The sequence below is a fragment of the Scyliorhinus torazame genome, chromosome 1 (assembly GCF_047496885.1).
Source record: "Scyliorhinus torazame isolate Kashiwa2021f chromosome 1, sScyTor2.1, whole genome shotgun sequence".
Taxonomy (NCBI): domain Eukaryota; kingdom Metazoa; phylum Chordata; class Chondrichthyes; order Carcharhiniformes; family Scyliorhinidae; genus Scyliorhinus; species Scyliorhinus torazame.
Window position 1 is genome coordinate 133,702,783 of NC_092707.1, and position 144,179 is coordinate 133,846,961.

General features: G+C 50.7%; 2 long non-coding RNA genes across 2 annotated transcripts; one reads left to right on the forward strand and one right to left on the reverse strand.

Moving 5' to 3' along the window:
* Window positions 1-19,597: 19,597 nt before the first annotated feature.
* Window positions 19,598-82,508, reverse strand: LOC140413013 (uncharacterized). The gene is made up of 3 exons (XR_011942202.1): window positions 82,394-82,508; window positions 61,000-61,039; window positions 19,598-20,873 (listed from the first exon to the last, which is right to left on the reverse strand). It is a non-coding gene; the product is annotated as an uncharacterized lncRNA (long non-coding RNA).
* LOC140413024 (uncharacterized) lies at window positions 82,234-82,995 on the forward strand. The gene is made up of 2 exons (XR_011942213.1): window positions 82,234-82,326; window positions 82,411-82,995. It is a non-coding gene; the product is annotated as an uncharacterized lncRNA (long non-coding RNA).
* The last annotated feature ends 61,184 nt before the right edge of the window (window positions 82,996-144,179 follow it).

Below are 144,179 nucleotides of genomic sequence, written 5' to 3' on the forward strand. Positions count from 1 at the left end.
AACAGTCGTCTGCAGGTTACAATTCATAAGGAGCTGTGCCGGAGACATACCGTTGGACGGAGGGGTTGCCCTGTACACCAGAAGAGCAAGATTAAATTCCGAAACTGAGTCCGCGGCCTTACAGAGCATTTGCTTCATGATATGTGATGTGTTGGGTGTTCTGCATCACAAACAAGTCACCAACACTGGAAGTGGTGCAACTCTATTTTATTTTAAGGTTAACTGTATTAACATACTTGAACTGTGGGCAAATGCAATACCAGCTTTAACTGTTGACACTTGCCCAGTCCTAACCAGGTGATGCACTCAAGCACATGGTGAATGTCTGTGTTGCAGGCTGTGAGCTCTGTGCTCTGAGCTGGCTGCTACTAGAATGAGCGGCAACTCTCCTGTCCCCTGTCTTTATAGTGCGTGTGCTCTCACTGGTGATTGGCTGCGGTGTTGTGTATGCTGATTGGTCCCACTGCATGTCCATCAGTGTGTGTGTGTGTGTCTGCACCATAATATACTGGTGTATATTATGACATCCCCTCTTTTATATAAAGAACATGTGCCTGCGTGACAATAAATATTGTGTAGTGAATGTACCTGACTATGTGTGTGCATGTTATTTACATGACTATGTACATGAGGCTAATCTATTTACACGGGAAGGTGCCTGGTGCAGAGAAATAGGGTGTCACACCAACAACGAAATGAACATTATATACAAACTACTGGAACGATGAAACAGGATAACAGAACAGATCAAAGAGTCCAACATTGTAAAACTCATAAGTCAAGTCTCTGAGGTGGGCGGTGAATTGTGGTTGACCGCCTCAAGGGTGGGTCAGGAGCCACCGGCTGAGGAACGGGCTGGGCCACAGCAGAGTGAGGAGGATGCAGAGTAGTCGGAATCTCCACATAGTCCAGGTTGGGGACAACAGGAGGGCGTGGCACCGGTGGAGGATCACGTAGAGAGCGTAGAACGAGACGAAGGGCACACCGATTGCGGCGGCGAATGGAACCATCTGGCAGATGAACCAGGAACGAGCGGGGAGCCACCTGCCGAAGAACCACAGCAGTTGCAGACCAGCCACCCTCCGGAAGATGGATGCGGACGTTGTCATCCGGCGCCAGAGCAGGGAGATCAGTCGCTCGAGCGTCATGCGCCGCCTTGTGTTGTGCACGAGAATGTTGCATCCGCTGAATGACTGGACCATGGTCGAGGTCTGGGACGTGAATGGACGGCACTGTGATCCTGAGGGTGCGACCCATGAGCAGCTGGGCTGGCGACAGGCCCGTCGAGAGTGGGGCCAAACGATAGGCCAGCAAGGCGAGGTCGACGTCGGATCCTGCATCGGCAGCCTTGCAGAGGAGCCGTTTGACTATGTGGACGCCCTTTTCCGCTTTGCCATTGGATTGGGGGTGCAGGGGACTGGATGTCACCTGCTGGCAAAGTTGGACCATTCCTGGCTTGCGAAGCAGGGACCATTGTCCGACATCACAGTGAGTGGGATGCCGTGTCGAGCAAAGGTCTCCTTGCAGGCACGGATGACCGCTGATGATGTGATGTCGTGCAGGCATACGACCTCCGGGTAGTTCGAAAAATAGTCTACAATCAGAACATAGTCCCTGCCGAGCGCATGGAACAGGTCAACGCCTACCTTAGACCAAGGGGACGTGAACAACTCATGGGGCTGCAGGGTCTCACGTGGTTGGGCCGGCTGGAACTGCTGACAGGTGGGGCAATTGAGCACTGTGTTGGCGATGTCCTCATTGATGCCGGGCCAGTACACAGCCTCTCGGGCTCTCCGTCGGCACTTCTCCACGCCAAGATGGCCCTCGTGTAGCTGTTCCAAAATGAGCTGGCGCATGCTGTGCGGGATCACGATGCGGTCCAGCTTCAGGAGGACACCATCGACTACTGACAGATTGTCTCTGATATTGTAGAACTGCGGGCATTGGCCCTTGAGCCACCCGTCCGTCATGTGGCGCATGACACGCTGCAGTTGGGGGTCAGCCGCAGTCTCGCGGCAAATGTGGATAAGGCGTTCATCCGTGGCCGGCAGATTGGAGACCGTGAAGGCCACATGGGCGTCAATCTGGCAGACGAACCCCTCTGGGTCACACGGGGTGTTGACTGCCCTGGACAGAGCATCGGCTACGATCAGGTCCTTGCCCGGGGTGCATAGGAGAAATCGTACTGCCGGAGTTTAAGCAGAATGCGCTGAAGGCGAGGGGTCATATCATTCAGGTCTTTTTGTATAATGTTGACCAGCGGGCGATGCTCAGTCTCAACAGTGAATTGGGGGAAGGCCGTACACGTAATCATGAAATATGTCGACCCCAGTCAAAAGGCCCAGGCACTCCTTTTTGATCTGCATGTAGCGCTGTTCCGTGGGGGTCATGGCCCGTGACGCATATGCAACGGGGGCCCATGATGAGGCCTCATCGCATTGCAGGGGCACCGCCCCAATGCTGGATTGGCTGGCATCTGTTGAAATTTTTGTTTCCTTCGTGGGATCAAAAAATGCCAATACTGGGGCCGTGGTAAGCTTGGTCTTAAGCTCCTCCCATTCGCTCTCGTGGGCGGGCAGCCATTGGAAGTCTGTCGTCTTCTTGACCAGGTTCCGGAGAGCTATGGTATGGGAGGCAGGGTTGGGGATGAACTTCCCCAGGAAGTTGACCATGCCCAAAAATCGGAGGACCGCCTTCTTATCCGCTTGCTTCTGCATGGCCGTGATGGCAGTCACCTTGTCCGCATCCGGCCGCACATCCAACTGGGAGATGTGGTCCCCTAGGAACTTGAGTTCCGTCTGGCCGAAGGAACATTTGGCTCTGTTGAGGCGAAGGCCTTGGTCCCGTATTCGTTTGAAAACGCGCTAGAGGCGACTGATATGCTCCTGCGGGGTGGTGGACCAAATGATGATGTCATCAACATAGACGTGCCATTGCGTCTCAATGCCCTCCATCATTTGCTCCATGATCCGTTGGAATACTTCTGATGCCGATATAATCCCAAATGGCATCCTGTTGCAGCAGTATCTGCCAAACGGGGTAGTAAAGGTACACAGCTTTCTGCTGGACCTGTCTAGTTGAATTTGCCAGAATCCTTTTGAGGCGTCAAGTTTGGTGAAGATGTTGGCCTGAGCCATCTCGCACATGATCTCCTCGCGCTTGGGGATATGGTAATGCTCCCTCATTATGTTGTGATTCAGATCCTTTGGGTCAATGCAGATCCGGAGCTCGCCGAAGGCTTCTTTCCGCACACCATGGAGCTGACCCAGTCGGTTGGTTCCGTCACTCTGGAGAGCACTCCTTGGTCCTGGAGGTCCTGCAGCTGCTGCTTGAGGCAGTCCTTGAGGGGTGCTGGGACTCTGCGAGGTGCATGCACCACAGGCGTGGTGTTTTGTTTGAGCAGGATTTTGTCAGTGTATGGAAGTGGGCCCATGCCTTCGGAAACGGCGTGGTGCTGGTCAATGATTGCACTGAGCTGCGCCCTGAAGTCCGCATCCTGGAAGGCAGACGTGTCCTCTGGAGAGAGAGAGTGTACTCGTTGAACGAGGTTTAGGAGTTTGCACGCCTGTGCGCCTAGCACAGAGTCCTTCGAGGAGCCCACGATCTTGAAGGGAAGGATGGCTTTTCGCGAGTTGTGCGTCACTTCGAGTTGGCATGAACCGGTAGCAGGAATGACGTTGCCGTTGCAGTCCACTAGTTGGCAGGTCGACGGAAGAATGGTTGGTTTGACCCCAAGGGTCTGAAAGTCTGACCACGCTAGGAGATTAGCGGAAGCACCAGTATCCAGGCGGAATCGTATCTGGGATCGGTTGACCGTCAGGGTGGCACACCACTCGTCGACTGGATCAATGCTGTGCACCGACAGCGGCTGGTGGTTTTGATTCGGGGACAGCCTGTTCTTTGTTATAACAGCGACTCGAAAAGGCTCCCTCGGGTCCTCGGTGTCACTGATCTGCGGGAAGTCGGAATCGGACTCGGTGAATGCGGGTTGAATTGCCCGAACGTTCCAGCAAGGCTGGCTGAAGCGATGTGAATTGGCAGGCTGAGCTGCTCGACAGCAGGCAGCATAGTGGCCAAGCCTGCCACATCGCAGGCATTCTTGCGATTTTGCAGGACATTGCCGCTTTAAATGGGCGGAGCCACAGCTGCCGCACATCGTGACGTCAGTACGCTTGTTGCGCCATCGCGCATGCGGTCCAGCATGGTGCGCGCCTGCGCATCACATTCCTCCACGTCAACGTCCCCTCGTTTGCTGCGTACAAGTGCAGGAGGCCACGAAAAGTGCGTGGAATGGCCGCCCTCATCCAGGCTGCAGCCTTGGAAGTGTTCAATTGTTTGGACCCGTTCCGCCTCGTGGGGATCTTGCCGCGACGTTTCAGCCGCCTGTATGTGGGAGTACCGGCTGGTGGCATTTTCATGCAGGACACAGGTCTCGATGGCAGTCGCTAGGGTGAGTTGCTTAATTTTGAGGAGCTGCTGACGCAGGGGGTCCGACCGAATACGATCTGGTCACGTATCATGGAGTCGGTGGTGGGCCCGTAGCCGCAGGACTGCGCAAGGATGTGGAGGTGTGTTAAACAGGATTGGAAAGGCTCATCCTTACCCTGCAAGCGCTGCTGGAACATGTACCTTTCGAAGCTTTCATTGATCTCTATGCTGAAGTGGGTATCGAATTTGAGGAGAACCGTCTTGTACTTTGTCTTGTCCGCGAATGTGAGCAATGCAGAGCAATCTTCCTGGTGTCCGAGGCGTTCTCCCTATCCGTGGCTTCGAGGAAGAGCTGGAAGCGCTGTTTAAAAATCTTCCAATTGACCCCGAGATTGCCGGCAATGCGGAGCGGCGGCGGCGGGTTGATGCTCTCCATACTTCAGGATGCCGGAATGCTGATTAGTTGCAGGTGGGTCTCAGAGGTGCTAGTATGCAACCACTCCTTGTACCATGATGTGTTGGGTGTTCTGGATCACAAACAGGTCACCAACACTGGAAGTGGTGCAACTCTATTTTATGATAAGGTTAGCTATATTAAGATACTTGAACTGTGGGTAAATGCAATACCAGCTTTAACTGTTGAACTTTGCCTAGTCCTAACCAGGTGATGCACTCAGCACATGGTGAATGTCTGTGTTGCAGGCTGTGAGCTCTGTGCTCCGAGCTGGCTGCTACTAGAATGAGCAGGAACTCTCCTGTCCCCAGACTTTATAGTGCATGTGCTCTCACTGGTGATTGGCTGCGGTGTTGTGTGTGCTGATTGGTCCCACTGCATGTCCATCAGTGTGCGTGTGTGTGTCTGCACCATAATATACTGGTGTATATTATGACAATATGGACCCCTTTTTCGACCTTCCCATTAGATTGCGGGTAATGCGGGCTCGAGGTGATGTGCTGGAAGTGGTATTGCTTTGCGAAGTTGGACCATTCTTGACTATAGAAACAGGGACCATTGTCGCTCATAACCGTGAGCAGGATTCCATGCCTGACAAAATGCCTCCTTGCAGGCCTTTATGACAGTCCTGGATGTTAGGTCAGACAGTTTCACTACCTCGGGGTAACTGGAGAAGTAATCAACTATCAGGAAGTAGTCACGCCCGTTGGTGTGAAAAAGGTCAATGCCGACCTTAGATCACGGAGAGGTCAAGATCTTGTGCTGTTGGAGCGTTTCTTTGGGCTGAGCAGGCTGGAAGCGCTGGCAGGTTGGCAATTGAGGACCATGTTTGATATGTCCTCATTGATCCCGGTCCAATAGACAGCTTGCCGGGCCCTGCGCCTGCACTTCACAATACCGAGGTGTCCCTCGTGTTTCTGCGTGAGCACCAAGCTCTGGAGGCTGCACGGAATGACGATGCGATCCAATTTCAGGAGGATTCCCTCGACAACAGTTAGGTCATCCTTTACATTATAGTATTGGGGGCATTGCCCTTTCTGCCAGCCACTCATGAGGTGATGTATGACCCGCTGCAGAAGAGGGTCCTTGGCGGTCTCTTCTTGAATGATGACGAGTCGTTCGTCGGCTGTCGGGAGGGTGCTGGCACACAGTTGCACCTGTGCCTCAATGTCGTGTGTGAAGTCTACCTGCTCACATGGCGAGGTGATGGCATGTGACAGGGCATCCGCGATGATTAACTCCTTTCCAGGTGGGTAAACCAGTTCAAAATCATACCTGCGGAGTCGAAGGAGAATGCGCTGGAGCCTGGGTGTCATGTCATTTAAGTCCTTGTGTATGATGTGCACTAGGGGTCTGTGGTCCGTCTCTACTGTAAAGGTCGGGAAACCAGAGACATAATCGTGGAATTTCACGATGCCAGTGAGAAGGCCCAGGCATTCTTTCTCTATTTGAGCATATCGTTGCTCAGTGGGGGTCATGGCCCTTGACGCGTAGGCCACTGGAGCCCAGGACGAGGTGTCATCCTTTTGGAGGAGCCCCCATCCAGCGCCGTCCTGGCTGGCATCTGTGGAGATTTTAGTCTCCCTCGCTGTGTTAAAAAAAGCTAGAACAGGAGCGGTGGTCAGCTTCGCTATCAACTCAAACTACTCTGCTTGATGTTCGGGTAGCCACTGGAAAGTGGTGGACTTCTCACCAGGTGCCTGAGGGCCATGGTGTGTGACGCGAGGTTGGGAATGAACTTCCCCCAAAACTTTACCATCCCCAGGAAGCGGAGGACCGCCTTCTTGTCCTCTGGGGTCTTCATTGTGTTGATGGCCATGACTTTGTCCGAGTCTGGTTGCACGCTCTGCTGGGAGATCTGATCACCCAGAAACTTAATTGACGACATGCCAAAGGAGCATTTGGTTTTATATAATTTCAGGCTGTTGGCATGTATGCGCCTGAAGACTTGTTGCAGATGAGAAATGTGTTCCTCCGGGGTTGTGGACCATATGCTGACGTCGTCAACCTAAACCTGCACACCGTCAATGCACTCTAGCATTTGCTCCATTATTCGATGAAAGATTTCGGAGGCCGAAACAATACCAAACGGCATGCGGTTGTAGCAATATCTTCCGAAGAGTGTATTAAACGTGCAGAGCTTCCTGCTGGACGCATCCAGTTATATCTGCCAGAAGCCACGCGATGCATCCAGCTTTGTAAAGAATTTGGCATGTGCCATCTCTCTCGTCAACTCCTCCCGCTTCGGGATCGGGTAGTGTTCCCTCATAATGTTACGGTTCAGATCCTTGGGATCGATACAAATGCGCAGTTCTCCAGAGGGCTTCTTGACACAGACCATCGAGCTGACCCAGTCAGTTGGTTCCGTCACCTTGGATATTATTCCCTGATCTTGGAGCTCCTACAGCTGCGCCTTTAGACGGTCCTTTAGGGACGCCGGCACCCGGCGTGGCGCATGGATGACAGGCGTGGCATCAGGTCTGAGCAGAATTTTATAGCGGTAGGGCAGCGTACCCATCTCACTGAACACACCTGGGTATTGCAATAGCAGTTCTTCAATGTCGGCGTGAAGAGTGCTGTTGGCAGAGGACATGGCATGTACACGCTGGACGAGATGGAGTAGCTTGCATGCATGGGCACCAAGCAGAGATGCTTTGCCGGGCTTGACGATCTCAAACCGCAAAGTGGCCTTGATGGTCTTGTTGGATACATGCAGGTGACAGGACCCTAACGCAGTGATGGCATTTCCATTGTAGTCGAGCAACTGGCAGACCGGTAGAAGAATTGTTGGCTGCCTTTGGATACGAGCAAGACCTGCTTGGGATATTAGATTGGCCAAAGCAACGGTGTCCAGCTTGAACCGGACGCTACAATCGTTGACTTGTACTGTGGCACGCCACTCTTCCGCATAATCCACTTTGAGGATGGGTGTGTGTTTTGCTGAATGCGAGGAGGCCTTGTCATGCATAGTGATGATGCCCACTCGAGATGGGGACTCCAGGCAGTCGTCCTCTGGATCCGTGATGGGATTAGGTTCCAAATCCAGCAACCCTTGCTTCACACTTCGAACGCGTCTGCGCTGGAACTGGGATCGCTGGCCCCCTATCGGAGATGCAGACCTGCACCAAACAGCATAATGGCCAAGCTTCTTGTAGTTGAGACATCGCCTGCCTCTTGCAGGGCATTGCCGCTTTAAGTGGGCGGTGCCGCAGTTGGGGCATGTCATCACGTCGATGTCATGACGCTCGGTGCATCGTCACACATGCACAGTGCGGTCAGCCGCCACTCGCACCTGCGCAGTGTAGTCTTCGGCTGCTTTGTTCTCCCGACCATGGTGCGCATGCGTGGAACCCCTGGAAAAGCGTGTGGAATGACCGCCTTCATCGATGCTCAGGCGCCGCATTTGGGCAATGGCCTGTACATTCTCAGCCTCGTGGGAGGCAAGTTGGTCCTGCTCTGCTGACTTAAGGCGGGAATAGCGACTTTTCGCCTGTTCGTGGACTTTGCACGTCTCGATGGCCACTGGCAGGGTCATATTTTTTATTTTTAGGAGCTGCTCCCGCAGGGCGTCGGAGTGGACGCCAAACACGATCTGGTCCCTGATGAGGGAGTCAGTGGTGTCACCGTAGTTGCAGGATTGCGCTAGAATGCAAAGATGAGTGAGAAAAGACTGGAAAGGCTCATCCTTACCCTGAAGGCGCTGCTGGAAGACTTAACACTCGAAGCTTTCGTTCGTCTCGACCTCACAGTGACTGTCGAATTTGGCTAAGATGGTCTGGAACTTGGTCATGTCCTCACCGTCTGAAAAAGTGAGCGAATTGAAGATTTGGGTGGCCTGGTCCCCCGCAGTCGACAGTAGCAGCGCGATTTTTCGGGCATCGGACGCACTTTCCGAGGCCTCAATGTATAGACTGAATTTCTGCTTGAAGACCCGCCAGTTGGCGCCAAGGTTCCCGGAGATCTGGAGCTGTTGAGGTGCCTGGATCTTTTCCATGCCGCTGGAAGGCAGTTGCTGGTTGTCAGTGAATTTTTGAAGGTAAATTACTTGGAAGCAGTAGCCACACCTGGTATCATGTTGTGTTATTCACCCTGGGGTAACACGGACTACAACACGATGCAGTTAAATGATCAAGCATACACCAAACGTAGGCGTTGGTTCACTTCAGTAACAAAGCACACAGCTGCCTGTGAGTTGACTCTCTACTACTCCAAGCAAAGTAACATTACCTATCTAGACCAGGCTAGCTTTGATCCACGTGTAGAAGATGTTGAATGATTTGTACACCCTGACTGTCACCACAGATGTCACCAGTGGAAAGGGGCAGAGTGCTGATGCCTCATGTGTTTTATAGTTGGAAGCCCCCCTCTGGTGTTCTGTCTTGTGATTGGTCGTGTTCTGTTCTGTATGTTGATTGGCTCACCTGGGTGTCTGTCACTGCCTGCTTTTAGCTCATGATGTGCATGGGTGCATATTATGGCAGTCTGCACGTATAGGGCCACCCTCTTCTGCCTACAGCGGTCACTCGGGTGGTGGCTCATAGTTCGTCAGTCGGGTTGTGTTGGGGGGGGGGCAGAGAGGAGGGGAGAGGTTCTTTTCTCCCTCTCCCCACTTGTTGGTTTGCTACTACGCTGCCGTTCTTTGCCTGGGACCTTCCCCACCTCTTCTGCTATCGCTACCCCGCTCTGTGACAAACTTATCTGCTTCAGCCCGGGCCGTCAAAAAAAATGTACTTTGACCTGGTCTGTGACCCAGAGCTTGGCTGGGGATAACATTCTGAAGTGTACACCGCTTTTATACAGCGCGGCTTTCGCCCTGTTAAATTCCGCCCTGCTCTTGGCCAGGACAGCCCCAAAAATGACAAAATGAAGACGGACCTGATGACCTGCATCATGATCGTCGTTGGATCACTACAGTTGTGTGCATTATCAGCCCCTATACCCTTCACCACACAGGCCCTAAACATGGCCACCCAACATGACACCCCTAGTCCGGACACTACACCACACATAGAAATAGCCACTGATTCCCCCGACATGGTGCGAAAACATCATAATGTGGTACTCCCTTTCTTACACAGTAGAAGCCCTATTGATTATAGCAATACTTTGCAGTGTCGTCCAGTCACTTAGACTTCGGAAATGGCGAAGGAGAGCCTCCTCCCAGTATACACACTCAGAGCCCCTTTTCTTGGACATCAACAGACCCCACACTCTTTTTGAACCCCTTTTCTGCTTAATAAATTCTGTGGTTTTCAAGACAAATTACTTTCTCTGTAAATGGCATAAGTGTTAAGTAGAAATGTGATGCTGCTATTGTTTATTTTGTACTATAATATAAGTTATTTTGGTTATTAGCTAGCAGCATAAGTGCAGTTTATATAAGGACAGTTAGAGGTTCCTCTTTGTGTAAAGAAGTTGAAATGTATGATTGAATGTTATCGTGCCCCCTTAGAATTTTTATCGATGTGTGATGTATTAAAAACTTAGGTAAATGTTCCAATCCATAGGACAGAGTAGGATAGAGCTTGTCCTTGATTAAGGGTACGCGGCACACCAGAGAACAGAAGAAGATTCAGTAGTGTGATCCATCACGCTTCGCGTTTAGGATCAAGAGGACGGACTGTAGCCATCTGGGATGGCCACTTACAACAAGAAACATGGACGTTCGCAAAGCCTAAAGGGAAATATGGACAATGTAAGATTCAGGCAGGCACAGAGCCTGAATGTATATTCGTGAGCAGAGAATCCAGACAGCATCAAAACCCCCAGTCGATTAGCATTTTAATGGCCCTTCTCCGTAAGACAAAGGACTGATACTCAGGTAACCGATACAATTCCAGACACATCAGCGGCACTCCCTTTACTCAGGAAGCATAAACAGCAAGGTCAATGACCGCTTGGGACACGCCCAGCCATCAAGGCACCCGCCCCTTTATTGGCTCAAATCAAAGGCAGTGATCGAGAACTGCCCAATTAATTGGGTCCATGCCTAAGGACCGCCCAAAAGAGCGCGAAACCCCCCAAGGATAAAGAGAGACACTGCCATGTATTCGATCTTTCTTGGACCTGGCGCTCTGGCAACGTATATAGAACATAGAACATTACAGCGCAGTACAGGCCCTTCAGCCCTCGATGTTGCGCCGACCTGTGAAACTACTCTAAAGCCCATTTACACTATTCCCTTATTGTCCATATGTCTATCCAATGACCATGTGAATACCCTTAGTGTTGGCGAGTCCACTACTGTTGCAGGCAGGGCATTCCACACCCTTACTACTCTCTGAGTAAAGAACCTACCTCTGACGTCTGTCTTATATCTATCTCCCCTCAATTTAAAGCTATGTTCCCTCGTGCTAGACATCACCATCCGAGGAAAAAGGCTCTCACTGTCCACCCTATCCAATCCTCTGATCATCTTGTATGCCTCAATTAAGTCACCTCTTAACATTCTTCTCTCTAACGAAAACAGCCTCAAGTCCCTCAGCCTTTCCACATAAGATCTTCCCTCCATACCAGGCAACATCCTGGTAAATGTCCTCTGCACCCTTTCCAATGCTTCCACATCCTTCCTATAATGCGGTGACCAGAATTGCACGCAATACTCTAAATGCGGCCGCACCAGAGTTTTGTACAGCTGCAACATGACTTTGTGGCTCCGAAACTCAATCCCTCTACCAATAAAAGCTAACACACCGTACGCCTTCTTAACAACCCTCTCAACGTGAGTGGCAACTTTCAGGGATCTATGTACATGGACACCGAGATCTCTCTGCCCATCCACACTGCCAAGAATCTTACCATTAGCCCAGTACTCAGTCTTCCTGTTATTCCTTCCAAAATGAATCACCTCACACTTTTCTGCATTAAACTCCATTTGCCATCTCTCAGCCCAGCGCTGCAGCTTATCTATGTCCCTCTGTAACTTGTAACATCCTTCCGCAGTGTCCACAACTCCACCGACTTTAGTGTCATCTGCAAATTTACTCACCCATCCTTCTACACCCTCCTCCAGGTCATTTATAAAAATGACAAACAGCAGTGGCCCCAAAACAGATCCTTGTGGTACACCACTAGTAACTGGACTCCAGTCCGAACACTTCCCATCAACCACCACCCTTTGTCTTCTTCCAGCTAGCCAATTTCTGATCCAAACTGCTAAATCTCCCTGAATCCCATGCTTCCGTATTTTCTGCAGTAGCCTACCGTGGGGAACCTTATCAAACGCTTTACTGAAATCCATATACACCACATCAACTGCTTTACCCTCATCCACCTGTTTGGTCACCTTCTCAAAGAGCTCAATAAGGTTTGTGAGGCACGACCTACCCTTCATGAAACCGTGTTGACTATGTCTAATCAAATTATTCCTTTCCAGATGATTATACACCCTATCTCTTATAAACCTTTCCAAGATTTTGCCCACAACAGAAGTAAGGCTCACTGGTCTATAGTTACCGGGGTTGTCTCTACTCCCCTTCTTGAACAAGGGGACAACATTTGCTATCCTCCAGTCTTCTGGCACTATTCCTGTTGACAAAGATGACTTAAAGATCAAAGCCAAAGGCTCAGCAATCTCCTCCCTAGCTTCCCAAAGAATCCTAGGATAAATCCCATCCGGCCCAGGGGACGTATCTATTTTCACCCTTTCCACAATTGTTAACACCTCCTCCTTATGAACCTCAAGCCCTTCTAGTCTAGTAGCCTGAATCTCAGTATTCTCCTCGACAACATTGTCTTTTCCCTGTGTGAATACTGACGAAACATATTCATTTAGCATCACTCCTATCTCCTCGGACTCCAAGCACAACTTCCCACTACTGTCCTTGACTGGCCCTACTCTTACCCTAATCATTCTTTTATTCCTGACATATCTATAGAAAGCTTTAGGGTTATCCTTGATCCTACCTGCCAAAGACTTCTCATGTCCCCTCCTGGCTCTTCTTAGCTCTCTCTTTAGGTCCTTTCTAGCTAACTTGTAACTTTCGAGCGCCCTTACTGAACCTTCATGTCTCATCTTTACATAAGCCTCCTTCTTCCTCTTGACAAGTGTTTTGACTGCCTTAGTAAACCATGGTTCCCTTGCTCGACCACTTCCTCCCTACCTGACAGGCACATACTTATCAAGGACGCGCAGTAGCTGTTCCTTGAACAAGCTCCACATTTCCATTGTGCCCATCCCCTGCAGTTTTCCTCTCCATCCGATGCATCCTAAGTCTTGCCTTTTCGCATCATAATTGCCTTTCCCCGAGATATAACTCTTGCCCTTCGGTATATACCTGTCCCTTTCCATCACTAAAGTAAACGTAATCGAATTGTGGTCACTATCACCAAAGTGCTCACCTACCTCCAAATCTAACACCTGTCCTGGTTCATTACCCAGTACCAAATCCAATGTGGCCTCGCCTCTCGTTGGCCTATCTACATACTGTGTCAGGAAACCCTCCTGCACACATTGGACAAAAATGGACCCATCTAAAGTACTCAAACTATAGCGTTTCCAGTCAATATTTGGAAAGTTAAAGTCCCCCATAACAACTACCCTGTTGCTTTCGCTCCTATCCAGAATCATGTTTGCAATCCTTTCCTCTACATCTCTGGAACTTTTCGGAGGCCTATAGAAAGCCCGTAACAGGGTGACCTCTCCTTTCCTGTTTTTAACCTCAGCCCATACTACCTCAATTGACGAGTCCTCATCAAACGTCCTTTCTGCGACCGTAATACTGTCCTTGACTAACAATGCCACCCCTCCCCCTCTTTTACCACCTTCCCTGAGCTTACTGAAATATCTAAACCCCGGCACCTGCAACAACTATTCCTGTCCCTGCTCTATCCATGTCTCCGAAATGGCCACAGCATCGAAGTCCCAGGTACCAACCCATGCCGCAAGTTCACCCACCTTATCTCCAACTGCAGCACCACGACCAGAAGCAAGTTCACGTTCAACGCCCGCTACCAGACGGATGAGCCCAGTTGAGCAGCAGTTCAAACAAAGGCCACTGTTCCTCTGACCTAAACCGGGTGCCTGAAGGAAAGTACAGGTTGTCATAGTTGTTAGGTGTAGTTTAGCTCGTAGTATTTATGTTGCATGTATGAGTTAATCTTGTGCGTAAATAAAGTATTATTGAACTTGAACTAACTAACTGGTTGTTGGGTCTTTGATCAATATCCGGTTGAACCTTGTGGTGGTATCATTTGATACCTGGCGACTCTGAAAGTAATATATCAATATCTAGACAAATGAAGGGCAACCTTATTGGCTGCCATATTTATAGCGAGTAAATATAGCAACAATTTGATAGTAGTAGAGAGCCTCCACGTGCGTGCTACCCCCTGTGAGCTCAGGCCCTGCACTCTGTGATGCAGCAGTGCTAACCACTGTGCCACCATGCCACCTGGAATCAGAGAGGAGTTGAGGAGAAATGTTTTCATCTAGAGGGTGGTGGCGATCTGGAACTCATTGCCCGAACAGGTGGTAGCGGCAAAATCAGGCGGCAGAGGACCACGTGACCGCTCACTGAAGAGCCGGTTAGGTCATGGGAGGTCATTCGATAGGGAGTCCTTCCCGTTAATGGGATGGAGATTGGCCTTAATTGATGATTATTGGTTTCTGGATCTCGCCCTGCACGGTTCCCGATTTTGGCCTCTCCCATGATCAAACGGCTCGTGCAGATTTGTGCCCAGGGTGACGCGGCTGTTAGATTGGGCCCGCTGTTTAACATATACAAACAGAACAGCAAAGTCCTTCCTGAACAAGCCTGATACTTTAATATTTTATAATAACACATCCATTTTTTTTACTGTATATATTTGTTTACTTAATTAAATAATGTTTGAGATGTCTGTGTCAACTGCAGATGTCACTTTTTGTAAATGAATAATAATGGGCGGGATTCTCCGACCCCCTGCTGGGTCAGAGACTCGCCGGGGGGCGGGGTGAATCCCGATCCCGCTGGCTGCCGAATTCTCCGGCGCCGGGGTTTTGGCGGGGGCGGGAATCGCGGTGCGCCGGTCGGCGGCTGCTGGCAGTTGCCTAACCCGGCGATTCTCCGGCCCACGATGAGCCGAGAGGCCACCCGTTTTCGGCGAGTCCCGCCGGCGTAAATCAAAACAGGTCCCTACCAGCGGGGCCTGGCTCCACGGGCGGCCTGCAGAGTCCTCGGAGGGGTGCGGGGGGATCTGGCCCCGGCGGGTGCCCCCACGGTGGCCTGGTCCGCGATCGGGACCCACCGATCTGCGGGCGGGCCTGTGCCATGGGGGCACTCTTTCCCTCCTCACCGGCCGCTGTCAACCTGTCATGGCCGGTGCAGAGAAGAATCCCCCTGCACATGCGCTGGGATGACGCCAGCACACGCTGGTGCTCCCGGGCATGTGCCAACTTGCACCGGCCGGCGGAGGATCTTCGGCACCGGCTGGCATGGCGCCAAGCCCTTCCGTGCCAGCTCCGCCGCTGGCCTAGCCCCTGAAGGTGCAGAGGATTCCGCACCTTTGGAGCGGCCCAACGCCAGAGTGGTTCACGCCACTCCTCGGCGCCGGAGTGGCCCGCCCGGTCGGTTCGCGGACAATCCCGCCCAAAGTTCTTGTAAGATGGTTGCGCAGTGGTAATATCTCTAGACCAGGCATTGTCAAACACGGGGGAGCGACCCCCGGGTGGGTTGCGGGCGGGTGGCGGGAGGGTCGTGGAGCCGCTCCAAATCTCGCAAATCTGCAACAGCCGCAGCAGCCGGCTGTTAATAATGACGGCTGCAAGCGGTTTTCAAAACGGCGCAAACATTTTAAAATGCGGCCGCACTGCGCATGCACGCCAGATCATCGGCGCGCATGCACAAAACTATGATCGGGCACACATGCGCAGTACTGACGCTTTTTTAAAAAATGGTTGCAGCTTTTTGTTTTACAAGTTCGGGCTTTTTAAATTTATTTTATTCATATAATTTTTATTTTTTTCATTTATTTTATTCATTTTATTTTTATATATTTTTACAAGTTCAGGGTGTTTTATTTGATAATATTTTACAGGAAAAAAATGCAGAACTTTGGACAGATGGCGACTCCATACTTGCGGAAGGCTTCACCTTCATCCAACAGGTTCCATTGGAGGAGCGTGTACGAGAGCCAAAGGGACCCAAAATCATTTCCTCCATTTTTATCGGCAGCAATCAAGGTAAGAGAAAATGGTGGGTTGCGCAGGTCGGCCGGCGTAGGCCGCAAAGGTCGGCCGGGTTGGGTTCCGAAGGTTGGCCGATTGGTAAAAATGGGTCCCTGGAAAAAAAGTTTGAAGAACACTGCTCTAGACTGCTAATCCAGAGGCCCAGGCTAATGCTCTGGGCACATGGGCTCAAATCCCACCAGACCTTTTATATGGTCTTACTACTCTGGATCCCACCACAGAAGCTGGTGGAATTTAAATTCAATTAATAAATCTGGAATAAAAAACTAGTCTCAGTAATTGTGACCATGAAACTATCACCGGTTGTTTTAAAAACCCATCTGGTCCAATAGGTTTCTTCAGAGGAGGGAGCGACTCACAGCAACTCATAATTGTCCTCAGCAATTGCCTAATTAAGCCCCTCAGTTCAAGGGCAATTAAGGATGGGCAACAATGCTGGCCATGCCGGTTACACTCACATTTCTTGAAAGAATAAATGTAAAAGGCACACAAAAAGTGAAATAAAGCTGGTGACTAAACCCCTTCCGCAAATTAAGTGTGGGGTTCGGCTGCAAAAGTGGTGTTTTCCCACTGGCCGCAATGGAGGTTTTTCACTCCCAATTATACACTAATTGCATCATTAATATGCATCAACAGGAAACATATGATTCCGGGCAAGCAGTCTGTGTTTCGTCCAGCAAAATGGGACCCAGGTACATCGTCACAGCGGGCACCATATTTAATCAGCCTTCTCAATGAATGCAACTCTGCTGGAACAGAGAGATAGCCCCCAAGGGTCATCCCCAAGTTTAGTGACATATCACTGGGCCACCTTGGCACTATCGTGGATCGCCGGCAGCTTTGGAGGAGGTGGCTAACACAGTGAACAACAAATCAGCCCACAAGCGGTGCAGGAAGTGGATGGCGAATCTCATCAGTTCCACCAGGGTGATGTCAATGTGGCACAGTGGTTAGCACTGCTGCCTAACAGCGCCAGGTTCAATTCCGACCACGGGTGACTGCGTGAAATTTGTCTGCGTGAGATTCCTCTGGGTTCTCCCGCAATCCAAAGATGTGGAGGTTTGGTGGATTGGGCATGCTAAATTGCCCTTCAGTGTCCGAAGATATGTAGGTTAAGTTACGAGGATAGGGTAGGGGAGTGGACTTGGGTACAGTGCTCTTTCGGAGGATTGGTGCAGAACCAATGGGTCGAATGCCCTTCTTCAGCACTGTAGTGATTCTATGATCTCATCACTTCCAACTTGTTCTTTCAATATCTATTCCATCTGATATTCGCAGAATGCTTCTCCACAAAGATCTCATATTCTGTCAGCTGAAGGGATATCACTACTCACTCTCTCACACACACACCTTGACATCTCCATCTGGGCTCACATCCTGTGCAGCTCACATCCTGATCCCATGTTTGGTGCCACTCAACAGCCACACAAACCTTGCATCCTTAGCATCTGCCTTGGCAAGTGTCCTGATCACATTCTTGCTATCTGCCTTTCTGTAGGACAAGCTCTCCCACAATAAGGAGAGGTCCCAGATTAGAGGTAGGATGCCAGTGCTCAATGCGGGAAATTCTTCATCTCCAGACCCCAAGATACCTCAGATGATGATCCAGATGAAATGCTGCTGGAAGATGTGTCACAGTGCTCACCCACACCCTCCACCAGTGCAGAGACAAACACCTTGTTGGGATCTAGATCTAGAGCAGGCTCGGTGTCACAATATAGTGAGCACAGCGCTGATTCTGGTCCACCGCAGGCAGACGTAGGCTAATACAAGGTCACTGAAACTCAGAGGATTGCTGGTGGCCAAGATTCTGCTGAGTCAGATGCAAGCCTGTGCACTCTGCCCTAATTAAAATCTTTGAGCTGCTTTGACTGGGGCAGCACGGTAGCATTGTGGATAGCACAAATGCTTCACAGCTCCAGGGTCCCAGGTTCGATTCCGGCTTGAGTCACTGTCTGTGCGGAGTCTGCACATCCTCCCCGTGTGTGCGTGGGTTTCCTCCGGGTGCTCCGGTTTCCTCCCACAGTCCAAAGATGTGCGGATTAGGTGGATTGGTCATGTTAAATTGCCCATAGTGTCCAAAATTGCCCTTAGTGTTGGGTGGGGTTACTGGGTTATGGGGATAGGGTGGAGGTGTGGACCTTGGGTGGGGTGCTCTTTCAAAGAACCGGTGCAGACTCGATGGGCCGAATGGCCTCCTTCTGCACTGTAAATTCTATGATTCTATGATTGTCATAGGAATATCAGGCATGGTATCAGATGCATTGTGTAGATTGCATTGTACAATGGAGGAGTCTGTTCATGTTTAGTTTGAGGTCTTTGCGTCAACATGCCAGCACAGAGGTCAACTGGTAAGATGGCGGCAGCCGCCATGGAGATCTTGACCTAGCACATAATGACTGTGCTGCTGCAGGAGTTGCACTCCATGACTATAGGCATTGGTGACATCCAACAATGGCTAAGTGAGAGGGGGGTCAGGGTATTGCGATCTCACTCTGGGTGCTTTTATCGTTTCTCACCTCTGCTCAAACTTCTTCCACACCCTGGCTTCCTGAACTTAAGCCCCACGCTTAGCAGCGAAATGGGTCTATATGATCCGTCCCCATGTGTGTGTGTTTAGCACAGTGGGCTAAACAGCTGGCATGTATTGCAGAACAAGGCAGCAGCGTGGGTTCAATTCCCGTACCGGCCTCCCCGAACAGCGCCGGAATGTGGCGACCAGGGGCTTTTCACAGTAACTTCATTGAAGCCTACTTGTGACAATAAGCGATTATTATTGTGCTAATACAATCATTAACTAACAGAGGAACACCTCCATCTTTTCTCACATCCTGTCCTTCCTAAATATCTTGCAACGGTTAATATTCAGGACCCAGTCCATGCCCTCCTGCAACCATGTCTCCATAATGGCTATCAATTTGTACTTATGTTGTGCATATATTGTGCCATATCTGTTGAGACGTCAGAATAGCATCTTGAGTTAGCACTGCAGCCTCACGGCACCGAGATCCCAGGTTTCATCCCGGCTCTGGGTCACTGTTTGTGTGGAGTTTGCACATTCTCCCCGTGTTTGCGTGGGTTTCGCCCCCACAACCCAAAGATGTGTAGGGTAGGTGGATTGGCCATGCTAAATTGTTCCTTAATTGGAAACAATTAATTGGGCACTCTAAATTTTGAAACAAAACAAAAAAGAATTGCATCTTGAATATGCCAGTGGTTTACTCTATCAATATTTATGTGGCAGCCTGAGCATCATTGTACCTTTCCTCAAATGTATTTAGTGGCTGTCTAATGGACATCAGTCATGTCCTTTGCAAGTAGCCTGTGTCGCGAAGGAACCAAACCTATATGTGGTTTGGGACGTTGAAGATGTTTGAATGATGGAGTCATGGCAGCTTCCGGAGTATCTTGCACATACCTGGACGATGTAGTTTTGGCGGTCGCAGAACAGGTGTTGCAAGGAGTCTTGAGTGTCCCTTTCGGAATCTCACTTAGGTTTGGAGCTGTACTCTGGATGTAAGAGGAATGAGTGACTATGACAAGCAATGTGTTAAAACAATGAGTTTATTGAATAATAATTACAATAATAATGGTATGCAATTATAATCAACAATATAAGAAAAAGAAAAAGAAAAAAAGATAACTTTATTGAAGGGAGAAAGCACTTGTGTATACATATATCGTAAGAAAAGACAGGTTTTTCTAAAGTACAAACAATAACCCCAGATTGGTCCACTCCACAACAGTTTCCCATATTGGTACATGTGTTACCATCTCCTTGGCACAAACATTACCAAGTCACTGAGTAACCTTATGAGTGGGCACTATGGTCCACTAAGTTCCTGGCCCTTCCGGGGTGACTTTCTCTTCTGCAGCTGCAGCATCGAGTCGCTGAAGCAACATCCCTTTCAAGCCAAATTTTTGGTCACACTCCAGCCTTTCGAGGCCTGGTACAATCCTTTCCCAAAACAAGGCATAGCTCTTAGCAGTTCTTCCCATAGGCTGCAAGGCAATGCAGACTTCGCAATATTCAAGTTGTGTATTTGTCTTTTGATGGTGTCTTCATATTTACCATCAATCAGGTGTTATGTCCATCAATCAGACTTCATCTTCCAATGCTTCAGGTGGCCACCGCATATAAAGTTATTCATCATCCTGGCCTGTAGTCCTAGGGTCACTGAATGCAGTAGGAAAAGGACTTCTGACAAACAAAAAAGAACTTATTTAGTATTCTAGCTTGAAATATGGAAAACAAATATCTAGGATAGAATTTTCCCGAATGTCGGCAAAGGCCGATAGCATCCTGCACCTATGGGAATCCTCAAACAGCATCTAATCCTAATGCCTTTCTAGCTAGATCTCTAGCGACGTGCACGTCATTGTGTGCCTTGGCAAAGATGCCTCCTGTCTGCACTTGTGAGTGAAAGCTTGGATGCTGCAGAGGTCCCCAGAAGGAACCACTCATGTAGAGGTTAAGAGCTGCAGTGAATTTTAGAGATACTGGAAGTAGATGTTGTCCCAGTCCCCTGGCATCAACTCCTGGAGAATGTGGAAAACGTGACCCATCAGGTCCTTGGACATATGGAGACATCGATGATACTGATTTTCGCTCATCTGAAGGAATGATAGTGTCTTCTGTACACCCTCGGTCTTGCAAGCCACCGATGCTCAGTGGTTCTCAGGGGGTCCTGCTAACCCTCGCTCATCAAGATGAAGCAGCTCAGGCCTGGCACTGACATTGTACTCCTCTGCCTTTCCTCTTACCTTCATGCAATGATGGAGGCAATGCTAAACACACCATTCATCTTCCTCACGTTCTCTCTGCTGGAACATTGAAGAAAAACATAAGTGAACATTATCCTCCAAAGCTCCTCTTCTTGTCAGTGGCAAGTGAGTGACTTTGGTTTCAAGGAGTTAGTTTTAGTTGAGGCACCTCATCGCAACTTGGCAGTACAATGACAGTTTTCAGGAACACTTGTCATGGGAATGTCCTTTTGAGAAATGTTTGTCCTCTCTAATGGCTGCAGTGATGTCATTGTGTGGGTGGAGCTGGACGGTGGCTCTGGTTTTTACTTTTGCTTTGAGCTGGAAGATGTTTGTGGCTCTGAGTTTACTTTTAGTTTAGACAGTTGGAAGCTGTATTCAGACTACAAGGATCTTGGAGTCCCTCTCTCTTTCTGCATGTGAAAAAGGTGTCTCCAGATCACTTGATAACTTCAAAGTAATAACTGTGTTCTGGAAGGAATTCAAACCTACTGTTTTGTGGTATAAGGGATTGTCTGATTTATGGATGTTGTTACTTGAGTGAAACAGTAAAGGGAAGTTATTAAGGGTTAAATATAGAGTACTGAGGGCAGCACGGTGGCGCAGAGAGTAGCACTGCTGCCTCATGGCGCCAAGGTCCCATGTTCGATCCCGGCTCTGGGTCACTGTCCGTGTGGAGTTTACACATTCTCCCCATGTTTGTGTGGGTTTCGCCCCCACAACCCAAAGATGTGCAGGGTAGGTGGATTGGCCACACTAAAATTGCTCCTTAATTGGAAAAATGAATTGGGTACTCTAGATTTATTTTAAAAATTAATAAAATATAGAATACTGTAGCTGTGTGGGGTATTTATGTTTGTAGTTGATAAAATGCTTACTGTGTGTGTGTTTATAAAATGTTAGCTGAATTCATAGAATAAACTTACAAGTGCTTAAGGCCTCTGTTGAATTACACCTGAAAAGGCAGACCCTTGTGCTCATTGTAACCAAAATCTATAAACAGTTGTAGGTCAGGTGAACTCCATGATATACTTTGGTGTTCTCTAAACCCTGGCCCATAACACACAGTACATGTCTCTCCCACCTCTCCCTATTCTAAGACCTAATACTATGAGGTTTGTAGGAGCGGTTTCAAGACCTGTGTTTTGAGTCGGCTTCCACGTGGGCTTTTCTCCTGTGGCTCAACTCAGTACAAAGAACAAAGAACAAAGAAATGTACAGCACAGGAACAGGCCCTTCGGCCCTCCAAGCCAGTGCCGACCATGCTGCCCGACTAAACTACAATCTTCTACACTTCCTGGGTCCGTATCCCTCTATTCCCATCCTATTCATGTATTTGTCAAGATGCCCCTTAAATGTCACTATCGTCCCTGCTTCCACCACCTCCTCCGGTAGCGAGTTCCAGGCACCCACTACCCTCTGCGTAAAAAACTTGCCTCGTACATCTACTCTAAACCTTGCCCCTCTCACCTTAAACCTATGCCCCCTAGTAATTGACCCCTCTACCCTGGGGAAAAGCCTCTGACTATCCACTCTGTCTATGCCCCTCATAATTTTGTATACCTCTATCAGGTCTCCCCTCAACCTCCTTCGTTCCAGTGAGAACAAACCGAGTTTATTCAACCGCTCCTCATAGCTAATGCCCTCCATACCAGGCAACATTCTGGTAAATCTCTTCTGCACCCTCTCTAAAGCCTCCACATCCTTCTGGTAGTGTGGCGACCAGAATTGAACACTATACTCCAAGTGTGGCCTAACTAAGGTTCTATACAGCTGCAACATGACTTGCCAATTCTTATACTCAATGCCCCGGCCAATGAAGGCAAGCATGCCGTATGCCTTCTTGACTACCTTCTCCACCTGTGTTGCCCCTTTCAATGACCTGTGGACCTGTACTCCTAGATCTCTTTGACTTTCAATACTCTTGAGGGTTCTACCATTCACTGTATATTCCCTACCTGCATTAGACCTTCCAAAATGCATTACCTCACATTTGTCCGGATTAAACTCCATCTGCCATCTCTCCGCCCAAGTCTCCAAACAATCTAAATCCTGCTGTATCCTCCGACAGTCCTCATCGCTATCCGCAATTCCACCAACCTTTGTGTCGGCTGCAAACTTACTAATCAGACCAGTTACATTTTCCTCCAAATCATTTATACATTTTCCTCCAAATCATTTATATATACTACAAAGAGCAAAGGTCCCAGCACTGACCCCTGTGGAACACCACTGGTCACAGCCCTCCAATTAGAAAAGCATCCTTCCATTGCTACTATCTGCCTTCTATGGCCTAGCCAGTTCTGTATCCACCTTGCCAGCTCACCCCTGATCCCGTGTGACTTCACCTTTTGTACTAGTCTACCATGAGGGACCTTGTCAAAGGCCTTACTGAAGTCCATATAGACAACATCCACTGCCCTACCTGCATCAATCATCTTAGTGACCTCCTCGAAAAACTCTATCAAGTTAGTGAGACACGACCTCCCCTTCACAAAACCGTGCTGCCTCTCACTAATACGTCCATTTGCTTCCAAATGGGAGTAGATCCTGTCTCGAAGAATTCTCTCCAGGAATTTCCCTACCACTGAAGTAAGGCTCACCGGCCTGTAGTTCCCGGGATTATCCTTGCTAGCCTTCTTAAACAGAGGAACAACATTGGCTATTCTCCAGTCCTCCGGGACATCCCCTGAAGACAGTGAGGATCCAAAGATTTCTGTCAAGGCCTCAGCAATTTCCTCTCCAGCCTCCTTCAGTATTCTGGGGTAGATCCCATCAGGCCCTGGGGACTTATCTACCTTAATATTTTTTAAGACACCCAACACCTCGTCTTTTTGGATCTCAATGTGACCCAGGCTATCTACACACCCTTCTCCAGACTCAACATCTACCAATTTCTTCTCTTTGGTGAATACTGATGCAAAGTATTCATTTAGTACCTCTGAGTAGCAGACACATCAACAATCTGAAGACGGTTTTATTTTCTACAAACTCGCATTCATGTACATGAGAGATAAGACCTGGAAAGGTGCCAAGATCCTTCCACAGAACAAAGACACAAACTCAGCACATATACAACTTTCAAAAATCAATAGCCCTCTCCAGTTGGACGCAATCCAATCCCTGAAGCTGCTATGTTTAAACTTATCCAATAGAGTCGCAAGCAATGTTTAAACTTCACCCAATAGAATCGCAAGCAACCCATGATTAATCCTCATCCTGACAGCTATGTACAATCTCAGCATCCTGTGCTGATTGTTTGTGACAAACAGAACAACAGAACCAGCACCCTGGATTGTTTCACAAAGACAGGATGTCAGATGTGATGTCCCTTCGGTCAAGTTACCTATCCTAAATCCCATTTGATTCCTTATCAGTGCTATGTCCTAAAAATACACGTTTAATGGTTAATAATGATTAAACAGTAGTCTGCCTATAATTCATCTCAATCCTTAATGAAGTAATTTATGTAAAACTACTCTAGTGGCATGCTAACTATTCAGTTTTAAGAGGTATCATTGCTGAACACCCCCTTCAAGGTTGCTTTGGACAGGTGCTTGGATATGCTTTTTTTATCCCAAGCGCTGGAATACTCATCGAGTGCACTCTATGACTACATCCTCCAGAATACCTTTGAGCGCAAATGTTTTGTGAGAGAATTTGATTATTTTAGGCGGGGCTGTTGTTTCACATCTCTGAATCTGCCAGCTGCAAGGTTGAGAAGGGCAGTTTGGCTGTAGCCCATTTGGCTTTGGATTTGTTGCTGCACTGAGGACTTTTTATGCTTGGGACAAGGGGTTATTACAAGGCGATCAATTTGTGACACGAATCAGAATTAATCTTGCATGACTGCGCTTTACGAATTACAGCTCCTGATTGCATCTATTGTTATTAAAATATTTCAAACATGAATCAGCTGTGCATGATTCCTCTTTTGAGAATACAGCTATCAATTGGGTGCCCCTTAACTCGGCCCGCCATTGTAGTGATCAAAGCCTCCCAGAAGCACAAAGAGACTTCCCCACCAGAGTGTTTTCATAGTTTCATTTTCTATTGCGCCATAGATTCAGGATAAAAGATGGTAGTGCTGAGGCTCTACTACCAGACCCGTATGATTGTGGAAATCTCTCACATCATTCTGGAGAAGCGTAATGTAAAGGTTTCCCTTCCTCCAACTACTCCTTCCCCTGTAATCTTTGATCTCATTGTCATTGTGATAGATATCCCTGTCTTACCCCCTAAATTATTTGAAGTGGATGTGCCCATGCCTTACGTGGATCTTACATCTCTCCATCTTGAGGCTTAGTGCACAGTGACATCTGGAGACAACTCCATTGAGACCATTGAATGCCTACCCATACATTACCTATTCCCATTCTGTAGGCTGTGGATGCGTGCCTTGGCTGTGATGGTGCCATCTGCAGCCCAGTATCATGCCTAAAACCTCCTGGAATGATGGACATGAGGTCATGACCATATCCTACACACCTTGCTGGGCATCACCTACAATGGACCTACATGCCCTCTCCCTGCCTGGACTGGCACATGGACAGACTTTGCAAACTCAGCTATCTAAGTCCTTTTCACTCAGCTCTTCTTTCTGGTCCTGGTTCGCCTTTAGGCTTCTGTCTTAAACTCACTTCCCATTCTGGCCCCCAAGTACCTTCTCACCATCCCCCTCCCAATCGTGTGCCTGAGTGCACTTTCCGCAGTATTTTCCCCCCCTCCAATCAGGCCATTTGCCTCCAGTCCCCTTCCCCTGCCTCAGTCCAGTCCTAACCCCCCAATCAAGCCTTTGTCTTCTGTGGTAGTATGCATTAGGGGTCATGTGGGACTGTGAAGCCGTGATGTCATTGGCTGACAGATCCCGGGTCCTGGTTGGCTGGTGACCTCTAGCTCTGCCCTGAAGGCGGAGTATAAGAACCAGGAGTTCTCCCCCGCAGGCCAGTCTGTTGCTGAACTGCGGGGAACAAGTCACGCTTAATAAAGCCTCATCGACTTCATCTCTATTCGTCTCAGTCTGGATTTCAAAGGGCCCCTCCCCTCCACCGACCGCAACACATACTTCCTGAACGTGGTGGACGAGTACTCCCGTTTCCCCTTCGCCATCCCCTGCTCTGACATGACAGTGGCCACAGTCATTAAAGCCCTTAACACCATATTCACACTGTTAGGTTGCCCCGCATACGTCCATAGCGACAGTGGGTCCTCCTTCATGAGTGACGAGCTGCGCCAGTTCCTGCTCAGCAAGGGTATAGCCTCGAGCAGGACGACCAGCTACAACCCCCGGGGGAACGGGCAAGTAGAGAGGGAGAATGGCACGGTCTGGGAGACTGTCCTACTGGCCCTACGGTCCAGGGATCTCCCAGTTTCACGGTGGCAGGAGGTCCTCCCGGATGCCCTCCACTCCATCCGGTCGCTACTGTGTACCACTACTAACCAGACGCCTCATGAGCGCCTCCTTGTCTTCCCCAGGAAGTCCTCCTCTGGAACGTCGCTGCCGACCTGGCTGGCGGCCCCAGGACCCATCTTGCTCCGGAAACATGTGCAGGCGCACAAGTCTGACCCGTTGGTCGAGAGGGTTCACCTCCTCCACGCGAACCCGCAGTACGCCTACGTGGAGTACCCCGACGGCCGACAGGACACGGTCTCCCTGCGAGATCTGGCGCCCGCCGGCAACACGCACACCCCCCCGACACCTAGCACCCCCTCCCTGCCACCGGCGCACCCCGCGACAGCCCCCTTCCCGGGAGGATCGGTCCTCCTCCCAGGTCCGACCAGAAGTGAAGCTGAAGCAGAAACCGAAAAGCTCCCGGAGGCGACAACACTGGAACAAGCACCACCACCACCAGGGCTGAGGCGATCGACAAGGACGACCAGACCGCCCGACCGACTTGTGGCATCGGTGTAACACTAGAATGTTGTGGACTTTATCGAGAATTTTTTTTCCCTTTTTCCCTCTTACGAATACTGTAAATAGTTCAAAACAAAAAATACCCTGTACATACTGTGATGACATGCAAAAGTTTTCCTCCCAGGACCAGCCTTGTAAACCTCTACCACCATGCGAAGCACCACCCCGCCGGGTTCATTTTTAACAAGGGGTGAATGTGGTAGTATGCATCAGGGGTCATGTGGGACTGTGAAGCCGTGATGTCATTGGCTGACAGATCCCGGGTCCTGGTTGGCTGTTGACCTCTAGCTCCGCCCTGAAGGCGGAGTATAAGAACCAGGAGTTCTCCCCTGCAGGCCAGTCTGTTACTGAACTGCGGGGAACAAGTCATGCTTAATAAAGCCTCATCGACTTCATCTCTATTCGTCTCTCGTGAGTCTTTGTGCGCTACATCTTCCAGCTCATTTCAATTTCCCCGCCACCCTTACCGTGTGTCTGGTACATAAACCCTTGCTTCTGAAATCATCATGAAATCTGCAGTTGTCTGTGCAGCCTGGAACTGCATCAAAGGAGCTGTGGGAAATCATAGACTCATAGAATTAAATAGTACAGAAGGCCATTTGGCCCATCGAGTCTGCACCGGCTCTTGGAAAGAGCACCCCACTTAAGCCCACGCCACCACCCCATTCCCGTAACCCAGTAACCCCATCTAACCTTTTGGACACTAAGAGGCAATTTAGCCCGCACATCTTTGGACTGTGGGAGGAAACCGGAGCACCCGGAGGAAACCAACGCAGACACGGGAAGAAAGTGCAAATTCCACACAGACAGTGTGGAATTGAGGCAGCAGTGCTAACCACTGTGCCACTGTGAAATGCACAATGTAAGGTAAACAAACATATTTAGAAGTCATGAATGAAGGCTGTTTGCCAGATGCACATCCCTTAGAACATAGAACATACAGTGCAGAAGGAGACCATTCGGCGCCTGCACCGACCCACTTAAGACTTCCACCCTATCCCCGTAACCCAATAACACCATCTAGCCTTTTGTTTTGGTCACTAAGGGCAATTTATCATGGCCAATCCACCTAACCTGCACGTCTTTGGACTGTGGGAGGAAACCGGAGCACCCGGAGGAAACCCACGCAGACACGGGGAGAACGTGCAGACTCTGCACAGACAGTGACCCATCGGGGAATCGAACCTGGGACCCTGGCGCTGTGAAGCCACAGTGCTATCCACTTGTGCTACCGTGCTGCCCAATATCTCATTGTGAATGATGTTGATCTAATTAGATGTCAATATGGCCTTTTGATCCTGTGTGGGGGTGTGAATCCAGTGAGTGTCCTTCATAATGAGCATTTATGATATTCAAATATATTCAAATGCTGTTCCCAGCATGGCACAATGGGAAATGTGCACCTCCATTAAAAGCCAGAGTGAATGATCACAAATCATTTTCATGTCAATGTCGCCGGGGGCGAAACCCGCCCCCGCCGGTTGCCGAATTCTCCGGCACCGGATATTCGGCGGGGGTGGGAATCGCGCCACAGCGGTTGGCGCCCCCCCCCCCGCCCCGCGATTATCCGGCCCGGATGGGCCGAAGTCCCGCTGCTAAAATGCCTGTCCCGCCGGCGTAGATCAAACCACCTACCTTACCGGCGGGACAAGGCGGCGCGTGCGGGCTCCGGGGTCCTGGGGGGGCGCGGGGCGATCTGGCCCCGGGGTGTGCCCCCCACGGTGGCCTGGCCCGCAATCGGGGCCCACTGATCCGCGGGCGGGCCTGTGCCGTGGGGGCACTCTTTCCCTTCCGCCTTCGCCACGGTCTCCACCAAGGAAGAGGCGGAAGAGACTCCCTCCACTGCGCATGCGCGGGAATGCCGTCAGCGGCCGCTGACGCTCCCGCGCATGCGCCGCCCGGCAATGCCATTTCCGCGCCAGCTGGCGGGGCACCAAAGGCCTTTTCCGCCAGCTGGCCGGGCGGAAATTCGTCCGGCACGGGCCTAGCCCCTTAAGGTTGGGGCTCGGCCCCCCAAGATGCGGAGCATTCCGCACCTTTGGGGCGGCGCCATGCCCGACTGATTTGCGCCGTTTTGGGCGCCAGTCGGCGGACATCGCGCCGATACCGGAGAATTTCGCCCCTGACTTCTGTGCTCCCACTGTATTCTCCCATCCTACCCACCACTGCGCCCACTGTTGACTGGAATAAAAGTCATGTTTAACTGTCCTCTTGAAAAATGTCAACCTGATAGCTTCAAAGGGATAAGCCAATTAAACACATTCCACATTCTACCTCAGTGGAAGATTAATATTAAGCCTGTTACATGTGTATTGTTAAAAATCTGAGAAAATTAAGATTTAAAAATGAAATTGGGATAAAATAAATAGAAAAGGGAATTGAAGGCCAGCTCTCTGAAGAGATTTTGAAATGCAAACTAGCATTTCAGTGTGAAAAGCAAGTGATTAGGGGAAACACTGGGGTATAGAAGAGGTTACTTCAAAGTAGAGAGATAAGGAAATAGACAAGTATATGCTAAAAGCCAGATCCACAGGATGGGTAACATGAATGAATCCAAGCACAATAACTGGAGAAAAGGACACAGTGGCAGCAGCTACCACCACAGCCCCATGCAGCTCCAGAAACAGTCTCCCAAAACAAGTTACTGCTAAATGGGTAGCCAGTTAAGATCCAACACTTGAAGCGAGAAGGTTTCCCTTCCTCCAACTACTCCTTCCCCTGTAATCTTTGATCTCATTGTCATTGTGATAGATATCCCTGTCTTACCCCCTAAATTATTTGAAGTGGATGTGCCCATGCCTTACGTGGATCTTACATCTCTCCATCTTGAGGCTTAGTGCACAGTGACATCTGGAGACAACTCCATTGAGACCATTGAATGCCTACCCATACATTACCTATTCCCATTCTGTAGGCTGTGGATGCGTGCATTGGCTATGATGGTGCCATCTGCAGCCTAGTATCATGCCTAAAACCTCCTGGAATGATGGACATGAGGTCATGACCATATCCTACACACCTTGCTGGGCATCACCTACAATGGACCTACATGCCCTCTCCCTGCCTGGACTGGCACATGGACAGACTTTGCAAACTCAGCCATCTAAGTCCTTTTCACTCAGCTCTTCTTTCTGGTCCTGGTTCGCCTTTAGGCTTCTGTCTTAAACTCACTTCCCATTCTGGCCCCCAATTACCTTCTCACCATCCCCCTCCCAATCGTGTGCCTGAGTGCACTTTCCGCAGTATTTTCCCCCCCTCCAATCAGGCCATTTGCCTCCAGTCCCCTTCCCCTGCCTCAGTCCAGTCCTAACCCCCCAATCAAGCCTTTGTCTTCTGTGGTAGTATGCATTAGGGGTCATGTGGGACTGTGAAGCCGTGATGTCATTGGCTGACAGATCCCGGGTCCTGGTTGGCTGGTGACCTCTAGCTCCGCCCTGAAGGCGGAGTATAAGAACCAGGAGTTCTCCCCCGCAGGCCAGTCTGTTGCTGAACTGCGGGGAACAAGTCACGCTTAATAAAGCCTCATCGACTTCATCTCTATTCGTCTCAGTCTGGATTTCAAAGGGCCCCTCCCCTCCACCGACCGCAACACATACTTCCTGAACGTGGTGGACGAGTACTCCCGTTTCCCCTTCGCCATCCCCTGCTCTGACATGACAGTGGCCACAGTCATTAAAGCCCTTAACACCATATTCACACTGTTAGGTTGCCCCGCATACGTCCATAGCGACAGAGGGTCCTCCTTCATGAGTGACGAGCTGCGCCAGTTCCTGCTCAGCAAGGGTATAGCCTCGAGCAGGACGACCAGCTACAACCCCCGGGGGAACGGGCAAATAGAGAGGGAGAACGGCACGGTCTGGGAGACTGCTCTACTGGCCCTACGGTCCAGGGATCTCCCAGTTTCACGGTGGCAGGAGGTCCTCCCGGATGCCCTCCACTCCATCCGGTCGCTACTGTGTACCACTACTAACCAGACGCCTCATGAGCGCCTCGTCTTCCCCAGGAAGTCCTCCTCTGGAACGTCGCTGCCGACCTGGCTGGCGGCCCCAGGACCCATCTTGCTCCGGAAACATGTGCGGGCGCACAAGTCTGACCCGTTGGTCGAGAGGGTTCACCTCCTCCACGCGAACCCGCAGTACGCCTACGTGGAGTACCCCGACGGCCGACAGGACACGGTCTCCCTGCGAGATCTGGCGCCCGCCGGCAACACGCACACCCCCCCGACACCTATCACCCCCTCCCTGCCACCGGCGCACCCCGCGACAGCCCCCTTCCCGGGAGGATCGGTCCTCCTCCCAGGTCCGACCAGAAGTGAAGCTGAAGCAGAAACCGAAAAGCTCCCGGAGGCGACAACACTGGAACAAGCACCACCACCACCAGGGCTGAGGCGATCGACAAGGACGACCAGACCGCCCGACCGACTTGTGGCATCGGTGTAACACTAGAATGTTGTGGACTTTATCGAGAATTTTTTTTCCCTTTTTCCCTCTTACGAATACTGTAAATAGTTCAAAACAAAAAATACCCTGTACATACTGTGATGACATGCAAAAGTTTTCCTCCCAGGACCAGCCTTGTAAACCTCTACCACCATGCGAAGCACCACCCCGCCGGGTTCATTTTTAACAAGGGGTGAATGTGGTAGTATGCATCAGGGGTCATGTGGGACTGTGAAGCCGTGATGTCATTGGCTGACAGATCCCGGGTCCTGGTTGGCTGTTGACCTCTAGCTCCGCCCTGAAGGCGGAGTATAAGAACCAGGAGTTCTCCCCTGCAGGCCAGTCTGTTACTGAACTGCGGGGAACAAGTCATGCTTAATAAAGCCTCATCGACTTCATCTCTATTCGTCTCTCGTGAGTCTTTGTGCGCTACATCTTCCAGCTCATTTCAATTTCCCCGCCACCCTTACCGTGTGTCTGGTACATAAACCCTTGCTTCTGAAATCATCATGAAATCTGCAGTTGTCTGTGCAGCCTGGAACTGCATCAAAGGAGCTGTGGGAAATCATAGACTCATAGAATTAAATAGTACAGAAGGCCATTTGGCCCATCGAGTCTGCACCGGCTCTTGGAAAGAGCACCCCACTTAAGCCCACGCCACCACCCCATTCCCGTAACCCAGTAACCCCATCTAACCTTTTGGACACTAAGAGGCAATTTAGCCCGCACATCTTTGGACTGTGGGAGGAAACCGGAGCACCCGGAGGAAACCAACGCAGACACGGGAAGAAAGTGCAAATTCCACACAGACAGTGTGGAATTGAGGCAGCAGTGCTAACCACTGTGCCACTGTGCCACTGTGAAATGCACAATGTAAGGTAAACAAACATATTTAGAAGTCATGAATGAAGGCTGTTTGCCAGATGCACATCCCTTAGAACATAGAACATACAGTGCAGAAGGAGACCATTCGGCGCCTGCACCGACCCACTTAAGACTTCCACCCTATCCCCGTAACCCAATAACACCATCTAGCCTTTTGTTTTGGTCACTAAGGGCAATTTATCATGGCCAATCCACCTAACCTGCACGTCTTTGGACTGTGGGAGGAAACCGGAGCACCCGGAGGAAACCCACGCAGACACGGGGAGAACGTGCAGACTCTGCACAGACAGTGACCCATCGGGGAATCGAACCTGGGACCCTGGCGCTGTGAAGCCACAGTGCTATCCACTTGTGCTACCGTGCTGCCCAATATCTCATTGTGAATGATGTTGATCTAATTAGATGTCAATATGGCCTTTTGATCCTGTGTGGGGGTGTGAATCCAGTGAGTGTCCTTCATAATGAGCATTTATGATATTCAAATATATTCAAATGCTGTTCCCAGCATGGCACAATGGGAAATGTGCACCTCCATTAAAAGCCAGAGTGAATGATCACAAATCATTTTCATGTCAATGTCGCCGGGGGCGAATCCCGCCCCCACCGGTTGCCGAATTCTCCGGCACCGGATATTCGGCGGGGGTGGGAATCGCGCCACAGCGGTTGGCGCCCCCCCCCCCCCGCCCCGCGATTATCCGGCCCGGATGGGCCGAAGTCCCGCTGCTAAAATGCCTGTCCCGCCGGCGTAGATCAAACCACCTACCTTACCGGCGGGACAAGGCGGCGCGTGCGGGCTCCGGGGTCCTGGGGGGGCGCGGGGCGATCTGGCCCCGGGGTGTGCCCCCCACGGTGGCCTGGCCCGCAATCGGGGCCCACTGATCCGCGGGCGGGCCTGTGCCGTGGGGGCACTCTTTCCCTTCCGCCTTCGCCACGGTCTCCACCAAGGAAGAGGCGGAAGAGACTCCCTCCACTGCGCATGCGCGGGAATGCCGTCAGCGGCCGCTGACGCTCCCGCGCATGCGCCGCCCGGCAATGCCATTTCCGCGCCAGCTGGCGGGGCACCAAAGGCCTTTTCCGCCAGCTGGCCGGGCGGAAATTCGTCCGGCACGGGCCTAGCCCCTTAAGGTTGGGGCTCGGCCCCCCAAGATGCGGAGCATTCCGCACCTTTGGGGCGGCGCCATGCCCGACTGATTTGCGCCGTTTTGGGCGCCAGTCGGCGGACATCGCGCCGATACCGGAGAATTTCGCCCCTGACTTCTGTGCTCCCACTGTATTCTCCCATCCTACCCACCACTGCGCCCACTGTTGACTGGAATAAAAGTCATGTTTAACTGTCCTCTTGAAAAATGTCAACCTGATAGCTTCAAAGGGATAAGCCAATTAAACACATTCCACATTCTACCTCAGTGGAAGATTAATATTAAGCCTGTTACATGTGTATTGTTAAAAATCTGAGAAAATTAAGATTTAAAAATGAAATTGGGATAAAATAAATAGAAAAGGGAATTGAAGGCCAGCTCTCTGAAGAGATTTTGAAATGCAAACTAGCATTTCAGTGTGAAAAGCAAGTGATTAGGGGAAACACTGGGGTATAGAAGAGGTTACTTCAAAGTAGAGAGATAAGGAAATAGACAAGTATATGCTAAAAGCCAGATCCACAGGATGGGTAACATGAATGAATCCAAGCACAATAACTGGAGAAAAGGACACAGTGGCAGCAGCTACCACCACAGCCCCATGCAGCTCCAGAAACAGTCTCCCAAAACAAGTTACTGCTAAATGGGTAGCCAGTTAAGATCCAACACTTGAAGCGAGAAGATTTCACCTTCACTGAAACTGAACAAGGTTTTCCCAAACATGGCCAAATAACCTGTGCATGGTAATTACCTGTTGGATTTAACTCATAAAAATAATATAATATTGGATGTTGTTTGGGAACAAAGGGGTGTCTCAGGGAACATAGGTAGTTGGGAAACAAAGGGCAACTTCATGTAATACGGTGTGTGCAAGCATCAGTGTAATTAATTGTTGTAGTGTATTATAGTCCTTCTTGCCATGTGTTTTTATCCTTTTAAGTTAATATATACTCTTCATTAATTGATCACACAATAACTGCACTATTCCTCCCTGGTTCGCATATCTTTTCTCACAGTATACCAAATTGTAATAAATACCACTAAGGACTGGGGTTCCGAGATACCCTTCTGGACTTTGGGATACCCTTGCATTAAACATCAGAGGGGGTATTAACAGTATAATAAGAACATTGATACAGGAAATGCCATACAGCCCTTCAAATTTATTTCACCATCCAATTAGATCTCGGTTAGTCAAGTCCATTTACCCACAGGAAAGTGCTCCAGCATAGCTGAGCTACGAGGCATTTGTGTGTTATATTTGAAATTTAGGTGCAAAAATCAAGTATGGTAGTGATGGACGTCTGCACTATCTGGGATGCGGACTTTTGGATGAGATCTTAACTTGAGGTTCCATCAACCCTCTTAGGTGGGTATAAGATATCCCATATTACTTCTAAGAAAAACAGGAGAGTTGTCTTGGCTAATATTTATCCTTCAATCAACATCACAAAGACAGATTATCTGGTCATTATTACATTGCAGTTTGTGGGAGTTTGCTGTGTGCAAATTAGCTTCCATATTTCCTACATTACAACAGTGACTACACTTAAAAGTACTTTTTTTTTTGGTAAAGCGTTTAACACATTATCATAACAAGTGTTGTGTAGATGGAAGTATTTTTTTAATGAGTATGAAAATGGAACAGTGGCAATCTTATGAGCCATTGGAATAAATGGCACTGCAGGATAAGTGCACTCAACTGCTTCAGGACTTGTCTCACCAAGTGGTCCTCCACAGATTTGGAAATTTGTTTTTAATATACATTGATGATCCTGCTGGCTGTGTGCAAATGCGACCATGCGACCATGGAGTGGGAAAACCAGAAATGGAATAATATGAATCAATTTTTGGGGTGGAAATCAGAACCTTTTCTTCCAGCAAGTAATGGGAGTGACATGCAAAGTTAAATAACTTTTTGAACACCCATCTGTATTAGGTACAAAAATGCAGTGATAATGACAGGAGTCTAATAACCCCGAGATTCTGTGCACCAAATCGCACCATTACTGAAAGAAAAATTCAATAATTTGTGGGCTAACAGCAGAAAAGAAATACCATGAAAGCTGAAGACAAATTAGATAGAGCCATAGAGTCATAGAATCATAGATCATACAGCACAGAAAAGGCCCAACGGTCCATCACATCTCACTGGTCAAACACAACCACCTAACCATTCTAATCCAATTTTCGAGTGGTCCATAGTCTTGTATGCTCTGCAATTGCATGTGCACATCTAAATACTTCTTAAATGTAATAAGGGTCTCTGTCTCCACCACCCTTTCAGGCAGCAAATTCCAAACTCCCACCGCCCTCTGGACTACAAGCTTCCCCTCACACCCGCTCTAAAACTACTGCCCCTTACCTTCAATCTATGCCCCCTGGTCATTGACCTCTCCACCAAGGGGAAATGATTTGTTCCTGTCTACTCTATCTATGTCTCTCATAATTTTACACATCTCAATCATGCCCCCCCCCCCCCCATCAGTCTCCTCTGCTCCAAGGAAAACAACCCCAGTCAATCCAATCATTCTTCATAACTAAAACTCTCCAGCCCAGGCAACATCCTGGTAAATCTCCACAGCACCCTTTCCAGTGCTATCACATCCCTCTTATAATGCGGACTCCAGAACTGCACACACTAGTTGTGACATAACCAATGTTTTATACAACTCCAGCATAACCTCCCTGTTCTTAAATTCTATGCCTTTGTTATGGGTCCGGGTTTACAGAACCCCAAAGTGTTTCATGGAGTTCAACCGACCCACAACTTTTAATAGATTGTGGTGTGGGAAGCACACGGCGTACTCTCCAGGTATGATACAGCAGAAATGGACAAATGGTTTTAAAAACAAAACAATGCTTATTCTATGAACTCAAGTTAACCTTTTAAAAACAAACATTGAATATCTCAACACCCATTACTTCAAAGATAACCCCAAAAGACTACAACACCAAATAATCCTTCAAACTGTTCCTTTAAACATCCAAAAGACTTCAAACCTTCAAAAATAAGAACACATTAGGTTACATTCAATATATTTATAGTCTTTGGATTGCAGACATCAATAGACCAGCTCTGTGTTTCTTCCTGCAGCTCACAGCAAAACACAAAGACACTCCCAGCTGCCTTCTCAAACTGAAACTCAAAAAAGCAGAAGTGAGCTCAACTCCCCCACCCTCTGACATCACTTCAGTAATATGATGAGCTCCATTTCTTAAAGATACATTGCTTAAACATCCATTTCTTAAAGGTACTCTCACATAACTCCTTCTTAACCACTGTACTCACCTGCTCTGCTCCTGAAGGGATAGGTGTGCATGCACACAAAAATCTCTCTGATTCATGGTGCTTCCCAGGGTCCTGCCATTCATCATGTGTTCCCTTGCCTTGTTTGCCCTGCCCAAGTGCATCACCTCACACTTATCCGGATTGAATTCCATTTGCCGCTGATCAGCCCATCTGACCAGCTTGTCTATGTTCTCCTGTAATCGAAGGCTATCCGCCTCACTATTTATCATCCCACCAATTTTCTTATCATCTGCAAACATACTGATCAACCCTCCCACATTCATATCTAAATTATTTATATCAACCGCAAACTGCAAGGGCCCCAACACTGATCCATGCGGGACCCCACTGGACACAGGCTTCCAGTCAGAAAAACACCCCTCGACCATCACCCTCCGCCAATTTTTGATTCAATTTACCAAATTTCCTTGGATCCCATTGGCTCTTACCTTCACTATCATTCTCCCATGTGGGACTTTATCAAAAGTTTTGCTGAAGTCCAAGTAGACTCCATCAAATGCATTTCCCTCATATACACATCTGATCATCTCTTCTAAAATTCAATTAAGTTGGTCAGACATGACCTCCCCTTAACAAAACCATGCTGACTGTTCTTGATTAATCCCTGCCTCTCCAAATGCAAATTAATTCTCAGAATTGCTTCCAAAAGCTTTCCCACCACTCAGGTTAGACTGACTGACCTTGATTAGTGAATTAAGGGAACCTTGTTGAAACATCATTAAATCAAATGATTGTGATGACTTCCGGTGGTGCCTATGGAGCGAGTGGTCCCACATTTGGTGGCTCCCGCTCAAGGTGGGATTGTTTGGTCCTTTTCACCCGATGTTTGCTAGTGCAAAGTGCATGAACAGTGAGAGACAGGAATTCTCCTCCAGTGGGGCCTGTTTATGGCTTCCCAAACGAGGAGTGTAATGAGCAAGGGACAGCAGTCTGGCCAGGAGGACTTTCGAAGTGCGACAGATGGAAAGGTGGCGGAGGGCTCGGTAGCGTGTTGGCTGCCCAGTAGTCTACCAAGCAATTGGTGGACATTTTGAATGCCAAGTTCCAGCAGCAGAGGCAAGAGGCTTTGGAAGACTTGGCTAAGCTGGTGGAGCGGATCAGGGCAGCTATCGAGAGAATGGAGCAAAGGCTGGAGGCGCAGAGTTTGGCACTCCAGAAGATGGAGGAGTAGGTGGTGGATCATGGGAACCGTTTGGTCTCATTGGAGGCAGAGATGGTGCATCTGGCAGAAGGCCAAAAGCGGTTGCGATAGAAAGTGGAGGAGCTGGAGAATCGCTCCAGGAGGCAGAATCTCCGGATTGAGGAACTGCCTGAAGGGACTGAAGGAACGCGGACCAGGTGTGATGAAGGTGTTTGAGAAGCTGGGGAGGATGACCAACCTTCTAAGATGGATCGAGCACATAGGACATTGAGGAAGAGATCGAAGGCGGGGAGCAGCCGAGAGCGATGATGGCGCAATTGCATCATTTTTTGGACGAAGATTATTCTGCAGTGGGTGAAGGAGATGAGAGAATGTACCTGGGAAGGAGATGTGGTGCATATCTACCAGGACTTGGGGTGTGGAGTTTGCCAAGTGGCGGGCTGCGTTCAACAGGGTCAAGATGAATCTCTATCAGAAATAAGTTAAATTTGGGGTGCTGTATCCTGCTCATCTGTGGGTCACGTACTAGAATCAGGAATTTTAATTCAATTTGCCGGAGGAGGCGAGTAATTTTATGAGAGACCATGGACTGGGAAGCTTGTGAGAACACTGAACTTTGGTGATGCCAGTAAGGCGAATGCGGTTCTGTATGTTGATTGTTGTATTTATCCTGTGTGGGTGCAGAATGGGTAAGTATGTTCAACTGTTTTTGGAGAATTACAGGTGAGAGGTGGTAGAGGAGAAGGTGGAGTAGACGGTTGCCTCGAGTGGGGGCCACAATATTAATAGGCAGGCTAGTTAATGGGAGTACATGGGAGGAACAATCCATGGAGGGTGTGGGGTGTAGGGTGGCTTGTTTTTTTAAAATTTCTTTGTTAATAAGGGGGTGTTGGAGAGGGGGGTAATGCTGATGTGGATGGAGTTCGTGCGATACAGTTTGTTAAGGGAAGATGGCGGTGGACATCTTGGGGAGGCCTAGCGGGAGAGCAGGGATGGACCTAGGGGAGCTGGATAAAGAGGGGCTATGTTAATAATAATATAATAATCGCTTATTGTCACAAGTAGGCTTCAATGAAGTTACTATGAAAAGCCCCTAGTCGCCATATTCTGGCAGCTGTTCGGGAAGTCCGGTACGGGAATTGAACCCGCGCTGCTGGCATTGTTCTGCATTACAAGTCAGCTGTTTAGCCCACTGTGCTAAACCAGCCCCTGGTTGATTAGGGAGGGGGAGTAATGGGCTGTAATGGGGTGTAGTGAGGTGTAGTGAGGTGTAATGGGGTGTAATGGGGTGTAATGGGGTGTAATGGGGTGTAATGGGGTGCCCCCCTCCCCCCCACCGACCAAATTGATTATGTGCAACATTCAGGAGTTGAATGAGCCGGTTAAGATGTCTCATGTTTCCACTCATTTAAAGGGTTTGAAGGCAGGCGTGGTGTTTCTTCAGGAGACGCATTTGAAAATATGCACCAGATGAGGTTGAGGAAGGACTGGGTGGGGCAGGTATTCCATTTGGGGTTGAATATAAAGACGAGGTGGAAGGTAGTGTTGATCAATAAGAGAGTGGTTTTTGAGATGGGAAGTACAGTGACAGACCCTGGGAGTAGATCTGTGATGGTGAGTGGGAGGTTGGAGTGCTGGTGAATGTGTATGCCCCCAAATTGAGATGACGTGGCATTTTTGAGGCGGGTGTTGGCAAAGATCCTGGGCTTGGACACTCACCGGCTGATTATCAAGGATGATTTTAATATGGTGCTGGACCCTAGGCTGGACCAGTTTTGTCCCAGGTCCCTGGAGAGGTCGGCCATGGCAAAGGAGCTGTTGAGTTTATGGAACACATGGGAGGGGCAGACCCATGGCAGTTTGAGTGACCTAGGGCTAAGGAATTTTCATACTTCTGACACGTTCACTGGGTGTACTCCCAGATTGACTTCTTTGTCCTGGACAAAGAGCTGTTGTGGAGTGGTTGGATTGGAGTATTTGGCGATCGTGGTGTCTGACCATGTGCTGCATTGGGTAGATTTGCAGGTGGCAAAGGGGTGTCCCAACGGCTATGTTGGGGGTCTGATGTGGGGTTTTTGGCAGATCGGGAGGTTTGCGAGAAGATGGGGTGGCTATCCGGAACTACAAGGAGCAGAATAAGACGCGGGATGTTTCTGTCTCCATGTTATGGGAGGTGCTGAAGCCGGTAGTAAGGGGGGAGATTATCTTGATCTGGGTGCATAAGGAGAGGGTCGAGCGAGCTTAGAGTTTGGTGGAGGCCATTCTGAGGGTTAACCAGAAGTACTCGGCGGCACCTGAAGAGGCGCTGTTAAAGGAAAGACAGGAGCTCCAGATGGAGTTTGGACTTATGTCCACGGGAAAGGCAGTGGGGCAGCTGCACAGGGCCGGGGAGACAATTTATGAGTACGGGGAGAAAGCCAGCAGGATGCTTGCGCATCAGTTCAGGAAGCAGCGGCAGTGAAGAAAATTAAGAGGATGAGAGATGATGGAGATATGGTGGTAATGGAGCAGGAGGAGGTGAATGGGGTGCTTGAGGCTTTTATCAGCAATTGTATAGCTCGGAGCCTCGGGTGGGGGCTGCGGTTATGAAGCGCTTTTTGGAAGGACTGGAGTTCCGACAGTGGCGGAGGAGAAGGGGCAGGGACTAGGGGCCCCGATCGGGCTGAGGGAGGTAATGGATTGTGTGGGGTCGATGCAGACGGGGAAGGCTCCAGGTCTGGATGGGTTCCCAGCCGAGTTCTATAAGAGGTTTGGGTCGGAGCTGGCGCTCCTGTTAGTTGAGATGTATAATGAGTCACTGGTGAGGGTAGAACTCCCCCCCACATTATCGAAGGGTTCGATTTCGTTCATTTTAAAGAAAGTCAAGGATCTGGATTAGTGTGCTTCGTACCGCCAGATTTTGCTGTTGAATGTAGATGCAAAGCTGCTGGTGAAGATACTGGTGACGTGGATAGAGGATTGTAATAATAATAATCTACATTAGTGTTACAAGTAGGCTTATATTAACACTGCAATGAGGTTATTGTGAAAATCCTCTAGTCGCCCACTCCGGCCCCTGTTCGGGTACACTGAGGGAGAATTCAGAATGTCCAATTCACCTAACAAGTACGTCTTCCGAGACTTAGAGGAGGAAACCGGAGAACCTGGAGGAAACCCACGCTAAAACGGGGAGAACGTGCAGACGCCACACAGACAGTGACCCAAGCGGGGAATTGAACCCGGGTCTCTAGCGCTGTGAAACAACAGTGCTAACCACTGTGCTATTGTGTGCCGGGGGGTGGTAGGTGAGGACCAGACAGGATTTGTGAAAGGGCGGCAGCTGTGGGCGAATGTCTGGAGGTTACCAAATGTCATTATGATGTGCTCGGAGGGCCGAGAAGCGGGAGTGGTGGTGCCAATGACGCGGAGAAAGCTTTTGACCTGGTAGAGTGGGTGTACTTATTTGACATGCTGGGGTGGTTTGAGTTTGGACAAAGATTTGTGGACTGGGTTCGGATGTTGCATAAGGTACCTAAGGCGAGTGTTTGGACTAACAGGGTCAGCTCAGATTACTTTGGATTGCACCAGGGACAAGGTAGGGGTGTCCGCTCTCCACGCTGCTCTTTGCTCTGGCAATTGAGCCCTTGGCAGTGGTGCTCACGGTCTCGAGGAGGTGGGGTGGTATTAAGAACATAAGAACATAAGAACTAGGAACAGGAGTAGGCCATCTGGCCCCTCGAGCCTGCTCCGCCATTCAATGAGATCATGGCTGATCTTTGTGGACTCAGCTCCACTTTCCGGCCCGTACACCATATCCCCGAATCCCTTTATTTTTTAGAAAGGTATCTATCTTTTTCTTAAAAATGTTTAAAGAAGGAGCCTCAGCTTCTTCACTGGGCAAGGAATTCCAGAGATTCACAACCCTTTGGGTGAAGAAGTTCCTCCTAATCTCGGTCCTCAATCTACTTCCCCTTATTTTGAGGATATGCCCCCTAGTTCTGCTTTCCCCGACCAGTGGAAACAACCTGCCCGCATCTATCCTATCTATTCCCTTCATAATTTTATATGTTTCAATAAGATCCCCCCGCATCCTTCTAAACACCAATGAGTACAGTCCCAGTCTACTCAACCTCTCGTCATAATCTAATCCCCTCAACTCTGGGATCAACCTAGTGAATCTCCTCTGCACTCCCTCCAGTGCCAATATGTCCTTTCTCAGGTAAGGAGACCAAAACTGAACACAATACTCCAGATGTGGCCTCAGCAACACCTTATACAATTGCAGCATAACCTCCCTAGTCTTGAACTCCATCCCTCTAGCAATGAAAGACAAAACTCGATTAGCCTTCTTGAGCAGGGGAGGGGGTAGATGGTGTGGAGCACAAAGTTTCTTTGTATGCAAATCTCTTGCTGTATATTTTGGACCCGGTCAGGAGCTTTGACAGGATCATGGGGATTTTGGCGGAGTTTGATCTCTTTTCAGCGTATAAGCTCAACATGGGGAAAGTGAGATATTCTCAATTAATGCCCAGGGACAGGAGAGGAGTTAGGGGGGCTGCCACTTTGGTCGGTAGGGGTGAGGTTTTGTTACTTTGGGATATAGGTGGCGTGGAGGTGGGCCCAGCTGCAAAAGTTAAATTTGGCGCAGTTGATGGAGGGAATGAAGGAGGGCTTTAAGAGTTGGGATGCGCTGCCATTGTCGCTGCCGGTCAGGTCCAGGCAGTGAAGCTGACGATGTTGCAAAAGTTTTTGTTTGTGCTTCAGAACCTCCCGTTTTTGGTGCCCAAGTCCTTTTTAGGCATGTTAATGGGATGATTTTGATATTTCTGTGGGTAGGTAAGGATCTGCAGGCTAGGAGGGTGTTCTTGGAGAGGGATCGGCAGGGGACAGGGGGTTTTGCATTGCCAAACTTGCAAAACTATTATTGGGCAGCAAACATTATAATGGCTTTGAAATGGGCGGGGGAAGAGTGGTCGGTGCGGGGGCGGATGGAGGCGACCGCATGTAAAGGGACCAGTTTGAGAACACTATCGTGTTGCCCCTTCTGTTCTCACCAGCCAGGGAGTCCACAAGCCCGGTGGTGGTATCAGCGTTGAAGGTGTGGAATCAGTGGCGGCAGCATTTTAGAATGGAAGGTATGACTTTGTGGGCACCGATTTGCGACAATCATAGGTTTGCTAAGCGGGGTTGGATGCAAGGTATTGGGCATGGCGGCAGGTGAGGATAGAATACCTGAGGGATTTATTGTTTGGAGGGAAATTTGCAGATCTGGAGGAGCTGGAGGGGACATATCAGTTGCCGAAGGGGAATGGGTTCAGGTATCTGCAGTTTAGGGATTTTATGAGGAAGGAGGTGCCTTCATATCCGACACTGCCACCCCCGGCGCTGCAGGACAAACTTCTGTCTGAAGAGTAAATATGAGAGGGCAAGGTCTCGGACATATGGAGAGCTGTTGAAGAGAGAGAGTGCTCCAGTGGAGGAGGTTAGGCATAAGTGGCAGGAGGAGCTGGGGGTGGGGGCGCTGGAGCATGGAGTAGGGCTTCATGGAGGGTTAATGCATCCTCATCGTGTGCAAGACTTAGTCTCATCCAGTTGAAAGTAATACACAGGGCCCATGTGACAGTGTCCAGGGTGAGTCTGTGCTTTTCTGGGGTGGAGGATAGGTGTGGGCGATGTGCAGGGATTGCCCGCGATCCATGCCCTTATGTTTTGTGTGTGCCCTCGGTTGAGGGAGTTTCAGGTGAGATTTTCAGATTTGATGTCAAAGGTTTTGGGGGTAACGTTAGCTCTGAGTCCGGAGGTGGCAATATTTGGAGTGTCGGAGGATCCGAGAGTGCAGGTGGGGAGAGAGGCCGATGTATTGGTCTTTGCCTCCCTGATCATAGAATCATAGAATTTACAGTGCAGAAGGAGCCCATTCGGCCCAACGAGTCTGCACTGGCCCTTGGAAAGAGCACCCCAGTTAATCCAAAGTCTCCACCCTATCCCCATAACCCCACCTAACCTTTTTTGGACACTAAGGGCAATTTAGAATAGCCAGCCCACCTAACCCACACATCTTTTGGGCACTACGGGGCAATTTAGCGTGACCAATCCACCTAACCTGCACATCTTTGGACTGTGGGAGGAAACGGGAGCAGCCGGAGGAAACCCACGCAGATTCAGGGAGAACGTGCAGACTCCGCACAGACAGTGACCCAAGCCGGGAATCAAAACTGGGACCCTGGAGCTGTGAAACAACTGTGCTAATCACTGTGCTAACGTGCTGCCCTCTGATAACCCGGAGAAGGATTTTGTTGGGCTGGATGGACTTGGAACTACTGAACGTAGGGATGTGGGTCTTTGCATTTGGAGAAGATCAAGTTCACCATTCTGTGGGCAGAGGTTGGGTTTGCCTCAAGACGCTTTCATCGACTTCTTTAAGGAGTACTGAGTCATCAGTGGGGGTGGGTTATTTTTTCAATTCAAGTTGGTGTCTTGTTATGCTCGAGGCGTAGCATAAGTGGCTTCCTTGTGGTGCATTTGACAAAGGAAGATTCAGACGTGGAGATAACTTCAACACGTTTATTAAACTATTTACACTTCTCCTACACGGGTTCGCCACTACTGTTAATCCTTCTATAGCTACTCAGACTGACTAACCAGTCTGCTACAATCCACGTGGTGGGTGTAATATTGAATCAACCCTGTGTCTCTACTCACTGACTGTCTCCACTGGAAAGAGGAAGATCATGTGTGTTGTGTCCGTTATATATGGGTTGGTGTAATGCCCTCCTGTGGTCGTGTCGCCTCTGTGTGTATTGTGAATGCCCATTGGTCGTGTCCTATCTAACTGTTCTATTGGTTGAGTGTCTGTGTGTCATGTCTCTGGTGCTCCCTCTAGTGTCTAGCTAGTCTAATGTATTTACATTAACCCCTTGTGTCTTTCCAGTGATGCATATCACCACATCCCCCTTTTTTACATGTTACATATTTTCTATACACTTAAAGAAAATTGAACAAAAAACAGGTAGATAAGTTATGGTATGTACAAGTAATGAGAACAGTGATTAAACAATAAGTCCAAATCAAATGTGCGAGTCCAAAACCCTTCAATCATCATGGTCAAATGTCTCTCTTGGTGGGGTGGTGAGTTTGATGGTGGCATGTCCTTGTGAACGCCATCGGTGTCCCTGTGTATCAGGAACCAAGAAGTGGTCAAATCACTTCGCTGTCTGATTTGGAGTCTTTTTTTTCCGATGTTTGTGATGGTGATGTTGGATGGCATCTTGTAGCTGATAAGTCGTTGATGTTGAAGAGGTACCATCAGCAGTATCATTCGAGGTCATGTATGTGCCATATGTGGAAGTTGGATAGTCGGAGCCATGAGGTCATGTTGCAGCTGTACAAAACTCTGGTGCAGCCGCATTTGGAGTATTGCGTGCAATTCTGGTCACCGCATTATAGGAAGGATGAGGAAGCTTTGGAAAGGGTGCAGAGGAGATTTACCAGAATGTTGCCTGGTATGGAGGGAAGATCTTATGAGGAAAGGCTGAGGGACATGAGGCTGTTTTCGTTAGAGAGAAGAATGTTAAGAGGTGACTTAATTGAGGCATACAAGATGATCAGAGGATTGGATAGGGTGGACAGTGAGAGCCTTTTTGGTGATGCCTAGCACGAGGGGACATAGCTTTAAATTGAGGGGAGATAGATATAGGACAAATGTCAGAGGTAGGTTCTTTACTCCGAGAGTAGTAAGGGCGTGGAATGCCCTGCCTGCAACAGTAGTGGACTTGCCAACACCAAGGGCATTCAAATGGTCATTGGATAGGCATATGGATGATAAGGGAATAGTGTAGATGGGCTTTCGAGTGGTTTCTCAGGTCGGCGCAACATCGAGGGCCGAAGGGCCTGTACTGCGCTGTAATATTCTAATGTTCTAATACTGTGCAGACTGGTTTTGGCCAAATGCTGTGGAGGAAGGGTAATCCTGATGAGAACTGTTGAAGTTTGTCGAATTGGAAGCAGAATTGCTGCTCGCATAAATACTGGGTGATGGTGTGAAACTAGAACCTTGCATCTGATAGGAATATGCCGTCTGGCCAGGCTGGGGTGCAGCAAATCCTGGGCTGTAACTAAGGCATCCAGTCTGCAGTGCAGATTGTGCTTACGATAGTCCTCCTTCAGTCTTGATTCCATAAGTGGGCGATCTGTAGTGCTGGCCTGTTTGAGAATATGCTGCATAGACTGCTGGCTGCTGCATTCCTGAATACTGGGTTTGTCCAGCATAAGCTGTCATTGACTGCACTGCTGGCGTGGAAAGAATGTGTGGGTATGGCTTGGAAGGATATAGCTGTGGTGAATATTGGTGTATTCCTCTTGGACTGTAGCCACTACTTGTTATTACTGGCCCAGTGTAATTGTCAAGTGATCCATCTCCTGTCGTCGTCGTCACCCTGAGCGTGCCGTCACTGAGTTTGCGGCACTCCCTGTCTGGAGTAAAGTCCGGCTTACGTGAATCAGAGTTTGCGTTTGGTTGCTCTCCACCTGGAGTCTGGTCTGTTTCACCTGAGTCAGTGTTGGTTTGTTGATGCTCCCCGTCCGGAGTTCACTGGAGTCAGCTGAGATTTCTTGAAGCTCCATGTCTGGAGTCGGGACATGCAGGAATGCATTGACTAGTGGAGAGGTTCGAGCGAATGAGGTTGGAAGTAACGTGGTGTCACCGGAATCACCAGTGGTCTCACAGTGATCGTTGAGTGCCTCTGTACCCACTAGCAGAGGTCTGTCACATTGCACATCTTGCATGGGAAGTGAGATGCTGTCGTCACTCGTCTCACATACAGTGGATAGAGCCTCAGTAGCATCTTGTTGTTCACTTGGGCTGGGTATACTGACAGAGTCTTCTCCTTGTGGCTCAGACAATGTGGGTGGACCGTCATAGTCGCTGTGTTGTTCATTTGGGCTTGGACTGTCATAGTCGCTTGGTTGTTCACTGTAGCATGATAGACCGTCCTGCTGTGCACTGGAGCGTGGTAGACTGTCATAGTCTTCTTGCTGTTTACTTGAGCATGGCAGACTTGCATCATCTGCTGCTAGTTGGTCAGAGGAGGTTGCTAGACCCTCATGGTCTCGTTCCTGCAAGGACTGCGCGTCGGAGTCTTACGTTCCTTCTATCATGGAGGCTGTACACGAGCTCGCTGTGGAGGCTTGTGACACTGGAATCACTTCTTGTTCGTGCAAGGACTGTGCTCTGGAGTCTTGCGTTTCTTCAATCGTGGAGTCTGTCCACGAGCTCGCTGTGGAGGCTTGTGACACTGGAGTCACTTCTTGTTCCTGCAAGGACTGCGGTGTGGAGTCTTGCGTGTCTTCTATCGTGGAGTCAGGAACCCTTACCGGTGTGTGGACCACTCTCTGTGTGGCAGCAGGCCGCTCTCTGTGGGCTTGTACCGCTCTCTGTCTCTTGGTGTCAGGCCGCAGCATAATCCTGCACTCACGAGTCGGGATGTCGTAAATGCTGGGCTGAAGATCCTCAAATCCAAAGAACGCATCCGCGTCTGCATCGGATTCAGTACGGGGGTCGCCATTTCAAATGAAAAAACCTTTGTCCAAGTCGTAGTTCTCTAGGACCACATCATCACTGTTTGTGTCGAAGCTGGGGCTCGCGATGTCCAGAGAAAAAATAAACGTCCCGTTGTAGTATTCAAGGTCTGTGTCATCACTTTGGTCGGTGCTAACTGCTTGTTGCAGGGTTTTGCGGAGGTTACTTTCAGTTCCTGGTTGAATCTGAGGCATTGTGCTGTCATTCCAGGTGAAAGAAGCTTGTTTTACGGTTTTAAGAGATTTTGTTCGTGATTTGGGACATGTCCCCTTTAAATGGGCGTGGTCCAGGGCCTCTGACGTCATGATGCATGTGACGTCAGACGGAGGAAGCATTTGCACATGCACGTATCGCTATTCCGATACGGGGGCCGTTTTCGTAATTGCACATGCGCCGTTTCTTACATGGACATTCCACATCTGTGTGCTTCTCGCGCAACTGCGCATGTGCAGTACCTTTACAAAGATGGCTGCCAATCAAAATTGTTCACTGCTCCGGAATCTGGGCCTCGTGGTGAGTACTGGCGCTTCTCTTACCGTTCTCAGCTGGTTGGAGTGTGTTTTCCTCTCAGTGTTTACTGAATTTGTCCAGGACTGCCTGCAAGTCGCTCCTGTTTTGCCCTTTGGAAAACTTTTTCAAAGATTTCTTCTGCTCTGGCACCAGCGATGGTGAGGAGAAGCTTTGTCTTTTCAGCATCGGCCACGTCTTGTAGGTCGGCTGCTACCAGGAATGCCTGCCAGTTCTCGCGGAGATCGCCGTGGCATTGGAGCCGCTGCGGAACCGGGATCTCGAACATCTTGCCTGGGTATCGTTGCTGATTGTCACTGTACACTGAGTTTTAGCTATATGGATTGAAACAGTTCACTCTGGTACCATGATTTGTTATGCTCTAGGTGTGGCATAAGCGGCTTCCTTGTGGTGCACTTGACAAAGGAAGGTTCAGATGTGGAGATAACTTCAACACGTTTATTAAACTATTTACACTTCTCCTACTCGGGTTCGCCACTACTGTTAATCCTCCTACAGCTACCCAGACTGACTAGCCAGTCTGCTACAACCCACGTGGTGGGTGTAATATTTAATCACCCCTGTGTCTCTACTCACTGACTGTCTACACTGGAAAGAGGAAGATCATATGTGTTGTGTGCTTTATATATGGGTTGGTGTAATGCCCTCCTGTGGTCGTGTCACCTCTGTGTGTATCGTGAATGCCCATTGGTCGTGTCCTATCTAACTGTTCTATTGGTTGAGTGTCTGTGTGTCATGTCTCTGGTGCTCCCTCTAGTGTCTAGCTAGTCTACATGTATTTACATTAACCCCTCGTGTCTTTACAGTGATGCATATCACCACAGTTGGATTAAAGATTTTAAAAAGGGGGCAGGCATTGGGGTGGCAGCGGGGAGAGGGGTGTTGGTTGTGAGGGGGGTGGTGGGTGTAAGGATGTTTAGGCTGTTTGCTATTACCGCAGTTGGTTTTTGTGTTGTTTCTTCTTTGTTCTTTATATATTTGAAAATGCCTCCAATAAAATGTTTTTGAAAAAAAAAATCAAATGATTGTATATATGATTGCTTTTATGTCAATATTTTCCCTAACCAAGAATTAATCAGATACTCGCACATTAATTTCAGATGATAATATGTTGCTGAATTATTCTGTTGGATTATTATAAGTATCCACTTAGTTAGTTCATGACTACTCTTCAGGAAATGGGCAGCACGGTAGCATTGTAGAAAGCACAATTGCTTCACAGCGCCAGGGTCCCAGGTTCGATTCCGGCTTGGGTCACTGTCTGTGCGGAGTCTGCACATCCTCCCCGTGTGTGCGTGGGTTTCCACTGGGTGCTCCGGTTTCCTCCCACAGTCCAAAGATGTGCAGGTTAGGTGGATTGGCTATGCTAAATTGCCCTTAAGTGTCAAAATTGCCCATAGTATTGGGTGGGGTTGCTGGGTTATGGGGATAGGGTGGAGGTGTGGACCTTGGGTAGGTTGCTCTTTCCAAGAGCCGGTGCAGACTCGATGGGCTGAATGGCCTCCTTCTGCACTGTAAATTCTATGAGAATGGGACCTGCTACCCACAACTGGTAAGGCTTTTAGAGATAGGACAAAAGCATTCTTGAAACCTCAACCCCCATTTTACATGCCAATCTATCAATATTTGAATCCAGAGTGTCATATAACACCAGTTAGATTGGCACAGGTGCAGGGCACAGTTTAGTTATATGGGCTAGGGCACATATATGTATGTATTTATGCACATTAAACACCTGTTAACACGGTTACAACCTGCCTCGATGCTCTGTCAGATGGGTGTGAGGGGTTGGCTGGTCTGAGCTTGCGGGAGAGGGGGGGGGTGAATGGGCGGACGCTGTGGGTGGGCTGTGTTCCCCACCATCCGACCCCCTCACCGAGCCTCCCCACCTCTGCCACCTCAAGAATTTGATGGCACCGTGTGATTGTATGGCGAGCTCGCATGCAGGGATTACCCAAGTGGATGGTGGAAAGTACCACCGTGGCAGGACTCAGACGTTGACATGTAATGTGGAGTACCAGAGCTCATTGCAGAGCGGGTCGTCATCATCCTCCATCGCATGGGCCAGACCTGCTGTTACTGCCAACCCAGAGCCCGCACTCCTGTTGTGCAGCAGGTAGGTATCACAGAGAGAATTGCAGACAGGTGCAGGGGTGTTGGGCAGTGGCCGGGGAGGGACGGGGTGGGATGCGGTGTCCATGCCCCTAGCCACTCCCCGCTCCCCCTCAGTCGGTGAACCTGAGGCGATCAGAGTGTCTCGTGTGCGTTGGCCCTGGCGCATATGTCAAGCATGTGTGCATGTTGTGCCCATCCTAGCCCTCCCCCGCTTCATCCTTCTCCTCCAACATATCGCCCCTCTGTCGTGGAGGACGCAGCAGGCCGTCATAACGTGGGTGGCCCCCTCAGCGTCGTACCAGAGTGACCCTTCAGAGTGGTCCAAGCACCTGAACTGCATCTTCAGGAGGCCGAAGCACCGCTTGACCATGCTCCTGGTCATGACATGGGCGTCGTTGTAAAGGGTTCTCGTTTCAGTCTGTGGCCTCCGGATAAGCATCATCAGCCACGACTGCAGTGGATAAGCCCTGTCACCCAGGAGTCAACCCCCCAGCCGGGGAAAGGGGTCTCTCAAACATGTCAGGAATCGTCGAGTATGCCAGGATGAAGGCATTGTGCGCACTGCACAGGTGCCGGGTGCAGACATGCATGATGGGTATCTGATGGTCACATATCAGCTGCACGTTCATCGACTGGAACCCCTTTCATAGAACATAGAACAGTACAGCACAGTAAAGGCCCTTCAGCCCATGATATTGTGCCGACCATTTATCCTAATCTAAGATCAACCTAACCTCCATCCCTTCAATTTACTGCTGTCCATGTGCCTGTCTAAGAGTCGCTTAAATGTCCCTAATGACTCTGAATCCACCACCTCCGCTGGCAGTGCATTCCACACATCCACCACTCACTGTGTAAAGAACAGACCCCTGACATCGCCCCTATTCTTCCTCCAATCACCTTAAGGTTTTGTCCCCTCATGACAGCCATTTACCCCCTGGGGAAAAGTCTCTGGCTATCCACTCTATCCATGCCTCTCATCATCTTGTACACCTCTATCAAGTCACATCTCTGCCTTCTTCGCTCCAGTGGGAAAAGCCCTAGCTCCCTCAACCTTTCTTCATAAGACATGCCCTCCAGTCCAGGCAGCATCCTGGTAAATCTCCTCTGCACCCTCTCCAAAGCATCCACATCCTTCCTATAGTGAGGCGACCAGAACTGGACACAATATTCCAAGTGTGGTCTCACCATGGTTTTATAAAGCTGCAGCAAAACCTCGCGGCTCTTAAACTCAATCCCCCTGTTCATGAAAGCCAACACACCATACGCCTACTTAACAATTCTATCAACCTGGGTGGCAACTTTGAGGGATCTATGTACGTGGACCCCAAGATCCCTCTGTTCCTCCACACTTCCAAGAATCCTGCCTTTCACCCTGTATTCTGCATTCAAATTCGACCTTCCAAAATGAATCACTTCACATTTATCAAGGTTGAACTCCATCTGCCACTTCTCAGTCCAGCTCTGCATCCTGTCAATGTCCTGTTGTAACCTGCAACAACCCTCAAATCTATCTACAACTCCCCCAACCTTCGTGTCATCGGCAAACTTACAAACCCACCCTACCACTTCCTCATCCAAGTCATTTATATAAACCACAAAGAGCAGAGGCCCCAGAACAGATCCTTGCGGGACACCACTGGTCACCGACCTCCAGGCGGAATACTTTCCATCCACTACCACTTGCTGTCTTCTTTCGGCCAGCCAATTCTGTATCCAGACAGCCAAATTGCCCTGTGTCCCATGCCCCCTAACTTTCTGAATGAGCCTACCATGGAGAACCTTATCAAATGCCTTACTGAAATCGATATACACCACATACACTGCCCGACCTTCATTAATGTGTCTCGTCACATCCTCAAAGAATTCAATGAGGCTTGTGAGACATGACCTGCCCCTCACAAAGCTGACTATCTTTAATCAAACTATATTTTTCTAAATAATCATAAATCCTATTTCTCAGAATCATTTCCAATATTTTGCTCACCTCAGACATAAGACTGATGGGTCTGTAATTCCCAGGAATTTCCCTATTCCCTTTCTTGAACAGGGGAACAACATTCACCTCCCTCCAGTCATCCGGTACGACTCCAATGGAGAGTGAGGACGCAAAGATCATCGCCAACGGGGCAGCAATCTCCTCCCTCGCTTCTCGTAGTAACCTTGGGTATATCCCGTCAGGCTCGGGGGACTTATCTATCCTGACGCTTTTCAAAATTTCCAGCACATCCTCCTTCTTAATATCAACATGTTTGAGTCTATTAACCTGGTTCACACTGATCTCATGGGCAACAAGGTCCCTCTCTTTTGTGAATACTGAAGCAAAGTATTCATTTAGGACCTCCCCCATCTCCTCAGACTCTAGGTACAAGTTCCCTCCACTATCCCTGATCGGCCCTACTCTCACTCTGATCATCCTCTTATTTCTCACATAAGTGTAGAACGTCTAGGGGTTTTCCCTAATCCTTCCCACCAGGACTTTTTCATGCCCCCTACTAGCTCTCCTCGGTCCATTTTGTAAGCCAAGTCAGATCCTTGCTTCCTCAACCTTACGTAAGCTTCCTTCTTCCTCTTGACTAGAAGCTCCACTTCTCTTGTCATCCAAGGCTCCTTCACCTTACCATTCCTTCCTCGTCTCAGTGGTTCAAAACTATTCAGCACTCGCAGCAAGTGCTCCTTAAACAATCCCCACATTACTGTTGTGCATTTCCCCAAGAACAATTGTTCCCACTTTATATTCCTCAGCTCCTGTCTAATAGCAGTATAATTTCCCCTCCTCCAATTAAATACCTTCCCATACTGTGTGTTCCTATCCCTGATAGGAGTTGTGGTCACTGTCACCGAAATGCTCTCCCACCAAGACATCTGACACCTGGCCTGGTTCGATGCCGAGCAGCAAGTCCAATCTGGCCTCTCCATAGTCGGCCTATCTACATATTGAGTCAGGAATCCTTCCTATACGCACCTGACAAAATCTGCTCCATCCAAACCATTTGCACTAAGGAGGTTCCAGTCAATATTAGGGAAGTTGAAGTCACCCATGACAACAGCTCTGTTACTTCTGCACTTTTCCAAGATCTGCCGCCCAATCTGTTCCTCTATCTCTCTGCTGCTATTGGGGGTCTGTAGAAAACCCCCAATAAAGCTCCTTTCTTGTTTCTGACTTCCACCCATACTGACTCAGTAGACAAACCCTCCTCAACTACCTCCTTTTCTGCAGCTGTGGTGCACTCCCTAATTAACAGTGCCACTCCCCCGGAACATTTAACAACCATTCCTGCCCCTGTGATATCCATGTCTCCGTAATGGCCTCACATCGTAGTTCCAAGTACTGATCCATGCTCGAAGTTCATCTCTCTTATTCCTGACACTCCTTGCATTGAAACAGACACACTTTAACCCATTCCACTGAGTGCAACTTTGCCCTATCAACTGTCTATCCTTCCTCACAGACTTGCTGCATACTATTTCTGCTTGTTCAACAGCTACCCTATCCTCTGATCCATAGCTCTGGCTCCCATCCCTCTGCCAAACTAGTTTAAACCCTCCCGAAGAGCTCTAGCAAACCTCCCACCCAGGATATTGGTGCCCCTCCAGTTTAGGTGCAATCCGTCTTTCATGTACAGGTCCCACCTGCCCCAGAAGATATCCCAATGATCCACATATCTGAAGCCTTCCCTCCTGCACCAGCCCTGTAGCCATGTGTTCAGTTGCACTCGGTCCCTGTTCCTTGCCTCACTTGCACGTGGCACCGGTGGCAATCCTGAGATCACTACTCTGCTTGTCCTGCTCTTTAGCTTGCAACCTAACTCCCTAAAATCGCTTTTTAGATCCACATCCCTTTTCTTAGCTATGTCGTTGGTGCCTATGTGCACCACGACTTCTGGTTGCTCCCCCTCCCCCTTGTGAATCCTGTAGACTTGATCCGAGACATGCCTGGCCCTGGCACCCGGGAGGCAACATACATTCCAGGAGTCTCGTTCGCGACCGCAGAATCGCCTATTCATTCCCCTAACCATTGAGTCTCCTATCACTATTGCTTTTCTATTCTCCCCCCTTCCCTTCTGAGCCACAGAGCCAGACTCAATGCCAGAGACCTGGCTGCGAGGGCCTTCCCCCGGTAGGTCACACACCCCCCCCCCCCCCCCCCCCCCCCAACAGTCGGTTTGTGTCATCTGCAGATGCTCATAGGGGGACATGCATCATGTAGACACAAAAGATCCATTCTGCTATGGGAAAAATGGATTAATTAATCTGAACAGATCTGACAATTCAAACTTAAAATTTGCAATTTCCAATTCCTGCAAAAATATAATTACATTTTCAGCTGTTAACAGGCAAGGGTTAATTCTCTGCTCGTTTAAAAAAAAGGGCAGAGTGAAAGTTTTCAACTGGATGTCATTACATCACCACCGCCTTATTTCGATCTAACGAGAAACATGATCAGGGGACACCTTTTTCTTTAATAATCGCTACTTGACACTCTTTTTTTATCTTTTTCCATCTCAGAATTTTTTTTCTATCTTTCTTCTTGTGATAGTTGTGTCAGGAATAATGCTTTTTTTAAAAAAATCTGACAAGAAGTTTTTACTCAAGATCAATCATGCACCGGATTCGTCATTTGTATTTCAACTGTCCCAACTTCCAATTAACCCTATTAACTTAAAATGATCTTATCCTTACATGGTGAATTTGTACCCGGATTAAAATTCCTTATGTTTATCACAAATACCCTGAGAATCATCAGTAAACATGGATCTAGGTTGATAACATTTGAAAATAAAGATTTGTTAATTACATTTCAGTTTGTTAGCTGTTTGACACAAACCACAAACTATAATCTTGAAATCACAATATCATACGACACACAAATATCACAAAGACACACCCAGCACTTCAGTGCTTTGACCAAAATTATTTAGGCTAATGTCCTTCTGGTTCCTGTTCTAAACTTCCAAATTCTAAACTCAAGATTACTTCCCAGAAGATAAACCTTCGAACATCCACATAAAACAACCGAAACACACAGGGCGAGATACTCTGACCCCCCGCGGGGCCGGAGAATCGCCGGGGTGAAACCCGCCCCCGCCGGCTGCTGAAGTCTCCGGCGCCAGGGTTTTGGCGGGGGTGGCAGGAATCGTGATCGGGGCCCATCAATCCGCGGGCGGGCCTGTGCCGTGGAGCACTCTTTCCCTCCGCAACGGCTGCTGTGGACCTCCGCCATGGCCAGTGCGGAGACGAACCCCCCTGTGCATGCGCTGGGATGATGCCAGCACACGTTGGTGCTCCCGCGCATGCGCCAACTCGCGCTGGCCGACGGAGGCCCTTCGCCGCCGGTTGGCGCAGTGCCAAGCCCCTTCCGCGCCGGTTGGCACGCGCCAACCCTGCTGGCGACGGCCTAGCCCCTGAAGTTGCGGTGGATTCCGCACCTTCCGGGCGGCCCGACGCCAGAGTGGTTCACGCCACTCCTCGGCGCCGCGACCGCCCGCTCCGCCGGATTGGGGAGAATCCCGGCCACAGATTCTCACAGCTCGCAAATATCACAGTTCACTGTTTGCCTTCTCTCACGGCTACAGATACTTAAAGAGGAATAAACAAGATCCTCCATTCGCCTTTGTCATAAAACTTTTATTTATTTTATCCCATTAAGTCAATTTCCAATGATTGATTTTACAGGCATTAGCTATTCTTCATGGATTGAAAACCATTCTTATGTTTGTACTAATTGCCTCCAGGCTACGTTTAAAATTTCCGCATTATCTGGTTTTGTTGAGCTTCCATAAACTCACATTTAAACCTATATAAATTAATAATAGTCCTATGCATAATCATAGAGAAGCATTTTTTTTGGGGGGTGGGGGGTGCAATTTAGAACAAATCAACTGTCTGCTGAAATGGTTAATTTTCCGACAGAACCTAAAGGGGCGGAGAATGGGCGGAAAAACATGGAAGGTCATTGCGTCCCTTCACGTAATCTTAAAACTTATATTGTTCTATTGCTTCTTTTCTGCTAGAATTTCTTTTGTTGAAACTGATTTCAATTTCCAATGTTTCAGTGCTTGAGAGAAAGGTTACTAGGGTTCTTTTAACTCAAATGTTGAAAAGTTCAAATTGGATCGATACGGTGATTGAAATGATGCAAAATCAGGGAGTCCCCCTCGCAGGAAATCGTAACGATCAGTAAAGTTCAATTCGGATTTAATCATTTTATCGATAAGCTTTTGTTCTGGTCCCCTTATGGGGGAATCTTGGTTGACATGCTTCCCATGGTAAAAGCTCAGATCTTACCTTGCCGGCCAGCGCTCAAGTTAACTTTGATCAAACAACCAGGGCCTCAAACCCTGCTCACTGTGCCTTCTCAGCGAAGGGCTCTAACCTTACTGATCTTGCCTCATGAGCTAGGGACATGAACCCCAGTTCAGACAGGGGACTCAAGCCCCAAGGGAGACTTTTTAGACCAACGATGACATATCCTGGTAGTGTCACACCAGGTGAGCGTACGCGTTTCTTTTGTCAAATCCTCGTATTGCCGCAATCCGGCAGGCCCAGCCTTCAAGTTGTTGACTACATAGAACTGGACAGCACAGTACAGGCCCTTCGGCCCACGATGTTGTGCATAACTAGTCTGAAACGAAGATCAAATCAACCTACTCCCAATCATTCTAGTGCACTCCATATGCCTATCCAATAACCGCTTGAAAGTTCCTAAAGTGTCCGACTCCACTATCATAACTGGGAGTGTGTTTCATGCCCCAACCACTCTCTGAGTAAAGAACCTACCTCTGACATTCCTCCTATATCTTCCACCATGAACCTTATAGTTATGCCCCCTTGTGACAGCTACATCCACCCGAGGAAAAAGTCGCTGAACGTCCACTCTATCTATCCCTCTCATCATCTTATACACCTCAATTAAGTCACCTCTCATCCTCCTTCGCTCCAATGAGAAAAGCCCTAGCTCCCTCAACTTTTCCTCATAAGACCTACCCTCCAATCCAGACAGCATCCTGGTAAATCTCCTTTGCACCCTTTCCAATGCTTCCACATCCTTCCTATAATGAGGTGACCAGAACTGCACACAATACTCCAAATGTGGTCTAACCAAGGTCTTGTACAGTTGCAGCATAACCTCACGGCTCTTAAACTCGTCGCGGTGTGCCAGGCCCGCGCAGTCACCACTATCGCCCCCAACGCCCTAGCCTACACACAATGGGCACCGCCATCTTCACCTCCCCGGACCACGCGCAGCCAGTGGACGCGGCCATTTTCACCTCCCGGGGCCATGTGCGGCCAGTGGCGCCGCCATCTTCTCCCCCTCAGTCCACCTGTGGCCCATGGGCACCGCCATCTTGTCGCCCGCAGGATCTTCAGGCGTCGCCATCTTGTCTCCCCCACGGGACATGGACACCGACAGCATTCCAGGACCTGGGCCCCCCAGGATCCCAACCATCCGACGTCAGCGACGACCGACCACGACTCGCCTCAGTGACGATCGACCAGTCTCGTCCGCACACCTGGCCACCGCATCGAACAGTGTGAAAATCAACGGCCACGTGACTTCTTGCCTGCTGGACTCCGGGAGCACCGAAAGCTTCATACGGTAAGGCGCTGCTCCCTCGCGGTACACCCCACCAGCAAAGAATTTCCCTGGCCTCCGGATCCCATTCCGTCACGATCAGGGGGTTCTGCACGGTCACACTCATGGTACAGGGCATAGAATTTAGCAGCTTCCGCCTCTACGTCCTTCCTAATCTCTGCGCTGCCCTACTACTCAGCCTGGGCTTCCAGTGTAACCTCCAGAGCCTAACCCTCAAATTCGGCGGGCCCCTACCACCCCTCACTGTGTGCGGCCTCGCGACCCTAAAGGTCGATCAGTTTTCCCTCTTCGCCAATCTAACCCCGGATTGCAAACCCGTCGCCACCAGGAGCAGACGGTACAGCACCCAGGACAGGACCTTCATCAGGTCCGAGGTCCAGCGGCTGCTTCGGGAGGGCATTATCGGGGCCAGCAACAGCCCCTGGAGAGCCCAAGTGGTAGTCGTTAAAACTGGGGAGAAACACAGAATGGTCGTGGACTACAGCCAGACCATCAATCGGTACACGCAGCTCGACGCGTACCCCCTCACACACATATCTGACATGGTCAATCAGATTGCACAGTACCGGGTCTTCTCAACGGTAGACCTCAAATCTGCCTACCACCAGCTCCCCATTCGTAAATTGGAGCGTCCATACACCGCTTTCAAGGCGGACGGTCGTCTCTATCACTTCCTCAGGGTTCCCTTCGGCGACACCAACGGGGTCTCGGTCTTCCAAAGGGAGATGGACCGAATGGTCGAACGGTACGGTTTGTGGGCCACCTTCCTGTACCCATAAAAATGTCACCATCTGCGGCCATGACCAGCAGGACCACAATGCCAACCTTGCCAAATTTCTCCACACCGCTACTCTCCTCAACTTCACCTACAACAAGGAGAAGTGCATGTTTAGCACGACCCGCTTAGCCATACTCGGCTATGTGGTCCAGAACGGAGTTCCGGGGCCTGATCCCAACCGCATGCGCCCCCATCATGGAGCTCCGCTCCCCCACTGCCCCAAGGCCCTCAAACTCTGACTGGGGTTCTTCTCGTACTATGCCCAGTGGGTCTCAAACTATGCGGACAAGGCCCGCCCACTCATTCAGTCCACCTATTTTCCTCTGACGGCCGAGGCACAGCAGGCCTTCGCCCATATCAGAGCCGATATCACCAAGGCCGGGATGCACTGCACTTTCAAGTAGAGAGCGACGCATCGGACGTCGCCCTAGCCGCCACCCTCAATCAGGCAGGCAGACCTGTGGCATTCTTTTCCCGCACCCTTCATACCTCAGAAATTCGGCACTCATCCGTCGAAAAAGAGGCCCAAGCTATCGTTGAAGCTGTGCGGCATTGGAGGCATTACCTGGCTGGCAGGAGATTCACTCTCCTCACTGACCAACGGTCAGTAGCCTTCATGTTCAATAACACACAGCGAGGCAAGATCAAAAATGATAAAATCTTGTGGTGGAGGATCGAGCTCTCCACCTATAATTACGAGATTTTGTATCGCCCCGGCAAACTCAACGAGCCCCCAGACGCCCTATCCCGAGGTACATGTGCCAGCGCACAAGTAGATCGACTCCGGGCCCTACACGACAGCCTTTGTCACCCAGGAGTCACACCGTTGTACCATTTCATAAAAGCCCACAACCTGCCCTACTCCATCGAGGAAGTACGAACAATACCCAGGGACTGCCAGGTCTGTGCGGAGTGCAAGCCGCACTTCTACCGACAGGACCGTGCGTGCCTGGTGAAGGCCTCCCGCCCCTTTCAACGCCTCAGCATGGATTTCAAAGGGCCCCTCCCCTCCACCGACTGAAACACGTATATTCTCAGTGTAGTCGATGAGGACTCCAGGTTCCCCTTCGCCAGCCCATGCCCCGACATGACGTCTGCCACCGTCATCAAAGCCCTAAACACTGTCTTCGCTCTGTTCGGTTTCCCCGCCTATATCCACAGTGACAGGGGATCCTCATTCATGAGTGATGAGCTGCGTCAGTTCCTGCTCAGCAGGGGTATTGCCTCCAGCAGGACGACCAGCTATAACCCCCGGGGAAATGGGCATGTAGAGAGGGAGAACGCGATGGTATGGAGGGCCGTCCAACTGGCCCTACGGTCCAGGAACCTCCCAGCCTCTCGCTGGTAGGAGGTCCTCCCTGATGCACTCCATACATTTGGTCACTGCTGTGCACCGCTACTAACAACACATCCCATGAACGTCTTTTTGCCTTCCCCAGGAAGTCCACGTCCGGGGTGTCGCTCCCGACTTGGCTCGCAGCTCCAGGACCAGTCCTGCTCCGTGGGCACGTCCGCCTCCACAAGGCGGATCCGTTGGTAGAAAGGGTGCAATTGCTCCATGCCAACCCCCAGTATGCCGACGGCCGCCAAGATACTGTCTCCCTCAGAGACCTGGCACCAGCAGGTTCCACACACACACCTCTCCAGCCCGGCGCCACCCTCTCCTCCCCCGGCGCTCCCAGCATTAACCCTACCAGGTCCATCCGTCCTTCCCCTGCCCACTCCCAAGGACGAAGAGGATTTTGGCATGCTCCCGGAGTCACCGAACATCAGGCCAGCATCGACATCGCCGCCACCACTACGTCGCTTCCAGCGGAACATCAAGGCATCAGACCGGTTAAATCTCTAACTGGCACTGGACTTCAAAAGACATATTTTTTTCTAATCAAGTACTGTAAATATAAATTCATTGCTGTAGATAGTTCTCCACCAACCCCGCCGGACTCAATTTTAACAGGGGGTGAATGTGGTAAAGCACTGTTGCACCTGTATTAGGTGATGTAAGGCAGGACCTGTACTACAGGTTCGCCAGTAGTCCCTGCCTGCTGGCTCCACCCAGTAGGCGGAGTATAAATATGCGTGGCCTCCATTCAACAGCCATTTCGCCAACTGCTGTGGGAGGCCACACATCTTAGAGCAATAAAGCCTTAGTTGTATCCAACTCTAGTCTTTGTTCAACTGATCATGCCTCAACTTCTACATGGTGAGAATAAATACAGCGCCAGGCTGGGTGGCCTTCACTGATCTTCCGGGAGCAGAGAGGAGTCGGACCTGCGTGGGACACTTCTGCAGGGAGAGAAAATTACATCGCCAGGCTCAGGGGCCTTCATGTACCATCCGTGGGCTGAGAGGAGTCAAACCTGCGAGGGACACTGCTACAGGGAGAGAATAAATACAGCGCCAGGCTCGGTGGCCTTCACTTAGCTTCCGGGGGCAGAGAGGAGTCAGACCTGCGAGGGACACTTCGACTGGGAGAGAAGAAATACAGCGCCAGGCTCGTGGGCCGTCACTCACCTTCCGGGGGCAGAGAGGAGACGGATCTGCGTGAGACATTACTACAGGGAGAGAATAAATACAGCGCCAGGCTCGGGGGCCTTCATGTACCATCCGTGGGCTGAGAGGAGTCAAACCTGCGAGGGACACTGCTACAGGGAGAGAATAAATACAGCGCCAGGCTCGGGGGCCTTCACTTAGCTTCCGGGGGCAGAGAGGAGTCGGACCTGCGAGGGAGACTTCGACTGGGAGAGATTAAATACAGCGCGAGTCTCGGGGGCCTTCACTTACCTTCCAGGGCAGAGAGGAGTCGGATCTGCATGGGACACATCTACAGGGAGAGAATAAATACAACGTGAGGCTTGGGGGCCTTCATTTACGTTCCGGGAGCAGAGAGAAGTCAGACCTGCGTGGGACACTTCTACAGGGAGAGAGTTAATACTGCGCGAGGCTCAGAGGTCTTCACTCCCCGGATACGGTAAGGCGCTGCTCCCTCCCCATCCTACCCGCGACCCAGAAAATCTCCCTGGCTTCCGGATCCAATGCTGTGGAAATCCGCAGGTATTGTGTTGCGACCCTCACTGTGCAAGGCGTACAGGATACCAACTTTAGGCTCTACGTCCTCCCCCACCTCTGCACTGCCCTATTATTGGGACACGACTTCCAATGCCACCTCCAGAGTCTTACCTTGAAGTTCAACGGACCCCTGCCCCCCTCACTGTCTGTAGCCTTACGACCCTTAAGGTCGCCCCACCCTCCCTGTTCGCAAACCTCACCCCGGACTGTAGGCCCGTCGCTACCAGAAGCAGACGCTACAGTGCCCAGGACAGGGCCTTCATCCGGTCAGAAGTCCAGCGACTCCTGCGAGAGGGGATTATTGAGGCTAGTAACAGCCCCTGGACAGCCCAAGTGATGGTCGTCAAGACTGGGGAGAAGCACCCGATGGTCATCGATTACAGTCAGACCATTAACCGGTACATGCAGCTCGATGCGTACCCCCTCCCCCGCATATCTGACATGGTCAATCAGATTGCGCAGTATCGGGTCTTCTCTACAGTCGACTTGAAGTCTGCATACCACCAGCTTCCCATCCACCGGGAGGACCGCCAATACACTGCCATCGAGGCAGATGGCCGCCTCTATCACTTCCTCAGGGTTCCCTTTGGTGTCACTAACGGGGTCTCAGTCTTCCAAAGGGAAATGGACCGAATGGTTGACCAGTACGGGCTGCGGGCCACGTTCCTGTACCTGGACAACGTCACCAACTGTGGCCGTGACCAGCAGGACCATGACGAGAACCTCCGGCGCTTCCTCCACACCGCGAAACTCCTAAATCTCACTTATAATAGAGAGAAATGCGTCTTTCGCACGACACGCCTGGCCATCCTTGGTTACATCATGGAACACGGAGTCCTGGGGCCCAACCCCGACCGCATGCGCCCCCTCCTGGAACTCCCCCTCCCCCACTGCCCCATGGCCCTGAAGAGATGCCTGGGGTTCTTCTCCTACTATGCCCAGTGGGTCCCCAACTATGCGGACAAGGCCCGCCCACTGATCAAATCTACCACTTTTCCCCTGACAGCTGAGCCCCGGCTGGCCTTCAACTGCATTAAAGCAGACAGTGCCAAAGCCGCGATGCACGCTGTGGATGAGTCCATCCTGTTTCAAGTGGAAAGCGATGCGTTGGACTTCGCTCTGGCTGCCACGCTCAACTAGACGGGCAGGCCCGAGACTTTCTTCTCCCGTACCCTCCATGCCTCCGAAATTCAACACTCCTCTGTCGAAAAGGAGGCACATGCCATCGGAGAAGCTGTGAGACACTGGAGGCATTACCTGGCCGGCAGGTGATTCACTCTCCTCACTGACCAACGCGGTGGGTGCAGGGACAATAACGGCGATTGAGCGGGCCTGGCACACTGCAGCGAAATGTCCTTTCCTACTGCGGGCCTTGCAGAGCGCGCTCCGCGCCGGGCAGCGCTGCCGGGGGTGTTTTGTCTGTCCGCAGAAGTAGCACTTGTGTCCCCCGGGGTTGGCTGGCTGTCACGCGGCGCAGGCGTGGGGTTGGCTGGGGGCGGTCGCTAATGGGGTCCACGATGGGGTGGCCGCTGGCGGGGTCCACGGTGCCCAGGAGGGGTGGGCCGTGCGGTCGGGGGCATACGTCTGTATGTTGCGTGAGGTGACTGCGAGCGAGAGCGCTAGTTTCTTGGTCGCCGCGAAGTCAAGCGTAGCCCCTTCTAAGAGGCACTGGCGGATGTAGGCCGACCCTATGCCCGTAACGAACGCGTCTCTCATTAGCAGGTTAGAATGTTCAGCAGACGAAATGGCCTGGCAATCACAGTCTCTCACCAGGGCGAGCAGGGCACTCCAGAAATCTTCCACAGACTCACCGGGAAGTTGGTGCCGTGTGGACAGGAGGTGCCTGGCGTAGATCTTGTTGGTCTGCTGAGCGTAGTTCTCCTTCAGTAGCGCCATTGCCTCTGCATAGGTAGGCGTGTCCTGGATGAGGGGAAAGACATCGGAGCTCAGCCGCGTGAACAGAATCTGGAGCTTCTGTGCTTCTGGGATTGGGTCTGTCGCAGATCCATGTATGCTTCAAAGCAAGCTAGCCAATGTGCGAAGTCCTTTTTGGCGTTGTCTGCTTGAGGATGCAACTGCAGGCAATCAGGCTTGATGCAGAGATCCATCGTTGTAAAATCTCTGCGTAATAAATTGATGCACTATCAATTACGACGAGACGAGAGTAGAGAGTAATTGAGGCTTTATATGTGGCCTCTTACAGCTGCTGCCGAAATGGCTGCAGTTCGGAGAGCACACACATTTATACTCCGCCTACTTGGCGGAGCCAGCAGGCAGGGATCTACCCCCGTACCTGTAGTATATTGGCCTTACCATAATACCCTTGTATGCAGTGCAGTATATACAAAATAATACAACAGCGGTGACTACCACACTTACTTTCCAGGTGCAGAGGGGAGTCGGACCTGCTTGGGACACTGCTACAGGGGGAGAATAAATACAGTGCGAGGCTCGGGGGACTTCACTTACCTTCCGGGAGCTGAGAGGAGCCGGACATGCGTAGGCCACTGCTACAGGGAGAGAATAAATACAACGCCAGGCTCGGGGGCCTTCACTTACCTTCCAGGAGTAGTGAGGAGTCGGACCTGCGAGGGACACTTCTACTGGGAGAGAAAAAATACAGCGCCAGGCTCGAGGGCCTTCACTCACCTTCCGGGAGCAGAGAGGAGTCGGACCTACGTGGGACACTGCTCCAGCGGGAGGATGAATACAGTGCCAGGCTCAGGGCCTTCGCACACTGTGGTGAATGTACTGCTACTGCAATTCACCACTCTATTGTACTGTATTATGTTGATACCCCTGTGGGCTTAGCCTGTAGCTCTGCCCCCTCGGTGGTGGTATATAAACCTGCAGCCTGTAGGCGGCATTCAGTACAGAGCAGTCGCAGGCAGGCACAGATATAGCTTATTAAAACCACTGTTCACTTCTACTAATCGTCTCGTGTGAATTGATGATCGCATCAATTTAATAAGCTAAGATATCGCAATGGAAGCCACCCTCAAACCTGATCGACTGGAACACGACCCACAGGCAGCTGAAGCCAAAGGAATCTTCTCACATTGGCTCAGCTGCTTTGAGGCCTCCTCCTCGCCCGCCGTCACCGAGGCACACAAGTTGAGACTCCTCAACGCCCGAGTGAGCCACAGAATCTTTTTACTAATCTAGGACGCGGTCGTGATCCTGAAAAGACATTACGTGAGGCCGGTGAACGAAGTGTTCGCGCGGCATCTCCTCACCACACGTCGCCAACACCCCGGGGAATCGCTGGAGGAATATCTACGCGACCTGAGGGTACTCGCTCGGAACTGTAACTACAAGGACGTCACGGCCTCGCAGCACATGGAACGCGCCATCCGGGACACCTATGTTTATATTGCTGCTGTTACAATGCCAAAAAAATACCTGAATAAAATGTTTATTAAAAAAAAATGTATCACTTCACACTTCACTACATTTAATTTCATCTGTCACCTGTCCATCCATTCCATCAACCTGTCTATGTCCTTTTGAAGTTTAACACAATCTTCCTCATGATTCACTATCTTTCCAAGTTCTGTATCATTTGCAAATTTTAAAATTGTGCTCTGTACATCAAGGTCTAGGTTATTAATATATATCAGGAAGAGCAGGGGTCTTTTGTTTTATTCATTCACAGGATGTGGGTGTCGCTGGTTAGGCCAGCATTTATTGCCCATCCCTAGTTGCCCTTCAGAAGGTGGCAGTGCTTTGCCTTCTTGAACTGCTGTAGTCCCAGAGGTGTAGGTAACCCACCATGCTGTTAGGAAGGGAGTTCCTAGATTCTGCCCCAGTGACACGAAAGGAACAGCGATATATTTCCAAGTCAGGGTGGTGAGTAACTTGAGTGGAACCTCCAGGTGGTATCTGCTGCTCATGGTGCTTCTAGATGGTAGTGGTCGTGGGTTTGGAAGGTGCTGTCTGAGGAACCTTGATGAATTACTGCAATGCATCTTGTAGATGGTATCGTAACACCTATCCCTGGAGAACTCCACTATTGGCCGGGATTCTCCAATTCCGCAGCCAAGTTCTGACCCCAGCGTGAAAAGCCGCACCAACCACTCCGGCGCCAATGGGCCTCGATCATGAAATGAAATGAAATGATATGAAAATCGCTTATGGTCACAAGTAGGCTTCAAATGAAGTTACTGTGAAAAGCCTCTAGTCACCATATTCCGGCGCCTATTCGGGGAGGCTGGTACAAGAATTGAACTGTCCTGCTGGCCTGCCTTGGTCTGCTTTCAAAGCCAGCGATTTAGCCCTGTGCTAAACCAGCTATGCTCCCCTTCCTAGGCCGGAGTGGTCCCCGCAGCTCCAGCCGGTGTGGCATGGCCGGCGCGAGTATTCGCATGTGGGCTATGGCCGGCCCGTGTTCGCGCATGCGCGCCATGGCCGGCATGATTTCGCGCATCCGCGTGGGTTCCCCTCTCCGCTCCGGCCCCCGGGCAATATGGCGGTGCCCTACAGGGGCCCAGCACGGAGGGCATAGATAGGCCCCCACGGAACCAGCCCGCCCGCCGATCAGTAGGCCCCGATCGTGGGTCAGGCCACCGTGGAGGCCCCCCTGGGGTCGGATCCCCCTGCCCCCCCCACCAGGATGATACCCGCTCACAGAACTTCCAGGTCCCGCCGTGTGGGACCATACGTGACCTACGCCGGCGGAACTCAGCTGAACTTGGCGGCCACTCGGCCTGTTGGGGCCTGGAGAATCGCCATGGGGCCACTTTCAAGGGCCCCCGACCGGCGCGGCGGCAATCCCGTGGGCGCCCGAGAATTGACGAGCCATCGTCGGGGTGGCGTGACGCGATTCTCGCGTCCCCATGGGGATTCTCCAACCTGGCGCATTGACCTTCATCCAGTTTGAAAAACAACTGTTTCCCACTACTATTTGTTTCCTGTCACTCAGCCAAATTTGTATCCCTGATGCTACTGTCCCTTTTATTCCATGCACGTATCTTTTCTCACAAGCCTGTTGTACAGTTCTTTATCAAATGCCTATTGGAAGTCCACGTACACCACATCGTCAGCATTACCCTCATCGACCACCTCTGTTACCTCATCAAAAAACTCAGGCAAGTTAGTTAAACATAATTTGCCCTGAACAAATCCATGCTGGCTTTTCTTAATTAATCTTCATTTGCCTAAGTGATTGTTAATTATTCTTTCCGAAAGCTTGTCCGCCATTGAAGTTAAACTGCTTGGCCTGTAGTTGCTGAGCTTATGTTTGCAGTCATTTTTGAACAAGGGAGTAACAATTTTTATGTCCTCAAGACTATCCTTTCAGGCCTTTGGATGAGCAACATAAACACTATGCTCCTGTAATCAGCTTTGTAAGAAGGTTAAACAGGTTGATGCTGCAGCACAACTAATTGTGTTAACAATATAGCAACAGTCAGAAAAATTGTCACGGGTGGCCCCGATCTACACTTGATTCCTTCTGAAGTCTATTCATCTTGGTTGTGTGCTGCCATGGTTACCCATTTGTCAGGTTTTCGGGCAATTCGGCCCTTTTTGGACTGTTCAAGAGTAAAATCCAGAGACTGGAACATAACCAAATTTCCCAGCAGGCTTGGCCTGCTGAGCTGGGTATGTGTACGGATACTTACAAACCCCCCCCCCCCCCCCCCCCCGGAGCAACAAGGAAGAAGGAGCCAGACAACTAGATAAGATTAAACACAGAGACAAAGGGGCATGGTAATACAAAGGGGCCTGCCTGCAAGCAGGACAATGGGATGGTCATAGCCCCATGCAGGTGTAAATGACTTTGCCTCCACCAGAGCAGAATCCAATCAACACCCCATCAACATAGCGAGGTGAGAATAGCAGCAATCTCCGGAGCAGATGGAAGACTGAAAATCTTCACAAGGGAGCTTAACCTCGTTATCTCAAAAAGTAGACTGCCTGGGCTTAGTATATTGCGCTGGAAAAGCCCCGGAAAGATAAACGGTAGAAAAAACCAAGTCGGAGGCGGACCTAGGGGAGGTACTCCAATCTTGACAGAAGCCACCGGCAGGAACTCACTGGTCAGAGGGGGCGGAGCCCGCGCCAAACTCAAACTACCAAGTTGGAGGCGGACCTAGGGGAGGTACTCCAATCTTGGAAGGTCTGAGTGACAGGAACCATGGTCGGAGGGGGCGGAGCCCGCGCCAAGCTCAAACTACCAAGTTGGAGGCGGACCTAGGGGAGGTACTCCAATCTTGGAAGGTCTGAGTGACAGGAACCATGGTCGGAGGGGGCGGAGCCTGCGCCAAGCTCAAACCACCAAGTTGGAGGTGGACCTAGGGGAGGTACTCCCATCTTGACAGGTCTGACCGGCTCAAAGGGGGCGGGACTAGCGGGAACTTTAAACCTTACCGATTCAATACAAAAGGGGCTGGCCGAACACAGGAAAAAGCCAGGTAAAACGGATATAAAAGGGGCTGTGTTTCGATTGAGGGTCTCTTGGCTTGACCTCTCCACCTTCGACTTGACCTCCCGCTCGAGCCGCAGCCTTGGACTGTAAGTACCCTGCAGCAGCGTGCAAAACTCCCTTGACTTTGATAGTGGTTGAGGCTTTGGGGCAGGGGGCTTGATTTGTGTTTTGTACCATTGTTAAAATTGTGTAACGATAAGATTTTACGTTGTGTCCGTTATAGTACTTCCTGAATAGACTTAGTTTGTGTTAGAGCTTAAGGTTTTATTATATTGTCTTCTGTTTGATGATTTTGACCTGGGTTTTGCAATAAACCTCGATTTGCTGATAAATTGGAGTCGTTTAAATTCTTCAATCTCTCACCAGCGATCTCTGACCAAGTCATTGTTAAAATATTCCTCACCTTAATTCCGGGGTCGAGAATCTGGGGTTATCGTGAACGATTCAAACCCGTTCACTCAGGACAGGCTGCTGGTTAGGTAATAAACAGCAGTGTCCTATTCTCTCTCTTGGGAAAGCTACTCCAGCGAAGTAGGAACCGGGTGGGTGTTTTACCACCGGCAAGAGAGAGAATCACCTGGGCATTGGTGGGGGTCTGGATATCTGTGTGATATAAGGCTCAGGCTTCCGGTTAGGGATAAACGGCAGGCTTGATTCAGTGCTCTCTCCCGCGGAGGTGTCCCAGTGCGGCATCCCCTGGTCTCTGAAGTTTCGGTGCCAGCTGGAGAGAGACACACACAGATATACAAACCCCAGATATCGGCCCAGTAGTGGAGTAGCAAAGATGGAACCCTCTACACATTACATGAGTGCTTTATCTGTTGAGGTGGTATAACCAAAGCTTTGTAAGTATCTATCCAAATGGGGTAAAGCAAGCTGAAGGCTTGGTGCTTGACTTCCATAAGAAGTGTTTTTTTCAAATATTTTATTCAAGGCATTTTCACAGATATATACAAAATATCAGAAGAACAAAACTCAATAAACAACCACAACCTGCCTGTCCGCTGATAGCAACACGCTGCCACATATCACCTTCCCATTTTAACCCTCTTACCCCCCCCCATCTTGTTGACCCCTCAATCCTCCTTAAAGAAATTAATAAACGGCTTCCACCTCTGGGTGAACCCCTCTCCTGACCCTCGCAGAGTGAACTTGACCTTTTCCAGCCTCAGGAATTCTGCCAGGTCGCTCACCCACACTCCGGCTTTCAGCGGCTCAGAGTATCGACACACTAACAAAACCGGTCTCCAGGCTATCAGGGAGGCAAAGGCCAAAGCATCGACTTCTCTTGCCCCCTGGACTCCTGAGTCTTCCGACAACCCAAATATCACCACCTCTGGACTCGGAACTACCCCCACACCTAATTCCTCGGACATCACGTCCAAGAACCCTGCCAGAACCCCATCAGTCTTGGACAGGCCCAGAACATGTGGCCGTGATTCACGGACCTCCCCGCGCACCGCCCAGACCTATCTTCTACCCCCGCAAAGAACCTATTCATCTTCTCCAACGTCATATGCGCCCTATGTAACATTTTAGACTGGAGAAGGCTGAACCTCACACATAACTAAGACGCGTTCACCCTCCGCAAGGCTTCTGCCCATGTCTCGGCCCTCACCTCCCCTCCCCCTCCGATTTACTCTTAATGTCCCCCACCAGGGCTCCCTCCCACTTCATCAATTCCTTATAGATATCCGCCACCTTCTCCTCCCTTATTTCATCCTTCCACAGCACCTTGTCCTGCAACCCCAAGGGCGGCAGCCCAGGAAAGGATGGCACATCTTTCCTTACATAGCCCCGAACCTGCTGGTACCTAAAACCATTCCCCATGGGCAATTCATTCACTTCCTCCACATCCTCGAGCCCCGCAAATGTGCCTCCTGTAAACAAGTCCCCAAAGCACTCAATCCCCGGCTGCGCCAACCCCTAAGCCATGCATCCAGCCCCACCCCAAACTTATGATTATCGCAGATTGAGGCACCCTCAACCTCCCCATTCTGGTTGCTGCTTACGTATGTGTCGATGGCTAGTGTCATCCTTTTGCAAAAAACCTGGTCAGCGAGGTGGGCTGTGGCCAGCCTCCATGGGGGGTGCTGGGCCCAACACATTTCCAACCTCACATCCACATACTGAGGTGCGTGGTCCGAGGTTACTGTTACGGAGTATTCCATCCCTACTACCCCTGGAAGCACCAATTTCCCCATCACAAAGAAGTCTATTTGGGAATAGCCTTGTGGACATGTGAGAACAAGGAGAACGCCTTCTTCCTCAGGTGGCTGAACCTCCACGGGTCCACTCCCACCACATCCAAACACCCTCCCCCGTAATCTGCTCTGTGAAGATGGTCAGTCCCTTACCTATTCCTGATTTTACCCCTGATTTGGGGTTTGACCTACCTGCCTTCGGGTGCAGGATGGAATTAAAGTCACCCCCCATGATCAGTTGGTTGGAGTCGAGGTTGGACATCTCTACCATTGCTTTTTTGATGAACTTGGCGTCGTCCCAGTTTTGGCCGTGCACATTCATTAGTACCACTAGGGCCCTTTCCAGAACCCCATTCACCATTATGTATTGCCCCCCTAGGCCGGTCACCATGCTGGTTGTCGTGGAGGCTACCCTCTTGTTAAATAGGATTGCCACCCCCCTGATATGCCTGCCCCATACAACTCTTCCTTACCCTCATCTGTTATTCCTTGACTCTTAGTTGCATCCCCTGGAGAAAGATTACGTTGACCCTCAGGCTTTTTAGGTGGACAAAGACTCGGGATCTTTTGAGTGGGCTATTAAGTTCCCTCATGTTCCAGGTGATTATCGTGACAGGGGGTGTCCTGTCTCTCCCCCCCACCCTTTGCCGTTTGTCCTGTGGATGACTTCCAGTGGTGGCCATGGTGTGAGTGTTCGCATACATAGAACATTACAGCGCAGTACAGGCCCTTCGGCCCTAGATGTTGCGCCGACCTGTGAAACCACTCTAAAGCCCATCTACACTATTCCCTTATCATCCATATGTTTATCCAATGACCATTTAAATACCCTTAATGTTGGCGAGTCCACTACTGTTGCAGGCAGGGCATTCCACGCCCTCACTACTCTCGGAGTAAAGGACCTACCTCTGACATCTGTCCTATACCTATCACCCCGTCAATTTAAAGCTATGTCCCCTCGTGCTAGACATCACCATCCGAGGAAAAAGGCTCTCACTGTCCACCCTATCTAATCCTCTGATCATCTTGTATGCCTCAATTAAGTCACCTCTTAACCTTCTTCTGTCTAAAGAAAATAACCTCAAGTCCCTCAGCCTTCCCTCATAAGGGGCGTCATTCTCCGCCGGCGGGAGTCTCCGTTTTGCCGGCGCCCGGGGGTTTCACGACGGCGTGGGGCTGCCCCACAATGGGAAACCCCATTGACCGGCCGGTGTTACGGAGACTCCCGCCGGCCGGTCGACGCAGAAATGTGGCGGGGTGGGTAGGAGAATTTTGCCCAAGATCTTCCCTCCATACCAGGCAACCTTCTGGTAAATCTCCTCTGCACCCTTTCCAATGCTTCCACATCCTTCCTATATTGCGGCGATCAGAACTGCACGCAATACTCCAAATGCAGCCACACCAGAGTTTTGTACAGCTGCAACATGACCTCATGGCTCCGAAACTCAATCCCTCTACCAATAAAAGCTAACACACCGTATGCCTTCTGAACAACCCTCTCAACCTGGGTGGCAACTTTGAGGGATCTATGTACATGGACACCAAGATCTCTCTGCTCATCCACACAACCAAGAATCTTACCATTTGCCCAGTACTCTGTCTTCCTGTTATTCCTTCCAAAATGAATTACCTCACATTTTTCTACATTAAACTCCATTTGCCACCCAGCCCAGCCCAGCTCTGCAGCTTATCTATGTCCCTCTGTAACGTGTTACATCCTTCCGCACTGTCCACAACTCCACCGACCTTAGTGTCATCTGCAAATTTACTCACCCATCCTTCTACGCCATCCTCCAGGTCATTTATAAAAATGACAAACAGCAGTGGCCCCAAAACAGATCCTTGTGGTACACCACTGGTAACTGGACTCCAGGCTGAACATTTCCCATCAACCACTACCCTTTGCCTTCTTCCAGCTGGCCAATTTCTGATCCAAACTGCTAAATCACCCTGAATCCCATGCCTCTGTTTTTTCTGCAATAGCCTATCGTGGGGAACCTTATCAAACGCTTTACTGAAATCCATATACACCACATCAACTGCTTTACCCTCGTCCACCTGTTTGGTCACCTTCTCAAAGAACTCAATAAGGTTTGTGAGGCACGACCTACCCTTCACAAAACCGTGTTGACTATCTCTAACTAAATTATTCCTTTCCAGATGATTGTACATCCTATCTCTTATCAACCTTTCCAAGACTTTGCCCACAACAGAAGTTAGGCTCACTGGTCTATAGTTACCGGGGTTGTCTCTACTCCCCTTCTTGAACAAGGGGACAACATTTTCTATCCTCCAGTCTTCTGGCACTATTCCTGTAGACAATGATGAGGAAAAGATCAAAGCCAAAGGCTCAGCAATCTCCTCCCTAGCTTCCCATAGAATCCTAGGATAAATCCCATCCGGCCCAGGGGACTTATCTATTTTCACACTTTCCAGAATTGCTAACACCTCCTCCTTAAGAACCTCAAGCCCTTCTAGTCTAGTAGCCTGTATCTCAGTATTCTCCTCGACAACATTGTCTTTTTCCTGTGTGAATACTGACAAAAAAATATTCATTTAGCACCTCTCCTATCTCCTCGGACTCCACGCACAACTTCCCACTTCTGTCCTTGACTGGCCCCACTTTTACCCTAGTCATTCTTTTATTCCTGACATATCTATAGAAAGCTTTAGCGTTATCCTTGATCCTACCTGCCAAAGACTTCTCATGTCCCCTCCTGGCTCTTCTTAGCTCTCTCTTTAGGTCCTTCCTAGCTAACTTGTAACTCTTGAGCGCCTTAACTGAACCTTCACATCTCATCTTTACATAAGCCTCCTTCTTCCTCTTAACAAGTGATTCAACTACTTTAGTAAACCATGGTTCCCTCGCTCAACCACTTCCACCCTGCCTGACAAGGACATACATATCAAGGAGACACAGTAGCTGTCCCTTGAACCAGCTCCACATTTCAATTGTGCCCATCCCCTGCAGTTTCCCTCCCCATCCTATGCATCCTAAGTCATGCCTTTTCGCATCATAATTGCCTTTCCCCCAGCTATAACTCTTGCCCTGTGGTATATACCTATCCTTTTCCATTGCTCAAGTAAACCTAATCGAATTGTGGTCACTATCACCAAAGTGCTCAACTGCCTCCAAATCTAACACCTGTCCAGGTTCATTTCCCAGTACCAAATCCAATATGGCCTCGCCTCTCGTTGGCCTATCTACATACTGTGTCAGGAAATCCTCCTGCACACATTGGACAAAAAAGGACCCATCTAACACGCTCGAACTATAGCGTTTCCAGTCAATATTTGGAAAGTTAAAGTCCCCCATAACAACTACCCTGTTACCTTCGCTCCTATCCAGAATCATCTTTGCAATCCTTTCCTCTACATCTCTCGAACTTTTCGGAGGCCTATAGAAAACTCCCAGCAGGGTGACCTCTCCTTTCCTGTTTCTGACCTCAGCCCATACCACCTCAGTAGACGAGTCCTCATCGAACGTCCTTTCTGCCACCATAATACTGTCCTTGACTAACAATGCAACCCTGACTAACAATGCCACACCTACAGGGCATCTCCTGCTTCATGGCACAGAATAGAGCTCTTTTTACCCGATACTGGGTGGAATTTTGATGAAAAGGCATAGGTGAAGGTTGGAGGAGTAGTTTCCCCCAGTAGTGGTATATTTGTTGGTTACCAAACCCGGCAAAAGACAGTGGGAGACCAGGCTAAAAAGTTGGAGAAAGCCTGTCCTGCAGCAGCCAGTGTAAGCATGTATGTGAGGGAAGGCCTGATGCAAAATTGCCGAGCAGAAACTTAATAGTCAAGTTCCGCACACAAAAATACGTCCTCAACCGGGACCTTGGATTCATGTCGCATTACATTCACCTCCCACCATCTGGCCTGGGCTTGCAAAATCCTACCAACTGTCCTGGCTTAAGATAATTCACAACTCTTTAATCTGTGATTATCCCTCTCTCCAGTTGCTCCATTTGAACCTGAAAATACTTAATTACCCGCAAAGACTCGCATATATTATTATTATTACTTAAAGTATCGTCTTGCATCTTTGAACTTGCCTCTATATATGTTTCTGGAACTTACCTCTTCATTCACTTGAGGAAGGAGCAGTGCTTCGAAAGCTCGTGATTCAAAACAAACCTGTTGGACTTTCACCTAGTGTTGTAAGACTTCTTACTAATAAATTTGAACCTTATTCCCCTCCCAGTCACAAGTACGCTTCTCCCTGGCGCAACGCAAAATCTTCTCTTTCTCCACAAATTTATGGAGTCTCACGCTCAACACTCACGGCGGCTCCCCATCTCTAGGCTTTTGCCTCAGGGACCTATGCGCTTGGTCCACTTCAGGGGCCTTATCTTGCACCCCTTCTGCCACCAGCCCGCCAGCATCTTTGAGACGTACCTCGTGGCCCTCACATCATCCACTCTTTCAGACAGGTCCACTATTCGCAGGTTCTGCCTACTTGAGGTATTCTCTTGCTCCTCTACCTTTGCCCTCAATGATTTACACAGGTCCCCTAGGAGCCCCACCTCCACCTCCAGAGCCACCACACGATTGTTGTGGTCCGAGATAGTGACATTTAAGGGGCATCTTGACAAATACATGAATAGGATGGGAATAGAGGGATACGGACCCAGGAAGTGTAGAAGATTGGAGTTTAGTCGGGCAGCATGGTCGGCACGGGCTTGGAGGGCAGAAGGGCCTGTTCCTGTGCTGTACATTTCTTTGTTCTTTGTTGTTTGTTCAAGCTGGAAGGCCCCAGCTGGAGCAGTTGATGGCTTATATTCAGGAGAAATTCCGGCAGCAGAGGAAGGAAATACAGGAAGAACGCTCCAAGGCCATCGAGGGAGCTGCGGTACCCTTTGAAGAGTTTGATCGAACGAGTGGAAAAGTGTTTGGAGGTGCAGGGGTCGCAGATTAGGGAGATCGAAGGAGTGATCTTGGACCACAACGATCGTGTGGTGGCTCTGGAGGTGGAGGTGGGGCTCCTAGGGGACCTGTGTAAATCATTGAGGGCAAAGGTAGAGGAGCAAGAGAATACCTCAAGTAGGCAGAACCTGCGAATAGTGGACCTGTCTGAAAGAGTGGATGATGTGAGGGCCACGAGGTACGTCTCAAAGATGCTGGCGGGCTGGTGGCAGAAGGGGTGCAAGATAAGGCCCCTGAAGTGGACCAAGCGCATAGGTCCCTGAGGCAAAAGCCTAGAGATGGGGAGCCGCCGTGAGTGTTGAGCGTGAGACTCCATAAATTTGTGGAGAAAGAGAAGATTTTGCGTTGCGCCAGGGAGAAGCGTACTTGTGACTGGGAGGGGAATAAGGTTCAAATTTATTAGTAAGAAGTCTTACAACACTAGGTGAAAGTCCAACAGGTTTGTTTTGAATCACGAGCTTTCGAAGCACTGCTCCTTCCTCAAGTGAATGAAGAGGTAAGTTCTAGAAACATATATAGAGGCAAGTTCAAAGATGCAAGACGATACTTTAAATAATAATAATAATATATGCGAGTCTTTGCGGGTAATTAAGTATTTTCAGGTTCAAATGGAGCAACTGGAGAGAGGGATAATCACAGATTAAAGAGTTGTGAATTATCTTAAGCCAGGACAGTTGGTAGGATTTTGCAAGCCCAGGCCAGATGGTGGGAGGTGAATGTAATGCGACATGAATCCAAGGTCCCGGTTGAGGACGTATTTTTGTGTGCGGAACTTGACTATAAGTTTCTGCTCGGCAATTTTGCGTTGTCACGCGTCCTGAAGGCTGCCTTGGAGAACGCATACCTGAAGATCAGAGGATGAATGCCCTTGACTGCTGAACTGTTCCCTGACTGGAAGGGAACATTCCTGCCTGGCAATAGTCACGCGATGTCTGTTCATCTGTTGTCGCAGCGTCTGCATGGTCTCGCCAATGTACCACGCTTCGGGATATCCTTTCCTGCAGCGTATGAGGTAGATAATGTTGGCCGAGTCGCACGAGTATGTACCACGTACCTGGTGGGTGGTGTTCTCACATGTAATGGTGGTACCCATGTCGATGATTTGGCATGTCTTGCAGAGATTGCCATGGCAGGGTTGTGTGGTGTTGTGGTCGCTGTTCTGAAGGCTGGGTAGTTTGCTGCAAACAACGGTTTGTTTGAGGTTGCACTGTTGTTTGAAGGCAAGTAGTCGGGATGTGGGGATCACTTTGGCAAGATGTTCGTCTTCATCGATAACGTGTTGAAGGCTGCGAAGAAGATGTTGTAGTTTCTCCGCTCCGGGAAAGTACTGGACGACAAAGGGTATTCTGTCGGTTGTGTCCCGTGTTTGTCTTCTGAGGAGGTTGGTGCGGTTTTTTGCTGTGGCGCGTTGGAACTGTCGATCGATGAGTCGAGCGCCATATCCCGTTTGTACGAGGGCATCTTTCAGCATCTGTAGATGTGTGTTGTGCACCTCCTCATCTGAGCAGATCCTGTGTATACGGAAGGTGTGTCCATAGCGGATGGCTTCTTTAATGTGTTTAGGGTGGAAGCTGGAGAAGTGAAGCATTGTGAGGTTATCCGTCGGATGGTGGTAAAGCATAGTGCTGAGGTGACCGTCCATGATTTATTAGGACATTGGAGCCGAGTTGGCAAAGTGGTAGGCAGACTCAAACAAGGCGAAGTCATTGCTGTACCAGCAGCAGATCAGGTTTGGAGCGTTCTACCCGGCGGGGTAGAGGGGGACATAGGGCAGTTTCTGGACGAGGTGGAATTTCCCCAGGTGGAGGAACCAAAGAGGCAGTCGCTGGGGCTGAGGGAAGTGCTGGATAGTATCAGGGGTATGCAGTCGGAGAAGGTCCCTGGGCCGGATGGGTACCTGGCGGAATTTTATAAAGAATTTGCGACGGACCTGGCACCACATCTGTTGGGAGCGTTTAATGAAGCACGAGAGAAGGGGAGCTGCCGGAGACGATGGTGCACGTAGCAATCACACTAATCCCGAAAAAGGGGAAGGCCTCTGTGAAATGTGGGTCATATAGGCCCATATCACTATTGATCACAGATGTGAAAGTATTGGCTAAGTTGTTGGCCGGGAGGATGGAGGACTGTGTCCTGGGATGGTTGCAGAAGATCAAATAGGCTTTGTGAAGGGCAGGCAGCTTGTGAGTAATATAAGACGGTTGTTGAATGTGGTGATGAATCCGCCGTGGGCTCTGGTACCGGAGGTGGTGGTGTCCATGGACGAGGAGAAGGCATTTGATTGGGTGGAGTGGCGGTACTTGTTTGAGGTTTTGGGAAGGTTCGGGTTTGGGCCGAGATTTGTAGCATGGGTGCGGTTGCTGCAAGCGGCACCAAGGGTGAGGGTGAAGATGAATGATATGAGCTCACAAAGCTCTGACTTATACAGATGTATGAGGCAGGGGTGCCCACTTTCGCCGTTACTGTTTGCGCTGGCCATAGAGCCGTTGGCGATGGCTCTTAGGGGGTCGGCGGAGTGGCGGGGGATCATGAGGGAACAGAGGGACCATCGGGTTGCTCTATGCCGATGACCTCTCACTGTATGCTTCGATCCGTTGGAGAGTATGGGAAGGATTATGGGCCTGTTGGGGAGTTTTGGAGGGTTCTTGGGGTACAAACTGAATGTACGGAAAAGCGATATATTCCCGGTGAATGAGCAGGACAGCGGGCAATTATAGGGGGGGATGTCATTTACGGTAGCGAGGGATAGGTTTAGGTACTTGGGGATTCAGGTAGCGAGGGAATGGATTGGACTCTATAAGTGGAACTTAATGGAACTGGTGGAGGAGGCCAGGGAAGACCTTACGAGGTGGGATACACTGCACTTAACGTTGGTGGGGAGGGTCCAAGTAGTGAAAATGAATATTCTGCCAATGTTCTTGTTTATTTTTCAGGCTCTCCCGATCTTTATACCAAAGGCCTTTTTTCAGAAAGTGGACACCATCATTTCAGACTTTGTATGGGTGGAGAAGGTGCCGCGTGTGGGGAGGACCCTGCTACAGAGGCAGAGGCAGCAGGGGGGGTTGGCGTTGCCGAACTTGCTTCATTATTATTGGGCGGCGAATGTGGACAAGGTGCGACGGTGGTGGAAAGGAGAAGGGGTAGACTGGGATAGGATGCAGGGGGAATCTTGTAAGGGGTCTAGTTTGAGGGCTATGGTGACGGCAACATTGTCAATTGCTCCGAGTAGGTATTCAGGGAGCCTAGTGGTGAAATCCATGGTGAAGATATGGAATCAGTTGAGGAGGCACTTTAGGAAGGATGGGATGTCGGTGTTAACACCGCTGTGCAGGAATCATGGGTTTGAGCCGGGGGGGGGTGGGGATGGATAGTGTATACAGGAGATGGAGGGAAGTGGGGGTGGTTAAGGTGAGGGATCTGTATTTGGAGGAAGGGTTCGCCAGTCTGGAGGAGCTAAGGGAGAAGGTTGAGCTGCCGAGGGGTAGTGAGTTGAGGTATCTGCAGATTAGGGACTTTGCGCGAAAGGTCTGGAGGGGTTCCCTAGGTTGCCGGGAACGACTGCTGCTTCCAGATGTGGGAAGGGAGGGAAGAATTGGGGATATATACAAATGTCTGGGGGAGCAGGGAGGTGAGCGGATGGTGAAGATCAAGGAGAAATCTGAAGGGGAATTGGGAGAGATCAATTGGGGAGTATGGAGTGAGGCACTGCGTCGGGTAAACAGGACCTCCTCATGTGCAAGGGTGAGCCTGATACAGTTTAAGATGGTGCACAGGGTGCATAGGACTCGGGCAAGAATGAGTGGATTCTTCCATGGGGTAGCAGATGAGTGTGGGAGGTGTGGACCGGGGCCAGCGAATCACATGCACATATTTTGGAGCTGCGAAAAATTGGGAAGGTTCTGAGGGGGAGTGTTTGTGGTCTTAGCCCGGATCGTGGAGGAGGAGTGGACCTGTACGACTTCCTATGGTTGGAGAAAATAAAGTATGAGTTAAGGGGCTCTGCAGGGGGATTTGAGAAAAGGAGGGGGATGTTTGTGACTGTGTTTGAGGAGCTGTTCGTCGTGGCGGGGGTGGGGGGGGGGGGGGGGGGGGGGGGGGGGGGGGTGGAGTGGGGGAGGGGGAAGAGGGTGAAAAAGGAAAGAAATCTGAAAACACTGTATAGTTGATTGCTGGGAAGTATGTTTCCCGGGATGTTTTTGTGTTGTAACCTGTTTTGATACATGTTTGTAATGAAATACATTTAAAATAATGTTTGTCCTGTGGACATGCACCTGTATGCTCCGGGTTTGCCTTTGTTCTTGGCCCGACCAAGATGGGCGCTGCCATCTTCCGCTTTCCACCCATCTCCATATATGACCTGTGTGACCAGTGTTTTATCCTCCCCACTCCCATACCCCCTTCAGCTACCCAGTCCCCCCCTGAATCCCTCCAATCGTGCAAACAACCCTCTCCTCTTCTGGCACTCACCCCCCTTTCCCCCCCCCCTTACCCTTCGAGCCCTGCACCCCCCCCCCCCCCCCCCAGCCCTCGAACTTACCCCCACCCCTGGCAAACATTCCCTCCCTCCCTCTCGGGAGACCCGCCGCCCCTTCGCTTTACTGCCGTTTACCAGCATGTTTGCTGGTGTGGTGGCCACCCCCGGAAAAGAAGCCCAATAACCTCGACCCATTTGATCCCCTCCAACCCTGACTCTTTGCCTTCCCTATTTTGCCGCTAACGATAATGCCCAACATTGAATCTGAGCCGCGGCAGTGGGAATCGCTTTATCCTCTTTGAAAACGCCCAGCAGTGGTTGATAGTCTGTTACAATTGTGAAATATCAGCCATAGACATATGGGTGGAATTTCTTCACCCGAAAAATACCAGCCCATCCTTCGTTTGCGATCTGACAATAGCGTCCCATCGATGGGAAAGATCTGCTCCTATATCATAAGGAGAGGCATCACATATTAATACCAGTTCCATCTTGGGATCGTAATAAGCCATGGGGCTGGATTCTCCGAATGTCGACGCCAAAATCGCTTTCGCTGATCGGCCGGAGAACCCACGTTTCTTCAGAATCGGGGGTGGTGCCATTCTTGCGATGCTCCGCCCCTGATGGGCCAAGTCCCCGAGAGCATCACTACGCGAGTGCTCACAACGTTCGGGGACCTCGCGTGGCGGCTGCGGACAGAGTCCAGTGCTGCCACAGTCGGGAGGGAGCTGTTCCGCTACAGTGGAGGCTTCGGCGAGGGCTGGGGGAACTGGTGGGGGGGTGGTCCGGTGGTGGCGAGGCTGGTTACAGGGGGGCAGTTTTGATAGGCCGGGTCCACGCGCCATGTCTGCCATTTCTGGTGCTAATCCCGCAGTTTTAACCCTCTGCTCTTCCACATGAGTTCTCACTACATCAGGAATTGAATTTTTAAACTCCTCCAAAAGTATACTTTCTTTGAGAACTTCATACATTTGGTCTATTTTCAAAGCCCTTATCCACCTATCAAAATTACTCTGTTTGATCCTTTCAAATGCTTTGTATGTTTGACCAGATTCTTTCCTTAACTTTCTAAACCTTTGTCTGGAGGCTTCAGGCACTAGTTCATATGCACCGTAGATGGATTTTTTTCACCTCCTCATATGTCCCAGCTACCTCCTCTGATAGTGATGCAAACACTTCACTAGCCATACCTACCAACTTTGTTTTAATCAGTAATTCCCACATGTCCTGTGGCCATTTCATTTGTTTAGCTACCTTCCCAAATGAAATGAAGAAGGCTCCTGCATCCTTCTCATCAAACCTTGACAATGCTTGGACATATTTGAACAGATCCCCACCAAGCCTTCGACTATGATGCTCTTTCTCACTATCCTCATCACTATCCTCAAACTGTACATTTCTCTTCACATGATTAATCTAGGACAAAGGTTCGGCACAACATCGTGGGCCGAAGGGCCTGTTCTGTGCTGTATTTTCTATGTTCTATGTCCGCCAATTTTAACTGACATTCACATTTTATGGCCATTTTCTGAAGTTATCTTTTCTTTTTCCCTTTTTCTTTTTGTTCTGCTCAAGCTATTCTTTCTTTTTCCATTTCTTCTCTCTCCTTTTCTTTTTCCCTGATCTGTACCACCCTTTCTCTTTCTCTATCCCTGATTTTGTATTCAAGCTGATTTAATTATTTTTCATGCTCAAGCTGTTTGATCTGTAATTTAATTCTTGCCACTTCCAATGATTCTGACTGTGTCTCAGGCAATTTTAAATGCTCAGCTACCGCCGAATTACCTCTTCTTTTCATATTTTGTAGGTCATGTTAATTCCAACATTTTTGCTAAATCTAAAAGCTTTTTTTTAGTCTCTGTTTGTAAGGTACTGTGTGTGACCTTCTCCACCCCCAAAAAACTTCTGAGCCTCTGAAAGAGCCATTGTCCACAACACACTCCCTACTTAAACTGGAATACCACACCTGAAAACCACAGGGGATGGGTTAGCACACTGGGCTAAACAGCTGGCTTGTAATGCAGAACAAGGTCAGCAGTGCGGGTTCAATTCCCGTACCGGCCTCACCGAACAGGCGCCGGAATGTGGCGACTGGGGGCTTTTCACAGTAACTTCATTGAAGCCTACTTGTGAAAATAAGCTATTATTGTTGAAAAGCAAACACAAATATATTCACCCCTCACTGTCTTTAAGTTCACTAAGTCAACCCAATCATGAAAGATGGACTTTTATCCCATGAGCCCCCAATCTGTTATGGGCCCGGGGTTTAGAAAACACCAAAGTATATCATTTTGTTTACGATGAGCACAAGGGCCTGCCTTTCAGGTGTTATTCAACAGAGGCCTTAAGCACTTTTAATCAAAAACAAAGTTTATTAAGACCATAAGACCTAGGAGTGGAAGTAAGGCCATTCGGCCCATCGAGCCCACTCCACCATTCAATCATGGCTGATTTCAACTCCATTTACCCGCTCTCTCTCTCCATAGCCCTTAATTCCTCGAGAAATCAAGAATTTATCAACTTCTGTCTTAAAGACACTCAACGTCCCGGCCTCCACCTCCCTCTGTGGCAATGAATTCCACAGACCCACCACTCTCTGGCTGAAGAAATTTCTCCTCATCTCTGTAAATTATTCTACTAATTCAGTTAACATTTCTATAAACACACACAGTAAGCATTTTTATCAACTACAAACATAAATACCCCACACAGCTACAGTTCTCCATATATATAACCCTTAATAACTTCCCTTTCAACTGTTTCAATTTGAGAACATAAAATAAACCAGACAAACCGGCGTGAGGAAGTAGCCACAAAATAGGAGAATCCAGCCCCCTATTGGTCAGCTGGCGAGACGGAAAATCCCCGGGGCGTGCCAGGATGGAGAATCCCAGGGGATGCGCCGGGACGGCGGATCCCGGGGGCGCGCAGGGATGGAGAATACCGCCCCCTGTCGTTCAACTGTGTGAATTGCAGTATTTACTGAACAGAGAGCTCCAATAGTTAATATGCTACAAAACTCTTTTCAGTAATGCAAAATATATCCTTCCACAACACATGTTGCCTGACCTGCTTTCTTTTCACAGAGACCGAATTTGGCTGTGGGCTAGCAGGGAGCCGCGCCGTGCTACGTGGCGGACTCAGCCACCGGACTTTGACCGCTGAAATAGTGCCTCGCATCGGCCGCTCGAGTGCCCTGGACTGCCCGCACACATTGCCTGCCCCCCCCCCCCCCCAAATGAAGCCCCCGCAACCCCGGATCGGTCCTTCCCCGACTGTGGTGGCCTCGGACTGAGTCGGCAGCCGCCTCGCGAGGTTCCCGAACGGCTGAACAATGAGAGTCCCACGCCGTCGAGAATTCGGCTGGTCTGAGATGGTGGATGCTCGGGGGTACACCGATTTTCGGGGGTCGGAGAATTTCAAAACCAGTGCCACTGCCGATTTCGGCACCAAAACCGGACTCTCCGCCCCATCGCTAAACCCAATTTCAGCGGTGGGAGCACAGAATCCAGCCCCATGATGTTAAACCCGCGTGTTTCTGTTGCAGGATGCTTGTTTATTTTCGGTAAAACGGAATAACGATCACTCACCATGGCTGGGAAACCCCACAGAGAATGTTCTAATGACTCTTGTAATTGTCCGGACTTTGAATAAAACACTGTCAAAATGTTCACTTTGTCTGTGAAACGGGAGCTGTGATATTGATAAACCCCATTCGCGGCGAGCTCTGGATGTGGGTTTGAATCCCCCCTCAAAAAAATTATATAACCTGTTCAAAAAGTGAGAACGGATCTGCTCTGAAAGTGAATTCCCGTTCATCTTCCAATACTGCTGGGGGTTTATTTCTAAAATAGAATTCCCAACTTGACAGGTTCGCTGTGTTTTTAAATACCAGCAGGAAATAGTTTAAAACAAATTGTTAATTGACACTTTATTGTCCTTCCCTTTGTGATATCTTTCAGCCACTCAAAAATAATTTCACTTTAGTCTTTTTAACTATTTTCCTGCAGTGCCAGAATTGGGGTGGCTACAGGTTTCTAGTTTAAAAATTATGTTTCTGACCGATTTATCTCAGAACCTTGGGCGAAATTCTCCCGAAACGGCGCGATGTCCGCCGACTGACGCCCAAAACGGCGCCAATCAGACGGGCATCGCGCCGCCCCAAAGGTGCGGAATGCTCCGCATCTTTGGGGGCCGACGCCGGAGGAATTTCCGCCCCGCCAGCTGGCGGAAACGGCCTTTGTTGCCCCGCCAGCTGGCGCGGAAATGACATGTCGGGGCGGCGCATGCGCGGGAGCGTCAGCGGCCGCTGACAGTTTCCCGCGCATGCGCAGTGGAAGGAGTCTCTTCCGCCTCCGCCATGGTGGAGATCGTGGCGAAGGCGAAAGGGAAAGAGTACCCCCACGGCACAGGCCCGCCCGCGGATCGGTGGGCACCGATCGCGGGCCAGGCCACCGTGGGGGCACCCCCCGGGGTCAGATCGCCCCGCGCCCCCCCCCAGGACCCTGGAGCCCGCCCGCGCCGCCTTGTCCCGCCGGTAAATAGCTGCTTTAATTTACGCCGGTGGGACAGGCAATTTATCGGCGGGGGGCCCGCCAACCGGCGCAGTGCGATTCCCGCCCCCCGCCGAATCTCCGGTGCCAGAGACTTCGGCAACCGGCGGGGGCGGGATTCACGGCAGCCCCCGGCGATTCTCCAACCCGGCGGGGGGTCGGAGAATGACGCCCCTTGTATCTCAGCTCATTCTTTGATAACCGTGAAGGAGAAGTGATTAGCATAGGGCAATGGTCTTACGGCCATTTATCCAACTATTTGAGAGGAAATCGTGACTCTTGAAATCAGTGCCATTCTGAAAAATTGTCTTTCACTGTTGAATTCTCTTCTTTCCTTACGACGTGATTACAGCACAAAAACAGGCCATTCACACCAAATGTCCATGATGGTGTGTATTGCTCCAAACATACCCCTTCCCACCCATTTTTTAACCCCGTAACATATCCTCTTCAACCGTCTGTGTGTATCTAGATTCCCCCAAAATACCTTGATAGCTTGGGCTGGATTCTCCATTAGCCGATACCCAAATCGGGAAATGCCATTGGGCGGAGAATAGCTTCCGACTCCGAAAACACGGTAGACGCCGGTTTGATGCCAAGTCGGAATGCTCCGGCCCCCCTCCAAAATGGTGTAAATGCGTAGCTTGTAAGTATCGTGTTGTTCACCCTGGGGTAACACGGATTGCATATGATGCAATTACTGATCAAGTATACACCAAACGAAGGCGTTGGTTCAATAGATTATTTATTGAACTCTACCAACAGAACACACAGCTGCCTGTGGGTTGACGCTCTGCTACCCTAAGTAAATTAAAGCTATCTATCTAGACCAGGCCAGCTCTGATCCACGTGTTGGAGGTGATGAATGATTTGTATACCCTGACTATCACTATAGCTATCACCAGTGGAAAGAGACCGAGTGCTGACACCTCGTGTGTTTTCCCCCTCTGGTGTTCTGTCTGGCGATTGGTCGTGTTCTGTTCTGTACATTGATTGGCTCACCTGGGTGTCTGTCACTGCCTGCTTTTACCTCATGATGTGCATGGGTGCATATTATGACATCCCCCCTTTTTAAAAAAAAATTGTTGTCGCTGCTTGGAGCAGAAACAAAATATTTACAAGATTAACTATATACAAAATCGGTGAGTGGATGGATATGTACATGTAAGGTGTCTAGCGTGCAGAAACATAACATCATATATACAGGGAATTAAATGTTGAGGCTGTCGACGAATTCTCGTGGATCGCCTGAGAGGTGGAGGCGGAGATGACGGTGTCTTGACCGGTTGGCATGCAGCCAGGCTGGTGGCCTCATGGAAAGAGGTGTCCGTGTCAGGCAAAGTGACATCTGGGAAAGTGAGATCCGGTGGTGGGCATGCAAGTTTGCGTAGCAGCTTGTCGAACCACAACAACAGGAGCTAACCAGCCGCCACCAGGCAACTGAATGCGAACAGTGTCCTTCGGAGAGAGGAGCGGCAGATCCGTAGCGTGAGCATCATCGGTGATCTTTACCCTGGATCTGATCTGCTACATCTTTTGCAACACTGGAAGGTGATCCAGGTCAGGTACATGAATGGCTGGGACAGTCGTCTGCAGGTTACGATTCATGAGGAGCTGAGCTGGAGATAACCCATTGGACAAAGGGGTTGCCCTGTATGCCAGAAGAGCAAGATTGAAGTCCGAAGCTGAGTCCGCGGCCTTACAGAGCATTTGTTTCACGACGTGGACCGCTTTTTCGACCTTCCCATTAGATTGTGGGTAATGTGGGCTCGAGGTGATGTGCTGGAAGTGGTATTGCTTTGCAAAGTTGGACCATTCTTGACCAAGAAACAGGGACCGTTGTAGCTCATGACCGTGAGCGGGATGCCATGCCTGGCGAATGCCTGTTTGTGGGCCCGTATTACGATCCGGGATGTTAGGTCCGATAGTTTCACTACCTTGAGGTAACTGGAGAAGTAATCAATTGTCTGGACGTAGTCACGCTCGTTGGCGTGAAAGAGGTCCACACCAACTTTAGACCATGGAGAGGTCAACAGCTCATGCTGGTGGAGCGTCTCTTTGGGCTGAGCAGGCAGGAACCGCTGGCATGTCACGCAGTTGAGGACCATATTTGAGATGTCCTCATTGATGCCGGGCCCTGCGCCTACACTTCTCAATGCCGAGGTGTCCCTCATGTATCTGCGTAAGCACCAAGCTCTGAAGGCTGCGCGGGACAGCAATGCGATCCAATTTCTGAAGGCACCCCTCGACAACAGTTAGGTCATCCTTTACATTATAGTATTGGGGGCATTGCCTTTCTGCCAGCCATTCGTGAGGTGATGTATGACCCCTTGCAGCAGAGGGTCCTTGGCGGTCTCCTCCCGAATGATGGCGAGTCGGTTGTCGGATGACGGGAGGGTGCTGGCACACAGTTTCATCTGCGCCTCGATGTTGTGCATGAAGTCTACCTGCTCACATGGTGAGGTGATGGCACGGGAAAGGGCATCCGCAATGATTAGCTCCTTCCCAAGTGTGAACCAGTTCAAAATCATACATGCGGAGCCAAAGGAAAATGCGCTGGAACCTGGGTGTCATGTCATTTAAATCCTTGTGTATAATATGCACCAGGGGTCTGTGGTCTGTATCCACGGTAAAGGTCGGGAGACCATACACATAATCATGGAATTTCACGATGCCAGTGAGCAGGCCCAGGCATTCTTTCTCAATTTGAGCCTAGCGTTGCTCAGTGGACGTCATGGCCCTGGACGCGGAGGCCACTGGAGCCCAGGACGAGGTGTTGTCCTTTTGCAGGAGCACCGCCTCAATGCCATCCTGGCTGGCGTCTGTGGAGATCTTGGTCTCCCTTGCTGGGTCAAAGAAGGCTAGAACAGGAGCGGTGGTTAGCTTCACTTTCAACTCAAGCCACTCTCCTTGATGTGCGGGCAGCCATTGGAAAGGGGTGGACTTTTTCAGAATGTGTTTGAGGGCAGTGGTGTGTGATGTGAGATTGGGAATGAACTTCCCCAGAACGTTCGCCATCCCCAAGAAGCGGAGGACCGCCTTCTTGTCCTCTGGAGTCTTCATCGTGTTGATTGCTGGACTTTGTCTGAGTCCGGCTGCACGTTCTGTTGTGAGATCTGATCGCCCAGAAATGTAATTGATGACCTCCAAAGGAGCATTTAGTTTTGTTGAGCTTCAGGCCGTTGGCATGTATGTGCCTGAAAACCTGCTGCAGATGGGCAACATGTTCCTCCGGGGTCGTGGACCAGATGATGATGTCGTCAACATAGACCCGTACACCGTCAATGCCCTCGAGCATTTGCTCCATTATTGAAAGATTTTGGAGGCCGACACAATGACAAATGGCATTCGGTTGTAGAAATATCTCCCGAAGGGAGTGTTAAATGTGCATAGCTTCCGCCTGGACTCATCCAACTGTATCTGCCAGAAGCCCTTCGATGCGTCCAGCTTTGTAAAATATTTGGCATGTGTCATTTCACTCGTCAGCTCCTCCCGCTTCGGAATCGGATAGTGTTCCCTCATAATGTTGTGGTTCAGATCTTTGGGATCGATGCAAATGCGCAGTTCTCCCGAGGGCTTCTTGACGCAGACCATCGAGCTGACCCAGTCAGTTGGTTCTGTCACCTTGGATATTATCCCTTGATCCTGGAGCTCCTGTAGTTGCGCCTTCAGGCGGTCTCTGAGGGGCGCCGGCACCCGGCGCGGCGCATGGATGACAGGCGTGGCATCAGGCCTGAGCAGAATTTTATAGCGGTAGGGCAGCATGCCCATCCCAGGGAACACATCCGGGTACTGCAGTAGGAGCTCCTCAATGTCGGCTTGCAGAGTGTTGTGAGCTGAGGACATGGCATGTACACGCTGAACTAGCTGGAGGAGCTTGCACGCTCGGGCACCCAGCAGAGAAACCTTGCCGGGCTGGACGATCTCAAAACGCAAAGTGGCCTTGACGGCCCTGTTGGATACTTGCAGGTGACAGGACCCTAGCGCAGTGATGGCATTTCCATTGTAGTCGAGCAACTGGCAGGCCGGCGGAAGAATTGTTGGCTGCCTCTGGATGCGAGCAAGATCTGCTTTGGATATTAGGTTGGCCAAAGCACCGGTGTCGAGCTTGAACCGGATGCTACAATTGTTGACTTGTACTGTGGCGCGCCACTCGTCCGCACAATCCACTTTAAGAATGGGCGTGTGTGTTGGTGAATGTGTGGAGTCATGGTTATGTATGGTGATGATGCCCACTCGATACGTGGACTCTGGGCAGTCGTCCTCTGGATCGGTGATGGGATCCGGTTCCAAGTCCAGCAGCCATTGCTGCACACTTCAAACTCGTTTTCGTTGGACCTGGTACCGCTGGCCCCCTGTCGGAGGTGCAGAGCTGCACAGAGCAGCATAATGGCCAAGCTTCTTGCAGTTGAGGCATCGCCTTTCTCTCACGGGGCTTGGCGCTTTAAATGGGCAGTGCTGCAGTTGGGGCACGTCATTACATCGACGTTGTGATGTTCGGCGCAGTGTGGTTAGCCGCCGCTCGCACCTGCGCAGTGTAATCTTCGACTGCTTCGTTTTTCCGACCGTGATGCGCATGCGTGGGAGCCCTGGAAAAGAACACGAAGTGGCCACCTTCATCGATGCTCAGGCCCCGCATTCGGGCGATGGCCTGTACACTCTCAACCTCGTGGGAGGCGAGTTGGTCCTGCTCTGGCGACATCAGGCGGGAATAGCGACTTTTCGCCAGTTCATGGACTTTGCACTTCTCGATGGCCACTGGCAGGGTCATATTTTTTATTTTTTATCCTTACCCTGAAGGCGCTGCTGGAATACGTAACGCTCGAAGCATTCGTTTGTCTCAACCTCGCAGTGACTGTCCAAATTTGCGTGGACAGTCTGGAACTTTACCTTGTCCTCACCGTCGGAGAAAGTGACGAATTGAAGATTTGGATGGCCTGGTCCCCCGCAGAAGACAGCAGCAGGGCGATTTTTTGCGCATCCGAGGCACTTTCGAGGCCCGAGGCCTCAAAGTATAGGCTGAATTTCTGCTTGAAGGCATGCCAGTTGGCGCCAAAGGTCCCGGAGATGCGGAGCTGTGGAGATGCCTGGATCTTTTCCATGCGACAGGAAGGCAGTTGCTGGTCTTCAGAGAATTTTCAAAGGTAAATTACTTAGAGGCAGTAGCCACTTCTGGTATCATGTCGTGTTTTTCACCCTGGGGTAACATGGATTGCACACAATGCAATTAACTGATCACGTACACACCAAACGAAGGCGTTGGTTCAATATGAGATTTATTGTGCTCTAACAGAACACACAGCTGCCTGTGGGTTGACTCTCTACTACCCTAAGTAAACTAAAGCTATCTATCTAGACTAGGCCAGCTCTGATCACGTGTTGGAGGTGTTGAATGATTTGTACACCCTGACTATCACTATAGCTATCACCAGTGGAAAGAGGCCGAGTGCGGATGCCTCGTGTGTTTTATAGGTGTCAGTCCCCCTCTGGTGTTCTGTCTTGTGATTGGTCGTGTTCTGTTCTGTACATTGATTGGCTCACCTGGGTGTCTGTCACTGCCTGCTTTTACCTCATGATGTGCATGGGTGCATATTATGACAGTAAGTAAAGTATATATCATTAGCGGGCCTGACGCTCTAAAGCCTCCGTGATTCAGTGGCTCCGATAGGCGGTCTCCCAACGGCATGATTCACTTGTGACTTTCAAAATCGTGAACCTGGCGTCCTGGCTGCTGTGCAAGAGAGAGGAGATAAGAAATGGCATGGAGTGACTGCGGGCTGCCGGCTCGAACACTGGCCATGCTGGCTACAGCGGGGGGGGGGGGCATCTGCCAGGGCCGGGGTAGGGGAGGGGAGACTGTAGCAGAGGAACGGGCCGCAGAGGGGCAGGTGGCATCTGTTCAGGCTGGAGGGCAGGCCACCCAACGGTGCCGATGAGGCTCTGCATGTACCTGCTCCGCATGTCATTTGAGGACCTTCCGGACCGGGCATGCAGACGGAGACTGCAGGTGAGCAGAGAGACAGTGTGACACATCTGATGATGGCACACCTGGCACTGCAGGGATATGGGGGAGGACGGTCACCCTCAACTTCTACGTGAAGGGGTCCTTCCAGTCGCCAAGGGGAGACCTGTCTGGGATTTTGCAGGCATTGGCGCACAGGTGCATCCGCCGTCATGGACTCCCTGTATACCCAGGTGGAGTGGTACATACAGTACACTGTGGACCGCGACCACCAGGATTGCCGGGCAGCGGTATTCGCTGCCATTGCCAGGATGCCCCGGGTAAAGGGGGGGGGGGTCGATGGGATGCATGTCACCCTACGGTCACCGGCGGATAACAGACCACTCTACACGAACAGAAAGGGCTACCATTCGATGAACATTCAGTTGGTCTGTGACCATCAGATATGCATTATGCATGTATGCGCCCGGGACCGGGCAATGCACACGACTCATCCAGCTTGGCGCACTCGGTGATCCCTGACATGTTCAAGGGGCACCCACCCCCACCGGCTGCGGGGCTGGCTGCTGGGCGACAGGGGTTACCTATTGCGGTCTTGGCTGATGACGCCTATAAGGAGGCCACAGACCGATCCTGAGACCCGCTATAATGATGCCCTTACAGCAATCAGGGGTGTTGTCGAGGGGTGCTTCGGGGTCCTGAAGATCCGTTTCAGGTGCCTAGACTGCTCTGGAGGGGCCCCCCAGTAAAGTCTACGAGGGGTGGCCCACATCATGGTGGTCTGCTGCGTCCCCCACAATATAGCACAGCAGAGGGGCGATGTACTGGAGGAGGATGAGGAGGAAGAGCAGGCCTAGTCAGACGAGGAGGAGGAGGGGGAGGGGGATCATAAGCGGGACATGGGGCCTCGTCAGGCACGGGGGGCAGCACAACACCATTGCCAGTGCCAGCCTGCATGGGACGCCCTTGTTGCAACATGTTTCACCGACTGTGGGGGAGGGGGGGTTTGCTGGCCAGGGGCACGGACACCTCATCCCACACCCCCTCACCTTCCACACCACAAAATCCCCTCACCTCCCACACCACCAAACCACCCGCATGCCCTCCATGATATTTGGGCCCCACACCTCAGGAAGGACATACTGGCACTGGAGCGGGTCCAGCGGAGATTCACACGGATGATCCCAGGAATGGTAGGTCTAACATACGATGAACGTCTGAGGATCCTGGGATTATATTCATTGGAGTTTAGGATGTTGAGGGGAGATCTAATAGAAACTTACAAGTTAATGAATGGCTTAGATAGGGTGGATGTAGGGAAGTTGTTTCCATTAGCAGGGGAGACTAGGACCCGGGGGCACAGCCTTAGAATAAAAGGGAGTCACTTTAGAACAGAGATGAGGAGACATTTCTTCAGCCAGAGAGTGGTGGGTCTGTGGAATTCATTGCCACAGAGGGCGGTGGAGGCCGGGACGTTGAGTGTCTTTAAGACAGAAGTTGATAAATTCTTGATTTCTCGAGGAATTAAGGGCTATGGAGAGAGAGCGGGTAAATGGAGTTGAAATCAGCCATGATTGAATGGTGGAGTGGACTCGATGGGCCGAATGGCCTTACTTCCGCTCCTATGTCTTATGGTCTTACGGTCTTATATACCTGAGGCCCTATGAGCTGGGGGCACTGGGTTGGCAATGACAGCAGGTCTGGTCCATGGGATGGAGGATGATGACAATCCGCTCGGCGATGAGTTCCGGTCTCCACATCGTTGGAGAATGTCTGACTCATGCCCACAGTGGCACTTTCCACCTGGGTGATCACTACATGCGAGCTGGCCAGTCCATCACACCGTCCTGTCGAATCGCTGGGGAGGGTGTGCTGGGGATGGTCGGGGCGGGGGGGGGGGAGCACGGTCCACCCACGGGGCCTTCACTCGTCCTCCACTCTCACTGGCAAGCACGAACCGTCCCACCCTCACACCCATCAGACAGAGCACAGAGGCAGGTTTGAACGGTGTGAACATGTGGTTTATTGTGAACAAATATATACAGTCTGTGCCCTAGCCCCAATAACTAAACTGTGCCCTGCACCTGTGCCACCTTAACTGGTGTCTAACATTCTGGCTTTACGGGTCCAAACACTACACCGAGGTGGTTCCCCAGATGGTACAGCAGGAGTGGAGACAGATTTTGGCGATTCCTGCCCTGTGACAGGGGTCCCCGTTGGCGCACGTCTCCTGGTGCGGCCTGGCCTTCATGGGCCCAGCAGCTGTTCGGGCATCCTGAATGGTGTGGTGCCGCCCTGTTCTGCCTGCTGCCCACCAGGTGCACCGGGGGGGGGGGGGGGGGAGCCCGAGGTGCTGCGATGTTCCGGCACCTCCCCTGCAGGGGTCACCTGCATAGGCCCCAACACCTCCTCCTCCCTCAGGGTGCTCGATGGCCCCTGGGCTACTCCATGGGATGGAGGTGCGAGCGGAGCCATCCCCTGAGGCCCCCCTGCAACGTGGCATTGCCTGTCTTGGAGCCCCGCCCTGGTCTCGACAAGGGTTTGCATGCTCGTGGCCAAGGAGCACAGGGAGTGGGCCATCTCAGTCTGGAACTGCGCCACATCACGCTGCGACTGTGCCACCACACTGAGGGACTGGGCCACATCCCTCTGTGTCTGTGCCGCATCAGCCAGTGACTGGGCCACCTGCTCTGGGTGTGGGTGACGTCCCTCTGCGTGTGGGCCACCTCCTTCTGAGTCTGCGCCACGCTGGCCAGCACCTGGGCAATGCCGCCGATGCTCTCAGCTGTGGCCTGCTGTGACTGGGCCGCGCTGAGGAGCACCGCTGCGATGTCCAGATGGCTCTGGCACATGGCTGCCCGTGAGAGGGCAGCCCTGTCCTGGGCCGAGGCCCCTGCCTGCACAGAATGCCCCAGGTCTTGCTCATTCTGACCCATATTCGACAACGTCGCCCCATTGCCTACACCGCGGACGCCACCTGTGCGGTGTTGGTCTGGGTGGCACGCATGACTGGCACCACCCCCTGCACCTATACATGGATGGATTCCTCCACCTGCGTCCGCGGGTGCTGGACGCCGGCCGTCATCCCCTCCCGTAGTCCCTGGGTCTCTGACTGCACCTGCACTGTGATTGTGACTGGATGTTCCAGAAGCTCGGGGCCCATCTGGACAGCAGGTGGTTCCTGGGGCTGGCCTGCCCTCTGACCACCCGGCCCCTCAGCTGCTCCTACCTCCGCCTGCTGTACAGGACCGACTGTCGAGGGTTTTGGAGACAGCAGTGACAGAAAGTCTGTGTCCTCCTCCGACCCGAGCTCCGGGGTGTCCTGGTCCCGGGCAGAAGGCTGGTGTTTGGGATGGCCTCCCCGTCAGTGCTCGGCTGTCTGGCGAGCCAGCTCCGGCACTGGCTGGGGGCAGGGGGCCCCGGATAGACCAGGCCCCTCTCCGGCTGGTCCTGTAAGACTCAAGACGACATGTATGGCTGGACAGGGGGGGTTGTTGGAGTCGGGTGTGGTGAGGGTGATGTGGGTGGGTGAGGGATGAGAGAGTGTGGGAGATGAGGGGTGAGAGTGAGGGGATCCACACATGTGTCATGAGGATCCGCAACTAAACAGGGGGTCTCACTTGCTCGCCCGCCACCAACCTTTGCGTCGGCGACCTCCCTTTCATCAGGGCCGCCGACCACGTCCAGTACCTCAGCTCTGGCACGGTGAGGGGCCGCAGGTCTGGTGGTCCCCCTTCGGTCTTCTCACGCTCCCGGCAGTTGTGCGCGGCCTTATCCTGCGGGGCGGGGGGCAAAGACAAACAACGACACTGATAGACAGTCCGGTGCATGCAGCCCTGGGGTTGGGTTGATGATGGCCTCAGTGTCAATGGCACGTGGCCATTGCGGCTGGCATGGCTGCAGGCATGTGGGGCAGGGTGGGGGTTCGGCTGTCTCCTGGGGAGGGGGGGAGTCCGGGTTACATATGTGTGGGGGGTAGGTGGGGTTGGTGACAGGGGTACAGTGCTGCTTGCTCACCCTGGCCTCCCTGAGGCGGTTGTGCAGTTTCGTCCTGCACTGGATGCCAGTCCAGACAACTTCGCCAATGCCGCTGCGACCAGGCACGGTGAACGGCAGCGCCTGGCGGCCTTCCTCCCGGGCTGGGGTACAGTGTCATCCTTCTCTCCTCCACAGAGTCCAGGAGGGTGTCCAGCTCAGCGTCCCTGAACCGTGACGCTGCTCTCCTTCCAGCCATCTTGTTGACTGGTACGGTGTGTATGAGAGAGGATGGATTGTTTAAGTGCCGGCTGCGGCATGTTTGTCTCATGTGCGGCAATCATAGACCCGGAAAATCCGGCGCTGTTTCGCTTGAAAACGGTCGCGCTCCACGTGTCAATGGTGCTAGCCCATTTTGAGTTACTGAATCGATGCACCTGTTACGCCATTTTTGCTGTCGTAAACCACCGCAGTTGCCATGCCGGCGTCAGCACTTAGTCTCAGAAACGGAGAATCAAGCCCCATTTATTTGGAGCAAACTTTGTGCTCGCGGGTTTCAGTCTCTGGGTAATAAAATAGGATTTGTTCATGAATATCTGATATTTTTGCCTGTAATTCTAGCCTCACCTGCAAGTGGGAAATACCTTCTTCTCTATAATTACTAATTATGCCCTTTAATAATCTTAACTTGAGGAATTATCTGATAAGAGGTTTCCTTTCTCGATGAAAATTTCCTGATCTGTTCCATCTTTCCTCATGGGGATAACTGCAAATCTTTATTGACCATCTCCAGCTTCTCTTTCTTTTTATAATTATGGAGACCAGGGGCGTCATTCTCCGACCCCCCAGCGGGTCGGAGAATGGCCGTTGGCCGCCGTGAATTCCATCCCCGCCGCCCGCCGAAGTCTCCGAAGGGAGAAAAGTCGGTGGGGCGTCAATGGCGCCGCAGACCTCGGAGAATGGCACGGGTGGGCGCAAGGCAATGGATTTGGGGCTTGCCGATATTCTCCCATCCGGATGGTCCGAAGTCCTGTCGACGTGATGACGGGTCACGTCGGCGTAAATCAAACCTCCTTTTAATCGGCGTCAACCAGTGCTCATGGTTGACGCCGACCAGCGTGGAGGTGGGTGACGGCCTGGGGGGTTGGCCGCTGGGCAGGCGATGGTGTGGCCGCAGTCTGAATGTGTGGGGAGAGGTGTGTCTAGGGTTGTGTGTGTGCGGCGGGGGGGGGGGGGAGTGGTTAGAGTGGGCTGGGCTCCGGGGGAGTGCCGGGAGGGGGGTTGCGTGCTGGGGAGGGAGGATGGGGGGGTCCGTGCCGGGGAGGGGGATGGGGGGGACGGGGTCCATGCCGGGGAGGGAGGATGGGGGGTTCCGTGCCGGGGAGGGGGATGGGGGGGACGGGGTCCATGCCGGGGAGGGAGGATGGGGGGGTCCGTGCCGGGGAGGGAGGATGGGGGGGTCCGTGCCGGGGAGGGGGATGGGGGTGTCCGTGCCGGGGAGGGGGATGGGGGGACGGGGTCCGTGCCAGGGAGGGAGGATGGGGGGGTCCGTGCCAGGGAGGGAGGATGGGGGGGTCCATGCCGGGGAGGGGGACGGGGTCCGTGCCGGGGAGGGAGGATGGGGGGGTCCGTGCCGGGGAGGGAGGATGGGGGGGTCCGTGCCGGGGAGGGAGGATGGGGGAGGTCTGTGCTGGGAGGAGGATGGGGGGGACGGGGTCCGTGCCGGGGAGGGAGGATGAGGGGGTCCGTGCCGGGGAGGGGGACGGGGTCCGTGCCGGGGGGGGGGGGTTGTCCGTGCCGGGGAGGGGGATGGGGGGGACGGGGTCCGTGCCGGGGAGGGGGGGTGCGAGGGGAAGTGAGTTGGTCCACCTGGCCAGGTGCCAGCCTCCAACAGTTGGACCCATGCGTCCATGCCACCTGGCTGGGGGGAGGAGGGGGTATGGGCAATGATGACATGTCGTCGGTCCCCCCCCCCGCCCCCTCCCCCCCAACCAGGCCGTCATGTTTTCCGATCAGCCAGCGATGTTGGCCGCCGTGGCGGCAGCCGCTAATGTCTATGTTGCCCTGGATGAGGAGGAGGAGGAGGAGGAGCGTGCCAGAGAGGCGGCGCAGGCTGCCGCAGAGGGGCAGGCGGCAGCCGCCCAGGCTGGAGGGGCACCTGACCGACAGGACGAGGAGGGGGAGGAGGACGTTGCGGCCCCACGGCAACGGAGCACCCGAGGGCGCCCCGTGTGTACCGGCCCCGGCAGTCATACCAGGACCTCACGGACCGGGAATGCAGGAGGAGACTCCGGATGAGGCGGGAAACCGTGGCACACATCTGCCAACTGCTGGCACACCTGTCACCGCGTGGCACTGGCGGGGGACACCCTCTCCCCGTGTCCGTCAAGGTTACGGTGGCCCTGAGCTTTTATGCAACGGGGTCATTCCAGGCACTGAGTGGGGACCTGTCCGGCATATCGCAGACATCGGTGCACCAGTGCATCCGGGCAGTGACAGACGTCCTATATGCCATGGCGCACCGCTACATCCGCTTCCCTGTGGACCGGGCCAGCCAAGATGCCCGGGCCGTGGGCTTCTCTGCCGTAGCCGGGTTCCCCATGGTCCAGGGCGCGATTGGTGGGATGCATGTCGCCGTGCGGCCACCTGCAGATAACAGGGCCGTGTTCACCAATAGGAAGGGGACCTATTCGATGAACATACAGGTGGTCTGCGACCACCGCATGATGATCCTGCATGTCTGCGCCCGTTACCTGGGCAGTGTACACGACTCATACGTGTTGTCGTGGTCATACATCACCGGCATGTACGAGGGACGCCATCCCCGGCTGAGGGGCTGGATGCTGGGCGACAGGGGCTACCCATTGCGATCGTGGCTGATGACGCCTGTATGGAGGCCACGCAATGAGGCGGAGAACCGCTACAATGATGCCCATGTAGCGACAAGGGGAGTGATAGAGAGGTGCTTTGGCGTGCTGAAGATGTGTTTCAGTAGCCTGGACCTCTCTGGGGGCGCCCTCCAGTATCGGTCAGATAGGGTCGGCCGCATCATTGTGGTGTGATGCGTCCTGCACAATATAGCCCAGCAGAGGGGCGATGTGCCGCAGGCAGAGGAGGGCAGAGTGGAGGAGCAGCAGGAAGAGGCACAGTCCTCCCCAGATGAGGTGGATGGGGGCAATGGTCAGAGCAGATGGGCTAGACATGGGCGGGTGGCTGTCCACCGTTACTGGCTGGGCCAGCAGGTACGGGACAGGCTGATAGCCGCCCGCTTCACTGGCTAGATGGGCGTGGGAATCGGGTAGTATGGCCACAGACCGCACACCATGGCAACAGCCGACCACCCACACCCCCCACCCATCCACCCACCCAGCACCCTCACCCCCCTCCCCAACCCCACCCACCCCACCCGCATGCACACCACCCCCCCATTGCCGATCCAGCTGTGGCACAACGGCCGGGCTCACACAGTTGCCGGTGGACGCGTGTCTATTGCAGGCCATGGAGGATGATGACAACCCGCCCTGCGATGAGCTCCTGGCTCCACATCATTGGACTATGTCTGACCCATGGCCACAGTACCACCATCCACCCGGACCATCCCTGCATGCGGCTGTGACACTGCAGTGCACGGTCCCGTCCTCTGCCCGGGGGATGTTGATGGCGGCCCAGGGGGAAGGGGGCAGACTCACCTGGGGCTGAGGTAAGACCACCCCTCACACACACTCTTGCGCTCAACGTACATGACACCCCCGCACGCTTTGGACAGAGCACAAACGCAGCTTCTGTAGGTGTAACATTGACTTTAATAACGAACGGAGTTCATGCACGTGCCCTAGCCCCTAAAACTCATCTGTGCCCTGCACCCGTGCCAACTTACTCAGTGTCTAGTTGTTTGGCCTTACGGACCCTATGACTACGTCTACGTGGTTCCCCAGACGGTACAGCAGAACTGGAGGTGGACTCCTGTGATTCCTGCCCTCTGACACGGGATCCCTTTGGCGGCCGTTTCCTGGGGTGTCCTGGCCTAGATGGGCCAGGCTGCGGCCCGGGCGACTGGGATGGCGAGCTGCCAGCCTGTCCTGCCCGTTGCCCACCCGATGCACCTGGGACGGAAGGGGGGGGAGTCCGAGGTGTCGCGGTGTTCCGGGACCTCCCCTACAGGGGGACCCGGGACGGACCACAGCACCTCCTCCTCCCTCGGGGTGCCCGATGACCCCCAGGCCTCTACATGGGTGGGGGATGCGAACGAACTGGCCATCCGACGCCCCCCCGACATCTGGCGCTGCCAGTCCTGGAGGCCCGTGCTGGTATCGACAGGGGTCTGCAGGTTTGCAGCCATGGAGCTCAGGGGATTGGCAAACCCTGTCTGTGACTGTGCGACGCCGGCTCGCACATGGGCAATGGCGCCGATACCCTCAGCGATGGCCTGCAGAGACTGGGCCATGGCCTGCTGAGACTGGGCCATGGCCTGCAGAGACAGGGCTATGGACTGCTGAGACTGGGCCATGGCGTTGAGCGCCTCTGCCATCTGCCGCTGGCGCTGGCTCATGGCCTCCTGGGTGAGGGCAGCCATGTCCTGGGCCACAGACGCCGCCTGCACGGAAAGCCCCAGGCCTCGCAAACCGTTCCCCATGTCTGACACCGTCGCACCCATTGCCTCCACCGCGGACGCCACCCGTGCGGTGTCGGCCTGGGTGGCACGTATGACCGGCACCACTCCCAGCTCCTGGACGCGGGTGGACTCCTCCATCTGCGACTGCAGCCGCCGCAAGCCGGCCGTCACCCTCTTCGCTCGTCTCCGGGTCGGTGGTTGCATCGGATCTATGGGTGGGTGTGGTAACTCCAGGGACACGGGATCCATCTGGGCGGCAGATGTTCGCTTGGGCTGGGCTGCCCTCCGACCGCCCGGCCCCTCTGCTGCTCCTACCTCCACCTGCTGTACCGGGACGGCTGTGTTGTGCGCACCAGTGAGTGTACCAGACGCCTCATCACTAAAGTGCCCAACCGAGGTGAGTGTTTCTGCGATGGTGGAGGGTGTTGGTGACAGCAGTGGCGTTGTGTCGTGCTCTTCGTCCCACTCTGAGTCCATGGCACTTTGGGGTGGGGGTTCGCCTCCACCCATCCACTCTGTGTCACTGTCCGGTATTTCGTTTTCCTGGGTAGTGCTGTCCCGGGTAGGGGTGTCCTGGGTAGGGGTGTCCTGGCTCGGCTGTGACGGGGGCCTGTGGCTGCCCCTCTCGTCGCTGGGTGGCACACGCCTGCGTCGTCGCACCCGCACGAGACGGGGGCATCGTCTCCCTGTTGCTCCAGGTCTCTCCGTCTCCAGTGGTCTCCAAGGGACATCCTGCGGGCGTCGCATGCCGTAGGGTCCGGGTCTCTCCGTCTCCCGTGGTGTGCGAGGTGCATCCTGCGGGCGTCGCATGCAGGAGGGTCCGGGTCTCTCCGTCTCCAGTGGTCTCCAAGGGACATCCTGCGGGCGTCGCATGCCGGAGGGTCCGGGTCTCTCCGTCTCCCGTGGCCTCCGAGGGGCATCATGCGGGCGTCGCATGCCGGAGGGTCCGGAGGGATATGGGGATGGGCTGTCAGTGGCTCACTTGCTAGTACGCCCCCGACCTCTGCATCAGCAACCTCCCTCCCGGTCCTCAGGTCCGCCAGCCAGTTCCAGGGCCCTTTCCTCGTGTTCGGTCAGTGGCCTCTCATCAGCGGGGCCTCCTCCAGTCCTCACATGCTCCCTGGTGTTGTGTGCGCGTTTCTCCTGTGGGGGGAGGGGGGGTGGGGTGGTGGCAGGGGTAAAAGGCAACAGTGTTAGACAGGTATATGAATGCACGCCATCGGTTGCACGTGTATTGCAGAGGTTAAGGTTAGGGCTGGATTCACTTGGGGATATGGGGGAAGGCGGATATAGGGGAGGGGGGATATGGGGGAAGGCGGATATGGGGGAGGGGGGATATGGGGGAAGGCGGATATGGGGGAGGGGGATATGCGGGATATGGTGGAGGGGGGATATGGGTGAGGGGGAATATGGGGGATATGGGGGAGGGGGGATATGGGGGAATATGGATATCGGGCGGGGGGGGGGGGGGGAGGCTCACCCTGGCTGCTCTGACGAGGTTGTTCACCTTCTTGTGGCACTGGGTGCCTGTCCGTGGTGTCAGGGCCACAGCGGTGATGGCCTCTGCCACCTCCCTCCACAGACACCGGCTGTGGCGTGGGGCAACTCTGCGGCCATGTCCGGGATACAGGGCCTCCCTCCTCTGCTCCACTGCGTCCAGGAGCGCCTCCACATCCCGTGGCTGGAACCTCGGGGCTGAGCGGCGGGCGGCCATCCGGTCGGGTGTTCCGGTTGGGTGTTCCGGTCGGGTGGGGGGGAGCAGCGCGTCCTGATGAGCCGTCACGCCGTGCGGCGTGTATGACGCTGCACGGCATGAAGCACGTGAGCAAGCGCGGATCCAGTCACGTCGCTGCTAGCCCATTCCGGGCCGGAGACTTTGCGACGTTTGGGGCGTCGTGTTGAAGGTCGGACTTGTGCCGTTTCTGGCGCTGATCGGCGGACTTTGCGCCGATAACGGAGAATTTCGCCCCAGAACAGTAATCCAAGTGTGGTCTGAGCAATCGTCAATTCATGTTCAGCATAACTTCCCCGCTTTTCAATTCGACTAGAGATGAAGCTATCCTTGGAAAAACGTACTTTGTTTTTTGTTGCAGCACTGGTTCCTGAGAAGAGCGAATCTGGGCTGGTGTTCGAAACTGAAAAGGTGCTGAAAAGTTGAACAGTAAATCTGAGTGCTGTTTCATTATTCAGTCAATGGGAGGATTCTTTTAGTACCACATTTTATTTGGATTCCTTTTGATTTTCCCATTTCCCTTTTACCGGTCACACATCCAAGGTCCTTTTGCAAACAATTACCAGACAAAAGTAGAGACAGCACAGGTCAAAGAAGGAGACATCAGCACAGGTCAAAGAGGCTGGTTTTAAGGAGCACCTGTACCAGGATTTCTAACCTCTTCCAGCACTAAAGCTTTTTGTCACTCTCGCCCCCCCAAGAGCACTAATGGAACTCCAAAGCAACATCATAAGAAGAAGAAACATTCTGATTACGTTGAAGAGTTAAACCATAAAAAATTATTGTTTTTGCACATTAGGTACAAATATACAAAAACCATTAAAAGGTTTTTCTATTTCTCTTCTGTATACATTTATTATAATTTTAAAATTCTCTTATTTAACAAATACTGAAGCCAAAACTTGGGCGTGATTCTCTGTCGATTGACTCTAAAATCGGGAAAGGCGATTGGGTGGAGAATTGATTTTGACGCGAAAATCGTGGTGGCCGCTGGGTCCACCCAAACCTCAATTCTCTGCTGCCTCGACAGCGGCGTCAATACGTTTCACTCCGTACGTACAGTAAACACCATTCGCATATCATTAGCGGGTCTGACCCGGTATTCCCCAAACCTCTGCGATGCTCTGCCTCCACTGGGGCAATTCCCATTGGTGAGGTTCACATGTGCTTTTAAAAATCAGGACAAGGCACTATGGCTGACAAAGGAGAGAGAGGAGGTAGCACATGCAGAGGCACCATCGTGGGCAGCCAGTCCTGACACTAGCTGGGTGGGCTGGGGCTGGTGGGGGGGGGGGGGGGGGGGCAGTGTGATTGGGGGGGGGGATGGACCATGGGGCCAGGGTGACCCCCCATAGGACTGGGGCGGTGTCCAGGTTCGGACTGCCATTGCCACAGCCTGCAAGGCAGCCATCTTGCTGCGCACCCCAATGACCACCCACCTTGGCCCCGGGTTCTGCAGTGTGCCACCAGCCATATGGGTGCCCCCAAGCCATATAGTTTGCACTGAGTGCTGAATTTGGGTGCATTTGAGTGCTGTAGTGAGAGTTTGGTGACTGAGGGATATTAAGAGTTCATTTTTATCTAAAGTCTAGTCTTTCTTTTATTTAGTTAATGAACTTAAAAGTTGCTGTTTGGGTTTAGACCTTTTATAGGCTCTCACTACTCTAATTTATGTTTTTGTGTGTGTGTTTTTGAAAATTATTTTTTTGTTTTTTTTGTGAGTTTATGACCTCACGTTTATCTACACGTGCAGGATTAGGCCAGCATCCGCCACTGGCACTGGCGTGATGCTGGGTGTGAAAACCAAGCAAAAGAACATAAAGGAACTGGAGGATAAAACAAAAGAGGGGAGTGCCCCAAAACGAGTGGAGCGCAGCCCAAAAGGAACGAGAAAGGAAACAAAAACTTATCAAAAACCCGTCAAATTAAAGTGTGAAAATCGGGGTTGATGAGGCAATCCAACCCCTGCGGTGCCCACCGAGCACGGAAGGTCTCGAGTGTGCCCGTGTACACCGCATGCTTCCTCTCCAGGGACACCCGGCCGCGAATGAGGCTGCAGAAGATGGGCAGACAGTCAGGCTGGACGACCCCCTCGGTCGCCCGCTGCCTGGACCTATAAATGGCAAGTTTGGCCAGGCCCAGGAGCAGGTTCACAAGGAGGTCCTCCGCCTTCCCTGCCCCCCTCCGGATGTCCGTAGATCATGAGCGTGGGGCTGAAGTGCAAAGAAAACCTCAACAATAACGTTGTCAAGAAACCAAAATGGGAGTGCAGCCTAGGACAGACAAAATAAACATGCTCCACGGTCTCCACCAGGCCGCAAAAGTGGCAGGTCTCTGGCAAAGCCGTGAAGTGATTTAAAAGATAGTTGCATGGCATTGCCATGCCCAGCACCCTCCAGCCCAGGTCCCCTAATTTTATGGGGAGGACACCTCCGCAGAGGGACCTCTAGTGGGGACCTCCGCTGCCGGACGGCAACGAGGCACGCTGTGATGAATGATTACTGTACCCTTAACACCATGTAGATGATGCCCCTTTAAGACCGGGTTTGGAACCCTGGGGGACTCCGCCTCTGGCTCCGCCCACCACGGAACCGCATATAAGGTGCCGCCCTGTAGGTGGCACTCAGTAAGCACACGTCTCGGTCAGTGACTAGTTCTCTGTTTATTAAAGCCTTCATTTACCATTCTACACTCTCGTGTCGTTATTGAGGGGACTACAATTTAATAAACATAGTACGCTAGGATGGACGCCGGTCTCAAGCCTGAAAAGCTCAACCTGGAAGCACGGACACCGGAGGCCAAAGACATTTTTAAGTACTGGCTCCGCTGCTTCGAGGCCTACCTGGAATCCTCAGAAACTCCCGTCCTAGGGCCTCGCAAGCTGCGCCTTCTCCACGCCCAGGTGAGCCATAGAATCTCCACCATGATCGAGAAAGCGACCACTTACGATGAGGCAATCGAGATCCTGCGAAAGCATTTCGTCAAACCTATAAACGAGGTACATGCACGGCACCTGCTCTCTAGCTGCCGGCAGCGCTCAGGGGAAACGCTAGACGGGTACGTGGAAAAGCTTACCGCGCTCGCCAGGAACTGTAATCATCAGGACGTGACGGCAGAAGTCCACATGAACCTGCACATCCGAGACGCGTTTGTGTCCGGCATCCGTTCCACCTATATCAGGCAGCGACTCCTCGAAATGGAGCAAAGACCTTCAGGACACGGTAACACTCGCCACCTCACTGCAAGTGCCCGGCCACAATCTAGGCACGTATCCACGGACCCTGCGAGCCCCCCTCGGACTTCCCCAGACTCGGCCACGCTACGGGCCTGCGCCGCATGGCGACCCGCCCAGACCGGGGACACACCATGCTATTTCTGTGGGCAGGGCCAGTACCTACGTCCACGCTGCCCAGCCCGCTCCGCCATCTGCAGCGACTGCGGGAAGAAGGGGCATTTCGCGAGGGTCTGCCTGGCCAGGCCCAAGGCCCAGAAACAAAAAGATCACCAGGCCCGAAAATCAAGCTCACAGGCCCGCAGGCCCCTTTCTTATGTATCATCGGCCTCGTGAGAGTCATGGGGCGGCCATATTGGCGGTGGCCATCTTCTAGACCCGACACGTGCGACCGACGGCGGCGGCCATTTCGTGAATCCGACCCGGCTGAGGACTCGGACTACCCGCAACTGGGAGCGATCACCCTCGACCAATCGCGGCCAAAGCACCTGCAGAATTCCAAGATGCAGGTCCAGATCAACGGGCGCGACACTCCCTGCCTCTTCGACTCCGGGAGCAGGGAGAGCTTTATCCGCCCAGAAACGGTAAGGCGCTGCTCCTTGCGCACCTATCCCGCCTCCCAAACCATAGCCCTCGCCTCCGGGTTCCATTCGGTCCAAATGAAGGGGTATTGTATTGCGGACCTCTCGATCCAGGGAGCCGAATAGGCTCGCTTCAAGCTCTATATCCTCCCTCACCTCTGCACCCCCCTGCTGCTCGGTCTGGATTTCCAATAAAGCCACCGAAGCCTGACCCTGGGTGTTGAGATATTCAATGTTTGTTTTTAAAAGGTTAACTTGAGTTCATAGAATAAACATTATTTTGTATTAAAAACCATTTGTCCATAATTACGGTATCACACCTGGAGAGTACGCCGTGTGCTTCCCACACAAACCCGGACCCATAACATACAGTAAACACCATTTGCATATCATTAGCGGGTCTGACCCGGTATTCTCCAAACCTCTGCGATGCTCTGCCTCCACTGGGGGAATTCCCGATCGTGAGGTTCACTTATGCTGTTAAAAATCAGGGCAAGGCACTATGGCTGAGGAGGAAGAGAGAGGAGGTAGGACATGCAGAGGCGCCATCATGGGCTGCCAGACCTGACACTAGCCAGGTTGGCTGCGGGTGGTATGGGGGCGGTGCGATGGGGGGATGGGCCATGGGGCCAGAGTGACCCCCGATGCGACTGGGGCAATATCTGGGCACGGACTGCCATTGCCACAGCCTGCAAGGCAGCCATCTTGCTGTGCACCCCACTGACCACACACCTTGGCTCCTGGTTCTGCAGTGTGCCACGAGCCATACGGTGCCCCCAACCCACCACTCCTGACTCCAGCCCCCACTCTCCTCCACTGCACCCCACCCTCTGCCATTCCAACCCCGCCCCAACCGGCGAGGCATCACATAGCCCACCGAAGGGCACTGGCCACAATAGCCCCTACAGAAGTGTGCTGGATGGGGGCTGCGGAGCATATCGCTGGCAAGGGCAGCATAAGCCGACAGGCCCTAGGGCCAGAGGAGGAGGTGCAATGGAGGCACTGCGTGAGGCCTTGCATGTATCATTCGAGGACCATGACGACTGGGCATGCCATCAAAGTCTCGTGCAGAACAGAAGAACAATGCAACATCATATCTGCCTGAAAATGGTGCCTCTGGCATTACGGACGAATGGGGGAAGACACCCGCTCCCGGCGGCCTTCAAGGTGACAGTCGCCCTGAACCTTTACACGTTGGGGTACTTCCAGTCGCCGAGTGGGGACCTGTCCGGGATCTCACAGACCTCAGTACACAGGTGTATCTGCGTCTCCTCAGAGGCCCTATATGCCCAGTTGGCATAAACATCTGTTTCAATGTGGACTGAGGGAACCAGGATGACCAGGCAGCGGGGTTTGCCACCATCGCAAAGATATCCCGGGTCCAGGGTGTGATTAACGGGATGCATGTTGCCCTATGAGCACCTGCAGATGACAGGCCGCTCATCACAAACCAAAAGGGGTTCCACTCGATGAACGTGCAGCTGGTGTGTGACCATGCTCTGTGCATCATGCATGTCTGTCCCTGGTACCTGGGCAGTTGCATGACGCCTTCATCCTGGCACATTCGACGGTTGCTAATCTCGAGGCACACCCCCACCGAAATCGTTAGCGCTGACTGAACCGTGGTTCCTGAACCATGCCCGCCCCCAACGTCCACTCATGCCCACCTGCAGTCCCCCTGCTGCCTTCCCTGACCAGCTCACCCTTTCAGGCAGAGCACTGAGGGTGGGTTGTAACATTGTGAACAGGTGTTTAATGTGAACAAATATATACAGGTTTGTGCCCTAGACCCTATGCTATACTGTGCTCTGCATCCGTGACACATTAACGGGTATCTCATGTTTTGGCCTTTTGGGCCCCAACGCTATGCCTAGGTGGATCCGCAGAGGGGGCCACGCTCAGGAGCACCGCTGAAATGTCCAGGTGGCACTGGCACATGGCTGCCTGTGAGAGAGCAGCTCTGCCCTGGGCCGCGGCCATTGCTCACACAGATTGCCCAAGTCGTGGAAATCCTGACCTATTGCTGAAATCTTCGCCTCCAAGGCTTCCACCTCGGATGCCACCCGTGCAGTGTTTGCCTGGGTGGAAACATGGTTGCAACCACGTTCGGCTCCCGAAGGCAGTTGGTCTCCTCCCGAGCAGCTCCTGCTCGTACAGCCTCAGTGCATCCCCCAGGGCTGCCGTGGCCAGAATGATAGCAACAACTCCGTAATGCCAAAATCCATTGTCTGCATGGTGTGCAAGGCAGACGTGTCAGCATCAGGCTTACCCCCGTGCCCAAACAGGTCCAACGGGCTACACAGTGGCCCCGGCCTGCAAAGCAGTGCCTTCCCTCGCATCTGCCCCTCCCCCTCCCTCCTCTCCCCTCCCCACCCCCACCACCACCACCAACCCCTGGCCGATCCCCCTGATCCGCACCGCACCCTTGGCCTCATAGGTGCCCAGCACCCCGCATGCTTCTGGCCCCAGCACCCATCCCTGCTGGCAGGGATACCAATGGATGGCACCGCCTATGCCAGCAGTATACTCATGCGGCCCCCGTCCAGCATCCTTTTGTCGGGGCTAGGGTGGACATTACCCTTGTGTGAGCCGTGTGATGCACTTTGGGCTGGTGACGTCCAGTTGGGGTTTGGTGGAGGTGGGGCGGTGGGTGCATCTATTCGGCCGGTGTCACTCTGCGCAACCAAGGGTCATGATGGGTAGTCAGTGGGGTGCACAGCAAGGTGGTTGCCTTGCGGGCCGTGGCATTGGTGGTCCGTGTCTAGACACCACCCTAATTCGAGGGGTCACCCCTACACCATGGCCCATCCCCTGGTTACTTCCCCCTCCTTAGCAACCTCTACACTACTCCCAGCCCTGGCAGACAGACCCTCCCCCCCAACCAGCTTTGCCAGCGGCAGGGCCACGTCTCTGAGAACATGCCCGACCTCTCTCCCTCAGCAGCCACAGTGCCCGTTCCCAGACTTTTAAAACCAAACTGAAACTCGCGGCTGGAAATTCGCCGGCAGCCCGGGGATTTCCCGATGGCGTGGGGCTCCCACAATGGGAAACCTCATGGGCCGGCTGTCGGGACGGAGAATGCCGCCCCCTGTCTTTCAACTATGTGAATTGCAGTATTCACTGAACAGACAGCTCCAATATTTACAGCATTTTCTGCTTTCGTTTCACATTCCAATCGCTTTTGAACACTTTTATCTAGTTTTGTAAGGGCCACGAAGAATCCAGCACGAGTTTTAAGGATACAAATTAATAACATTTATTTACCGTAACATATATACACAACAGTAGCAGTAACTTCCCTTGCTACATACTCCTTCCTCCTGGTTCCTGAACTGGCCAACTTATTTATACTAGGAGTTTACTAGTGGTTTCTCCGCCCCCCTCATTGGGGAAGCTCATACTACCACAGGATTGTGGGATAGTCATTAGTCCCCAGCCAATGGTAAGTAGGCAGGTTATAACATCCCTCCCCCCAAAGTCCAACAAATCCACCGAAGACCCTGGCGAAGGAGGGCGTCGGACTCGTTTGGCCGCAGGCCGGACGCCATTTGCACGCGGCGCTGGATCAGGCGGCGTGTAACGAGACGGAGACCGGCGCTTCCGTGATGAACGGTGCGGTTGTAGATCCACGGCCCGTGGACCCGAGGATTCCCCCTCTGATGCATCCTGTGTCTCCATCTCGGAGTCAGAGTCTGCTGCCTCCGTCATGTCAGCGTCTCTATCTCCATTTGGTCCCGTAACGACCTGCGCAGGCTTCGAGTGAGGCACCAGTGGAAGATTGTGAGGACTACCTTCCCTTGTCTCTGGTCTCTGCGGCTGTTGAAATGAGCTCCGGGGGCGGGGAATCTTTTGAGGGGATGATCTTCTGGACCGAACGTGGTCTACATGTTTTCGCTGGAGATGACCCTGGGCTTGCACTTGGTAAGATATAGGGCCCGTTTGGCGAAAGATTACACCAGGAACCCATTGGGCACCACCAGCAAAATTCCGAACGAATACTGGGTCACCGGGCGCAAACTGCCAAATCGGACGATGCCGAGAAAATCCCTGTCCCTGCCGTTCTTGTGTGCGGCGTACTTTTGCGCCAATGTCCGGGAAAACCATACTAAGGCGGGTGCGAAGTCTCCGGCCCATTAGGAGTTCTGCGGGAGCTACCCCAGTCACTGCATGGGGGGTGGTCCTGTACATAAACAAAAAGCGAGCCAGTCTCATGTCCATTGATCCGGAAGACTGCTTCTTTAGGCCTCTTTGAATGTCTGCACTGCGCGCTCTGCCAACCCATTTGAAGCCGGGTGGTAAGGGGCAGTGTGGATATGGCGGATGCCGTTCATCTTTGTGAACCTAGCAAACTCCTCACTCGTGAATGGAGTGCCATTATCCGTGACCAGCACCTCGGGGAGGCCATGCGTACTAAATGATAAACGCATCTTTTCAATTGTTGCGCAGGACGTTGTCCCCTGCATCCAATGCACCTCTAGCCATTTGGACTGGGCGTCAATTAGTAGAAGGAACATGGATCCTTGAAAAGGGCCTGCGAAATCCGCATGCAAGCGCGCCCAAGGCCGCCCTGGCCATTCCCAGTAATGTAGGGGCACGGCCGGCGGAAGCTTCTGATGCTCCTGGCAAATGGAGCAGTTTTGGGCCACCTTCTCAATGTCAGTGTCGAGGCCTGGCCACCAGACATAACTCCGGGCCAACATTTTCATTTTGGTCACGCCTGGATGCCCATTGTGCAAGTCTGATAGTATCAGCTCCCGGCCTTTTTCCGGGACAATCACACGTGTCCCCCACAAGAGGATGCCATCTTCCACGCTGAATTCTGACAGCTTGGAGGAAAATGCCCGCAATTCGCCTGGGAGCTGTCTATGCTGCCCACCATACAGGACTATGTGCCGAACCTTTGACAGGACTGGCTCCGTCTGGGTCCACTCACGGATCTGTGATGCCGTGACAGGCAAGGTGTCCATAAAATTTAGGGTTGCAACCACCTCACCAGTCGTGGGGGTCGACATGGGGCCGGTTGATAAAAGCAATCGGCTCAGTGCGTCGGCATTTGCTATCTGCTTTCCTGGTTTGTGCTCCAGAGAATACCCGTATGCAGCAAGCAACAAAGCCCAGCGCTGGATCCGTGCAGAAGCAATGGGCGGTATTGGCTTATCCTCTCTGAAAAGTCCCAGCAGGGGCTTATGATCAGTCACGATAGTGAAATGGCGGCCGTACACGTACTGGTGGAAGCGTTTCACCGCAAAAGCCACTGCCAGGCCCTCCTTCTCGATCTGCGCGTACTTTTTCTCCGCTGCAGTCAATGTGCGGGAGGCGAAAGCTATCGGTCGCTCGGCCCCGTTCTCCATCTTGTGGGACAGGACGGCCCCAATACCATACGGGGATGCATCACATATGACAAGCAAAGGCTTTCCAGGATCATAGTGGGTTAGTAACCCAGACGACGACAATTGTTGCTTTACCCGCCGGAAAGCGGTTTCTTGCGGCTGACCCCAAACCCAGGTGTGATTTTTCTTTAGCAGAAGGTGCAAAGGGGCCAGCGTAGTTGCCAGATTGGGGAGGAACTTCCCGTAATAGTTTACGAGACCGAGAAAAGAACGAAGATGCGAAGTGTCAGTCGGGGCGGGGGCATGTTGAATTGCACGCACCTTCTCTGCGACGGGGTGCAGACCCTCGCGGTCCACCCGATAACCTAGGTAGTCTACTTCCTCTGCCTGAAATACGCACTTTGTGCGACGTAAACGGACTCCAGCCTCCGAAAGGCGTCAAAGGACAGCCTCCAGATTTTCCAAATGTTCTTGCTCCGACATCCCTGTAATCAAAACGTCATCTAGGTAGACAGCCACACGTGGTAAACCTCTCAAAATGCCCTCCATAACACGTTGAAAAATTGCACAGGCAGAGGATACTCCAAAGGGCAACCGTGTGTATTCATACAGGCCCCGTTGTGTATTAATCGTTACATATGGTCGGGAGGCAGGGTCCAGCTCCAACTGCAGGTAGGCGTGACTCATATCTAATTTTGTGAACGAGAGTCCACCTGCAAGTTTCGCGTAGAGATCCTCTATGCGAGGCATTGGATATCGGTCGAGTCGGGAAACTGTATTCACTGTACGTTTATAGTCGCCACACAAGCGAACTGTGACATCTGGCTTCATTACAGGTACAATTGGTGCTGCCCAGTCATCAAAACGGACGGGCCTGATAATACCCAAACTCTCCAAACGAGTGAGCTCCCCTTCTACCTTCTCGAGCAAGGCGTAAGGCACTGGGCGCGCCCGGAAATAGCGCGGCGTGGCTCCTGGTTCAACTTGGATACGGGCTACGGCCCCTTTTATTTTCCCCAAACCAGGCTGGAATACATCTGGGTATCGTCCTAGCACATCAGTCAACCCTTCAGAAACTGTTGAGGATGTCTGCCATTGCAACCGCAAATGGCGCAACCAGTCCCGACCCAACAGGCTGGGCCCATGGCCGCGCACCACGATAAGTGGGAAACGCCCCTCCTGGCGTCCATAGACAACAGGGGTCAGTGTCGTTCCTGCAATGTCCAGTGGTTCCCCCGTGTAGGTGGCCAACCTGGCCTGTGAGTCGGTTAATGTAAGGGTCTGTATACCCTGCTTGATGCGGTCGAATGTCCTCTGGGCGATCACGGAGACCGCTGTGCCAGTATCCAACTCCATCTCAAGCGGGTGGCCATTGACCCATACTGTCACCTTAATGGGGGCCACACGGGGAGCTGCCACACAATGCAGCTGCAGGCAGTCGTCCTCCGTCTCCAGGAGTAGTCGCCGCAGGTTCATCCACATGGAAGGTACGGCCTCTGGGCTGGTCCCAGTTACGGCCCCTGGGCTGGTCCCAGTTTAGGTCGGAACGACGGCGCCTCTGGCGTCCCCAGGACCGCCGTCCGCGACGGGGTTGGCGCCTACAAGTCTGACACGGACATGGCTCCTCATCCATTGGCTCTGGAGAAGGATCCCTTCGGGGAGGAATGTCCGATGGCCACTGGCGTCGGTCCGGACGTTGCCTCGCCCAAGGTACCGCAGGAGTGCGGGGCGACGTTTTTGGACGGAAAGGGTTGCGCCCCAAGGCATGCACTTCCATTCCCTGTAGCTCCTGTACTCCTCGCTCTGCGCTCTCTCGGGACAAGACTATTTGAATGGCCTGTTGAAAAGTCAATGTTGGCTCCGCTAACAACTTTCTCTGGGTGGCTGCATTGTTAATATCGCAAACCAAACGGTTGCATAACATTTCTGACAAGGTTTCACCATAGTCACAGTACTCCGCAATCCTGCGTAGCCTGGATAGAAAATCGGCAAGGGATTCTCCAGGGGTCCTCTCAGCGGTATTAAACCGGTAACGCTGGACTATCGTGGGCGGGGTTAGGTTAAAGTGTTGCCCCACTATATTCACAAGTTCATCAAACATTTTGGTGTCCGGCGCAGCTCGGTACGTAAGGCTCCTAATCACCCCAAACGTATGCGGGCCGCAGGCGGTGAGCAATATGACCACCTGGCGCTCGTTTTCGGTGATATTGTTTGCCCGGAAATAGTAACGCATCCGTTGTGTGTACTGGTTCCAGCTTTCCAGCGCAGCATCAAAAACATCCAAACGTCCGTACAGAGGCATGGTGTAATAGAAAACAACTTCCAACCTGTATCCAACAAAAATCCAGGGAGGTGGCTTCAGCAGTGTAGACAGCTACCCCATCCTCGTCGCCAATTTTGTAAGGGCCACGAAGAATCCAGCACGAGTTTTAAGGATACAAAGTAATAACATTTATTTACTATAACATATATACATAACAGTAACTTCCCTTGCTACATACTCCTTCCTCCTGGTTCCTGAACTGGCCAGCTTATTTATACTAGGAGTTTACTAATGGTTTCTCCGCCCCCCCTCATTGGGGAAGCTCATACTCCCACAGGATTGTGGGATAGTCATTAGTCCCCAGTCAATGGTAAGTCGGCAGGTTATAACATCTAGTGAACAAAAAAAGTTGGAACAATCTTTAAAAAGATAGATTTGACTCACTTTCCAGCATGCCTAACGTACTGTGTTTCTGAGTACACTGCAAGCACCTCCCAAGCGAAGGCTGGTTTCAGGTTCATTATAAATACAGGTGGAGTTTTTCTGCTCACTTTATTGACGGCAGCCCACCTTACCGCGCGGTCCGTTTCCAGCTGTCATTACATTGGCGAGCATTTATGAGAGACATTGATTCCGAGTTTAATAAGAATGGATATTATGGGACATTTAGGAATACTTTTTGCGATTGTAGTTCATTTCTGCATAATAAGATCCGATCATTATTTGGGTAAGAGACCGAATTTGACTATTTCAGTAACAGATGTATGATATTGAAAACCTTGTATTCCTGTTGCAGGAAGTTTGTTTATTTTTTGTGAAACGGATTAGCGGGCGCGCACCTCGGCTGGGAAACCGTAAAATGTTTGCTTTGCGTGAGAATCGGGAACCGCTGATCGCTGATATTGATAAACCCCATTCGCGGCGATGTGGGTTTGAAAATCCCCCCCAAAAGTAATCTCATCTGTTCAAAAAGTGAGAGCGGATCTGTTTTGATTCTGAATTCACAGTCAGCTTCCAATATCGCTGGGGGTTTATGTATAAAATATCATTCCCGTCTTGGCAGATTCGCTGTGTTTTTAAACCGGGAGGCAATAGATTAACACGAATTGTTAATTGACACTTAAAGCCTTTATGTCCTTCCCTTTGTGATATGTTTCGGCCACTCAAAAATAATTTCACTTTAGTCTTTTAAATATTTAACTGTAGGGGTGGCTACAGATTTCTAGATTCCCCCCAACACCTTGATAGCATTTGGAGCACACTCTGTGTTCGCCAGTTTCAGCCTCTGGCTAATAAAAAAGGTTTCACCTGAATTTTCTAATGGATTTGTTGATGACTATCTGATAATTTTGCCTGCAGTTCTAGCCTCCCCTGCAAGTGAGAAATACCTTCTCGATATTTACTAATTACGCCCTTTAATAATCTTAATTTGAGGAATTACCTGATAAGAGGTTTTCTTTCTCGATGAAAATTCCCTAAACTGTTCCGTCTTTCCTCATGGGAATAACTTCTCATTTCTGGTGCAAATCTTTGTTGCACCTTCTCCAGCTTCTCTATCTTTTTATAATTACGGAAACCAGAATAATCCAAGTGTGGTCTGAGCAATCGTCAAATTCGACTAGAGATGAAGCTATCCTTGGAAAATCGTAGCTTTTTTGTGTTGTGCTGATTGATTCCTTGGAAGAGCGATTGCGATGTTACAGTTGGCATTCAGTGTCCATGACGACAATCTGGGCTGGTGTTCTAATTTGGTGCTGAAAAAGTTAAACAGTGAATTTGGGTGTTCTTTCCAATGTCATTATTCAGTCAATAGGAGGGTGTCGTAGTGGAAACACTACCACCACAGATAAACATTCATTTAATTGCTGCACGAGCGTTTCTGCAAGTGGTGCAACGTAATTGTAATCTTTGTCTTTTAATATCACGTTTTATTTGGATGCCTTTTGATTTCGCCGTTTCCCTTTTTTTCCGTCACACATTCAAGATCTTTTGCATTAACATAGCCAGACAAAAAGACACACAGCCAGAGAAGGGGGTCAAAGAGGCTGGTTTTAAGGAGCGTTTCAACCAGGTTTTCCTCACCTTTTTCCAGCCACTAAACCCTTTTGCCACTCACCGCCCCCCCCCCCCCCCCCCCCAAGTGCACTAACTGAACTCTGAAGAAATGTTTTGATTATGTTGAAGAGTTAAACCACAAAAAATGATTGTTTTTGCACAATAGGTACAAACATACAAAAACCATTAAATGTTTTTTCTATTTCTCTTCTGTACACATTTATTAAAGTTTTAAAGCCCTCTTATTCAACAAAGACTGAAGCCAAAACGTGGGCGGGACCGTCTATCGACTGACTCCAAAATCGGGAAAGGCGATTGGGTTGAGAATTGATTTTGAAATCGTGGTGGGCGCTGGGGTCACGCCAAACCGCAATTCTCTGCTGCCTCGACAGCAGCGTCAATGCGTTTCACTCCGTACGTAGAGTAAACACCATTTGCATATCATTAGCGGGTCTGTCTGTGTGTCTGTGTGTTTTGCTGAGAGCTGCAGGAAGAAAACACAGAGCTGGTCTGTTGATGTCTGCAAATCGAAAGACTATAAATATATTGAATGTAAGCTCATGTCTGTTTTTGAAGGTTTGAAGTCTTTTGGGTGTTTAAAGGAACAGTTTGAAGGATTATTTAGTGTTGTAGTCTTTTGGGGTTATCCTTGAAGTAATGGGTGTTAAGATATACAATGTTTGTTTTTAAAAGGTTAACTTGAGTCCATAGAATAAACATTGTATTGTTTTAAAAACCATTTGTCCATAATTGCTGTATCACACCTGGAGAGTACGCCGTGTGCTTCCAACACCACAATCTATTAAACGTTGTGGGTCGGTTGAACTCCATGAAACACTTTGGGGTTCTGTAAACCCGGACCCATAACATAAAGTAAACACGATTTGCATATCATTAGCGGGTCTGACCCGGTATTCTCCAAACCTCCGCGATGCTCTGCCTCCACTGGGGGAATTCCCGATGGTGAGGTTCACTTATGCTGTTAAAAATCAGGGCAAGGCACTATGGCTGATGAAGAAGAGTGTCGTGGAAATCATAATAAAGACAAATTCCTCGAGGTTCGATTTAAGGAAATTTATTGACACAAATATATTTGAGAAGAGAGAGAGTGTTCCAGCTGCAAAGCTAGTGCACTGCACTCTGAGTTATGCAGTCGAAAACCATTATATTTATAGTGTGAAATAAACAACTTTGAAGAGATAAAGCTTGGGAACATACGCAAGAGGAAATATGAATGTTTTGCCCTTGGTTTAAAAACAATTCGAGTACGCATTTTGTTGTCCTTCGGAAGAACAACTTATCATAATAAGGCCAGTACAACATACTAAGCAGTATTTAGTTTACATTACTTGACCAACTTACTTTTGCTCAAAAGCAGTGTTAAAATCTCGTCAATATTCCCAGCATGTTTCTAAATTGGTAACTCATTTACTTCCCTTCCACAATTCCCTCCTTGTTGATCTTTTGATCAACACCTTTTATTAAATTATCGTGGAGAAGGGTGGTTTATAATGTAAGGGGAACAGACGTATGATAGTTCCCTGCATGTTATGAGCCTGGTAGCAACGAGGCAAGGCAGCTATGGCTGTTCTCCCGTGTTAGTATAATAAAAATATCTTGCGCAATATTAAAACAGTAACCATACGACAATCAAGATTACAATGGTGATTAAAATCCAGAACACAATCCTCTGTTCTGACGATCCTACCATCCAAAGCCAAAGTCCCATCCCTCATTTTCGTGTAATCTTGTTACCTCTCTACGAATGTGATCCACCAGGTTATCAGTTTTTCTGAGTGATCATGGATGTACGTGCAGCAGTCACTGCCAATCAGGGCACAAGTGCCTCCCTTTTCAGCTGACAAGAAATCAAGAGCCATTCTATTCTGCAGGGCAACGCTCTTATAGCAACTATCTCAGTTTCTATCTGGTTAACAGCTTCTGCAGTGTCATTAGCTACCTGCTCAAGGATGTCTCGTAGTTCGCGTTGTTCGTATGCATTAGTGGCTATTCCTAACGGTGGTATCATTATTCCCAACATTTGTGCCCATGTCATAATACTTTGTGTCGTCCTATGATAGGGATTGTCCTGCAATTGCTCAATGTGATGCACATAAGGGACTACGTATCCAAAATAGCAGGAGCCTTCCCAATTTTCTGGTGTGGCCACAGAAAAAATACGTGCCGTTATATGCGGTCAGGTTTCCTTTACTATCAGTCATCATTAGTCTAATCGATCCCCTTCCCAGGAGCCTCCACTAGTTTGATTTTCAACTCCTGACCAATCAAAGATGAATAGACCTTTAGCTGTAAGGTGGAACGTACGGGGTTGCCAATTCAAGGTCTGATCACACTGACTTGTGCCGACTGGGTAGGTCCCATCTGTTTTATGTTTCCTAAAGCATATGCGCCCCTTTGGGACTCCAGTGTAATTGGGAAGGGTCAAACAGGGCGTTTGACGTGTTACATTAAACCTAGGCCCCCACCATTCCTCAAACCTATTCATATTGTATCCAGCTAATCTCCAATCGAACATATTCTGTGTATCTTCACCACGTCCTGTACTATTTTGTCTTAGAGCCCATTCTGCTATCACTTTACTGGCGAATGGGATAGGTCGCACAGGGAAGCCCTCCCCCAAGCATCTGGGAATTTGTGTAGAAACCCAACAACTGAATGTATTTACCCTCTCTGCGTATGAGTGAGACATGTTTGTCTCACTCATACGCAGAGGGGCAGCACGGTAGCATTGTGGATAGTACAATTGCTTCACAGCTCCAGGGTCCCAGGTTCGATTCCGGCTTGGGTCACTGTCTGTGCGGAGTCTGCACATCCTCCCCTTGTGTGCGTGGGTTTCCTCCGGGTGCTCCGGTTTCCTCCCACAGCCCAAAGATGTGCAGGTTAGGTGGATTGGCCATGATAAATTGCCCTTAGTGTCCAAAATTGCCCTTAGTGTTGGGTGGGGTTACTGGGTTATGGGGATAGGGTGGAGGTGTTGACCTTGGGTAGGGTGCTCTTTCCAAGAGCTGGTGCAGACTCGACGGGCCGAATGGCCTCCTTCTGCACTGTAAATTCTATGATAATTCTATGTATATTAAGGTGTTAGTATGCAGTTTACCCTCTACATGATGTTGGATTGATATGATAATATAAAAACATCAACGCCGTCATTCTTTTCAGGTCAGCGTTTCGCTAGTACTCTCAAAGTTCCGTATGATGTAGTTTACATGAGTTGCGTGGATCCCATCTGGCTTTTCTTTTACTTTAACGGCTGTTCGGGTTATCAGCAGCACTTGGTAGGGTCCATTCCACCAAGGAGAAAAATAATCTTTGTTTAGTGCTTTCACATATACTTGATCTCCAGGTTTAAAGGGTGTGTATTTCCCTCTTTTGGATGCATCTAAGCCTGTCGCACCTTTTCATGTTTTTTTTTCAGCGGTTTCACACATGGCCTGGACATATTTTAGTGATGCCTCATCTGCCCATATTAAGGCTACTGCCGCTGGAGTCATTGGGGGTTTAGTTCCAGTTGTCATGGGATGTTCCAATTATTTTCTCATATGGGGTTAAACACGTATTACGATTTCTCTGATTTCTCAGGGCATACATCACTATGGGTATGGCATCTGTCCATAGCAGCCCATTTTGTTGACACACTTTTGGAACTGCATTTTAATTATTCCATCCGCCCTTTCCACCATTCCTGAGGAGTGTGGCTGATATGGGATATGCAATTTCCAATCAAATCCCATGGCTTCTGTCAGGGCTTTGGTCAATTTGCTAGTGAAATGAGTTCCCCTGTCACTGTTAATACCCATTGGTATCCAAACCCAGGTATTATTTCCTTTAACCATTCTCTGCTACCAGAATATTTACCATTTTTCTAGCATCATCTCTTTTGGTTGGAAAAGCCTCTACCCACCGTGAAAACATGTCCACTATCACCGATTATTCCTTTGACAAATCATACATGCACTTCAACTTCATCTTCACTCTTTGATTTCACCTCTTGTCTTAGCCTGTGACTTTGCGACCTTGTTACTACACAATCCGGAAAAATCCCAGGATATTCGTCCTTCAACACTTCAGTTGACTGATTGTCCACTGGTTTATCAACCACAGTAGGCATCACTCCCACCTGCGATCCAGCTGTATCATTACCTAAAATAAACTGTATTCCTGGACAAGATAGTTTCTCTATTACTCCTACTGCCATTTCACCACTCTTCACTGGACTTTCCAACCTTACCTTATATAGTGGAACACTACTCCTCTCACCCTGAATTCCACATATTACCACCTTTTCTGGCAACATTCTTCTCAGACTACATAACTCCTCATCTCCTACCATCAAAGATTGACTAGCTCCCATATCTCTTAAAATTGTGACTTCATTACCTGCCCTCCTGATACACATGAGTAAACTTTACCCACACAAGTACATTTTTTCAAAAGATCTGGCACCTTTTTATCAATCAACTCTTGATCAGGCTGTACAATCTTTTGCACCTCCTTCGCTTCCCTTGGGCTTTCCTTTACCACTTTAACAAACCCCACTGTCTTATCCTGTTTTACCACATCAGCCTTCCCAGTGCTTTTCTTCAACCACCAACACTGTGACTTTACATAGCTTAGTTTATTACAGTGAAAACATTTGAAATTTTTGACACTCTCCCTATTATCTCCCATCAGATCACCTTTACCTTTACCACTTGAGTATTTCTCATGTCCCCAGTTTCTATCCCTCACAGGCTGAAACTGATGTTGGAAACCAAACTTTGATTTATGAACTAATTCATAATCATCTGCCATTTCTGCTGCTAGTCTCGCACTTTTAACCCTCTGTTCTTCCACATGAGTTCTCACTACATCAGGAATTGAATTTTTTAACTCAGCCAAAAATATAATTTCTCTGAGAGCTTCAGACGTTTGTCTATTTTCAAAGCACTTATCCACCTATCAAAATTGTCTTGATAGCAACCTGCTTTTAGCCAAGAGTGATGCTCCTGTAGAGAGGTTTGCTCCTGTGCCTGTTTTAACTTTGATTCTGTCATGGTGGACGGAAGTTTAACTGCAGAAGCTTGTAGTTGTGGCTGCTGTTTGAGAGCCAATTCCTTTGCTATTTTATCAGCAAATCTATTGCCGCATGAGACTTCATCGTCTGCGGCAGTATGCGCTTCACACTTTAAAACGGCTATCTTGCTGGATAGCTGAACAGCATCTAGTGAATTTAAAACCAATTTAGCATGTTTAATAGGTGGGTCGGAGGAAGTTATGAATCCCTTGTTTTTCAATAAATGGCCAAAATCATGTACTACCCAAAAAGCGGATCGGGAATCAGGAGAAATATTGACTGTTTTATTTTTAGCGAGAATACATGCTTTAGTAAGGGCAAACTATTCGGCCGCTTGAACAGACGTTCCCGAAAGCAGAGCAAAAGCTTCCACTATCTTGAATGGAGTTACTATTGCATCACCGGCCAGGAGGGTCACATCATTTTGTCGGCTTGCTGACCCATTGGTGAAAAAGATAATGTCTGGATTTTCTCGTGGGTGAATCAGGTCGAGGGATTGTGGTGGCTTCAACCAGTTGTAAACACTCATGATCATACAGATGTTCTGCTTCCGAGGGCGTGGGCAAGAGTGTTGCAGGGTTGACAACTGGCGCTCGTTTGTAGTTAAAGGTGGTTTTAGAGAGGATTACTTTGTGCCCAGTGTGTCGAGCTGCAATAAAATGCTACGTTGCGGATGAATTAAGCAGCAGCAAAACTGATATTTTCTACAATGGCCGCTGTGGCTGCTACTGCTCTTAAGCTATTTGGCATACCCTTTACCACAGCACATAGGGCCACCGAGTAATAGGCAAGTGGTCTTTTCCCTCCTCAATGCTCTTGCACCAGGACCCCTGTTGTAAATCTCCCTGCTTCATTCACATAAAGAGTAAAGGGATTGCTGAAATTAGGAGTCCCAAGGCAGGGGCGCTAATCATGGCTTGTTTCAAATTACGAAATGCTTGTTCCCTCTCTGGTAATAACTGAAGGGGCGTCCTGTAGGGTAGCCTTGTACAGTACTTTGTCCATTTCTCTATAGTCTGGTATCCACTGCCTGCAATAGCCCACCATTCCGAGGAAGGTAAAGGTTTCCTTTTTCATGCGTGGAGTTGGTACCCTTGCGACAAACTAGCTCTCCCTCTGAGGTTATCAATAAATTGTCATCATATTGAGGGAATGTTGAGCCTGCAGACAACTGGCACTTGTCCAAGTCTTTTTTAATACTGTTAATACTTTCTGGGTGCAATGGTATGGGGAAAAGGCTGAGAAAGTATCCGTTGTTGGTGGTATAGAAGACAAAATGACATTTGTGTCTGGCACCAATGGAGCAATAGTGATAACAATTTTATTGATGGCTCTGAGATCTTGTCCAAACCACCACTCGTTGGGTCTTCCTACCTTTGGAATGGGGAGTATAGGGGTGTTACAGGGGCTTTGTGTTCTCTTCAGCACCCCTTGCTGTAATAGTGCATTGATCACTCCCTCTAACACTTTTTCTGCTTCCGGTACCAACCTGTATAGTTTTAAGTAGGGCAGGGCAACGTTCTTTTGTATCTGCACCCTATGCGCTGGGGCAGAATGTACTTTTCCAACATGATTTTTATGTTGGGCCCATAGATATGCCAGTACCTGGGCCAGGATTGAAGGGAGTAAATGATGGCTCTCTCAGGGAGATTGTTGTCCTTCAAATGTAGCGGGCCATTGCTCCTCTTTCCAGGTCACTCTGCCCTCCTGTTTGCCATTAAACGCTATCAGGCAACTTTGACCGTCCATTTCAATATAAATCCCCTGTATTACTTTTTTCCTTTGGCCTCTTTGATCACTTCTCCTATTTGCTTTGCCTTAGCGGGATGTCTTGCGGCCAATGTTAAATAGGGTTCTGAAGTTAAACCCACCCTAAAAAGGTCCCTCTGACTCTGGATCAACTGTACTAACATTCCTAATCCCACAACACCAAAAAATAAAAAGGAGTGATTATGCAATGAGGTCTACTGTCCTAAGTGACTTTGTGTTTGTAAATTGTATGCGTCCTCATCCTCACGAGCATACCAAGCCGCGCAATGGATCACTATATTCTCTCATCTGGACTCTATCAGGTGTTTTAATAGCTGTGCCCTAGGGTCATTAATCTTTTGTAAGACTTCCTGCAGTTTAAAAAAAAATTGGGGCCATACGGTGCCCCCAAACCACCATTCCTGACTCCAGCCCCCACTCTCCTCCACTGCACCCCACCCTCTGCCATTCCAACCCCGCCCCAACCGGCGAGGCATCACATAGCCCACCGAAGGGCACTGGCCACAATAGCCCCTACAGAAGTGTGCTGGATGGGGGCTGCGGAGCATATCGCTGGCAAGGGCAACATAAGCTGACGGGTGCCAGGGCCAGAGGAGGAGGTGCAATGGAGGCACTGCGTGAGGCCTTGCATGTATCATTCGAGGACCATGACGACTGGGCATGCCATCAAAGTCTCGTGCAGAACAGAAGGACAATGCAACATCATATCTGCCTGAAAATGGTGCCTCTGGCATTACGGACGAATGGGGGAAGACACCCGCTCCCGGCGGCCTTCAAGGTGACAGTTGCCCTGAACCTTTACACGTTGGGGTACTTCCAGTCGCCGAGTGGGGACCTGTCCGGGATCTCACAGACCTCAGTGCACAGGTGTATCTGCGTCTCCTCAGAGGCCCTATATGCCCAGTTGGCATAAACATCTGTTTCAATGTGGACTGAGGGAACCAGGATGACCAGGCAGCGGGGTTTGCCACCATCGCAAAGATATCCCGGGTCCAGGGTGTGATTAACGGGATGCATGTTGCCCTATGAGCACCTGCAGATGACAGGCCGCTCATCACAAACCAAAAGGGGTTCCACTCGATGAACGTGCAGCTGGTGTGTGACCATGCTCTGTGCATCATGCATGTCTGTCCCTGGTACCTGGGCAGTTGCATGACGCCTTCATCCTGGCACATTCGACGGTTGCTAATCTCGAGGCGCACCCGCACCAAAATCGTTAGCGCTGACTGAACCGTGGTTCCTGAACCATGCCCGCCCCCAACGTCCACTCATGCCCCCTGCAGTCCCCCTGCTGCATGGCCTGACCAGCCCACCCCTCATCCCTTTCAGGCAGAGCACTGAGGGTGGGTTGTAACATTGTGAACAGGTGTTTAATGTGAACAAATATATACAGGTTTGTGCCCTAGACCCTACACTATACTGTGCTCTGCATCCGTGACACATTAACGGGTATCTCATGTTTTGGCCTTTTGGGCCCCAACACTATACTTAGGTGGATCCGCAGAGGGGGCCACGCTCAGGAGCACCACTGAAATGTCCAGGTGGCACTGGCACATGGCTGCCTGTGAGAGAGCAGCTCTGCCCTGGGCCGCGGCCAGAATGATAGCAACAACTCCTTTATGCCAAAACCCATTGTCTGCAGGGGGTGCAAGGCAGACGTGTTAGATTCAGGCTTACCCCCGTGCCCAAACAGGTCCAGCGGGCTACACACTGGCCCCCGCCTGCAAAGCAGTGCCTGCCCCGCATCTGCCTCTCCCCTCCCTCCTCTCCCCTCCCCACCCCCACCACCACCACCAAACCCTTGCCGATCCCCCGATCCGCACCGCACCCTTGGCCTCATAGGTGCCCAGCATCCCGCATGCTTCTGGCACCAGCACCCATCCCTGCTGGCAGGGATACCAATGGCTGGCACTGCCCATGCCAGCAATATACTCTGCGGCCCCCGTCCAGCATCCTCCTGTCGGGGCTAGGGTGGACATTACCCTTGTGTGAGCCGTGTGATGCACGCCAGGCTGGTGACGTCCAGTTGGGGTTTGGTGGAGGTGGGGCGGTGGGTGCATCTATTCGGCCGGTGTCACTCTGAGCAACCAAGGGCCATGTAGTCAGTGGGGTGCACAGCAAGATGGCTGCCTTGCGGGCCGTGGCATTGCTGGACCACCCCAGGTCGATGGGTCACCCCTACACCATGCCCCATCCCCTGGTTACCCCCCACCCCATCAGCAACCTCTACACAACCCCCAGCCCAGGCAGACACACCCACCCCCCAGCCAGCTTTGCCAGCGGCAGGACCAGCAGTGCCACAAGTGTCCCACCTCCTCTCTCCCTCAGAAGCCACAGTGCCCATGCCCAGACTTTTAAAACCAAGCTGAAACTCGCAGTTGGAAATTCGCCGGCAGCCCGGGTATTTCCCGATGGCGTGGGGCTCCCACAATGGCGTGGGGCTCCCACAATGGGAAACCTCATTGGCCAGCTGCCGGGATGGAGAAGGCCACCCCCTGGGCGAGATTCTCCACTCCCGCGCCGTTTGCGAGAATCGCCTGGGCCGCCAAAATTTCCCGGGTCGCCGGTCTGACGCCCTCCCGTGATTCTCCCAAGCGGCGGGAACGGCCCCATCAAGTTCCGCGGGCGGCAAGCCGGAGAATCACTGGAGACACCCAAAATGGCGATTCTCCGGCACCCCCGCTATTCTCAGGCCCGGATGGGCCGAGCGGCCAGGCCAAAACGGCGGGTTCTCCCTGGCGCCGTCCACACCTGGTCGCTGCCGTCGGGAACAGCGCGGGAACGCTGGGGGGGGGGGGCGGCCTGCGGTGGGGGGAGGGGGGATCCTGCACCGGGGGTTACCTCAAATGTGGCATGGCCTGCGATCGGTGCCCACCGATCGTCGGGCCGTCCTCTCTGAAGGAGGACCTCCTTCCTTCCGCGGCCCCGCAAGAGCCGTCCGCCATCTTCTTGCGGGGCCAACCTGCGCATGCGCGGAAGCTTCTGATGCTCCTGGCAAATGGAGCAGTTTTGGGCCACCTTCTCAATGTCAGTGTCGAGGCCTGGCCACCAGACATAACTCCGGGCCAACATTTTCATTTTGGTCACGCCTGGATGCCCATTGTGCAAGTCTGATAGTATCAGCTCCCGGCCTTTTTCCGGGACAATCACACGTGTCCCCCACAAGAGGATGCCATCTTCCACGCTGAATTCTGACAGCTTGGAGGAAAATGCCCGCAATTCGCCTGGGAGCTCTCTATGCTGCCCACCATACAGGACTATGTGCCGAACCTTTGACAGGACTGGCTCCGTCTGGGTCCACTCACGGATCTGTGATGCCGTGACAGGCAAGGTGTCCATAAAATTTAGGGTTGCAACCACCTCACCAGTCGTGGGGGTCGACATGGGGCCGGTTGATAAAGGCAATCGGCTCAGTGCGTCGGCATTTGCTATCTGCTTACCTGGTTTGTGCTCCAGAGAATACCCGTATGCAGCAAGCAACAAAGCCCAGCGCTGGATCCGTGCAGAAGCAATGGGCGGTATTGGCTTATCCTCTCTGAAAAGTCCCAGCAGGGGCTTATGATCAGTCACGATAGTGAAATGGCGGCCGTACACGTACTGGTGGAAGCGTTTCACCGCAAAAGCCACTGCCAGGCCCTCCTTCTCGATCTGCGCGTACTTTTTCTCCGCTGCAGTCAATGTGCGGGAGGCGAAAGCTATCGGTCGCTCGGCCCCGTTCTCCATCTTGTGGGACAGGACGGCCCCAATACCATACGGGGATGCATCACATATGACAAGCAAAGGCTTTCCAGGATCATAGTGGGTTCGTAACCCAGACGACGACAATTGTTGCTTTACCCGCCGGAAAGCGGTTTCTTGCGGCTGACCCCAAACCCAGGTGTGATTTTTCTTTAGCAGAAGGTGCAAAGGGGCCAGCGTAGTTGCCAGATTGGGGAGGAACTTCCCGTAATAGTTTACGAGACCGAGAAAAGAACGAAGATGCGAAGTGTCAGTCGGGGCGGGGGCATGTTGAATTGCACGCACCTTCTCTGCGACGGGGTGCAGACCCTCGCGGTCCACCCGATAACCTAGGTAGTCTACTTCCTTTGCCTGAAATACGCACTTTGTGCGACGTAAACGGACTCCAGCCTCCGAAAGGCGTCAAAGGACAGCCTCCAGATTTTCCAAATGTTCTTGCTCCGACATCCCTGTAATCAAAACGTCATCTAGGTAGACAGCCACACGTGGTAAACCTCTCAAAATGCCCTCCATAACACGTTGAAAAATTGCACAGGCAGAGGATACTCCAAAGGGCAACCGTGTATATTCATACAGGCCCCGTTGTGTATTAATCGTTACATATGGTCGGGAGGCAGGGTCCAGCTCCAACTGCAGGTAGGCGTGACTCATATCTAATTTTGTGAACGAGAGTCCACCTGCAAGTTTCGCGTAGAGATCCTCTATGCGAGGCATTGGATATCGGTCGAGTCGGGAAACTGTATTCACTGTACGTTTATAGTCGCCACACAAGCGAACTGTGACATCTGGCTTCATTACAGGTACAATTGGTGCTGCCCAGTCATCAAAACGGACGGGCCTGATAATACCCAAACTCTCCAAACGAGTGAGCTCCCCTTCTACCTTCTCGAGCAAGGCGTAAGGCACTGGGCGCGCCCGGAAATAGCGCAGCGTGGCTCCTGGTTCAACTTGGATACGGGCTACGGCCCCTTTTATTTTCCCCAAACCAGGCTGGAATACATCTGGGTATCGTCCTAGCACATCAGTCAACCCTTCAGAAACTGTTGAGGATGTGCTGCCATTGCAACCGCAAATGGCGCAACCAGTCCCGACCCAACAGGCTGGGCCCATGGCCGCGCACCACGATAAGTGGGAAACGCCCCTCCTGGCGTCCATAGACAACAGGGGTCATTGTCGTTCCTGCAATTTCCAGTGGTTCCCCCGTGTAGGTGGCCAACCTGGCCTGTGAGTCGGTTAATGTAAGGGTCTGTATACCCTGCTTGATGCGGTCGAATGTCCTCTGGGCGATCACGGAGACCGCTGCGCCAGTATCCAACTCCATCTCAAGCGGGTGGCCATTGACCCATACTGTCACCTTAATGGGGGCCACACGGGGAGCTGCCACACAATGCAGCTGCAGGCAGTCGTCCTCCGTCTCCAGGAGTAGTCGCCGCAGGTTCATCCACATGGAAGGTACGGCCTCTGGGCTGGTCCCAGTTACGGCCCCTGGGCTGGTCCCAGTTTAGGTCGGAACGACGGCGCCTCTGGCGTCCCCAGGACCGCCGTCCGCGACGGGGTGGGCGCCTACAAGTCTGACACGGACATGGCTCCTCATCCATTGGCTCTGGAGAAGGATCCCTTCGGGGAGGAATGTCCGATGGCCACTGGCGTCGGTCCGGACGTTGCCTCGCCCAAGGTACCGCAGGAGTGCGGGGGGACGTTTTTGGATGGAAAGGGTTGCGCCCCAAGGCATGCACTTCCATTCCCTGTAGCTCCTGTACTCCTCGCTCTGCGCTCTCTCGGGACAAGACTATTTGAATGGCCTGTTGAAAAGTCAATGTTGGCTCCGCTAACAACTTTCTCTGGGTGGCTGCATTGTTAATATCGCAAACCAAACGGTTGCGTAACATTTCTGACAAGGTCTCACCATAGTCACAGTACTCCGCAATCCTGCGTAGCCTGGATAGAAAATCGGCAAGGGATTCTCCAGGGGTCCTCTCAGCGGTATTAAACCAGTAACGCTGGACTATCGTGGACGGGGTTAGGTTAAAGTGTTGCCCCACTATATTCACAAGTTCATCAAACATTTTGGTGTCCGGCGCAGCTCGGTACGTAAGGCTCCTAATCACCCCAAACGTATGCGGGCCGCAGGCGGTGAGCAATATGACCACCTGGCGCTCGTTTTCGGTGATATTGTTTGCCCGGAAATAGTAACGCATCCGTTGTGTGTACTGGTTCCAGCTTTCCAGCGCAGCATCAAAAACATCCAAACGTCCGTACAGAGGCATGGTGTAATAGAAAACAACTTCCAACCTGTATCCAACAAAAATCCAGGGAGGTGGCTTCAGCAGTGTAGACCCCATCCTCGCCGCCAATTTTGTAAGGGCCACGAAGAATCCAGCACGAGTTTTAAGGATACAAAGTAATAACATTTATTTACTATAACATATATACATAACAGTAACTTCCCTTGCTACATACTCCTTCCTCCTGGTTCCTGAACTGGCCAGCTTATTTATACTAGGAGTTTACTAATGGTTTCTCCGCCCCCCCTCATTGGGGAAGCTCATACTCCCACAGGATTGTGGGATAGTCATTAGTCCCCAGTCAATGGTAAGTCGGCAGGTTATAACATCTAGTGAACAAAAAAAGTTGGAACAATCTTTAAAAAGATAGATTTGACTCACTTTCCAGCATGCCTAACGTACTGTGTTTCTGAGTACACTGCAAGCACCTCCCAAGCGAAGGCTGGTTTCAGGTTCATTATAAATACAGGTGGAGTTTTTCTGCTCACTTTATTGACGGCAGCCCACCTTACCGCGCGGTCCGTTTCCAGCTGTCATTACATTGGCGAGCATTTATGAGAGACATTGATTCCGAGTTTAATAAGAATGGATATTATGGGACATTTAGGAATACTTTTTGCGATTGTAGTTCATTTCTGCATAATAAGATCCGATCATTATTTGGGTAAGAGACCGAATTTGACTATTTCAGTAACAGATGTATGATATTGAAAACCTTGTATTCCTGTTGCAGGAAGTTTGTTTATTTTTTGTGAAACGGATTAGCGGGCGCGCACCTCGGCTGGGAAACCGTAAAATGTTTGCTTTGCGTGAGAATCGGGAACCGCTGATCGCTGATATTGATAAACCCCATTCGCGGCGATGTGGGTTTGAAAATCCCCCCCAAAAGTAATCTCATCTGTTCAAAAAGTGAGAGCGGATCTGTTTTGATTCTGAATTCACAGTCAGCTTCCAATATCGCTGGGGGTTTATGTATAAAATATCATTCCCGTCTTGGCAGATTCGCTGTGTTTTTAAACCGGGAGGCAATAGATTAACACGAATTGTTAATTGACACTTAAAGCCTTTATGTCCTTCCCTTTGTGATATGTTTCGGCCACTCAAAAATAATTTCACTTTAGTCTTTTAAATATTTAACTGTAGGGGTGGCTACAGATTTCTAGATTCCCCCCAACACCTTGATAGCATTTGGAGCACACTCTGTGTTCGCCAGTTTCAGCCTCTGGCTAATAAAAAAGGTTTCACCTGAATTTTCTAATGGATTTGTTGATGACTATCTGATAATTTTGCCTGCAGTTCTAGCCTCCCCTGCAAGTGAGAAATACCTTCTCGATATTTACTAATTACGCCCTTTAATAATCTTAATTTGAGGAATTACCTGATAAGAGGTTTTCTTTCTCGATGAAAATTCCCTAAACTGTTCCGTCTTTCCTCATGGGAATAACTTCTCATTTCTGGTGCAAATCTTTGTTGCACCTTCTCCAGCTTCTCTATCTTTTTATAATTACGGAAACCAGAATAATCCAAGTGTGGTCTGAGCAATCGTCAAATTCGACTAGAGATGAAGCTATCCTTGGAAAATCGTAGCTTTTTTGTGTTGTGCTGATTGATTCCTTGGAAGAGCGATTGCGATGTTACAGTTGGCATTCAGTGTCCATGACGACAATCTGGGCTGGTGTTCTAATTTGGTGCTGAAAAAGTTAAACAGTGAATTTGGGTGTTCTTTCCAATGTCATTATTCAGTCAATAGGAGGGTGTCGTAGTGGAAACACTACCACCACAGATAAACATTCATTTAATTGCTGCACGAGCGTTTCTGCAAGTGGTGCAACGTAATTGTAATCTTTGTCTTTTAATATCACGTTTTATTTGGATGCCTTTTGATTTCGCCGTTTCCCTTTTTTTCCGTCACACATTCAAGATCTTTTGCATTAACATAGCCAGACAAAAAGACACACAGCCAGAGAAGGGGGTCAAAGAGGCTGGTTTTAAGGAGCGTTTCAACCAGGTTTTCCTCACCTTTTTCCAGCCACTAAACCCTTTTGCCACTCACCGCCCCCCCCCCCCCCCAAGTGCACTAACTGAACTCTGAAGAAATGTTTTGATTATGTTGAAGAGTTAAACCACAAAAAATGATTGTTTTTGCACAATAGGTACAAACATACAAAAACCATTAAATGTTTTTTCTATTTCTCTTCTGTACACATTTATTAAAGTTTTAAAGCCCTCTTATTCAACAAATACTGAAGCCAAAACGTGGGCGGGACCGTCTATCGACTGACTCCAAAATCGGGAAAGGCGATTGGGTTGAGAATTGATTTTGAAATCGTGGTGGGCGCTGGGGTCACACCAAACCGCAATTCTCTGCTGCCTCGACAGCAGCGTCAATGCGTTTCACTCCGTACGTAGAGTAAACACCATTTGCATATCATTAGCGGGTCTGTCTGTGTGTCTGTGTGTTTTGCTGAGAGCTGCAGGAAGAAAACACAGAGCTGGTCTGTTGATGTCTGCAAATCGAAAGACTATAAATATATTGAATGTAAGCTCATGTCTGTTTTTGAAGGTTTGAAGTCTTTTGGATGTTTAAAGGAACAGTTTGAAGGATTATTTAGTGTTGTAGTCTTTTGGGGTTATCCTTGAAGTAATGGGTGTTAAGATATACAATGTTTGTTTTTAAAAGGTTAACTTGAGTCCATAGAATAAACATTGTATTGTTTTAAAAACCATTTGTCCATAATTGCTGTATCACACCTGGAGAGTACGCCGTGTGCTTCCAACACCACAATCTATTAAACGTTGTGGGTCGGTTGAACTCCATGAAACACTTTGGGGTTCTGTAAACCCGGACCCATAACATAAAGTAAACACGATTTGCATATCATTAGCGGGTCTGACCCGGTATTCTCCAAACCTCCGCGATGCTCTGCCTCCACTGGGGGAATTCCCGATGGTGAGGTTCACTTATGCTGTTAAAAATCAGGGCAAGGCACTATGGCTGATGAAGAAGAGTGTCGTGGAAATCATAATAAAGACAAATTCCTCGAGGTTCGATTTAAGGAAATTTATTGACACAAATATATTTGAGAAGAGAGAGAGTGTTCCAGCTGCAAAGCTAGTGCACTGCACTCTGAGTTATGCAGTCGAAAACCATTATATTTATAGTGTGAAATAAACAACTTTGAAGAGATAAAGCTTGGGAACATACGCAAGAGGAAATATGAATGTTTTGCCCTTGGTTTAAAAACAATTCGAGTACGCATTTTGTTGTCCTTCGGAAGAACAACTTATCATAATAAGGCCAGTACAACATACTAAGCAGTATTTAGTTTACATTACTTGACCAACTTACTTTTGCTCAAAAGCAGTGTTAAAATCTCGTCAATATTCCCAGCATGTTTCTAAATTGGTAACTCATTTACTTCCCTTCCACAATTCCCTCCTTGTTGATCTTTTGATCAACACCTTTTATTAAATTATCGTGGAGAAGGGTGGTTTATAATGTAAGGGGAACAGACGTATGATAGTTCCCTGCATGTTATGAGCCTGGTAGCAACGAGGCAAGGCAGCTATGGCTGTTCTCCCGTGTTAGTATAATAAAAATATCTTGCGCAATATTAAAACAGTAACCATACGACAATCAAGATTACAATGGTGATTAAAATCCAGAACACAATCCTCTGTTCTGACGATCCTACCATCCAAAGCCAAAGTCCCATCCCTCATTTTCGTGTAATCTTGTTACCTCTCTACGAATGTGATCCACCAGGTTATCAGTTTTTCTGAGTGATCATGGATGTACGTGCAGCAGTCACTGCCAATCAGGGCACAAGTGCCTCCCTTTTCAGCTGACAAGAAATCAAGAGCCATTCTATTCTGCAGGGCAACGCTCTTATAGCAACTATCTCAGTTTCTATCTGGTTAACAGCTTCTGCAGTGTCATTAGCTACCTGCTCAAGGATGTCTCGTAGTTCGCGTTGTTCGTATGCATTAGTGGCTATTCCTAACGGTGGTATCATTATTCCCAACATTTGTGCCCATGTCATAATACTTTGTGTCGTCCTATGATAGGGATTGTCCTGCAATTGCTCAATGTGATGCACATAAGGGACTACGTATCCAAAATAGCAGGAGCCTTCCCAATTTTCTGGTGTGGCCACAGAAAAAATACGTGCCGTTATATGCGGTCAGGTTTCCTTTACTATCAGTCATCATTAGTCTAATCGATCCCCTTCCCAGGAGCCTCCACTAGTTTGATTTTCAACTCCTGACCAATCAAAGATGAATAGACCTTTAGCTGTAAGGTGGAACGTACGGGGTTGCCAATTCAAGGTCTGATCACACTGACTTGTGCCGACTGGGTAGGTCCCATCTGTTTTATGTTTCCTAAAGCATATGCGCCCCTTTGGGACTCCAGTGTAATTGGGAAGGGTCAAACAGGGCGTTTGACGTGTTACATTAAACCTAGGCCCCCACCATTCCTCAAACCTATTCATATTGTATCCAGCTAATCTCCAATCGAACATATTCTGTGTATCTTCACCACGTCCTGTACTATTTTGTCTTAGAGCCCATTCTGCTATCACTTTACTGGCGAATGGGATAGGTCGCACAGGGAAGCCCTCCCCCAAGCATCTGGGAATTTGTGTAGAAACCCAACAACTGAATGTATTTACCCTCTCTGCGTATGAGTGAGACATGTTTGTCTCACTCATACGCAGAGGGGCAGCACGGTAGCATTGTGGATAGTACAATTGCTTCACAGCTCCAGGGTCCCAGGTTCGATTCCGGCTTGGGTCACTGTCTGTGCGGAGTCTGCACATCCTCCCCTTGTGTGCGTGGGTTTCCTCCGGGTGCTCCGGTTTCCTCCCACAGCCCAAAGATGTGCAGGTTAGGTGGATTGGCCATGATAAATTGCCCTTAGTGTCCAAAATTGCCCTTAGTGTTGGGTGGGGTTACTGGGTTATGGGGATAGGGTGGAGGTGTTGACCTTGGGTAGGGTGCTCTTTCCAAGAGCTGGTGCAGACTCGACGGGCCGAATGGCCTCCTTCTGCACTGTAAATTCTATGATAATTCTATGTATATTAAGGTGTTAGTATGCAGTTTACCCTCTACATGATGTTGGATTGATATGATAATATAAAAACATCAACGCCGTCATTCTTTTCAGGTCAGCGTTTCGCTAGTACTCTCAAAGTTCCGTATGATGTAGTTTACATGAGTTGCGTGGATCCCATCTGGCTTTTCTTTTACTTTAACGGCTGTTCGGGTTATCAGCAGCACTTGGTAGGGTCCATTCCACCAAGGAGAAAAATAATCTTTGTTTAGTGCTTTCACATATACTTGATCTCCAGGTTTAAAGGGTGTGTATTTCCCTCTTTTGGATGCATCTAAGCCTGTCGCACCTTTTCATGTTTTTTTTTCAGCGGTTTCACACATGGCCTGGACATATTTTAGTGATGCCTCATCTGCCCATATTAAGGCTACTGCCGCTGGAGTCATTGGGGGTTTAGTTCCAGTTGTCATGGGATGTTCCAATTATTTTCTCATATGGGGTTAAACACGTATTACGATTTCTCTGATTTCTCAGGGCATACATCACTATGGGTATGGCATCTGTCCATAGCAGCCCATTTTGTTGACACACTTTTGGAACTGCATTTTAATTATTCCATCCGCCCTTTCCACCATTCCTGAGGAGTGTGGCTGATATGGGATATGCAATTTCCAATCAAATCCCATGGCTTCTGTCAGGGCTTTGGTCAATTTGCTAGTGAAATGAGTTCCCCTGTCACTGTTAATACCCATTGGTATCCAAACCCAGGTATTATTTCCTTTAACCATTCTCTGCTACCAGAATATTTACCATTTTTCTAGCATCATCTCTTTTGGTTGGAAAAGCCTCTACCCACCGTGAAAACATGTCCACTATCACCGATTATTCCTTTGACAAATCATACATGCACTTCAACTTCATCTTCACTCTTTGATTTCACCTCTTGTCTTAGCCTGTGACTTTGCGACCTTGTTACTACACAATCCGGAAAAATCCCAGGATATTCGTCCTTCAACACTTCAGTTGACTGATTGTCCACTGGTTTATCAACCACAGTAGGCATCACTCCCACCTGCGATCCAGCTGTATCATTACCTAAAATAAACTGTATTCCTGGACAAGATAGTTTCTCTATTACTCCTACTGCCATTTCACCACTCTTCACTGGACTTTCCAACCTTACCTTATATAGTGGAACACTACTCCTCTCACCCTGAATTCCACATATTACCACCTTTTCTGGCAACATTCTTCTCAGACTACATAACTCCTCATCTCCTACCATCAAAGATTGACTAGCTCCCATATCTCTTAAAATTGTGACTTCATTACCTGCCCTCCTGATACACATGAGTAAACTTTACCCACACAAGTACATTTTTTCAAAAGATCTGGCACCTTTTTATCAATCAACTCTTGATCAGGCTGTACAATCTTTTGCACCTCCTTCGCTTCCCTTGGGCTTTCCTTTACCACTTTAACAAACCCCACTGTCTTATCCTGTTTTACCACATCAGCCTTCCCAGTGCTTTTCTTCAACCACCAACACTGTGACTTTACATAGCTTAGTTTATTACAGTGAAAACATTTGAAATTTTTGACACTCTCCCTATTATCTCCCATCAGATCACCTTTACCTTTACCACTTGAGTATTTCTCATGTCCCCAGTTTCTATCCCTCACAGGCTGAAACTGATGTTGGAAACCAAACTTTGATTTATGAACTAATTCATAATCATCTGCCATTTCTGCTGCTAGTCTCGCACTTTTAACCCTCTGTTCTTCCACATGAGTTCTCACTACATCAGGAATTGAATTTTTTAACTCAGCCAAAAATATAATTTCTCTGAGAGCTTCAGACGTTTGTCTATTTTCAAAGCACTTATCCACCTATCAAAATTGTCTTGATAGCAACCTGCTTTTAGCCAAGAGTGATGCTCCTGTAGAGAGGTTTGCTCCTGTGCCTGTTTTAACTTTGATTCTGTCATGGTGGACGGAAGTTTAACTGCAGAAGCTTGTAGTTGTGGCTGCTGTTTGAGAGCCAATTCCTTTGCTATTTTATCAGCAAATCTATTGCCGCATGAGACTTCATCGTCTGCGGCAGTATGCGCTTCACACTTTAAAACGGCTATCTTGCTGGATAGCTGAACAGCATCTAGTGAATTTAAAACCAATTTAGCATGTTTAATAGGTGGGTCGGAGGAAGTTATGAATCCCTTGTTTTTCAATAAATGGCCAAAATCATGTACTACCCAAAAAGCGGATCGGGAATCAGGAGAAATATTGACTGTTTTATTTTTAGCGAGAATACATGCTTTAGTAAGGGCAAACTATTCGGCCGCTTGAACAGACGTTCCCGAAAGCAGAGCAAAAGCTTCCACTATCTTGAATGGAGTTACTATTGCATCACCGGCCAGGAGGGTCACATCATTTTGTCGGCTTGCTGACCCATTGGTGAAAAAGATAATGTCTGGATTTTCTCGTGGGTGAATCAGGTCGAGGGATTGTGGTGGCTTCAACCAGTTGTAAACACTCATGATCATACAGATGTTCTGCTTCCGAGGGCGTGGGCAAGAGTGTTGCAGGGTTGACAACTGGCGCTCGTTTGTAGTTAAAGGTGGTTTTAGAGAGGATTACTTTGTGCCCAGTGTGTCGAGCTGCAATAAAATGCTACGTTGCGGATGAATTAAGCAGCAGCAAAACTGATATTTTCTACAATGGCCGCTGTGGCTGCTACTGCTCTTAAGCTATTTGGCATACCCTTTACCACAGCACATAGGGCCACCGAGTAATAGGCAAGTGGTCTTTTCCCTCCTCAATGCTCTTGCACCAGGACCCCTGTTGTAAATCTCCCTGCTTCATTCACATAAAGAGTAAAGGGATTGCTGAAATTAGGAGTCCCAAGGCAGGGGCGCTAATCATGGCTTGTTTCAAATTACGAAATGCTTGTTCCCTCTCTGGTAATAACTGAAGGGGCGTCCTGTAGGGTAGCCTTGTACAGTACTTTGTCCATTTCTCTATAGTCTGGTATCCACTGCCTGCAATAGCCCACCATTCCGAGGAAGGTAAAGGTTTCCTTTTTCATGCGTGGAGTTGGTACCCTTGCGACAAACTAGCTCTCCCTCTGAGGTTATCAATAAATTGTCATCATATTGAGGGAATGTTGAGCCTGCAGACAACTGGCACTTGTCCAAGTCTTTTTTAATACTGTTAATACTTTCTGGGTGCAATGGTATGGGGAAAAGGCTGAGAAAGTATCCGTTGTTGGTGGTATAGAAGACAAAATGACATTTGTGTCTGGCACCAATGGAGCAATAGTGATAACAATTTTATTGATGGCTCTGAGATCTTGTCCAAACCACCACTCGTTGGGTCTTCCTACCTTTGGAATGGGGAGTATAGGGGTGTTACAGGGGCTTTGTGTTCTCTTCAGCACCCCTTGCTGTAATAGTGCATTGATCACTCCCTCTAACACTTTTTCTGCTTCCGGTACCAACCTGTATAGTTTTAAGTAGGGCAGGGCAACGTTCTTTTGTATCTGCACCCTATGCGCTGGGGCAGAATGTACTTTTCCAACATGATTTTTATGTTGGGCCCATAGATATGCCAGTACCTGGGCCAGGATTGAAGGGAGTAAATGATGGCTCTCTCAGGGAGATTGTTGTCCTTCAAATGTAGCGGGCCATTGCTCCTCTTTCCAGGTCACTCTGCCCTCCTGTTTGCCATTAAACGCTATCAGGCAACTTTGACCGTCCATTTCAATATAAATCCCCTGTATTACTTTTTTCCTTTGGCCTCTTTGATCACTTCTCCTATTTGCTTTGCCTTAGCGGGATGTCTTGCGGCCAATGTTAAATAGGGTTCTGAAGTTAAACCCACCCTAAAAAGGTCCCTCTGACTCTGGATCAACTGTACTAACATTCCTAATCCCACAACACCAAAAAATAAAAAGGAGTGATTATGCAATGAGGTCTACTGTCCTAAGTGACTTTGTGTTTGTAAATTGTATGCGTCCTCATCCTCACGAGCATACCAAGCCGCGCAATGGATCACTATATTCTCTCATCTGGACTCTATCAGGTGTTTTAATAGCTGTGCCCTAGGGTCATTAATCTTTTGTAAGACTTCCTGCAGTTTAAAAAAAAATTGGGGCCATACGGTGCCCCCAAACCACCATTCCTGACTCCAGCCCCCACTCTCCTCCACTGCACCCCACCCTCTGCCATTCCAACCCCGCCCCAACCGGCGAGGCATCACATAGCCCACCGAAGGGCACTGGCCACAATAGCCCCTACAGAAGTGTGCTGGATGGGGGCTGCGGAGCATATCGCTGGCAAGGGCAACATAAGCTGACGGGTGCCAGGGCCAGAGGAGGAGGTGCAATGGAGGCACTGCGTGAGGCCTTGCATGTATCATTCGAGGACCATGACGACTGGGCATGCCATCAAAGTCTCGTGCAGAACAGAAGGACAATGCAACATCATATCTGCCTGAAAATGGTGCCTCTGGCATTACGGACGAATGGGGGAAGACACCCGCTCCCGGCGGCCTTCAAGGTGACAGTTGCCCTGAACCTTTACACGTTGGGGTACTTCCAGTCGCCGAGTGGGGACCTGTCCGGGATCTCACAGACCTCAGTGCACAGGTGTATCTGCGTCTCCTCAGAGGCCCTATATGCCCAGTTGGCATAAACATCTGTTTCAATGTGGACTGAGGGAACCAGGATGACCAGGCAGCGGGGTTTGCCACCATCGCAAAGATATCCCGGGTCCAGGGTGTGATTAACGGGATGCATGTTGCCCTATGAGCACCTGCAGATGACAGGCCGCTCATCACAAACCAAAAGGGGTTCCACTCGATGAACGTGCAGCTGGTGTGTGACCATGCTCTGTGCATCATGCATGTCTGTCCCTGGTACCTGGGCAGTTGCATGACGCCTTCATCCTGGCACATTCGACGGTTGCTAATCTCGAGGCGCACCCGCACCAAAATCGTTAGCGCTGACTGAACCGTGGTTCCTGAACCATGCCCGCCCCCAACGTCCACTCATGCCCCCTGCAGTCCCCCTGCTGCATGGCCTGACCAGCCCACCCCTCATCCCTTTCAGGCAGAGCACTGAGGGTGGGTTGTAACATTGTGAACAGGTGTTTAATGTGAACAAATATATACAGGTTTGTGCCCTAGACCCTACACTATACTGTGCTCTGCATCCGTGACACATTAACGGGTATCTCATGTTTTGGCCTTTTGGGCCCCAACACTATACTTAGGTGGATCCGCAGAGGGGGCCACGCTCAGGAGCACCACTGAAATGTCCAGGTGGCACTGGCACATGGCTGCCTGTGAGAGAGCAGCTCTGCCCTGGGCCGCGGCCAGAATGATAGCAACAACTCCTTTATGCCAAAACCCATTGTCTGCAGGGGGTGCAAGGCAGACGTGTTAGATTCAGGCTTACCCCCGTGCCCAAACAGGTCCAGCGGGCTACACACTGGCCCCCGCCTGCAAAGCAGTGCCTGCCCCGCATCTGCCTCTCCCCTCCCTCCTCTCCCCTCCCCACCCCCACCACCACCACCAAACCCTTGCCGATCCCCCGATCCGCACCGCACCCTTGGCCTCATAGGTGCCCAGCATCCCGCATGCTTCTGGCACCAGCACCCATCCCTGCTGGCAGGGATACCAATGGCTGGCACTGCCCATGCCAGCAATATACTCTGCGGCCCCCGTCCAGCATCCTCCTGTCGGGGCTAGGGTGGACATTACCCTTGTGTGAGCCGTGTGATGCACGCCAGGCTGGTGACGTCCAGTTGGGGTTTGGTGGAGGTGGGGCGGTGGGTGCATCTATTCGGCCGGTGTCACTCTGAGCAACCAAGGGCCATGTAGTCAGTGGGGTGCACAGCAAGATGGCTGCCTTGCGGGCCGTGGCATTGCTGGACCACCCCAGGTCGATGGGTCACCCCTACACCATGCCCCATCCCCTGGTTACCCCCCACCCCATCAGCAACCTCTACACAACCCCCAGCCCAGGCAGACACACCCACCCCCCAGCCAGCTTTGCCAGCGGCAGGACCAGCAGTGCCACAAGTGTCCCACCTCCTCTCTCCCTCAGAAGCCACAGTGCCCATGCCCAGACTTTTAAAACCAAGCTGAAACTCGCAGTTGGAAATTCGCCGGCAGCCCGGGGATTTCCCGATGGCGTGGGGCTCCCACAATGGCGTGGGGCTCCCACAATGGGAAACCTCATTGGCCAGCTGCCGGGATGGAGAAGGCCACCCCCTGGGCGAGATTCTCCACTCCCGCGCCGTTTGCGAGAATCGCCTGGGCCGCCAAAATTTCCCGGGTCGCCGGTCTGACGCCCTCCCGTGATTCTCCCAAGCGGCGGGAACGGCCCCATCAAGTTCCGCGGGCGGCAAGCCGGAGAATCACTGGAGACACCCAAAATGGCGATTCTCCGGCACCCCCGCTATTCTCAGGCCCGGATGGGCCGAGCGGCCAGGCCAAAACGGCGGGTTCTCCCTGGCGCCGTCCACACCTGGTCGCTGCCGTCGGGAACAGCGCGGGAACGCTGGGGGGGGGGGCGGCCTGCGGTGGGGGGAGGGGGGATCCTGCACCGGGGGTTACCTCAAATGTGGCATGGCCTGCGATCGGTGCCCACCGATTGTCGGGCCGTCCTCTCTGAAGGAGGACCTCCTTCCTTCCGCGGCCCCGCAAGAGCCGTCCGCCATCTTCTTGCGGGGCCAACCTGCGCATGCGCGGAAGCTTCTGATGCTCCTGGCAAATGGAGCAGTTTTGGGCCACCTTCTCAATGTCAGTGTCGAGGCCTGGCCACCAGACATAACTCCGGGCCAACATTTTCATTTTGGTCACGCCTGGATGCCCATTGTGCAAGTCTGATAGTATCAGCTCCCGGCCTTTTTCCGGGACAATCACACGTGTCCCCCACAAGAGGATGCCATCTTCCACGCTGAATTCTGACAGCTTGGAGGAAAATGCCCGCAATTCGCCTGGGAGCTCTCTATGCTGCCCACCATACAGGACTATGTGCCGAACCTTTGACAGGACTGGCTCCGTCTGGGTCCACTCACGGATCTGTGATGCCGTGACAGGCAAGGTGTCCATAAAATTTAGGGTTGCAACCACCTCACCAGTCGTGGGGGTCGACATGGGGCCGGTTGATAAAGGCAATCGGCTCAGTGCGTCGGCATTTGCTATCTGCTTACCTGGTTTGTGCTCCAGAGAATACCCGTATGCAGCAAGCAACAAAGCCCAGCGCTGGATCCGTGCAGAAGCAATGGGCGGTATTGGCTTATCCTCTCTGAAAAGTCCCAGCAGGGGCTTATGATCAGTCACGATAGTGAAATGGCGGCCGTACACGTACTGGTGGAAGCGTTTCACCGCAAAAGCCACTGCCAGGCCCTCCTTCTCGATCTGCGCGTACTTTTTCTCCGCTGCAGTCAATGTGCGGGAGGCGAAAGCTATCGGTCGCTCGGCCCCGTTCTCCATCTTGTGGGACAGGACGGCCCCAATACCATACGGGGATGCATCACATATGACAAGCAAAGGCTTTCCAGGATCATAGTGGGTTCGTAACCCAGACGACGACAATTGTTGCTTTACCCGCCGGAAAGCGGTTTCTTGCGGCTGACCCCAAACCCAGGTGTGATTTTTCTTTAGCAGAAGGTGCAAAGGGGCCAGCGTAGTTGCCAGATTGGGGAGGAACTTCCCGTAATAGTTTACGAGACCGAGAAAAGAACGAAGATGCGAAGTGTCAGTCGGGGCGGGGGCATGTTGAATTGCACGCACCTTCTCTGCGACGGGGTGCAGACCCTCGCGGTCCACCCGATAACCTAGGTAGTCTACTTCCTTTGCCTGAAATACGCACTTTGTGCGACGTAAACGGACTCCAGCCTCCGAAAGGCGTCAAAGGACAGCCTCCAGATTTTCCAAATGTTCTTGCTCCGACATCCCTGTAATCAAAACGTCATCTAGGTAGACAGCCACACGTGGTAAACCTCTCAAAATGCCCTCCATAACACGTTGAAAAATTGCACAGGCAGAGGATACTCCAAAGGGCAACCGTGTATATTCATACAGGCCCCGTTGTGTATTAATCGTTACATATGGTCGGGAGGCAGGGTCCAGCTCCAACTGCAGGTAGGCGTGACTCATATCTAATTTTGTGAACGAGAGTCCACCTGCAAGTTTCGCGTAGAGATCCTCTATGCGAGGCATTGGATATCGGTCGAGTCGGGAAACTGTATTCACTGTACGTTTATAGTCGCCACACAAGCGAACTGTGACATCTGGCTTCATTACAGGTACAATTGGTGCTGCCCAGTCATCAAAACAGACGGGCCTGATAATACCCAAACTCTCCAAACGAGTGAGCTCCCCTTCTACCTTCTTGAGCAAGGCGTAAGGCACTGGGCGCGCCCGGAAATAGCGCAGCGTGGCTCCTGGTTCAACTTGGATACGGGCTACGGCCCCTTTTATTTTCCCCAAACCAGGCTGGAATACATCTGGGTATCGTCCTAGCACATCAGTCAACCCTTCAGAAACTGTTGAGGATGTGCTGCCATTGCAACCGCAAATGGCGCAACCAGTCCCGACCCAACAGGCTGGGCCCATGGCCGCGCACCACGATAAGTGGGAAACGCCCCTCCTGGCGTCCATAGACAACAGGGGTCATTGTCGTTCCTGCAATTTCCAGTGGTTCCCCCGTGTAGGTGGCCAACCTGGCCTGTGAGTCGGTTAATGTAAGGGTCTGTATACCCTGCTTGATGCGGTCGAATGTCCTCTGGGCGATCACGGAGACCGCTGCGCCAGTATCCAACTCCATCTCAAGCGGGTGGCCATTGACCCATACTGTCACCTTAATGGGGGCCACACGGGGAGCTGCCACACAATGCAGCTGCAGGCAGTCGTCCTCCGTCTCCAGGAGTAGTCGCCGCAGGTTCATCCACATGGAAGGTACGGCCTCTGGGCTGGTCCCAGTTACGGCCCCTGGGCTGGTCCCAGTTTAGGTCGGAACGACGGCGCCTCTGGCGTCCCCAGGACCGCCGTCCGCGACGGGGTGGGCGCCTACAAGTCTGACACGGACATGGCTCCTCATCCATTGGCTCTGGAGAAGGATCCCTTCGGGGAGGAATGTCCGATGGCCACTGGCGTCGGTCCGGACGTTGCCTCGCCCAAGGTACCGCAGGAGTGCGGGGGGACGTTTTTGGATGGAAAGGGTTGCGCCCCAAGGCATGCACTTCCATTCCCTGTAGCTCCTGTACTCCTCGCTCTGCGCTCTCTCGGGACAAGACTATTTGAATGGCCTGTTGAAAAGTCAATGTTGGCTCCGCTAACAACTTTCTCTGGGTGGCTGCATTGTTAATATCGCAAACCAAACGGTTGCGTAACATTTCTGACAAGGTCTCACCATAGTCACAGTACTCCGCAATCCTGCGTAGCCTGGATAGAAAATCGGCAAGGGATTCTCCAGGGGTCCTCTCAGCGGTATTAAACCAGTAACGCTGGACTATCGTGGACGGGGTTAGGTTAAAGTGTTGCCCCACTATATTCACAAGTTCATCAAACATTTTGGTGTCCGGCGCAGCTCGGTACGTAAGGCTCCTAATCACCCCAAACGTATGCGGGCCGCAGGCGGTGAGCAATATGACCACCTGGCGCTCGTTTTCGGTGATATTGTTTGCCCGGAAATAGTAACGCATCCGTTGTGTGTACTGGTTCCAGCTTTCCAGCGCAGCATCAAAAACATCCAAACGTCCGTACAGAGGCATGGTGTAATAGAAAACAACTTCCAACCTGTATCCAACAAAAATCCAGGGAGGTGGCTTCAGCAGTGTAGACCCCATCCTCGCCGCCAATTTTGTAAGGGCCACGAAGAATCCAGCACGAGTTTTAAGGATACAAAGTAATAACATTTATTTACTATAACATATATACATAACAGTAACTTCCCTTGCTACATACTCCTTCCTCCTGGTTCCTGAACTGGCCAGCTTATTTATACTAGGAGTTTACTAATGGTTTCTCCGCCCCCCCTCATTGGGGAAGCTCATACTCCCACAGGATTGTGGGATAGTCATTAGTCCCCAGTCAATGGTAAGTCGGCAGGTTATAACATCTAGTGAACAAAAAAAGTTGGAACAATCTTTAAAAAGATAGATTTGACTCACTTTCCAGCATGCCTAACGTACTGTGTTTCTGAGTACACTGCAAGCACCTCCCAAGCGAAGGCTGGTTTCAGGTTCATTATAAATACAGGTGGAGTTTTTCTGCTCACTTTATTGACGGCAGCCCACCTTACCGCGCGGTCCGTTTCCAGCTGTCATTACATTGGCGAGCATTTATGAGAGACATTGATTCCGAGTTTAATAAGAATGGATATTATGGGACATTTAGGAATACTTTTTGCGATTGTAGTTCATTTCTGCATAATAAGATCCGATCATTATTTGGGTAAGAGACCGAATTTGACTATTTCAGTAACAGATGTATGATATTGAAAACCTTGTATTCCTGTTGCAGGAAGTTTGTTTATTTTTTGTGAAACGGATTAGCGGGCGCGCACCTCGGCTGGGAAACCGTAAAATGTTTGCTTTGCGTGAGAATCGGGAACCGCTGATCGCTGATATTGATAAACCCCATTCGCGGCGATGTGGGTTTGAAAATCCCCCCCAAAAGTAATCTCATCTGTTCAAAAAGTGAGAGCGGATCTGTTTTGATTCTGAATTCACAGTCAGCTTCCAATATCGCTGGGGGTTTATGTATAAAATATCATTCCCGTCTTGGCAGATTCGCTGTGTTTTTAAACCGGGAGGCAATAGATTAACACGAATTGTTAATTGACACTTAAAGCCTTTATGTCCTTCCCTTTGTGATATGTTTCGGCCACTCAAAAATAATTTCACTTTAGTCTTTTAAATATTTAACTGTAGGGGTGGCTACAGATTTCTAGATTCCCCCCAACACCTTGATAGCATTTGGAGCACACTCTGTGTTCGCCAGTTTCAGCCTCTGGCTAATAAAAAAGGTTTCACCTGAATTTTCTAATGGATTTGTTGATGACTATCTGATAATTTTGCCTGCAGTTCTAGCCTCCCCTGCAAGTGAGAAATACCTTCTCGATATTTACTAATTACGCCCTTTAATAATCTTAATTTGAGGAATTACCTGATAAGAGGTTTTCTTTCTCGATGAAAATTCCCTAAACTGTTCCGTCTTTCCTCATGGGAATAACTTCTCATTTCTGGTGCAAATCTTTGTTGCACCTTCTCCAGCTTCTCTATCTTTTTATAATTACGGAAACCAGAATAATCCAAGTGTGGTCTGAGCAATCGTCAAATTCGACTAGAGATGAAGCTATCCTTGGAAAATCGTAGCTTTTTTGTGTTGTGCTGATTGATTCCTTGGAAGAGCGATTGCGATGTTACAGTTGGCATTCAGTGTCCATGACGACAATCTGGGCTGGTGTTCTAATTTGGTGCTGAAAAAGTTAAACAGTGAATTTGGGTGTTCTTTCCAATGTCATTATTCAGTCAATAGGAGGGTGTCGTAGTGGAAACACTACCACCACAGATAAACATTCATTTAATTGCTGCACGAGCGTTTCTGCAAGTGGTGCAACGTAATTGTAATCTTTGTCTTTTAATATCACGTTTTATTTGGATGCCTTTTGATTTCGCCGTTTCCCTTTTTTTCCGTCACACATTCAAGATCTTTTGCATTAACATAGCCAGACAAAAAGACACACAGCCAGAGAAGGGGGTCAAAGAGGCTGGTTTTAAGGAGCGTTTCAACCAGGTTTTCCTCACCTTTTTCCAGCCACTAAACCCTTTTGCCACTCACCGCCCCCCCCCCCCCCCCCCAAGTGCACTAACTGAACTCTGAAGAAATGTTTTGATTATGTTGAAGAGTTAAACCACAAAAAATGATTGTTTTTGCACAATAGGTACAAACATACAAAAACCATTAAATGTTTTTTCTATTTCTCTTCTGTACACATTTATTAAAGTTTTAAAGCCCTCTTATTCAACAAAGACTGAAGCCAAAACGTGGGCGGGACCGTCTATCGACTGACTCCAAAATCGGGAAAGGCGATTGGGTTGAGAATTGATTTTGAAATCGTGGTGGGCGCTGGGGTCACGCCAAACCGCAATTCTCTGCTGCCTCGACAGCAGCGTCAATGCGTTTCACTCCGTACGTAGAGTAAACACCATTTGCATATCATTAGCGGGTCTGTCTGTGTGTCTGTGTGTTTTGCTGAGAGCTGCAGGAAGAAAACACAGAGCTGGTCTGTTGATGTCTGCAAATCGAAAGACTATAAATATATTGAATGTAAGCTCATGTCTGTTTTTGAAGGTTTGAAGTCTTTTGGGTGTTTAAAGGAACAGTTTGAAGGATTATTTAGTGTTGTAGTCTTTTGGGGTTATCCTTGAAGTAATGGGTGTTAAGATATACAATGTTTGTTTTTAAAAGGTTAACTTGAGTCCATAGAATAAACATTGTATTGTTTTAAAAACCATTTGTCCATAATTGCTGTATCACACCTGGAGAGTACGCCGTGTGCTTCCAACACCACAATCTATTAAACGTTGTGGGTCGGTTGAACTCCATGAAACACTTTGGGGTTCTG